This window comes from Rana temporaria, chromosome 3 (assembly GCF_905171775.1).
Source record: "Rana temporaria chromosome 3, aRanTem1.1, whole genome shotgun sequence".
NCBI lineage: Eukaryota > Metazoa > Chordata > Amphibia > Anura > Ranidae > Rana > Rana temporaria.
In genome coordinates this window covers 412092652-412236830 of record NC_053491.1, presented here as the reverse complement: position 1 = coordinate 412236830, position 144179 = coordinate 412092652, and the positions used below count along the sequence as shown (strand labels likewise).

The following is a 144179-nucleotide window of genomic DNA, read 5'->3' as shown; positions in this document are numbered from 1 at the left end:
GATTGATGCTCTCCTTGCCCAGCCTGTCAGTTTATTTGGACGGCCATGTCTTGGTAGGTTTGCAGTTGTGCCATACTCTTTCCATTTTCGGATTGATTGAACAATGCTCTGTGAGATGTTTAATGTTTGGGATATTTTTTCTTTCCTAACCCTGCTTTGAACTTTCCCACAACTTTATCTCTGATCTGTCTGGTGTGTTCCTTGGCCTTCATGATGCTGTTTGTTCATTAATGCCCGGTACACACGATCCGATTATCAGACGAATGATCGTCCGTTTTTTTTTGTATGCTAATCTCATGTTGAATCTGATAAGTTTACTAAAGTCACGAAAATTCTCGTACGGCAGAAAAAAAAATCGCAAGTGATGTCATGTGTTGTAATGCATTTGTATTGCATTTTCGAACGATAGCTGTACTGATTAAATGAAAATCGTACGATCTGGCATCGTACGAAAAAAAATTCCGTGCATGTCCGATAGAATTAAATCGGATGAACTGTCCTGATCGGCTCTCGGAAGCTTTGTACTAACGATCCGATTATCGTACAATCGAAAGCGGCATTTTTCATACGATTTTCGGATCGTGTGTACGGGGCTTAAGGTTCTCTAGCAAACTGAGGACTTCACAGAACAGCTGTTTTTATACTGAGATTAAATTACACACAGGTGGACTTTATTTACTGATTAGGTGATTTCAATCGGTTCCACTAGATTTTAGTTAGCTGAAGGCTGTATTCAGGGCTGAATACAAATGCACACCACTCTTTTCAGGTATTTATTTGTAAAAATAATTGAAAACCATTTATCATTTTCCTTCCACTTCACAAATATGAGCCACTTTGTGTTGGTCACATAAAATCCCAAATGTTTTGGAACATGACAAAATGTGGAAAATTTTAAGGGGTGTGAGTACTTTTTCCTGACCCTAAATGAGAGTGAAACTGAAAGAAAATCCCAAGTTTGAGGTTGTCACCAGAAAAGGAATAGAGGGAAAAACTTCCAATGAGGATAGCTGCTCCTGGTCGCATAGGCAGCATTTACAACCTTCGGGAAGACTCTACTGATTGTTGCTGTTGGTCACCCCCAGACTTATGCTGTTCGGCCACATGACTGTAACCTAAAACGGTCTTATCAGTTTATATAAGTGTAAGCTCTGCAGCTCATATTTTCCCTCCAGATGATTTGGTTCAGTGTTAGCCATAGGAGGATAATGCGCTCTTTCTGTGTAGTTTGTATAATTCTAGCTAGTAAAGCTTCACTATCTGTTTGGTGTTTTATTCTCATGTTTAGATCTTCCTGGGAGTTTCTCCCTCATAAATCCTCATGCCTGCAGGCGGATGTATACTGCAAACTATCAAAACATTGCAAATACTAGGAAGAAAAATGTGTGCCTTGCGGCTATGTGAGCAGTTAAGTATTCAGTGCAATGATAATAAATGACTGTTCTTAAAAAGAAGAATTCACTAGACATGTGCATTCGTTTTCGTCTAAATGCATTTTCGTTCAAATTACGGGTATTTTCATTATCGTTTTAACAAACGAAAACGAACGTGCAGAATCCGAAATCCGAATGATCCGACATAAAAAAAATGCTTTATTTTAGTTTTCATTGCTACAACAGTTCAATATAGATAGGAGCTTCGACATGATGCTGACAATAGCGATCTGTGTCTATTGAACCTGTGGTCGAATGTGCCTAACCTTAACTCTATTATGCTGGCCATACACTATACGAAAATTCGTCCGAAAATCGGTTGTAAAGAAAGATCTTTTGTTTTTCGGCCAGTTAATGGGCACAAAATCGAAAATCGTTTGGACGTTTTTGAGCCGAAAAAACGAAGGACAAGTTTGGAAATTTTCTGCCGAACGAACGATAAATCGGAAGGTTAATGAGTTTCCCGTCTGAACTTTCTGCACTAGGTATATGTAAAAAAAACGAACCATTTTTTTTTTTTTCGTTTTTCGAAAGTTCGTTCGGACGATTTTTCGTGGAGTGTATGGCCAGCATTAGTCCAAGATTATTCTACATAGAGAAAAGATTTGACATTATAGAGACGGTGTTGGGGTAGACCATTCGAAATGAACAACGAAGATTTGATGAAGCAGCAAAAAGTATACAAATGTTGAATCTGTCATTGAAGGCTTATGGTGTCTGTCGAAAGTTCTAAGAAGATTCGACAAGCAGCTAAACTGTACGACGCCGCAATTGTAAATTTCCGGTCAAATGCTCCGCCCATAGGCTATAGAAGAATTTGAATGTTGGTTGACTAATGATAAAAAATTATAAATATAATTATTACTAGTCATACAACTTTAGAATTTTACTATAGCTTGTAGGCGGAGCATTTGACCGGAAATGTACGATTGCGGCGTCGTACAGTTTAGCTGCTCCGTCGAAACTTTTTAGAACATTCGACGGACACCATAAGCCTAAAGCCCTGGTTCACACTGGGTACGATTTGGAACGATTTGAGATGCGATTTGACATGTCAAATCGCATCTCAAATCGGCGGCAATTGTCGGCAATGGCACTGTCCTAATCAGTGCGACGCCGCATCTGCGATTTCAAAAAGTAGTTTCTGTACTACTTTTTGCGATTTCGGGCCGCGATTTACATTAACCTGCCTGGCGGTGTTCCCGAGACTGACTCGGGGTTAGATTTTCCTGCTACGATCGGTAACCCCGAGTCAGTCTCGGGCTTGCCTCGCTAGATCCACAGGCACTTTTTACTTACCTTGTCCCTGGATCCAGCGATGCCACCGCGCTGTGTGAGCGAGCGGGACCTCGCTCGATTCACATAGTGCCTCCGTGTGACGCCGATCTCCGTTCCCTGCGACGTTACGACGCACGGGGACGGAGAACGGCGCCAAATTCAAAAAGGTAAACAAACACTATACATACAGTATACTGTAATCTTAAAGATTACAGTACTGTATGTAAAAAAAACACACCCCCCTTGTCCCTAGTGGTCTGCCCAGTGTCCTGCATGTCATTTTATATAATAAAAACGTTTCTTTCTCCCTGCAAACTGTAGATTGTCCATAGCAACCAAAAGTGTCCCTTTATGTCAAAAATAGTTTTAGATCAGCTAAAAAACAGCGATAATAAATTATAATCACTTGCAGAATTGTGCGATAGCGATTTGTGGGGAAATTCGTCATAAAAAAAAAAAAATTATGACAGCAACAATTCTGCAACTGAGCAAATTTCAGTGATTTTAATTTGATTACATTATTGAATAATTTTTATTATAATTATATTATTATTTGTTATAATTATTTATAATTATTTATTATATTATAATTTATAATTTTGTTTTTAAAAAAAATGTCATACCCGGGATGCCTATTAGAATCTTGTTTGATCAGATTTAAGTGAGTTATTTCTAAAAATTACAGACCTACAATATAAAACGCCAAATTTCCTTGCAAAATAATGGTACCGCTTTCAGCATGTTTTTTCTGAAAGAATCATACCGCCAGGGAGGTTAAATTGCGGCCGAAATCGCGGCAAAATCGTGGCAAAATCGCAGCCGCGAAATCGCATTTTACCGCGATTTTGAATTCGCAGCAGTGTGAACCTAGGCTTAATGACAGATTCAACCTTAATTATTTCGGATTTTCAGACAAATGCATTTTTTAACGAAACAAAATAAATAAAAACGAATTTTGGGAGTAACAAAATACATTTATTTTTCGGACGAAAACAAAATTCCGAAACTAAATATTTCAGTGTGCACATGTCTAGAATTCACTGAAACAGCCAACTAAATAAAACTGGAGTGTGCAAAATTTGGTGCAGCTCTGCACAGAAACCAATCATCTTCCGGGTTTTATTGTCAAATCTTAATTTCACAAGGTGATGCAAGAAGCTGATTGGCTACAATGCACAGCTGTACCAGATTCTAAATGCTCTTGTTTTAGTAAATATGCCCCAATGTTAGTATGTTAGTGAGTGTTTACATTCTGTGCCTATAGGAATGTCTGAGTTTATTATTATTATTATTATTATTTTTAGTATAGCCCACTACTTTTTTTGAGAAGTCGAGGCATAGATATTGCTGAGTGCCAACAGACATGGGCGTCTGCTCCATAGGGCAAGGGAGGGCGCTTGCCCCCCCTAGAAACCAGTGCCATGATCCTCGGGGGGAGAGAAACAGCGGGCAGGAAGCAAGGCAGCGGCACAGCGAATCTAATTAGAGCCACTCTCTCTTCTAGCTCCAGCTGACAGAGAGGGGGAGGGGGGCAATCGGGGGAGATATACAGTACAGCCAACCCGCGGCTCTCCTCTCCCTGTCACAGCACCGCTGCCGAGTTCTCTGGTAAATGGAGCAGCACCGCTGTGACAGGGAGAGGAGAGCCACAGGCTGGCTGTACTGTATATCTCCCCCGATCGCCCCCTCCCCCTCTCTGTCAGCTGGAGCTAGAAGAGAGAGAGAGCGTCTCTAATTAGATTCGCCGTGCCGCTGCCTTGCTTCCTGCTTTCCTTGCCATGATTGGCCACAGCAGAGGGCCAATCAGAAGATTCTGGGGACTGGGGGCATTATGGGAAATGTAGTCCTTTAAGAGTGGCGGCCCCAGCGTGTCCACAGACACCATGCCAAAGCCCCCAGCATACAAGCACTCTGCTGGGGGGGGGGGGGGGTTACAAGAGGAAAAAAGAGAATACTGTGCTCATGCTGGGGGAAGCCAGAGAGAGAGCCACAGTGTGCCCGCACAACCAGAGAGCCACGCTGTACCCGCACCAATCAGAGAGCCACGTTGTACCCGCACCAACCAGAGAGCCAGGCTGTACCCGCACCAACCAGAGAGGGAGCCCTGCTGTACCTGCACGACCAGAGAGGGAGAAAGGCCGAGCCGCTGCCAGGTTACAGGCATGCTACACTACTGACTAGAGTCACCCCAGGCAACCCAGAGTGAGCTAACGTCCAGCCAGAGGGATCACTATTGTGGTTTTACCAGGTCTGGTAAGAGAGCCTGTTGGCCATTATCCATTACTGTTCCTAGGGACTGAGCCATTAGGAAGTGTCTAACCTGATATCCTCCCATCTATGCTGGGGGCAATTATTGCAGAAAATGACACCAAATGCTAGTTTTTAGTGCGGAAACTGACACCAGTGCTGAGGGTCGTTATTATATACATTGGTACAGAGGCTGAAGTTTTTATTCTAGAAATCTGCACCCATGTGGGGGGTTATTGTTGTTGCTACTGACACCAATGCTGGCGATTTTTATTGCAAAAAATGACAGCAAAGCTGGAGATTTTTAGTGCAGAAACTGGCACTGATCCTGAGGGTTTTTATTTCCTTGGGGGGGGGGGGGGGGGGCTCCATTTTTTATGATATTGTTATTCAAAGTTGCTAGTTGCTTGATAGTTGCATCAGATTTCTCAAACCTTTGCAAGCCTGCGCTTTATGTGATAATGACCAAGCCCCTCCCCTTCATGACATTATCAAAAAGGGACCGAGCATGGATGACCTTAAAAAATTCAGCGGACGCCCATGCCGACAGATACTAATAAAGACCAATGAGAGGTCCTTACAGGGTATTTGCAAAAACTCCTGGCTCAATTTTTTTATATAGAAAAAGTACCCCCCATTATAGGTACTTGGAACTTTAAAGGCAACAAATTAAAGACATAATATGAAAATGTAGAAATTGTATTAATGTAATATAAAAGTTATACTGATGCATACGTCACCATGTATAAGGTTATATCGTAAGTATCTGGTTCTTATTGATGTTGAGCCAACGCGTTTGAGGAACAATGGTGAGTCCTTTCATCAGGGGCATTCAATGCTGTGTATTACTACCATAACACATTCTAAAATTGAAATAAAAATACAAAACAACAATTACATATTACAATCATGATCAGGAACATGAAAAAAGAAGCATCGTTGAGGCCAGGTCTGAGAAGGACTTTGCTCTAAGGTTCTTATTGTAAGGTGTCTAAGGTGTTTCTGTTTAAGCCTGCTAGTAAATAAAGTTGTGCTCAAAAGTTTGCATACCCTGGCAGAAATCATGAAATTTTGACATTGATACAGTATTGAAAATATGACTAATTGTGCAAAAAAAAATGAATTTTATTTAAGGATAGTGATCATATGAAGCCATTTATTATCACATAATTGTTTGGGTCCTTTCTTAAATCATAATGATAACAGAAATCACCCAACGGGCCCTGATCAAACGTTTCCATCTCCTGGAATGTTTGGCCTTGGTACAGACACAGAAGGTGACACACACAATTAAAAATAGCAATTAAAGGTTAATTTCCCCCATCTGTGGATTTTTAAATTTCAATTAGTGTCTGTGTATAAATAGTCAGTGAGTTTGTTAGCTCTCACGTGGATGCACTGAGCAGGCTAGATACTAGAGTCATAAGGAGCAGAAAATAAAACTGTCAAAAGACCTGCGTAACAAGGTAATAGAACTTTAAACGGAAAAGGATATCAAAAGGATATCAAAAGATATCCAAAGCCTTGAAAATTCCATTCAGTACTGTTCAATAACTTAATAATAAGTGGAAAATTCGGGGATCTCTTGAAACCAAGCCACGTTTGCAGCCACAACGGCCAGAAGAATTGTTTGGAAAACAAAGAAAAACCCACAGGTGACGTCAGGAGAAATACAGGCTGCTCTTGAAAAAGACAGTGTGGTTGTTTCAAGGAGCACAATATGACAATACTAGAACAAACATGAGCTGCATGGTCAAGTTGCCAGAAAGAAGCCTTTACTGTGCCAATGTGACATTGCATACTTTCTTGGAAGTACTGTATGTTATTTTATTAAAAACAAAACTAAAAAGGTACATACAAACATAAGAGCATATGTGCATTAACCACTTGCCGACCGCCGCACGACTATTTACGTTGTCAGAATGGCACGGGCAGGCAGATTGGTGTACAAATACGTCCATTCAAAACTGCCGCCCAGCGGGCATGCGTTCCCGCCATGTGCCTCGCGAGTGCGGCCGCGGGTCCCTGGGAAATCAATGTTCCTGGGAGTCCCGCGATTGTGGTCGGCAAGGGCAGAACAGGGGAATGCCTTTGTAAACAAGGCATTCCCCTATTCTGCCTAGTGACACTGTCACTGATGACCGTTCCCCGTGATCGGGAAGGTCATCAGTGATGTGTTATGTGTAGCCACGCCCCCTAACAGTAAGAATCACTTCCTAGGGAACACTTAACCCCTGCAGCGCCACCTAGTGGTTAACCCCTTCACTGCCAGTGTCATTTTTACAGTAACAGTGCATTTTTATAGCACTGATCGCTGTAAAAATGACAATGGTCCCAAAATTGTGTCAAAAGTGTCCGCCATAATGTCGCAGTCCTGATAAAAATCGTTGATCGCCGCAAAAACTAGTAAAAAAAAATGAATATTAAAAATGACATGAAAACAGTCCCCTATTTTGTAGACGCTATAACTTTTGCGCAAACCAATCAATAAACGCTTATTGTTTTTTTATTTTACCAAAAATATGTAGAAGAATACGTATCAGCCTAAACTGTGGACATTTTTTTTTTGGGGGATATTTATTATAGCAAAAAGTAGAAAATATTGCATTCTTTTCAAAATCGTCGCTCTTTTTTTTTTTATGGCGCAAAAAATAAAAATCTTGTGATAAAATACCACCAAAAGAAAGCTCTATTTGTGGGGAAAAAAGGACGTCAATTTTGTTTGGGAGCCACGTCGCACCCCTGCGCAATTGTCAGTTATAGCGATGCAGTGCCGAATCACAAAAAGTGGCCTGGTCTTTGACCACCAAAATGGTCCGGGGCTGAAGCGGTTAAAGACCACACCACCAGTACTATAGGCAGCCGCGTTGACATCACCGCTATTCTCTGCCCAACATACAGTATGTTGAACTCAATTGAATGTCTTTCTGGTACATCAGAGTGACAGTCCCTATCTAACATGCATACACATACCAGGGCCAATTTGGAATGGTGCCAATTCACCTGCCAGCATGTCTTTGGAGTTTGGGAGGAAACTGGAGGAAACCCATGCACCCACAGGAAGAACATGTAAATTCCATGCATAGTGTCCTGACTGGGGATCCCAGCACTACAAGGCAGACGTGCTTACCACAAAGCCACTGTGCTTCCTAAAGCATCAATGCTGGGCAATGTGATCTTTTACTTTTTGTATCATCTCCCAAATGTATAATAACTTGGGGCACATCAACACATATATGACACAAGAGGAATGACGTGTATTATCCTTGGTTGGAGATTCCACTCCTGTATGAGGTAGGGTGACCACATCTCCAAACTGCCATTCAGGGACACCCCCCCCCCCCCACAAAAAGATGATTTTTGACATATTTTTTGCCGATTTTTGGGGCAGGGGCGTATGAAATCAGCGGGCCCATGTGCAAGATTTTGGTGGGACCTTTCTGAGATACAAATGAAATCCTGTGTATCCGGACTAAGGGTCTGTTTATACCAGAATGCTGTGAGGGAATCCTGCGTTTTGTATCCCATAGCGATCTGTTGTGGGTGTCAACTTAAAGCGGATGTGCCACGGGGAAAAAATATTAAAAGCCAGCAGCTACAAATACTGCAGCTGCTGACTTTTAATATTAGGACACTTACCTGTCCTAGAGTCCAGCGCCGATCGCAGCAGAGGACGAGCAATCGCTCGTCTCTCTGCTGCTCCCCCCTCCATCCACGCTCAGGGAAGCAGGAAGTGAAGCGCTGCGGCTTCACTGCCCGGTTCCCTACGGCGCATGCGCGAGTCGCGTTGCGCCCGCCGATTGGCTCACACGCTGTGTGCTGGGAGCCGAGTGTTCCCAGCACACAACGGGCGACAGACGGGATGTGACGGAATGCCCGTCTTTCGCCTGTAGCGTGTGGCCGGAAGTGGGTGCAAATACCTGTCTTTAGACAGGTGTCTGCACCCCCTCCCCCCTGAAAGGTGTCAAATGTGACACCGGAGGGGGGGAGGGTTCCGATCAGCGGGACTCCACTTTAGGGTGGAGAACCGCTTTAACCTCTTTACCTCCTGGCACACACGATTCAAAAACTCCTGATCGATTGCAGCGATCGCAAGCTTTCACTTAGACGCCGGTAACTGTGAAAGGGGTGCTCAGGGAGTGCGCTCTCGGCACAGCGCTACTGATCGCAATTCATTTAAATATGTGACCTCTCTGTGCCAAGGCCCAGGCACAGAGAAGCCGCATATTTGTGTGTGTCTGGTACTAAGGGGTTAATGACTACCCAAATGCAGGTAGCAAATGTAGTGTTTGTATGATCAGCAGTACCATGCGATCCAGTTGCTGTGCGTTTTGTAAAGTAGCGCATGCACAGCTCTTGGTGCAGACCGATGGGTTTCAGCCCATTCAAATGAAAGGGCTGAAATCGCACAGAATCTGGAAGGCACATGAATCACAAAGGAACGCAGAGCATGTTCCTATGTGATTTGTGGTGTGAACCAGTCCTGAGTCTTGGAGCCCATTGCTGAAAAAAGGTCAGGCACTTGGCTTCACTAACTTGCCTGACATGGGGGCATTGGCACCTGGAGAAATTGCCCTGAATGTCTAGCAAAGTTTCCCCTCAATAGCAGACAGCTTGTCTTTGAAGATGGGGAAGGGGGCAAGTTGTCAAAGAAGAATACTGGCAGTGATTTTGGGGATAAGAGCATGCTGTATGTGCTAGGGGGGGCACACTTTGGGAGGGGAGAGAAATTGTGCTGGAAGGGGGGGGGGTGAATAAAAAACAATTTCTCTCCCCTCCTAAAGTGCCCCCCTAGCACATACAGCATGCTCTTATCTCCCCAAATCACTGCAAGTATTCTTTTTTGACAACTTGCCCCCTGTCTCTGTGTCTCCTTCTCCTGCTAGTGCCAAGCATTAAGATTTTGTGTACTAACCTCGGATCAGCATGTCCCGTCCTCCTGAGTGCTGTGTGTCCATTCACCTCCCCCTCCTTCCCTCCTGACATCCAAGCCAAGGAGAAGGGGGGCTTCAGTCTGTGTGTTAGTGTGAGGTGGGCAGGAGGGGGGAGGAAGTGAGAGGGAGAGATGCCTCACAGCTGTGGGAACAGAAACACCTCACAGAAGCAGCGAGCCAGTGACTGGAGCGGAGGTGAGAGAACCAGCAGTGACTCCCCAGCAGCACTAGCGCAGAGGAGGAGGAAGAAGAAGTGAAATCCTCCTCTGCTTTCAACGTGGGCAGTGACGTCACTGGTTGCCAGACGCCAAGCGGCTATAGCAACCAGTGATCAGGTGGAAGCAGAGCCAGAGCCAGAACTATGGCGGCTCGGTCCTCCCCTGTTCCCAGACTGTCAGTTTCTATTGCGGGACACTGTATTGTCCCGCAATGAAGGTGTCCGGGACCAGGGACAAATATGTACATTACGGGACGATCCCGGGTAGACCGGGACACGTGGTCACTCTAGTATGAGGGTGTGTACATTTTCTTCCTTTCTGCATCAATTAGCATTAAACACAATTAAAGCAGGAAAATGAACCACTTTGATCCTAAAAAATATTCGGGTGGCTTGCGCTAAAGTCAGCACGTATCAACCAGTCCCTAAGGCTCCGATTTCATTGATCAGAGCCTTAGGGACTGGTTGATACGTGCTGACTTTAGCTGAGGCTTTCTTAGGTTTTGGAATATCTGTATAAGATGCTGATAAAATAGACCAATGTTGTTTTATTAATGTTATTGAGAGGTAAAGGGGATTTTGGGATGAATCTGCACACACACATACACAAACATCTACACATACAGACATATGCACACACATACATCTACACATGCACAGACATCTAAACATACAGACATATGCACAGACATGCACACACAGAGACATGCACACATATACACAGAAATGCACACACAGACATACACACACACAGAGACATATGCACACACATACACAGACATGCACACACATACACAGACATGCACACACACACACACACATACAGAGACATGCACACACACAGAAATGCACACACAGACATACACACACAGACATGCGCACACACACGCACATACACCGACACACGCACACACACAGACATGCACACACACAGACATGCACACACATACACAGACATACACACACACAGACATACACACACATACATGCACACACACAGACATGCACACACATACACAGACATACACACACACAGACATACACACACAGACATGCACACACACAGACATGCACACACATACACAGACATGCACACACACAGACATACACACACAGACATGCACACACACAGACATGCACACACACACACACAGACATACACACACAGACATACACACACATACACAGACATACACACACAGACATACACACAGACATACAAACACACACACACAGACATGCACACACACACAGACATACACACAGACACACACACACAGACATACACACACACACAGACATACACACACATACACAGACATGCACACACATACACAGACATGCACACACACAGACATACAAACACACACAGACATACACACAGACATACACACACAGACATACACACAGACATGCACACAAACACAGACATGCACACACACACACAAACATACACTCTTGATTGGATAGATTAATAGCAGCGCAGCCATTGGCTCCCGCTGCTGTCAATCAAATTCAATAACGCAGGCGCCGGGGGGGGGGGGGGGGGCAGTCCGGCATTCTGTGTCTTTGCTGAGGAGCCACGAGCGCCATTGGAGAACCCCAGAAGATGATGATCAGGGCCACTCTGTGCAAATTGAACTGCACAGTGGAGGTAAGTATGATATGTTTTTTTTTTTTTTTTTAATTAGGGTTTACAACTCCTTTAATGGCTATGTGCTGAGTTATTCTGAGGGGACAGCAAATTTACACCGTTATACAAGCTGTACACTCACTACTTTACATTGTAGCAAAGTGTAATTTATATAGATATAATAAGCTACTAAAGGCAAATACAATGGGCATTTGCTCCAGAGCTTTCTTAATGAGGGCAAGCTTTGATGACGTCTATCATCCAATTATGTGCAAGCAAAAATTGTTATTATTATTATTTTCCTTACATCTGATTAGGTATTATTTGCACAGTGAAGCTTCACCTCACTTGCTAAGCCCTGAAGCAAGTTCCCTTGCAAAGTGCATAGTTTATTTGCCTTTAGTAAATCAACTACATTGTGTCTTAGGGTGTTTGGATGGAGGATCAATTGAGACACCCATGCACTAGCAAATTTAGATGGACTTGACTAACAAAGTAACATAAAACCCTGCTAACTTTTTAACCAGTTGCAGAAACAGTTTTTTTTTTTCTGCTTGTGATAAAGATTTTACAAAAATAAATAAAAGCTGACCATTGTAAGCACCCCTGTCAGTGATAAATAGTTTGTTTCAACCCTTTAACCCTCTACTATACAGCTTAGTCTATAAAAGAAAGCTGAAAAATAACAGATCACCAGGTGAAAATAAAGGAAAAAACCCTTAGCCTCCCTGGCGGTACGATTATGTCAGGTTTTTGATGCTGAAAGCTGTACACTTGTTTTGCATGGAAATTTGGCGTTTTACATTGTAGGCCTGTAATTCTTAGGAATAACTCACTTAAATCTGTCCAAACAGGAGTCTAAGGCCCCATACACACGGGAGGATTTATCCGCGGATACGGTCCAGCGGACCGTTTCCACGGATAAATCCTCTCGAGGATTTCCGCGGATTTCTATGCGATGGCGTGTACACACCATCGCATTGAAATCCGCGCCGAAATCCTCTGGCGATGACGTGTCGCGCCGTTGCCGCGATTATGACGCGGCGACGTGCGCGACGCTGTCATATAAGGAATTACACGCATGCGTCAAATCATTACGACGCATGCGGGGGGATCCCTTCGGACGGATGGATCCGGTGAGTCTATACAGACCAGCGGATCCATCCGTTGGGATGGACTCCAGCAGATGGATTTGTTTAGCATGTCAGCAAATATTCGATCTGCTGGAATCCATTCCAGGGGAGATATATCCGCGGAAACAGATCCGCTGGCGTGTATACACCATAGGATCTATCCGCTGAAACCCATTTGCTGGGATTTATCTGCGGATGGATTCTATCGTGTGTACGGGGCCTAAGGCCTCGTACACACGATAGGTTAAACAGAGGACAACAGTCTGATGGACCGTTTTAATCGGTCAAAACTGATGGTGTGTGGGCCCCATAGGTTATTTAACCATCGGTTAAAAAAAAGCTAACTTGCTTTAAATTGAACCGATGGATTCCTAACCGATGGGAAAAAAACGATCGTTAGTAGGCACAACCATCGGTTAAAAAACCACGCATGCTCAGAATCAAGTCGGCGCATGCTTGGAAGCATTGAACTTCGTTTTTTTCAGCACGTTGTTGTGTTTTACGTCACCGCGTTCTGACACAATCGTTTTTTTAACCGATGGTGTGTACGCACGACGGACCATCAGTCAGCTTCATCGGTTAACCGATGAAAACAGTCCATCGGTCCGTTCTCATCGGATGGACTGATCGTGTGTACGCGGCATATTAGACATCCCGAGTATGATAAAGTTTGAAACACAAAATCATTAATTATAATATAATAAATAACTATAAATAATTATAACAAATGATAATATAATAATAATAAAAATTATTCAATAATGTAATCAAATCAAAAACACTGAAATTTGCTCAGTTGCAGAATTGTCACTGTCATTACTTTTAGGCCTCGTACACACGACCGAGGAACTCGTCATAAATGAAACATCGTTTTCCTCGACGTGTTCCTTGTCAGGCTTGTGGAGAAACTTGACAAGCTTGCTTTGCGTACACACAGTCAAGACCAAATCTCCTCGTTCTCAAACGCGGTGACGTACAACCAGGGCTCAAGTCCTGCGGGAACGCGTGGGAACGGAGTTCCTGCACTTTTTTCACAGCAGGAACTCAGTTCCCTTTGCAGGACTAGAGCAGCCGAGACGCCCAAGCCAATCCTTCACTAAGCGGCGATGCCCAGCTCGAGTCACTGTCAGGGGCAGGCGAACCTTAGTAATCCTTTATGTTACTGGCCGCTTCCTGTATATGTATTCATCAGGTAGTGTGCGGGTATTCCATCACTTCCTCGATGCCGCATTGTCTCCTGGGAGCTTTTGTCATTGTTCCCAGGAGACATTGCGGAGGTCTGCCGCGAGCTATCGAGGGATTTAGAAAGAACTTGCGGTTTAGTAATTATGCATATGAGCGTATCATTTTTTTTTTGGTGGAGGAGTGGATCTTGGGTGGGAGTTCCCACACTTTTTTCCCCAGGACTTGACCCCTGCGTACAACACATACAATGGCAGGGGAAGTTGGATTCCACTGGAACAACCCTTGGGGCTGCTTTTGCTAATCTCATGTTACTGTGTGTAAAAGTTTGGTAAGAGACAATTTGCACTTTTCAGTCTGTTACAGCGTGAAAAATGTGCTATCTCCATTACAAACGCTACTTTTACCGAAGGTGCGCTCCCGTCTCATACTTTATTCTGAGCATGCGCGGGTTTCTTAGCATACACACGAACGTGTTTCTCTTTCGAAACCAGCCTGACGAGGAACACGACGAGGAAATTGAGACTCCAGTCGAGGAAAAAGAGAACTTGTTCTCCTTTTTTCCCCATTCGAGTTCCTCGAGTTTTCTCGATGAAAAACATACACACGACCGTTTTCCTCTGCAAAAAAGCTCTGCCACCAAGTTTCTTGATGGATTTTGTCCAGGAAAACGGTCGTGTGAAAGGCCTCGTACACACGACCGTTTTCCTCGACAGAATCCACAGCGGGGAGGCATTGCAGGATCCAGGGGACAAGGTAAGTAACTCTGCCTGGATACTGCAATGCGATCCCGAGTCTGGTTCGGGGATACCCCTAATGATACAGGATTTAACGCCAGGGAGGTTAAAAAAGAATCCAAATACAGCCACCACATATAAAAATTGATAAGTTGCAATATAATACATTTTAGTTTTTAGGTTTAATACCACTTTAAACATGAATTAAATAACTCAATGGGGTTGAGTTACAAAAGGCAAAGAGACTGAGGCCTCGTACACACGACCGAGAAACTCGACAGAATCCATCAAGAAACTTGGTGGCAGAGCTTTTTTGCCGAGGAAACCGGTCCTGTGTACGTTTTTCATCGAGGAAACTGTCAAGGAACTCGACGAGAAAAAAAGAGAACAAATTCTCTTTTTCCTCGACGGGAGTCTCAATTTCCTCGTCGTGTTCCTCGCCGGGCTGGTTTTCGACGAGAAACTCGAGCGTGTGTATGCTAAGAAACCCGCGCATGCTCAGAATAAAGTATGAGACGGGAGTAAAAGTAGCATTCGTAATGGAGATAGCACATTTTTCACGCTGCAACAGACTGAAAAGTGCAAATCGTCTCCGACCAAACTTTTACTTAACACGCAGTAACATGAGATTAGCAAAAGCAGCCCCAAGGGTTGTGCCAGTGGAATCAAACTTCCCCTGCCATTGTACGTGTTGTACGTCACCGCGTTTGAGAACGAGGAGATTTTGTCTTGACAGTGTGTACGCAAAGCAAGCTTGTCGAGTTCCTCGACAAGCCTAACAAGGAACTCATCGAGGAAAACGATGTGTCTTTTCCGACGAGTTCCTCGGTCGTGTGTATGAGGCCTGAGACTGTGCACTTTGCAAGGGCATTTACCTCAGAGCTTAGTACAGGGGTCCTCAAACTACGGCCCTCCAGTTGTTGAGGAACTACAATTCCCATCATGCCTAGTCATGTCAGTGAATGTCAGAGTCTTGCAATGCCTCATGGGATGTGTAGTTCCGCAACAGCTGGAGGGCCGTAGTTTGAAGATCCCTGGCTTAGTACATGAAGGGAAGCTCTGCTGACTTTTATCATCCAATCATGTGCAAGCAAAAATGCTGTTTTATGTTATTTTATTTTATTTTAATATGATCGGGTATTCTTTGCAAAGTGAAGTTTCACCTCATTTAATAAGTCCTGAGGCAAATGCCCTTGCGGAGTGCAGTGTCTACTTGCCTTTAGTAAATCAACCTCAATAAATATGTGAACTAAGGCAGCACAATACCTGCCCTATGATCAGCACAGGAAAACTTTGACACCTAGGTGCAGCCCGCTATAAAGCTGTTCTTTGTGTGTTCCCCGCAGGGAGCGCCTGTCTTCAGGAAAATGTAATCAGTGTAACACGGGCGAGAACATTCTGCAGGGTGTGAGCATTTAGAGGGATGCTAAATATAGAACAAAGACTTGTATCAGGAAACTGCCTATATAAAGTATTTACTTAATGTACGGCATATGAGAAGAGATGTTTAACTAGTACTTTTTTTTAATTAGAACATCAACAATAACATGAGCTGTACACTCACGTACTGAGACTTGGAGAACTATGCCCATCTACTTGAAGGAGAACTGATCGCTTATATTGCCATATACAGTCATGCTGAGAAGTTTGCATACAATGGCAGAAATTGTCACATTTTGGCATTATTATTGAAAATATGACTGATCATGTGATCATGCATCCATGTGACAGCTAACAAACTCATTGACTATTTATACACAGACACTAATTGTGATTAAAATGTGGGAAATTAACCTTTAATTGTCATTTTAACCTGTGTGTGCCACCTTCTGTGTCTGTACCAAGGCCAAACATTCCAGGGTATGTAAACTTTTTATCAGGGCCATTCAGGTGATTTATTTTATCATTATAAATTATGGATCCAAAAAACTATGTGATAATAAATGGCTTCCTGTGATTGCTATCCTTAAATAAAAGACAGTTTTTTTTGTCATTATTAGTCATGTTTTCAATAATAATGGCAAAATGTCAAATTTATTGTCACCTTAAGATCCTCCCACTGGTAGTGCAATTTTCCCACACCCACCGCTCAAGGATGCTCCTATTTTGAGGGGGAAAAAAAGCCCTGGATAAATTAATGTAGTCTTACAAGTCAATGGGCCGTTTGAGGGCAACCATAATGCTGCTGCGGCCCTCTATGAAATTGAGTTTGACACCCCTGTGCGCCACAGGCTGTGCTAGATTTAACATAAACATAATTCTTCCTTGTTGGGTATGAGAACAACAAGCACACTGCCACCTCCCCAATGTCACTGCACTCAATGTCTGAGAAACCCAGTGCCAGAAGCGGGCATGCTTAAAAATGTAAATACTGACTTTCAAAAAGTCTGCATATGCATAAGAATCTTTCAAGAGCCAGAATTTTGACTGCCGTGGGAGGACAATTTACAGATGGCATATGAAACATCAGGGTACGTAGTATCGAGAGGTTATCAAAGTTTAATAGGGCTATTATTTTTTATCAGTCCCACAACGCAGCAATCCAGGTCTCCAGGGGTTCCACATGCCCCCCTTGCACACTTCTTTATTTCACAACACTCAGGCCTCGTACACACGACCGAGAAAATCGTTGTAAAAGAAACATTGTTTTCCTAGACGAGTTCCTTGTCAGGCTTGTCGAGAATCTTGTCAAGCTTTCCTTGCATACACACTGTCAAGACAAAATCTTGTTGTTCTCAAATGCGGTGACGTACAACGCGTACGACGGCACTATAAAGGGGAAGTTCGATTAAATTTGCATGTGCTGCGCTATATAAGTTTTCATTCATTCATTCATTCACTGGCGCCACCCTTGGGGCTGCGTTTGCTAATCTCATGTTACTGCGTGTTAAGTAAAAGATTGGTAAGAGACAATTCGCGCTTTTCAGTCTGTGAAGCCTCGTACACACGACCGAGGAACTCGACGGGCGAAACACATCGTTTTCCTCGTCAAGCTCCTTGTTAGGCTGTCGAGGATCTCGACAAGGCAAGTTTCTCCATTCCCGTAGAGGAAAAAGAAGACATGCTCTCTTTTTGGCTCGACGGGATCCTTGACAGTTTCCTCGTCGAAAAATGTACACACGACCAGTTTCCTCTGCAAAAAAAAAATCCCAGCAAGTTTCTTGCTGCTTTTTGCCGAGAAACTCGGTCGTGTGTACAAGGCCTGACAGCGTGACAAATGTGCTATCTCCATTACGAATGCTACTTTTACCTAAGGTGCGCTCCCGTCTCACACTTTATTCTGAGCATGCGCGGGTTTCTAAGCATACACACGAACGTGTTTCTTGTCGTAATCCAGCCGACGAGAAACAGGACGAGGAAATTGAGACTCCCGACGAGGAAAAAGAGAACTTGTTCTCTTTTTTTCTCGTCGAGTTCCACAACAGTTTTCTCGACGAAAAACATACACACGACTCTTTTCCTCTGCAAAAAAGCTCTGCCACCAAGTTTCTTGATGGATTCTGTCGAGGAAAACGGTTCGGTGTACGAGGCCTCACAATCCCTGTTTAACTGGGGAGCATTGTGCAGAGAGGTCCAGTGATAACATATCTTTTTGTTTGTCCTCCATGATGATCCTTCAGGGCTGTAGGTGGCTTCCCCATAGACTTTAAAACATTCCCCCGTCCAGTTTTTAGACTTTAAACTTAAGTGAGTGGGCACTTTCATTCTAAAAATTTACAGACTGTTCTGCAAAAACAAGGACATAAGGACATAATAGGACATATTAGAATGGTTTGCTGGAAAGAGAACCTGGAGCAATAATCTTCCTATAGAATAGCCAATACATTGAAAAATTATAAAATTATAATTTTCTTTCTTCTAATCTGTAAATTCATTTTTCTGTGCTTAAATATTGTACCCCTAAACAGGCTCTAAAGATTTTACAGGAACTACGAATGGGTTTTTGAAAACCCAGCTGTGAGATTCCTACAGATCCAATAGCCCAGGTTCACACTGAGCTGCGGGAATGAAGCCGAACTCGCACAATTTCAGTCCCGCATGGCAGTTCCGATTTCGGGCGTGATTTCAGAGACATTTGTGCAGGTTTCTGCACAGATGTCAATGTAAATCGCAGCACCAAAATCGCAAAAAAAAAAGGACAAACTTTTTTAAATTGGTGCAGAGCCGATTTTTAAGCCCCTCTCATTGTTGGGAGGTTAAGAAAATAGTTTTAGCATACACTGAGGCTTTAATGAAAGGATATCCCTGGTAGCAAGGAACTGTTCATAGCCCTTGTTCCCAGAAATGTTGGCCATGGATATGCGTTTGATTCTGTTGGCGAAACCTCAGTTTGTCCTTTCCTCTTGTTTTTATTCATTAGATCCTGTGAATAAGGTACACGGAGTAATAGGTCAATTACATACTGAGAAATGAGCCTTTGTGTATTATAGGAGGCCATCCATTTCCCTGAAAAGCAAGTATAGGACTAATCTATCATACAGAAAATGGTTTCATTGCCCCCCCACCCGCCACCCGCCATACCAACAATTCATCCAGGAATTTTGTTCCAGTGAATTTCCCAACAAATAAGTACCTTCCACAGAACATAAAGTTTTGTGAACATTTTTAATTCTAGGCTTGGAACACTGACTGCACAGGGCAGAGGTCAAATGCTGCAACTGAGATGTATTCAGAACTGACACATGACAAGTCTAATGCCGCGTACACATGGTAGTTTTTTGTGATGAAATAAAACAACGTTTTAAATCATGAAATAAAACAACGTTTTTGAAACTTCATTTTAAAAAATGACGTTGCCTACATACCATCGTTTTTTCAAAATGCTCTAGCAAAGCGTGGTTACGTTCAGCACTCTTTTTCCATTGAAGCTCGCTTCATAACTAGCTTCTGAGCATGCGCGGGTTTAAAGACATCGTTTTAAATGTCGTTTTAGCTACACACAGTGATTTTTTATGACACAAAAAACAACGTTTTGAAAAATGACATAAAAAATTGAAGCATGCTCGAATTTTTTTTTTGTCGTTTTTCAGAAGACATGAAACTACGTTTTCTCCCCACACAGTAATTTTAAATGACGTTTTTAAAAACAACATTTTTTTTCATCACAAAAAACGACCGTCTCTACGGCATAAGGCCTCGTAAAACTTGCTGGGAGATATTTTTTTGCCGAGGAAACCGGTCGAGTGTACATTTTCGTCGAGGAAACTGTCGAGAAACTCGACGAGCCAAAAAGAGAGCAAGTTCTCTATTTCCTTGACGGGAATGGAGAAAATTGGCTTGTCGAGTTTCTCGAAGGCTTCACAAGGAACTCGACGAGCAAAACGATGTGTTTCGCCCGTCAAGTTTCTCGGTCGTGTGTACGAGGCCTAATAGGAAAGTGACACCTTCCTTATGCACAGCTTTTTCATTCAATTTGTGTTTTCTGAATACAAACTGACATGTGCTACACAGAGAAGTATTTTGTATGTTTTGGTTGATGGAAACCCCAGAAAATGTAACCAATCATTTCTAAATATAACTAAATCTTTGAGTTTTCCAGCGCACATTCTGTTCGTAGAGATTACAGTATTTGTTTGTCTTCCTTTTCTCCAGTTTTTCTCAATTTTTTTTTTAAATAACTGAGACTTAATAAGCATTTTAATGTATAGATTACTTGGGAATAGTTTTCTGTAAAAATCCTGGCAAATATTTGCTGGAACAGCAGAGGTACAAAGGCTATTTTAATAAAATCTCAGTCATTATTGACTGGTCTGAGATGAATCGAAATTTGGCTGGTTCAGCAGGATCCATCTATTGCCATTCCCGCTCGATAGAAGTCATCTAATGATCAACTTTTCTTGAATCAGAGTTTAAAAATAGGGTTGTCCCGATACCACTTTTTTAAGACCGAGTACAAGTACCGATACTTTTTTTCAAGTACTCGCCGATACCGATTACCGATACTTTTTTAAATGTCATGTGAAACATGTCATGTCATGTCATGTGAGAAACTGGCTGATGGGCACTAAAAGGTGGCACTGACTGATGGCTGGGACTGATGGCTGGCAGTGGCACTGATGGATGGGCACTGATAGGTGGCACTGATTATGCAGCACTGATGAGTGGCACGCACTGATGGCTGGCACTGAAAGATGGTACTGATAGGTGGCATGCACTGATGGCTGGCACTGATAGGTGGCACGCACTGAAAGATGGCACTGATTGGTGGCACGCACTGATGGCTGGCAGTGGCACTGATGGATGGGCACTGACAGCTGGCACTTATGGGCAGGCACTGAAATAAATGATATGAGAGGAATAAAAAAGGAACCTAAATGATTTTTCTATGCTTCCTGCGACGCCCATCTTGCTACACACTGCACTCGGCCACAGAAGAGCAGCAGCAGACATCATGTTACACCTAGCCCGAACTATATGGGCTGGGTGTAACAAGATGTCCGCTGCTGGCTTAATGTGGCCGAGTGCAGGGTGTACCAAGATGGGCGTCGGGACTCAGGATGTTCAAGCACTGACTGTACAACAGCAACACGGTGCGTCACTTCAGTTACCAAATGTGATGCCTCTGGTCACCGATGGATGATGCGGCTGCCCCCTGCACCCCTGCCAGCTTACCTGCTTGAGGACTCACTCTCCGCTCTGCCCGCTGACTTGCTGTTCCACGCCGCCTCTCTCTCACATCCCAGGTATCGGATCTGGCATCGGGAGCATATGCGCGAGTACAAGTACTCTCGCAAATGCTCGGTATTGGGACAACCCTAGTTAAAACCTTTTTATTCGTCAGCCACTGGAGCACCAATCAGTGTTTTAGCCAGGGCTAATTGACAGCTTAATAAGAACTGGAACTTTGGCTAGTTAATGCAAAATAACAGATTCATTTTATAGCTGGGAGAACAAGAAGTACATACAGTGAGGGAAAAAAGTATTTGAACCCCTGCTGATTTTGTACGTTTGCCCACTGACAAAAAAATGATCAGTCTATAATTTTAATGGTAGATTTATTTTAACAGTGAGACAGAATAACAACAAAAATATTCAGAAAAACGCATTTCTAAAAAGTTATAAATTGATTTGCATTTTAATGAGTGAAATTTGATTGATTGATTGATTGATTGCTTCTGTGGACATGTGTCTTATACAGGTAACAAGCTGAGATTAGGAGCACTCCATTTAACAGAGTGATCATAATCTCAGCCCGTTACCTATATAAAAGACACTTGGGAGCCAGAAATCTTGCTGATTGATAGGGGATTAAATACTTATTTCACTAATTAAAATGCAAAACAATTTATAATTTTTTTGTAATTAGTTTTTCTGGATATTTTTTTTTTGTTGTTATTCTTAATTCAAAAAAAGGTAATAACATCGGCATAGTTCACATCATTGCAGTGCAGTTAAAAAAAAAAGAGCATGCCGAATTTTTCCACACTGCAAATGCAGCTAACGCAATACAAACAGGATTCAAATGCACCGCTCCCCTTTAAGCCAAGAAAGCCTAACCCAAAAATGCATAATAAAATTCACTGCAAACGCAGATCAAAACGCATGCAAAACGCATTCAAGCTCACATCAAGCGTGCTTTAAACATGCTTCAAATGCATGTAATCATGCAGTTCAAAGCGCAGTTATCTGCCCTTTCTGGTGAGAATGGGTCCAACAATAATCAAAACTGGATTCGAAAGGTAAATAAATAAATTGACAGCTAGGGCTCATTCATGCCAACAGATGCCAACAGATGAACACAGTCCACAATCCTCACTAAACAGCATGAATGGATGAATCTCCCACGACTTGCTATTATATTCTGACACCGAGCAACCACAGCAATCAGAATACATGAAGAGTGCTTGCAGCTGATTGGCTGCCTTCAGTGTTCGGCTGACTTTTTCCGCTCAGCTCCTTCCCCAGTCAAAATTTGTAGAGCTGGTTGGTGCTTGAAGAGCCATCCACAGCTTAAATTTCAGCTGATGAAACTCTAGGAGTGTATGGCCAGCTTGACTCCAGAGATTTCTGTGACCTGATGATGTAAAAGATAAAAAAAAGCACAAAGGCCAAGAAAACTGCTTCAAAGAAAGATAGGCAAATTCAATTGGCAAAAAAAAAGGGGAAGTCCGGAAGCCCCATGGGGTCACAGTTTATATGGTCATAAATTATATTTACACAAATAGATCACAGCAGATAGAAACTATGCAGAAAATGCACAATCATTGTTCAGCACTGAATTTCAGGGATGTATATTGTCTGAAAGGTAAAAAATTGGAAGGAAAATAGAGCTTCTGGAATTGCAAGCATTCCACAAACCAACAATGCACTTTGTACCTGCAACGCCATATGCCAAATTTTACAATGGTTAACAATGACTAAAAGGAAGTTGGTAGAGACTTGGCAGACAGTATATCTGACTTTTATTTTGAAAGAAAACTCAATAAATGTGTTGTATAGTTCTTCACCATTTTTCTTAGATTTACTATGTAAAAACTAAACAAGCCATAGCAATGTTTGACTTACAACAAAAGCCAATCAATAGCTGCAGAGTAAAGAGCCCACACAATGGGCCTTGCTAACAACTACAACACGTTAGCTTTAAGTACTAAAACAGTTAGAAAGTCAACAACATGTAATATTAATATATACATTTATAATATTTACCGGTAATTAATATTTTACAATATTTAACCACTGCAGCCCCGCACCATTTGTCAGCTTAAAGAGCGGAGGTCTTTTTACAATTTGGCACTGCGTCGCTTTAACTGACAATTGCGTGGTTGTGCGACGTGGCTCCCAAACAAAATTGATGTCCTTTTTTCCCCACAAATAGAGCTTTCTTTTGGTGGTATTTGATCAACTCTGCGGTTTTTATTTTTTGCGCTATAAACAAAAATAGAGCGACAATTTTGAAAAAAAAAGCAATACTTTTTACTTTTTGCTATAATAAATATCCCCCCAAAATATACAAAAAAACGTTTTTTTCATTGTATTTTCACTAGGCAGAGTGGGGAGATGCTTGTTTACATCAGCATCTCCCCGTTCTAACTCACCGTGAGACAATCGCGGGTAGCCCCCGTCGGGCTCACGGTCGGTCTCACGGAGCTCGTGACGGGCGTGCGCGCATCCACAATGCCACGATCTTAAAGGGGACGTACAAGTATGTCCTTCTGCCTGTCCGAGCCATGCTGTCGACTTATATAGTCGTTCACTGGTCGTCAAGCAGTTAATGCTTACCTACCATTTTGCCAATAATAATTTTCTCTTAACCCACCAAAGTTATGACTGTATAGGACACAATCCCATGTCTCCAATATTATAATTTGTTATTTATTTGTTATTATTTATTATTATTATTATTATTATACATTAATATTATTATTTTCTATTAATTTTACTATTTTCCTGGATCTTAATTTCATTCTCAGGACAATCAGTGCAGAAAATATTGTATTCCTATGGATGTATATGACATGTAGTGAAAATATTTGCTATATAAATTACTTGTTTTTTCAAATATACATTTCTTCAGATTTTTAGGCCGACCAGGCTGTCCAACAAATATGACGGAGATGCCACAAATTATAAAACTGCCCAGGATGTTTAGGCTGGATTCACACCTACTGTATGCATTTTTAGTGCTTTTTGCATTTAGCAGATTTGCACTACAGTCCATTTACCATGGTTTCCTATGGAACACGTTCTGTAGTGCAAATCTGCAAAATACAAAAATCACTAAAAATGCATAAGAATGAATCCAGCCTAAAATGCATACCTTGTTATTCCTATTGTTTAAAGCGGTGGTTCCCCTAAAAATAAACCTTTGACATTGCATTTGCTATAATAATTACAATTAGAATCGGCTGGTTTTATGTAAAAAATACCTCCGTACGTAGCGTTTGGTATATTCGTTCCCACCGCCACTTCCGGGTACGATGCTGGCGGTGGGCGTTCCTAATTGATGGACAGGCATCCGACCGAAGCATCCATCGCGTCACGAGATGCCGAAAGAAGCCGAACGTCAGTGCGGCTCTATACGGCGCATGCGCACCGACGTTCGGCTTCTTTCGGCATCTCGTGACGCGATGGATGCGTCGGTCGGATGCCTGTCCATCAATAAGGAACGCCCACCGCCAGCATCGTACCCGGAAGTGGCGGTGGGAACGAATATACCAAACGCTACGTACGGAGGTATTTTTTACATAAAACCAGCCGATTCTAATTGTAATTATTATAGCAAATGCAATGTCAAAGGTTTATTTTTAGGGGAACCACCCCTTTAATTATTTTATTATTTTTACAAAAGTGCTCAATGCAACTGCCTAAATATCCCATATGCACAACTGAGGCTGGATTCACACCTATGCATTTTTAGTGCTTTTTGCATTTTGCAGATTTGGACTGCAGTCCATTTACCATTGTTTCCTATGGAACACATTCTGTAGTGCAAATCTGCAAAATGTAAAAAAAAAAAAAAATGCATAGGTGTAAATCAGGCCTAATAGTGCTCAAGACAAACAGCATTTAATTTTTACTTGAATTAAATTTATATTGTGAAGCAAAACATCATTATACATTATCCTTCCATATATGGTAAGACTTTTTAGCTATATTTATATTGATAGAATATATATGCCATATGTAGTTCTGTATAACATTAAATACTCTGGTGTACGTGCATACCTGTATATACATATGATGGCATATTGCCCTATGTTGAGAACATTGGAGCGGGCACTGTTGAGTGACGGGCGTATACTGGCAGCTGCGTGCTCAGGAAGGGCAGACCGGGGCTGTAGCAGACAGACCTTGGACAGAGGGAGCTTCCTGTATTGTAGTCGGAGACGCCAAGCTTAGAAGGGGGGGAGACACACTATAAACAGACATAGCCGCTTTTGGACTTATCGCTTTTAGGACTGTATGTTTTAAAAAAAGCAAGGGGGGGGGGGGAGTGTACTGAATATGAGGGTCATCAGGACAGTTTAGCTTTCTAGAGCACATTTGTACATGGGATTTAAGAGCAACCCCTCGCATGCCAGCATATTCTTAGAAATCAGATTTTTTTCCATAAAGTGGCATTTCTTGGCAAAATATATTTACTTAAAAACAGAAAATCAGCATGCAATTGGTTTATTCGCTGGCAGAAACATCAACATCTTTTTATGTTTGTGCTCCAGTGGCTGCCTTGTAGATCAGATAAAGCCTTAAGGACAGTGGTGGCTGGTGCTCAATTTTCTTGGGGGGGGGGGGTGTCCCACGGTTCCCCCAGCCAGCCAGGCAACCAACCACATAAAACACCCCCCCCCCCCAGCGCTCACTCGATTGATCACCACTTCCCCCCTGTCGCTCGCAACCCTGCCCCCCCCCCCCCCCCCCGTTGCTCAACCAGCTACATACAGTGAATGTAAGATCCCTTTGACACTAAAGGCAATTGGCTTTCTCTTTGAGGACTGCTCTGCTCCGCTCTCCGCCCGCTCTCCGCCTGCTCTCCGCCCCCTCTCCACCCGCTCTCTGAAAAAAAAAAGTACTAGTATCGGGACAACCACTAAAACGACGGTAGAGCGCTGGTAAAACTAGCGGTGCTTTACTGCTAATGCGGCGTGGCCCCCGTGTAAAAGGGGTCGTATAGATGTGAATCAAGCCTAATTCTAATTCTAGCCTTTCCCTCTCCCAGTCTGTGCTTTGCAGGGCAGTAGCAGCTAGCTACCATAACCCCATTATCCTTTTCTTCAGTGAGCGGTCCGGTTTCCGATAAAAGTGGTCTCTGCAGTGCATCCGCTGCAAGATCACTTTTATCGTCGTGGGAGGGGCTCCGGGTCATCTCCCTGGCTTGGTATGGAGACGAGTGAGGGGAAGATGGCCCCCACCCATCGCCATACTATTGCAGGACGGAAGCGCCCATAGCTTTTAAAGAGACTTTTTTTTTATTGACATTTGCATTCCTTGTAATAGGAATAAAAGTGACACACTTTAAAAAAAAAAAAGAACAGTGTAATTTTTTTTTATTAAAGGTAAAATGAATAAGAAAAAAAAATGTTAAACGCGCCCCCTCCCGACGAGCTCGCGTGCAGAAGCAAACACATACGTGAGTAGCGCCCGCATATAAAAACGGTGTTCAAACCACACATGTGAGGTATTACTGAGAGCGAGAGCAATAATTCTAGCCCTAGACCTCCTCTGTAACTCAAAACATGCAACCTGTAGAATTTTTTAAACATCGCCTATGGAGATTTTTAAGAGTAAATGTTTGTCGCGGGCGCAATTTTGAAGCGTGACAGTGGCAATTAATTTGTGGATTTATTTCTACATAGTGGGGGCACTGTAGTCCCTAAGAGCCAATCAAGGACCAGGAAGTGCTAGAGCCGAAATTCAAGTGCAATAAAGTTTCATTTTTCATTACTGTTAAAGTTAGAGGGGAGGGATAGAGAACTGACATAACGGGAGTATATCAAACCTTTCCAAAGCCGTCAATTACATTATTTTTTTATGCTGACTGTTAAGAAAATATTGCACAATAGGAAATGCTAAATGAAAGAGTTTTGCCCTCAGTATTGGCAGAGAGAATTGATGATTTAACGTATAAAAAAGAGCAAGTGTGCTGATTTGGTACATGGAAGCATGGCTAAATACTGTCATTTTATATACGGTACATATGCCACTGTGTTGGCAGGAGGTATTTTGTGTTTCTGTAGGGGATCATTTAAATTAGCACCTCCCTCTGAAGGGCGATCTGTGGTGGACAGGTAGCTGGGCCGAGTTATGTCACTTTCTCACTGCCTGTTTTAACCCCTAAAAGCCCACACCGCTACACTGAAATGCATGCGGTTGTTGGGCAGTTGCACGGTGGCCCATTCACTAGAAAAAAAGCATTGCAGTTGTGGCAGGTAAACAACCCCCCTCAAACTGCCTTTGCAGCTTAAGGCCCCTTTTACACTGGGGCGGTTTGCATGCGGTATTGCGCCTGCAAACCGACCCTAAACAGCGGCTGCTGTTTCTCCAGTGTGAAAGCCTGATGGCTTTCACACTGGAGCGGTGCGCTAGCAGGACCGCTCCAAAAGTCCTGCTAGCCGCATCTTTGGAGCGGTGAAGGAGTGGTGTGTTTACCGCTCCTGCACCGCACTTTCCCATTGAAAGCAGAGGCGCATTGCAGGCAGTATTAACCCTTTTTCGGCCACTAGCGGGGGTTAAAACCACACCGCTAGCAGCCGAATACTGACACAATTCCGACGGAATAGCGCCGCTAAAAATAGCGGTGCTATTCCGCAACCGCACATCCCGCCCCAGTGTGAAAGGGGCCTAAGGATTGCCATAGGTGATCTTTTCTATCCGCCCCGTGTTTGTACAACATCCAAACAAGCGAGGTGGATGAAGTAATCCTCCCTGCTGTGCTATTATATACTGACACAGCAGGACTCCTGATCGAATAAAAGTTTTCCAATATTAAACTATATTCTAATATAGTTGATCTGGAAAGGCCACAGATGGATCGAAATTAAGCAGGGATCATTTCAGTCCATCTGTGGCCAGCTTTACAGCTTTAGGGGCAGTAAAAATGCAGCTCAACTGTCTGTTTTTGCTGCTTCCCAAATGCAAGTGTAAACTTAGACGTTAGTGGCATGTTCACTAAAGAGTAATAACCAATAGTTGAAAGAAAGATGTAAAAAATTATTTGCTGTAATTATCAAATAAAAATTATATCTATTTTTGAATCCTATATGATATAAGTATGTGAATCTGTCCTGAATTGAGCTGTAAGTCAACAAAATGAACATTCGTACAGGAGGAGTCGTGACAACATCTTTTTTAGAATACACTCACCGGACACTTTATTAGGTACACCTCTCTAGTACCGGTTTGGACCCCTTTTGCCTTTAGAACTACCTTTATTCTTTGTGGCATAGATTCAACAAGGTGTTGGAAATATTCCTCAGAGATTTCCATGCAGTTGCTGCAGATTTGTCGGCTGCACATCTATGATGCAAAACCTCCTGTTACAACCACATCCCGAAGGTTCTCTATTGGATGAGATCTGGTGAGTGTGGAGGCCATTGGAGTACAGTGACCTCCTTGTCATGTACAAGAAACCAGTGGTGAGATGATTGGAGCTTTGTGATATGGTGTATTATCCTGCTGGAAGGAGCCATCAGAAGATGGGTACACTGTAGTCATAAAGGGATGGACATGGTCAGCAACATTACTCAGGTAGGTCGTGTTGGTTAAACGCTCAATTGGTACTAAGGGGCCCAAAGTGTGCCAAGAAAATAACCTCCACGCCATTACACCACCACCAGCCTGAACCATTGATACAAGGCAGGATGGATCCATGATTTTGTGTTTATGTCAATTCCATCTGAATGTCGCAGCTGAAATTGACACTCATCAGACCAGGTGACGTTTTTCCAATTTTCTAGTGTCCAATTTTGGTGAGCCTGAGCATATTATAGCCTCGGTTTCCTGCTTTGTGTTCAGAGATATTATTCTGCATTCCTTTGTTTGCAACGAGTGGTTATTTGAGTTATTGTTGCCTTTCTATTATCTCAAACCAGTCTGCCCATTCTCATCTGATATCAACAAGGCATTTTCCTCCACACAACTTCCGCTCACTGGATATTTTCTCTTATTTGGACTATTCTCTGTAAACCCTAGAGATGGTTTTGCATGAATATCCCAGTAGATCAGCAGTTTTTAAAATACTCAGCCCATCTGGCACCAACAACCATGCCACGTTTAAAGTTACTTTCCATTACTGATGCTCGGTTGGAATTTCAGCAAGTCATCTTCACCATGTCTAGATACCTAAATACATTGAGTTGCCACCATGTGATTGACTGATTTTCAATTTGTGTTCCCAAGCAATTGAACAGGTGTACCTAATAAAGTGGCTGGTGAGTGTATGTGCATATACAGTAACATATTTTATGCATGCTATTTACTTGTAAAATCCTCCCTTGTGTAGCCCTTAAAAAGCCCCAAGTCTGCTGCTGGGTGCCACCATCTTGGATGTGATGTCAGCAACCTCAGTAGACCCAGAACTGTCATACAACTGACTCCCTATATCCTAGAGGGACCCTTGAAATAACTTGACTGACCCTTCACCCTAGAGCAGGGGTGTCAGTCTCAATTTAATCGTGGGCCTCATCAGCATTATGATTGCCCTCAAAAGGGCCGGTTGTATCTGTAAGATTAGATGTCCAGCACATCCCCTCCCCTTACATTAGATGGGGTTCACCGCTCCAGGGAAATCCCAAGTGCAATTGTGGATAAGTCCAGGTGGATGTGGGTGCTGGCAATGCAAATGCAATGCAAATGAATAAGCACTAACTAAGTGTGAAACGCGTCGGGTGTTTTTGATTTCTGCTGTGTATTTGCGGTGTTTGCTCATGTTCCTTCAATAAAGACAACTCAAGAGTTCTTTGGTGTGCGGCCGTCCATCTGTCCTTTGCTACTTTCCATTACATTAGATGTTAAGAGCCACCCCACCATCAGAAATTGAGTCCTTCACTCTCCCTTACATCATAGTGCACCCCCTTTCCTTTTGCTGCTGCTGGGAAGAAGCTGGATGCATTGCTTATAAGCAGAAAGTAAGGATCTAGAGGAGGACCAGCTGCAGGAGAAGTGCAAGGGCCACATGAAATGGCCTGGAGGGCTGGATTCGGCCGGCGGCCTTGTGTTTGACACCTGTGCCCTAGAGGGACCCAATTTTCAGGTCTTGGGGTACCCCTGATATAACCCGTTCTCTGGAGGTCAGTGGAAAAGTGCCCCTTACATTGGTGGTCAGTAGGAAGAATGCCCTCCACTCACGCACCCCACGCTCTATAGTAGTCCCCTTCACTCCTTCCCCAATAGCTAGATAAATAGTTATGTAGGGAGCTGAGGGGAGGAGCAGAGGAGCTTACCCAGCACAGACAGTAATTAGACACTTCCAGATGAGGTGAGGGAAATGGCATGCAAGGAGGGAGGGCTGTGCTGGGGAACTGACTCTTGCTGAAGTGGTCACATTTGCTAACAAATTCAGGCATATTGCAAGTGATCAAAAAAATGTATGAAAAGGAAAAATACTGAAAGTAAGCATTTCAAATACTTGATTTTCTGTGCTTTTACTTTCAATTTTTTTAAGTTGGTGACAGGGTCTCTTTAACCTCCCTGGCGGTATGATTATTTCAGAAAAAAGGTGCTGAAAGCGGTACCATTATTTGCAAGGAAATTTGGCATTTTATACTGTAGGCCTGTAATTCTTAGGAATAACTCACTTAAATCTGTCCAAACAAGAGTCTAGTAGGCATCCCAGGTATGAATTTTTAAAAAAAACAAAATTATAAATTATAATATACTAAATAATTATAAATAATGATAACAAATAATAATATAATTATAATAAAAATTATTCAATAATGTAATCAACTCAAAATCACTGAAATTTGCTCAGTTGCAGAATTGTCGCTGTCATTACTTTTATTTTTTTATGACGAATTTCCCCACAAATCGCTATCGCACAATTCTGCAAGTGATTATAATCTCTCATCGCTGTTTTCTAGCTGCTCTAAAACCACTTTTGACATAAAGGGACACTTTTGGTTGCTATGGACAATCTACAGTTTCCAGGCAGAAAGAACAGTTTTTATTATATAAAAGTACATGTAGGGCACTGGGCAGACCACTAGGGACAAGGGGTGTGTGTATTTTTTACATACAGTACTGTAATCTATAATATTGCAGTATACTGTATGTGAGGTGTTTGTTTACCTTTTTGAATTTGGCGCCGTTCTCCGCTCCCGTGCGTCGTAACATCGCAGGGAACGGAGCTCGGCGGCACACAGAGGCACTGTGTGAATCAAGCGAGGACCCGCTCACTCACACAGCGCGGTGGTATCGCTGGATCCAGGGACAAGGTAAGTAAACCCTGCCTATGGATGCTGCGAGGCGAGCCCGAGTCTGACTCGGGGTTACCGATCGTATCTGAAAAACGTAACCCCGAGTCAGACTCGGGAATACCGCCAGGGGGGTTAAGCTAAAGAACAGAAGCACTATTATGTTGCATTGCACAGGTAAGAGTTTGTTATATTGTAATCTTTGTGAGTTCAGTCAGTCCCTGCGGAGAAATTGAATCCTCTGAGCAATCTTAGTCATCACACAGTAGTTTCCTCCCCTGGGTCATCAGCCTCACTTATAAACCATTTTATTTCCAGAATCAGCAGCATTAAGATATTTATTGCTCCAGTGGGAAGCATTGACAATTGGCTTGGTGCCTCAATGGGAGTTCAGGCATATGAAATGCAATGCCTGTGTAAGCATCTTTCTCAGGGGGTTCTTTTGCACCTATTGAAGGCCTCTTTGGCAAACTTCCGCCTATGTCAGGGATATGAAATTAGCAGACCTCCAGCTGTTGCAAAACTACAAGTCCCATCATGCCTCTGCGATTCATGCTTGTGTCTTGCTATGCCTCATGGGACTCGTAGTTCTGCAACAGCTGGAGGTCCGCTAATTGCATATCCCTGGCCTATGTGATTCCAGAGTGCTAAGATGCACCTGCAGATGTGGTAGTTATGAAGCGATTTCCAAACAGGAACTCTTAGATTTCTATGAAGTACATTTTTATTTTCAAACATTAATTACGGCCTTAATTACTCCTGATCTGTGGGCATTGATGTGGTCTGTCTGCAGGAGACACATTTTTCCACCCACTCAACTCCTCGGTTCTTTCATTTATCCTATCAGTTTATGCAGCTTCCACTCTCCTAAACATAGGGGTGTACTTGTAGCCTTCTGTAAAGGTATTTTAGGGCAGATATCTTCTGCTTCAAGGCTCCCTCCAGGGCAAGGAGGTGATCATTTTTACATATTACTCTCCCAATGTGTCCAACCTCCCTTTTCTGTCCCATCTTTTAGAGCTGATACCATCCCATGCTACTCTTCCGGCTCTTGACAATTCTTCCCATGGGTCGACTTAACCTTCTCCTGACTGGCTTTCTTGATCTTTTATTCTCGGGCTGATTTGGTTAACGCTTGGCGTGAGCTTCACCCAACCTCAAGAGATTACACTTACTTTTCCTCTTTTCAGGGCCCCTACACCTGAATTTATCACATCTGGGTACATAGATCTTTTATCCCAGATCTGCTCAAGGGGTCTTTTTGCTATTGTACCTTGGTTGGACTCTGACCAAGTTGTACTCTCTTGTGGATCTTTCCTCCAAAAAAAAATCCTTGGCTTGGACCCTTAATGATTTCCTCTTATTGCACCCTGATGAACTTGACCAGCTGCCCTCCGTCACAGTGGAATACTTTGCACCTAATGTCCAGTCCAATGGGAGGTGTACAAAACAGTTGTGCAGGGCCATCTTGTTCAAATTGGTTCTCTTCGACATATTGAAAAAGAGCAGCACAAGCTCCTACTGGAATCTGCTCTTGCATTTGCTTGATCCAACCCCTGCAACGGAAGCACAACTAGATAAAGCTAGGTCAGAGCTAAACCTTTGCCCAAGGCTGCGTTGGGCCGATCAGAAAATGTATGTACACAGCAATAAACCGGGCCCCACGTTGGTGCGGCACATGCGTTGTTTTGTCCCGTGGCACAAACCCATTGCCCTCCACCACTGCTGCCACATTCTGTCATCCCCAGGAGACCTTCATTCTGCTTTTGAGCCTTTCTTGGTGGACCAGGCACAGGCCTTCTTTCACTATCTTCTGTTGCCCTCTCTGCCCCCCCCCCCTCTTTCGCGATCCTATAGATAAGGACATCTCAACACAGGAAAAACAGATGACAATGCATAATCTCAAGGTAAGAAAGTGACCGGGCCCTGATGGCTTCACCGCCCTCTTTTATAAGAAACTTTCCGGAATCCTCAGCCGCTATCTACAACCACCTGAAAATTGGACAATCATTTTCCCCAGACCCCTGAAAGCCATGATGGTCATGAATCTGAAGCCAGACATAGACCCCCACACTTGGTCCAATTATCACCCCATTTCCCCGGCTGAATATAGATGTTAAGATTCTTGCAAAAATGTTAGCCTTTTGAATAAATTCTTTCATTGGATGGTTGATTCATAAAGACCAGGTGGGATTCGTCCGTCTTCGGGGGGTGGGTGATAATATCTGTAGGGCAGTGCAGCTCATACACTTAGCTAAGATTTGTTCTAATCCCACCATGCAAGGCCTTCGATACCATTTCATGGGACTATATCATTTTCACGCTTCAGCGGTGGGGCTTTATGATGCATTCCTTTCCTGGATCTCCATTCTCTATGCCCACCTGTAGTAGGTAGCAGCTCAGTTTTTTGGGTCTTAGCAATCTTCTTATAGCCTAGGCCCTCTTTATGTAGAGCAACAATTATTTTTTTCAGATCCTCAGAGAATTCTTTGCCATGAGGTGTCATGTTGAAATTCCAGTGACCAGTGTGAGAGCTTGAGAGCGATAACACCAAATTTCACACACCTGCTCCCCATTCACACCTGAGATCTTGTAACACTAACAAGTCACATGACATTGGGGACGAAAATGGCTAATTGGGTCCAATTTCGACATTTTCACTTAGGCCCCGTACACACGGCCGAGAAACTCGACGGGCAAAACACATAGTTTTGCTCGTCGAGTTCCTTGTTCGGCTGTCAGAAAATTCGTCGAGCCAAATTTTCCCATTGCCCAACGAGGAAATAGAGAACATGCTCTCTATTTGGCTTGACGAGTTTCCCGACGGGTTTCTCGGCGAAAAGTGTACACACGACCGGTTTTCTCAGCAGAATACGTCTCCCATCGAGTTTGTTGCTGGATTCTGCAGAGAAAACCGGTCGTGTGTACGGGGCCTGAGGGGTGTACTCACTTTTGTTGCCAGCGGTTTAGATATTAATGGCTGTGTGTTGAGTTATTTGAGGGGACAGCAAATTTACACTGCTATACAAGCTGTACACTCACTACTTTACATTGGAGCAAAGTGTAATTTCTTCTGTGTTGTCACATGAAAATATATAAAAAAATATTTACAAAAATGTGAGGGGTGTACTCACTTTTGTGAGATACTGTATAGTCAGTTAGCCTGTTGTATATGAATTTGGAAGTTGTCGTCATCACAAATTCATCCATCTGGTTTGCGTACACTCATATTAACTGAGAATGGGTCCTATCCTCTATCTCTTGTGCTTCTGACAGTCTTCTGTGACAGGTTCCAAAGGTTCCCATCAACAGACTGCGCAGTGCCCAGTATTTCTTAGAATTATTGTGCCACTGAGACTTTCCGTTTTTGTTTTTGTCACGTAGTCTTCATTTCATTTGACAGTTCCAGGATCTCCACTGTCCTTGGGTGACTTGTGGGAAATATCTGTCATGTAGTCTAAGGGAAGTACTGAAAGACTTGCAAGAGATTCTAACACAATATAACTGGTTTCAGCAGCTGGTGTAATCAGGCACTAACCGTAATATCACAAATCAGATCACCTCATCTCTTGTGAGTGACAAATAAATGGATCTACAGACATTCTATAAACATTCTTGCCTTGAGAACAAAGTCCACCGTGCCAACTATATCTGGGAACCAGCCATCTGCAGTTGGCACATCATCACACAGTCACTTGCACTAATTAAACCAGCCTCAGACTGCAAGCAGGTACTTAATTTTCAGAACCTTCTTTCGATTATTCAAGAGTTAAAGAAGATGATTTGACAATTGGTTTTGACCAGAGCAAGCAAAAAAATTGAAGAACAAAGATTTCTCGCCGTGAAAACCGTCCGTGTGTACAAGACATAAGGCTCATGCATTTATGAAAGGTAACCAGAATGTTTGGTAGAATGTTTGTTCTACAAAAGTCAAGAAGAAATTGATATGGAGCTTGAACAAAAAGTAATTTAAAATTGGTCAAGTCCATGAAGGCACAGTTATTTTTTTTTTTTTACCCCCACTGTGAACCTCTCACCCTTTTTACCCCTGTAGCCAAGTTCTGGGCTACAGCAATATGGAGAAAGAGACATTGCTTTTAAATCTTCTTTCTCTCTACTGAGATACACAATTCTCCTCCAGCCAGCAGGGAGAGAGATAAAACAAAGCAAACCCATAGACTTCTATGTAGAGCGTTGCCAATCCTGGGAGTTGTAGTTTGAGATGGCAGCCATTAAAGGGGATAAATGAACTCCTTACACTATAGATCCCAATAGGCACTTGTAATAGGAAAAGTGGAGAGATGATCTGTATTATACTGCCTAGTAAAATTATTTCTCTTGGCACCAAGGGAGTTAGAGAGGGAGCACTTCTGTCTAGATATTTACCCGCCAGTGGGAGACCATAACAGTGGAGATCAGAGCCTCAGGCAACGTACACACGACCAGTTTCCTCGGCAGAATTCAGCTTCCGACCGAGTTTCTGGCTGAATTCTGCCGAGAAACCCGGCCGTGTGTACACTTTCGGCCGAGGAAGCCGACGAGGACCTCGGCGAGGAAATAGAGAACATGTTCTCTATTTCCTTGTTGTTCTATGGGAGCTCTCGGCCCGCCGAGCTCCTTGGCGGCTTCAGGGCTGAACTGGCCGAGGAACTCGATGTGTTTGGCACGTCGAGTTCCTCGGCCGTGTGTACGGGGCCTAAGACTGGGAGATAAGACACCCGAAGGCAGCACTGCACAGCCCACATCACAGCACCTGCACCACTGCAGCAGGTAAACTGGAGTGTCCACTTACCCTCTGCTTCCCACCACTGATCAACTGAGGCTTTCACAGAGAGACCAACATTCTACCGTGAGAGGTCACTGCAGCATCCTGGGGACTGGTGAGAGGGCTTTATGTCCAATGCTTTTACTGCTAGCAGCTGCCTCTGATCACCGCCTTCCCATCCGTCTCCCATGGGGGGGATTGTGACTTTGTTTGTCTCCTGCGCGTGGGGGGGGGGGGGGTTGGTAACACAGCCGTCCTGTTTGTCCTCCAGGGGGGTGGCTTTAGTGCGAGTAAGGGGGCCAGGTTTGTTTGCCGCCCCCGCCCTACAAAAAATATTGAGCACCAGCTGCCACTGGTGCTACCATACGTTAAAGCTTAATTTCCTTAGTGCAGTGTTTCTCAACTCCAGTCCCCAAGGCACCCCAACAGGTCATGTTTTTAGGATTTCCATTATTTTGCACATCTGATTTGATCAGTTTCACTGCCTTAGTAATTACCACAGCCAAGGGAAATCCTGAAAGCATGACCTGTTGGGGCATCTTGAGGACTGGAGTTGAGAAACACTGCCTTAGTGTATTGCGTTGCCATTCAAATATAACCTGTCTTGACTTGTGTTGCAGTAGTGTTCACATTGGCATGCGTGTTGCTGCAAGTACCTGGTCGAAATAGTGTGTTTGGGCCCCTAGCCATTAGTGAATTTAGCAATGCATCTGAGCCACTAAACATCATCTGCATGGCTTACACCCCATTTACTAATTCTGACAAATTTTACTGCACATATACCTTTAAAGTGTATATAAAGGGTGATGAGGGGTTAGAACACTTTGTCAGGATTATTGCCTTCTGTGTCCCTGTATTTCTCCTAGTGACCCTTATGACAAGGTCAGAAAATAATGGGAAATCCAGAATTTTAAGTTGTCCTGGCACAAAGAATAGAGGGAAAATTTTCCAGGGGTTACATTTTATCAAATGACAATAATCTAAGGCTGGATTCACACGATGCACTGCATGCTTTGCATTACTACTTTATTTAGAATACCCAAAGGTGCCCCAGGTCTTTTACAATTCTGGCAACACCCCTGATCTGCACCAGAGAAACATAATACGGGTACACACATACAGGTTTTTTTTTTCGTTTAATCAGTGAGTTGAATGAAAAAAAATCTGACCGATCTTTGCATCAACACAAGCAATGCTGATGCAGGGATCTCTCTCGCTTAGACATTGTATCTTGCCAGAATATATCAATCAAAGGTTGTGCAGCCATTGGCAGGCAGGCTGTGCTCCCAGCACAACCTGAAAACTGACCACACTGGAATAGATGTGGTCTCATGTCTAATATGGTCAGTTTAAAATAGGAAAGCAGGGTGACTGGCAGGATCACCAGGTACTTCCAACAAAGGAAGCAATACTAGAACAGGATACTTTTTTTTAACACAAGTACATCGAAAAACAAACACCTAGCAGGAATATGAAATGTATCATACACTTTAAGTTACGTTACGTTTAAATATAGCAGTTTTAAAAAATTCCAATCTAAAGATTCTTTAACCCACATTTCCAAATATAACTATTTACCCCCTCCTTTAACAGAATTGCATATATTTTTTGTTTGTTTTTGGTAAATATTTCCTGTCCCTTTACTTCTGTATATCTCACCTAGGCAGGAATGACATAGCCTACACTAGCCTACCTACCCTTGGGATATGTATGTCAGATATTCCAGGAGTCTTCAGACAACTGCATGAGCTTTGGGTAGACATGAGTTGCCAACACTGTACATGTCCTAGATTGTAAGTTCTAATGAGCAGGGCCCTCTGATTCCTTCTTTATCGAATTGTATTATAACTGTACTGCCGTCATGTTATAAAGCACTGTGCATACTATTGGCGTTATATAAATCCTTTACAATAATAAAAATAAAAAGGAACCACCCAGTGCTCTAGTATCATTGTATCGGTACATGTAAACAATATGATTTCCATGCTAGAGTACTGAGTGTGCATCATATTGTATACACATCGGCAATCTTATAGGCAGGGCTGGACTGGGACAGAAATTTGGCCCTGGACTTCATCCAGACTGGCCCACTTTGACAGGTCTCTCCCATGGCGGCCGGTCAACCCAGGCCTACATTTTTATTTTGAAGGACTTTTTGCCCACATTTTATTGGATCTCATTCACTTTACAAATTTTTTTGCCTTTTTTGGCAAACATGCACTGTCAGGCCCCGTACACACGATAGAATCTATCCGCAGATAAATACCATCGAATGGGTTCCAGCGGATAGATTCTATGGTGTGTACACTCCGGCGGATATTTATCCGCGGATATTTCCGAATTCCAGCAGATAAATATTTGTCGACATGCACAGAATATCCGCTCGTCTGTACAGACTCACCGGATCCATCCGTCCAAAGGGATTCCCCGCACGCGTCGTAATGATTTGACGCATGCGTGGAATTCCTTATTTGACAGCGTCGTGCCCGTCGCCGCGTCATAATAGCGGTGACGGCGCGACACGTCATCGCCAGAGGATTTCAGCGCGGATTTCAATGCGATGGTGTGTACACGCCATCGCATAGAAATCTGCTGAAATCCTCGAGAGGATTTATCCGCGGATACGGTCCGCTGGACCGTATCTGCGGATAAATCCTCTCGTGTGTATGGGGCCTCAGTGTTTTACAGTTATTTGACAGATTTCACGTTATCAATTTATTATCTAGTTTTATGCTATTGATTTTACTAGGTTCATTTTGATTGCTTTTATTGGCACTTATTGATTACCTGATTATAGGTAATTTAATTATTACTTCACTCTTCTCACCCCCCACATTTATTTATTGATGTTGGGCGGTTACCCTTGATTCTTATCTGGAGTGGAACACATATTTGGACACACAGCCTATGTGGATTTGTTTTTATTTGGATTATTTGGAAGATTCTATTGTATATTTTTAATAGCATATTTTAATTATTGCAAGCGCCATTACACCCCCCTGTATTATATCTGCTGTCCGTGTGTGAGCACTATTAGTCGTGGCTGCTGCTTGTTAGTTTTATTTATTTTAGCTTAGTTGCCCTTGGGTAGGTTGATTTGCGCATTAGTTCCCCCGTTTTTTCATGTCCAAAATCGTGCTCATTAGATTTTCCAAGACATGCTATACCCCCTATTGGGATTTTAAAGATACAAATCTTTTAAAACCAACCAAAAACCCCATAAAAAGAAACAAACAAGTCTATGTTGTAGTTTCACCAGACCACAATTGATATGGTGAAAAAATGGATAAATAAATATATACGTAAAAATAAATGCGAAAAAAATGAATAAATATATGTGTGAATTAGGGTTTCTACATAGATCCTCCTCTCTTTACTGGAAAGAGAAAGTCCCAATATAATAACCAAGTGCTCTTAATCAATATTCCTCCTGTGGGGTATTCAAATGCAACGTGATTTCACCACTTCCGTGATCTTCCCATCACCGTGTAAAATGGCCACTCACCAGATCCCATTCAGTAAATGCCTTTGGTTCATTCCCAGGATAACCACTCCTATTTAGTATCACCACAGTTGTTAGGTATCTTGAATGTTCTGGTACTGCGTCTCTTAGGCCCCGTACACACGACAGAGTTTCTCGGCAGAATTCACCGAGAAACTCGGTCAAAACCCGGATTCTGCCGAGAAACTCTGTCGTCTGTACAGTTTTGGCTCGATGGAGCCGCCGAGGAGCTCGACGAGAAAATAGAGAACATGTTCTCTATTTTCTCGTTGTTCTATGGGAGAAGGCGGGCCGCCGAGCTCCTTGGCGGCTTCATCCCAGAACTCGACGAGGAACTCGACGTGCTTGGCACGTCGAGTTCCTCGGCCGTGTGTACGGGGCCTGACTCTATAATAACTCACAGAGAAAGGATGCCCAACATAGTGTAGTAGGTAAAAAATGTATTTAGTTTAAAATACAGAACAAGTATTGCACTCACATTTTAATGTGCCTATTTGCCGGCACCAAGCTTCTCCAGCCGTGTATGCAAACATGCAAGAGATAAATCACTCCTCGTTCCCCCCGATTCTCTCTTGCGACCGGTATGGTGTCCTGTGGGTGTCAGCAGCTTCTATGCGTTTCGCAAATTGTAATGCGTCGTCAGAAAGCTTCATTAAAGGCCTCTAGAAGGAGCAGAAGGCTCCGAGCACGTAGCCTAGTTTCTCAGTGGTTTGCCTCATACTGTCCTTCCCCCGGTGCTCTCTCTGGTTCCACTTCCGGTGACGTCATCGTCTGCGTTCCACGCTGGTTCTGGCCTACACTCTCCTGCCTACCCGTGAGCCTGGATGCACCTGAGACCGGACCGCACCGCAATTACAACACACAGATGAGCCCATTTTTTATACATGTTTGTAAGTGCATTTCTTTTTAATCTCAATAAATTGTAACTAACATATTGCACTTAGGTGGCGCTTCCTGTTTTGTTCCCCTGACTTTCTTTCTTCTATACAGATCAGAATGACAGCCAAACAACCAGCATTTTAGAAGTGGATGAAAGCAAAAACAGCCTTCCTACTTTTTTTCCCTTTAAGACACTAATAAATAAAACATTCCATTACAGTGTAATGGAAAAAGAAGGATGCACACTTTTTATTTTATGACATTAGAAGTAAGTATATGGAAAATGTCACTTCTTGATTAATTCCCACAAAGCCAGGGTGGCGAAATGGGAGTTTATGTAATGCCATGGTGTTATTTAAAATGGCTTGTTTAATACATTTTAGTTCTCTGCTTTAATGAATAATAGACAATCAAGCAATTTTAAGCTAATTACACCCTTTTTTGCAAATATTCTGCAATCTGAAATACTCTATATTTTGTTATCTGTAATTTTAACGATCAGTTCACCCAAAACATAATATTTAACTTATAAATGGAATCATGCAAGTTTCTTATTCCTCTCCAGCTGTGGGATCTCCCCAATGTCTTCTCACATTACCACACTCTCTATTCATCTAGACTAGAGCATGGGTGCTTATCCTGTGGCCCTCCAGCTGTTGCAGAACTACAAGTCCCATGAGGCTGACAGTTACAAGCCTGACTTTTAAAGGCAGAGGCATGATGGGACTTGTAGTTCCGCAACAGCTGGAGGGTCACAGGTTGAGCACCCATGATCTTGAGTTTTGGGTGTTCTGCCAACCTGGGTTTATTCCCATCTTCTTGCTGCATCTTAATATTGTAAAATTTTATTTTTAAACATTGCTCCTTTGCACATACTGTATATGTGTGTGGGTTTTTTTCACTCAGGATTTTAGGGTATGTGTCTTCGGTCTACCCTGAAGTCTAATGGGAAGTATGTTTGGCCCTTAGATTCCTTCCTCTCCTGCCTTGGGGGGGGGTCTCTCTTCGGTCATTGGTCACGAGTAAAGCTGGCAACTTGCACAAGTGGTGTATTATTTGGCTTTCAATATCCCTCGCTTGATCAGAATAAATCCTATACCAGTTCTTGTTGACTTCCTTGTGCCTGTGCCCAACTTGTGGCAGTAACTGAGTTCATCTTCACCTGGGCTGGTCACAGGGCTTGCTTGGGCTTCCCATGAGGGCTATCCCGGACGAGCCCCCAAATGTAGCGCTGCCCTCGTGAGGGTTGCTGGTTAAATCAGTACCCCTCTGGTTGCCCTGACCCTCCAAGTCCTCCACCATCTCTGACACCCTGGGTTCATACATTTTCCCTTTGAGTAATGATAACAATGAAATAGGTACACTAGAATTGATTAAACCAATTAACTTGTTTACTTAGTGAAGTAGAAATAACTGGAAAATCAACACAAGTTTACAGTTTAGAATGGTATTTTGTATAGGAAATCTTATGCCGCGTACACACGTACGCCTTCAGATCGTAGGTGCAATACTTCGGCGCCCGCTGGGTGGAGTTTGCGTCGTTTTCCGCGTCGGGTATGCTAATTAGCTTTTTCCGTCGATCCACGAAGGTACGCGCGGCCGTCGCGTTCTCTTACGTCGTCACTAGTCGGCTTTTCCCGGCGTATAGTTAAAGCTGCTATTTTGCGGCGTATAGATAGACTTGCCATGTTAAGTATGGCCGTCATTCCCGCGTCGAAATTTCAACAATTTTTTTTTGCGTAAGTCGTCCGTGAATAGGAAAGGACGTAACTCACGTCTAAGTTGAAAAAATGATGTCGTTGCGACGTCATTTCGCGCAAAACACGGCGGGAAATTTCGAAACGGAGTATGCGCAGTTCAATCGGCGCGGGGACGCGCTTCATTTAAATGAATCACGCCCCCTACCCGCCGATTTGAATTCCGCCGCCAGAAATACACTACGCCGCCGTAACTTAAGGCGCGAATTCTTTGAGGATTCGAAGATCCGCCAGGCAAGGTACGGCGGCGTAGCGTGTCTCTGATACGCTGCGCGCATCTAATTGTCTGTGAATCTAGCCTAAAAACTTTTATTTGGCCTAGATCCTTGGCACTAAGGATGATAACGCAGGAGACAATGATGTCTATATACATTGTCTATAAGGTTGGGCTATTACCCGCTCACCACACTGGAACAAAAGATGATGATGATGGTGGCTGTGTCTCAGGAATGGGGCTCAGGCGATGATGTCTGGCCTCCACCATACTGTGCTACGGCTCACCCGAATCTGATGTCAATGCAGGATAGATTAAATAGAAATGGCCTACAGGCTGCCGCCGAACAGCCAAGGGTTACTGCCCGCAGATGTCCCTCGGACTCAGCTGCAGTTCGCACTGTCACAGAATCCCTGCACTCAGATCCACGCCAGGGACCCAAGAGAGCGTGCCAGGCCTCAACCCCTTTTTCTTTTGATCAGGGTAATTTGGGTAATTTCTGTTATCATTATGATTTTAAAAATAGACAAAAAACTGTGATAATAAATGGCTTCATGTGATCACTATCCTTAAATAAAAGACAGTTTTTTTGGCATGATTTTCAATATAAATGCCAAAATTTCCAAATTTCTGCCAGAGCATGCAAACTTTTGAGCACGACTGTATATCCAGCTCCTGGCTACATACTGTAAATACAGTTGTGCCCATAAGTTTATATACCCTGGTAAAGTTTTTGATTTCTTGGCCATTTTTCAGAGAATATGAATGATAAACACAAAAACTTTTCTTTCACTCATGGTTAGCGTTTGGCTGAAGCCATTTATTATCAATCAACTGTGTTTACTATTTTTAAATCATAATGAGAACAGAAACTATCCAAATGACCCTGATCAAAAGTTTACAAGTTCTTAATACTGTGTATTGCCCCCTTTAACATCAATGACAGCTTGAAGTCTTTTGTGGTATTTGTGGATGAGGCTCTTTATCTTCTCAGATGGTAAAGCTGCCCATTCCTCTTGGCAAAAATTCTCCAGTTCCTGGAAATTCTTGGGCTGTCTTGCATGAACTGCAAGTTTGAGATCTCCCCAGAGTGGCTCAATGATATTGAGGTCAGGAGACTGAGATGGCCACTCCAGAACCTTCACTTTATTCTGCTGTAGCCAATGACAGGTCAACTTGTCCTTGTGTTTGGATCATTGTCATGTTGGAATGTCCAAGTACATCCCATGCGCAGCTTCCTGGCTGATGAATGCAAATGTTCCGCCAGTATTTTTTGATAACATACTGCATTCATCTTACCATCAATTTTGACCAATTTTTTTGTGCCTTTGTAGCTCACACATCCCTAAAACATCAGCGATCCACCTCCGTGTTTCACAGCAGGAATAGTGGGCCAGATTCACAGAAGAGATACGACGTCATATCTCCTGATACGCCGTCGTATCTCTGTGATCCGCCCGTCCTAACTATGCGACTGATTCATAGAATCATTTACGCATAGATAGCCATAAGATCCGACAGGTGTAATTGACTTACACTGTCGGATCTTAGGATGCAATTCTATGCCGGCCGCTAGGTGGCGAAGCCATTGCGGTCGGCGTAGAATATGCAAATGACTAGTTACGGCGATCGACGAAGATTCGCGCATTCGTCGCAATCCCGTACGTCGTCGCTAGTCGTTTTACCCGTCGCAAAGTTACACCTGCTTTAACATGGCTTATCTTTAGATCAGCCATGTTAAAGTATGGCCGTCGTTCCCGCGTCGAATTTCGATTTTTTTTTTTGGCGTAAGACGTCCGGGAATACGAAACGCCGTAACGCACGTCGCATTTAAAAAAAAACGTTGGGGCGCCATAATTTGCGCAATGCACGTCGGGAAATTTCGTAACGGAGCATGCGCAGAACGTTCGGCGCGGGAACGCGCCTAATTTAAATGGTGCCTGCCCCATTTGAATTAGGCGAGCTTGCGCCGAGCGCATTTACATTAAACCGCCGCAAGTTTACAGGTAAGAGCTTTGTGAATCGGGCACTTATGCTGTAAACCTGCGGCGGTGTAACGTAAATGGGATACGTTACGCCGCCGCGGAGTAACGTAATTGTCTCTGAATCTGGCCCAGTGTACCTTTCATCATAGGCCTTGTTGACTCCTCTGCAAATGTAGCGTTTATGGTTGTGGCCAAAAGGCAACATTTTGGTCTAATCGCTCCAAATGAGTTTGTGGCAGAAGGTTTGAGGTTTGTCTCTGTGCTGTTTGGCGTATTGTAAGGGGGATACTTTGTGGCATTTGCATAGTAATGGCTTCCTTCTGGCGACTCGACCATGCAGCCCATCTTTCTTCAAGTGCCTCCTTATTGTGCATCTTGAAACAGCCACACCACATGTTTTCAGAGTCCTGTATGTCACCTGAAGTTATTTGTGGGTTTTCTTTGTATCCCGAACAATTTTCCTGGCAGTTGTGGCTGAAATTTTAGTTGGTCTACCTGGCCGTGGTTTGGTTTCAACAGAACCCTCATTTTCCACTTCTTGATTAGAGTTTAAACACTGCTGATTGGCAATCTCAATTCCTTGGATATATTTTTATATCCCTTTCCTGTTTTATACAGTTCAACCATCTTTTCCCACAGATCATTTGACAATTATTTTCCTTTCCCCATGACTCAGAATCCAGAAACATGCAGCACTGGATGAAAGATGCAAGGGTCTGTCAGGAGTCCAGAAACTCATTGACCTTTTATACACACACACTAATTACAAGAAAACAGATCACAGGTGAGGATGGTTATCTTTAATAGCCATGCAAACCCCTTTGTGTCAACTTGTGTGAATGTTATTAGGCCAAAATCCTCAGGGTATGTAATCTTTTGATCAGGGTCATTTGGGTAGTTTCTGTTGTGATTAGGATTTAAAAAGAGTAAACACAGTTGATTGATAATTGGCTTGAGCCAAACACTAACCATGAGTGAAATAAATGTTTTTATGTTATCATTCATATTCTCTGAAAAATAGGGAATAAATCATAAATTCTGCCAAGGTATGTAAACTCATGAGCACAACTGTATTTATATATTTATACAGTGCCTTGAAAAACTATTTATACCCCTTGAAATTTTCCACATTTTGTCATGTTAAAACCAAAAACATAAATGTATTTTATTGGGATTTTATGCTATAGACCAACACAAAGTGGCATAAAATCGTGAATTTGAAGGAAAATGATAAATGGTTTTCATTTTTTTTTACAAATAAATATCTGAAAAGTGTGGCATGCATTTGTATTCAGCCCCCTTTACTCTGATACTCCTAACTGAAATCTAGTGGAACAAATTGCCTTCAGAAGTCACCTAATTAGTAAATAGAGTCCACCTGGTGTAATTTAATCTCAGTAAAAATACAGCTGTTCTGTGAAGCCCTCAAAGGTTTGTTAGAGAATCTTAGTGAACAAACAGCATCATGAAGGTCAAGGAACACGCCAGGCAGATCAGGGATAAAGTTGTGGGGAAGTTTAAAGCAGGGTTAGGAAAAAAAAAATATCCCAAGCGTTAAACATCTAATAGAGCACTGTTTAATCCATCATCCAAAAATGGAAAGAGTATAGCACAACTGCAAACCTACCAAGACAAGGCCGTCCATCTAAACTTACAGTCCGGGCAAGGAGAGAATTAATCAGAGAAGCAGCCAAGAGACCCATGGTAACTGTGGAGGAGCTGCATAGAACCACAGCTCAGGTGGTGGGAATCTGTACACAGGAAAACTATTAGGCATGCACTCAACAAATCTGGTCTTTATGGAAGAGTAGCAAGAAAAAAGCTATTGTTGAGAGAAAGCCATAAGAAGTTTTGTTTGCAGTTTGTTAGAAGCCATGTGGGGAACACAGCAAACATGTGGAAGAAGTTGCTCTGACCAGATGAGACCAAAATTTTATTTTTTGGTCTAAAAGAAAAACGCTATATGTGGCGGAAAACTAACACTGCACATCACCCTGAACACACTATCCCCACCGTGAAACATGGTGGTGGCAGCATCGTGCTGTGGGAATGCTTTTCTTCAGTAGGGACAGGGAAGCTGGTCAGAGTTGATAGGAAAAAGGATGGAGCCAAATGCAGAGAAATCTTAGAAGCAACCCTGTTTGAGTCTGCAAAAGACTTAAGATTGGGGCACCTTCCAGCAGGACAATGACCCTAAACATACAGCCAAAGCTACAATGGAATGGTTTAGATCAAAGCATATTCATGTGTTCATGTCCACACCTAAATCCAATTGAGCAAGACTTGAAAATTGCTGTTCAGCCTAGGTTCACATTGGAGCGATTTGTCATGCAATTTAAGAGATTAAATTGCATAACAAGTCGCAACCTATTGGAGGTAATGGCACTGTTCCAATTGGTGCGACACCGATTTTGCGGCGCCGCAACGTTTTGCAAAAGTAGTTCCTGCACTACTTTTGCCGATTTCAGGTGCGACTTCGATAGACATCTGTGCATGAAGCCACACATATGTCTATCAAGTAGCAGCTGAAATCGCCCCGACCTTGCTAATTTAAAATTGCGCTACTTCAAATGATGTAGCACGATTTCAAAGTAGCATCAATGTGAACCAGGGCTAACAGATGCTCTCCATCCAATCTGACAGAGCTTGAGCTCTTTTGCAAAGAAGAATGGGCAAAAATAAATATGCAAAGCTGGTAGAGACATCCCCAAAAGACTTGCAGCTGTAATTGCAGCAAAAGGTGGTTCTACAAATGCACACCACACTTTTCAGATATTTATTTGTAAAAAATGTTGAAAACTAGGGTTGTCCCGATACCGATACTAGTATCGGTATCGATACCGATACCAAGCATTTCCCCGAGTACTTGTACTTGAGGAAAATGCTCCGATACTTCACCCGATACCTGACTTTCCCTGTATCCTCCTCCAGTTCCCCCATCCGTTCTGCTCTCCCCCTCCACGCTCCGTGTCCCCCCTCCGTGCCGCTGCTGGCCTCCACCGTTCTGCTCTCCCCCTCCATGCTCCGTGTCCCCCCTCTGTGCTGCTGCTCTCCCCCTCCGTGCCATTGCTGTCCTCCTCCCTTCTGCTCTCCCCCTCCACGCTCCGTGTCCCCCCTCCGTGCCGCTGCTGGCCTCCTCCCTTCTGCTCTCACTCTCCATGCCCCGTGTCCCCCCTCTGTGCTGCTGATTTCCCCCTCCGTGCTCCGTGTCACCCTCCATGTCCTCCTCCGCCCCCTCTGTCAGGATGGAGAGCGGCGGTATGAGCTGCTAAACCCGGCTCCTACCTTTCCGAATGAACACAGAGTCAATGATCATTCATATAACTGAAACATCGTAACCTGTGTTTACGATGCTTCAGTTTATGAATGGATAGGAGCCTCTGTCTCCTGTCCATTCATTTTCAGTGCAGCTGAGAAAGGGACTGGGGAATCTGTGTCCTTAGTCCCTTTCTCTGTCTCAAAGGGGAGATGTCAGAGGTGTGTTAAGACCCCTGATATCTCACCAAAGCCCCCCAACAGGGCTAAGAAAAAAAATATAGCAATAAATAATAAAAATAATTAATTGTAAAAAATAATAAATTTTTTAAATAAAAAAAAAACACACTGACATCATCCACCCCCACCCCATGCCCCCCCCCCAAAGCATTTTAAAAAACAACAACAAATAGTGAAAATTTAAAATTGTAAAATAAAAAAAATACTGACACATGACATAGAAAAAAGTATTGGTATCGGCGAGTACTTGAAAAAAAGTATCGGTACTTGTACTCGGTCTTAAAAAAGTGGTATCGGAACAACCCTATTGAAAACCATTTATCATTTTCCTTACACGTTACAATTATGTGCCACTTTGTGTTGGTCTATCACATAAAATCCCAATAAAATACATTTATGTTTTTGATTGTAACATGACAAAATGTAGAACATTTCATGGGGTGTGAATCCATTTTCAAGGCACTGTATATATCTATATATATTACATTCACATCAGTCCCTGCACTCAAAGAGCTTACAATCTAAGATCCCTTTGGCCCCATACACACGAGAGGATCCATCCGCTGAAAAATATCAGCGGATCGGTTTCAGCGGATAGATCCCCTGGTGTGTACGTTCCAGCGGATATTTATCCGCGGATATTTCCGAATTCCAGCAGATAAAAATTTGTAGACATGTCTACAAATCTATCCGCTGGAATCGGCACCAGCGGATCGATCCGGTGGTCTGTACAGACTCACCGGATCGATCCGTCCGAACCCATCCCTCGCATGCGTCGTAATGATTCGGCGCATGCGTGGATATCCTTATATGACAGCGTCGCGCACGTCGCCGCGTCACGTCACCGCGATGGGAATTCGGTGCGGATTTCAATCCGATGGTGTGTACACTCCATCAAATTAAAATCCTCAGAGGATTTATCCGTGGATACGGTCAGGCGGACAGTATCCGCGGATAAATCCTATCGTGTGTATGGGGCCTTTCACACATGCTGTTCAAACAGATCTGCCTGTCCATTTTTCAGACGGACCTGATCGGATGCTCCATGCACCTCTATGGAACAAAAGATGTCAGCTGTGACATGTCCGCTGACATCCAGCGCTATCCAGACGGATGGAAACCCTATTTTCCATCCATCTGGCGGATCGGATGAAATTGAAAAGGCGGACCATTTTCATCCAATTTCCCATAGTGGACATCGGGGCTCTGACAGGTCAGTTTCTGCACAGTGAGTGGAGACGGACCTGTCATCCGCCTGCTCAGCGGAGATGAACAGATCGATCCCTGCTGAGCAAGCAGAGTCTGTCAAAATGGACAGCCCCATGTGAAAGGGGCCTAAGGTCCCTATCTCACATATATACAGTACATATACATACAAGGGCCAATTTAGACAGGATTCAATTACGCTATAAGCATGTCTTTGGAGTGTGGGAGGAAACTGGTGTACCCTGGTTCTTTGTAATTTAACTAATACTTGTACATCAATACTTGGTGTTTCCAGAACATTGCCAGATGTGTAATTCTATATTCCAGTCCGTTTCATTCATTTAAAAAACAGGAATAGCCTTTAGTTACCGGAAAAGGTAACGCCACTGGGAGATGCCATTCATGCTTTTCATAATAAAAACAAACACCATTGGATTTCATAATCGTTTCCACATGTTTCTATATGCCTAGATTGAAAATGTTAACTTGTTATGATGCAAATTGATGCAGAGAAAATTTTAGCCATTTCCTCCAAAACACCCTTGTGTGCGGGAATGGAACATTGCTAGTCTCTGAATGACATTCTATTTATAGCAAAAATACCTAATATTGCACAAAACTTTGGAAATGATTGGGGAAAAAACATACAGTCTATAAATAGATTCAAGCGGTAATTAAAAAATACTACAGCTGTAGATTATTGTAAATATTCAACATATAGTGATAAAATGTTATTTAACAGGTAGAAATGTGAACAAGGAACATTAGATTTGGGTAAAGGTACTGAGACAAGTAGACTGAAGTTTCAACTGTAACTGATCATGTCTGTGTAGACATCCAAAAGACGGTTGGGCACCATCTTTGCTGTGACGTCAGCAGCCCAAGGAGACTCAGAGCTGTCACTCAAGTAACACTCTATAGCAGCCTCTCTTTTCACCCTACAGGAACCCTTGAAATAATTTTCAGGTCTCATGCCCCGTACACATGACCGGTTTTACTGACGGAATTCCTCTCAAGCCTGCCTTGCATACACACGGTCACACAAAAGTCTGGTGAACTTTTGACTGCCAAGAACACGGTGATGTAAAAGACTACGACGAGCCGACAAAATAAAGTTCTATGCTTCCGAGAATGCATTGAATTGTTTCCGAGAATACGGGGATTTTTTTTTCGTCGGAAAAGCATACAGACGAATAGTTTTCCCATTAGGATTTTTCCTGAAGGGAAAAAAGAGTTCCTGCTCTCTTTTTTTCCTGGCAGGTCCCTGTGGGAAAAAGTCCGATGGAGCATACACACGGTCGGGATTCCCGACAAAAAGCTCTCATCACAGTTTTTCAGACGGGGCATTGGGGTAAAATCAAATTCAATTCAGTGGAAGCGATGCCCCTCACATTGGTGGTCAGAGAGAAGATTGTCCTCTTACAGAGAGCTAAAAATATCACTGGTGTCCTGCAGCTGGCTCTGCCAAGTGGCATTGGATGCAAAACGTTGCAGGCATCATCAAATCAGAGGTTAATCAGCCACAGCTAAAGAAACCCATAACAACCACTGGAGGAACCCTACTCTATAGTATTCTTCTTTGCTCCTCTATTGACTTCTACATATAAAGTTTAGTGTGGGGTAAATAGACAATCCCAGAAAAAGACAGCTATAATCTTCACAGAGGGATGGGACTATGCTAGGGAATTGACTCGTCTATATTTCTAGCAAATTCAAAGGTGCATTGTAAGTGAATAAAAAAAGGGAAAAACTGCAAGTAAACATTTAAAGACCTTTGGAACATGTTTTTAGGTTGGAACATGGTACATTGCTCTCATGGGCAAAGCACAGGTTAACTTTAAAATGCACCTTTTTATTGTGCCTGGATGGAAGTTTTGATTTGTTAAGCCGCGTACACACGATCGGATATCTGATGGAATCTAATATGATGGATTTTTCGTCGGATAACCGATGAAGCTGACTTTCATCAGTCTTACCTACACACCATCAGTCAAAAATCCGATCGTGCCAAAACGCGGTGATGTAAAACACTACGACTTGCTGAGAAAAATGAAATTCAATGCTTCTGAGAATGCGTCGACTAGATTCTGAGCATGCGTGGATTTTTGTCTGATGGACTTCCACACAGACGATCGTTTTTTTCTATCGTTTTTTTATCTATAGAAGAAATTTAAAACATGTTCTATTTTTTTTCACCGATGGAAAAAAGACCGATGGGGTCCATACACGATCGTTTTGTCCGCTGAAAACAGTCCATCAGTCTGTTTTCAACGGACAAACCGATCTTGTGTACAGGGCTTTAATGATCTATCTTATCCAAATATCTTCAAGCAAAAATATCATCTGCTACTCAAAACATTCAACCTGCATTGTCTCCCTTTCTCTGTTGGACTAAGTAGTTAAGGTAAGAACCTGACTATTTTTGCTGATAATTGAGGCCCATTAGGACAGATGGATGCTGTCAACACTACTAGTCAAGTTGTTATTGTAAAGCTGGATATACACTAGTAGAATTTTGTTTTACATTTTTCGTTGTAAGAAAGCGCATTCATTTTTTTAATCATTAGTGGGGTCAAATCAATGTTCGTTTGACCGCAGTGATGAGAAAATTCGAAGTAGCAGGATGGAAATTTTTTCTCAGATCTACGAAATTCTAACAGGGTATGTGGGTTTCATTTGGTAAAGGCCATTCATTCCAAAATCAAATTTTCAAACCAAAGGTCGTCTTGACTACTTTTGAATAACACTAGAATGTTCTGAGAATTTTTTTGTTCGAAATTTAATTGTATACCCTGAAGGCTTTTTACATTAATGCATTCTCTGTTCAGAATATATGCAAAAAAATAAACAAACATATTCCCAAGACTGTCCTTTTTTTCTATAAATATTTATTAGCATTTTTACAAATACACAATATACAAATACAATTACATACTTGTAACACACAGTATACATAGCATTCAAAGATCCTAATATCTAAAATATCTCTAAGATATATCAAAACCAATTCCATAATCATATATAGTAAAGCAGAGTTGAACTCCCTTAATTACAAAACAAGTAAGTGAGAAAGAAAAAAAAAAACAATACCAACCATCACTAAACTTTAGGATTAAAATATATCATATAGCCTGGATCAACTGCTGAGCTAAAATACTATGAATTCCACTAAAATAGTTTTTTCAACCAATCACCATATGAGCCTCAATATGGTGCAGTCCACGTGAACAAAAAACAATGCATAAAGGGAAGGAAAAGGTCCTACCAAGAAGGTCAAAAGTGCGGAACACCACGGCTGATTACGGTATGTTGATTGTAGAAAAAAGCTCCATAATAAATAGATAAAAAAAATTCAAGTGAAGAATCTTTAGGATTAAGACTGCCCTTCTAAAGACGAATAAAATAATAAAAGAAAATTAATGTGGCCACATCATAACTCACTCCCTTTTCTCAGGCTCTTAAATGAAATTGGATGCTACATCATAGACTTGTTATCCCGAATATAGGTGCAGGGAATACACGATTAATGAATTCACAATATTTAAGCAGGAAAACATATCAGATGAAGTCCAATACATTAACTCGACTCTCGTCCTTTGTTTAGCATTCATGTGTCTCAGTTTATCATTCATGCATGTGGCAAATCAAGCAAAGCAAAGCATTAAAAAGCTGACAGGTATCCTAGCAATCCCCTAGATTATAAAAATAATTTTCATTTGTATAAGTCACTGGTGGAGATTATATCAGGATATCAGTGATCTCCAGGAATACTTTGCCTCAGTGTTCCCTCTTGGCAGGTGTCTCGGACACTTTTCAGGAAGGTCATAACATGGGATCCACCAGTGCCCCTTTCCTGTTGATCCTGATTTACTCCTTGGTTTTTCTTCATCCTAGCCCGGATTCCAGCGGTGGTCACATATTTAGAGACAATGCGGATATGGAAGGAGCGGAGCTCAGTAAGCGCAGAGATGCACTGATTGAAAATGGAGAGGAGAGCAGGGTCCTCACACTTCAGTACATAGTCAGGAAGCTTAGGCGCCTCTTGAACCCATTTAATGAAGCCCATATGAGCTGGTGGCATGTAATGGCGCATCTTCAAGAGAAAGTCCGCTATAGAAGAAAGATAAAGAAAGAACGTTTAAAACAGAACTTCAATTAAAAGTTGGCCAAACACCCTGGAATATTTTCCTACCCTAACAGACAGATTGTAGAGTAATTGTAGCCATCTTATTGCACAATTGATCATTGGACATTTTTTTTATTTTTGCTGTTACAATTTCATGGCCAGGCTTTCCCTTCTCAGCCCAGAAAGTACTTTTATATAGTACTTTACTTTAAGTTGAGATCCTAAAAAGGGAAAAGCTAAATACATATAAAAAGGATAGAAAGGAAAAATGCACCAAGAATTAACTGTTTATATTGCCAACAGTACTAAACGCAATTTCTCTACAGTACATGTGTTTCATGAAGTGTCTGGAAAAAAGGGCGTGTAAAAAAAAATATGGTTGGGGGAAGGAATTACAAGTGCTGTCCACTAGTAGTTGGGCATGCTGCTAGCTCAATCCTAAAAGCTCAATGACAGCTAGCCCAGGGATACGTTAGTTGTTTAATGCCATGTGCAAAGAACACTGTATGCAAAAAAAAATGTACTAAGTAAAAGGTAAAATGACAAAAAGACTAATACACTACAGAGTGTACATCTCAAATACCCCCAAAGGCATAAGCATACTAAGACATTTTGGACAATTTCTTTGTGGGAACAGTTTGGGGATGGCCCCTTCCTGTTCCAACATGACTGCCCACCAGTGTAAAAAGCAAGGTCCATAAAGACATGGATGAGCGAGTTTGGGGTGGAGAAACTTGACAGGCCTGCACATAGTCCTGACCTCAACCCGATAGAACACCTTTGGATTGAATTAGAGCAGAGACTGTGAGCCAGGCCTTCTTGTCCACATCAGTGCCTGACCTCACAAATGCCCTTCTGGAAGAATGGTCAAGCATTCCAATAGACACACTCCTAAACCTTGTGGAGCTGAAAAGGGTGGGACAACTCAGTATTGCACCCTACGGACTAAGACTGGAATACCATTAAAGCGGAGTTCCACCTAAAAATGGAACTTCCGCTTAATCCACTCCTTCCCCCCTTACATGCCACATTTGGCATGTAATTTTTTGGGGGGGGGTAGTGGGGGGGGTCAGGAGGAGTGGGACTTCCTGTCCCACTTCCTCCTTCCGCCGAGGGGCTGGTAAGGCGATTAGCTTAATCGCCTTATTGCAGCCCCTCCCTGTAGGCGAGCGCCTGTCCAATCGGATGGCGCCGCTCGCGCATGCGCAGTGCCGCTCGCGCATGCGCAGTGGGTGCCCGGCCGTGAAGCCGAAAGCTGTCACTGCCGGGTGCCCACACTAGGAATGAAGACGGCGGCCGGCGAGGGGGGGGCGAGGAGCGGAGCCCCGGCCGGCGCGTCTCTGGAACCGTGGAGCAGGTAAGTGTCTGTTTATTAAAAGCCAGCAGCTACAATTTTGTAGCTGCTGACTTTTAATAAACTTAAAAAAAGTCTGGAACACCCCTTTAAAGTTCATGTGCCTGTATAGACAGGCGTCCCAATTTTTTGCACAATATAGTGTATATTAAATGAGCCAATGTATTCTTTAACTCAATTGCCATGATGGGAATATTTCTATACTATACATTCTATATGATTTTGGCGGAGAATTCTTATGGAAAGGCGTGTAATTTGTATAATGTAATATAATATAATTTAATATGTAATATAATGTAAATGTAGAAAAAAAATCTCTAAGAAGGTTTCAATAAAAAATGTGTTCTCTTGTATACATTTTCTATTGCAATCAGACCAGCATTGAGACCAATGGTAAAACGCTCAGACTTACAGCTTTCAGGCCTATGTTGAATTCCCAGTAGTTCATCAAAAGCATGATAGGTTGTACTCTGTGCTGCACTGCCCCCTGAGAGGTGAAGAGGCTTATCTGACACGCCTTCGTAGATCAGACCTTCTGACATGTTGGGGTTATCCTTCCAGCTATAAAAAAAACACACAAACAAATGAATACCTATTTTATTCAGGAATACATGAACTCCTACATTAACTTGTACATTCAGGGATTGTTCTAGTTTCCATAGAGAAGCATAATTGCTGGAGGAAAAGCAACTCTAAGCAACAAGCGGGATGATTTAATGAAGAATAACATTGCCATTTAGCAAAGCCCAGAAAGCCCACTAAATTTTATTTTCCCATGACCCTTTGTAAGGCTGAGCAAGGCTTTCAGAGTGCCTCTCGGTGGGTCAATTCTATGATGTACAACCTATCTGTTTCCAAGAGGTTTCTGTGTTGAAGGGTTATAGATGTGAATAATTAATCACTGAAAATCAGGGGTGTATACAGAATGGGGCGATCCCAAGACAAGCTTATTAACCACTACCTCGTACATGAATACTCCTTGTAGACCAAAACAGTTTTTACATTTCTGCTATGGGCCTTTTTATTCAGGCCCATTACTTAATACAAATGCGCTTATTTCTAATCCAATCAGTGATTGTTACAATAAATAAAAATTGTAAATGAAAATAAAAAGTAAATATTTTATTCTATAATTCTTCCCATTTTAAAATGATGCTAAAATTACAATTCTTGTACAAAGTTATTTACAAATAAAATAAAGGCATTGGCCCGGATTCACAAAGCACTTGCGCCGACGTATCTCAAGATACGCCGACGTAAGTACAAATGTGTGCCGTCGTATCTATGCGCTGACGCACATACTAAGATACGCCTAAAAATAGGCTTCCTACGACCGACGTAACTTGCCTACGCCGTCGTATCGTGGGCGCATATTTACGCTGGGCGCATTTGCCGCTCCCATTGATTTTCTATGCACATATGCAAATGAGGGAGACACGCCGATTCACGAACGTACTTGCGCCCGGCGCATAATATACGCAGTTTGCATAAGTCGTTAGTCCGGCGTAAAGTTATTCCCCATATATGAGGCGCATTCCCATGTAAAGGTATGGACCAGGGAACACAAGCCGTCGTATCTTTTGTCGTTTACGTTGTACGTGAATATGACTAGGCGTAGGTTACGTTCACGTCGTAGGCAGTGATCAGGCGTATCTTAGGGAGTAGTTCCAACATGATTCTGAGCATGCTCACTGGATGCGTCCACGGGACGGCGCATGCGCCATTCGTTATTCGTAGCTTTATGGCGCTCGGCCCATCATTTGCATGGGGTCACGCCTCATTAGCATGGCTCACGCCCACTTCCACTTACGCCTAAGAAACACAGCGCAGATTTGGTGGGAGTGGGCGTTCCTATTGTTATGCCAATTGATTGACATGCTAAACGACGGCGAACACAGCGTGTCATGACTTCCCGAAGGAAGCTCGGGTCGGCTCGGCTCTATTCGGCGCCTGCGCACCGGCGCCGAATAGAGCCGACCCCGATTCCTTCGGGAAGTCGTGAGCATGTCAATCAATTGGCATGACAATAGGAACACCCACTCCCGCGGGATTCCCTACCTGGAAGCCGCGGTGAATTCCACGGCTAAACGATATCTACGGCAAAGAAAAAAAAAAGGTCAGTGTCATTTTGTATGTAGGACTGGGCTGGATGTAGTGTTAGAAATTTTTTATAGGGTGAACCTCCACTTTAAGGCAAAGGTGTCCTGAAAACATAAGCACTTGATATTAACATCAGTGGAACCTAGGACTAATCTGGCAAACCATACAATGTGCTGATTTTTACCAGCCGAGCCTATACACCAATCTACAAAAATAATTCAGCGCAGGACATCCTGACGCAAATAAATGTATGCAGATGTCAATTTGTTCCTCTTGCCCTATTTAGACAGTGGCCTCCTGCACAAACATAGCGCACTGAGTTCTGAGGTTTAAGGGTTACATGTTTGTAGGGCCCCAGGGGAATATTTAGGATGTTTCCAAAATTAATTGGATTTTCCGGGGGGGCTTGAGAAAGGGAGGAGGAAGTTAAAAATATCATGGAAAACAAAGTCTTAAAGCTCAAGAGAAGAACAAAGGAGATAAATAACTGAATAGCTAGTTGAGAAGAGTGTCTTTAGGTTAGGTGCAGCCTGGATGAAGAATAGGTGCTGCACCTCGAAGGACACCTTTGCGGTCTAACTGCATGTAATAGAGTTCATTTACATTATCCAGGTAGGTGTCTTCCAGCTTTGAGAGAAGTACACAATAATTGGATTAGAAGCCTTAATGCTGGGAGCCCCGGAAAAGTGAAGTTGGAGTTTAAAATGCCCATTTCAATCTGCAGATGTTGTAATTATTTAAAACTTAAAATATTTAGATCTTGCTTCCCGAAATATGCCTACCAAGTATTCTGTGCCCCATTTGTGCACAGACCTCCATAGAAATCGTATTTCCTGCTTATGCGTTTGGCTCGCTACTTTCTCCGAATGTCTGTATAGAGGTTCAAATCGAATTTCCTACAATCCTATCCTATCAACTGAGGATGAACTTCTGCACAGCCAGCATATACCATGGCCTATGGCAGCATGGCTGCTATGGGCGGCATACAACCATCACTTTTCAGGCGCTTTACAGGGGCTATTTTTTGTGCTCAAACGCCTGAAAAGCGCCTTCAGTGTGAAAGGGGTCTTAGATATCTATTTTAAGAATGTGCCATGCTCTGGTACTCAGGATTCCCCCAGGAGTTACCTGAAATAAGTATGTAAATAAGGACACCTGACTGACTTTGCTCCAACTTTACTAACTTGCATACCTGTTCAGGGTAGTGGTGTAAGCATTAACCGCTTGCCGACTGCCTCGCGCAAATTTACGTTGGCAGAGAGGCACGGGCAGGCAAAGCAACGTATATATACAATGCTTTGAACCTGCCGCCTAGCAGGGCGCCTGCACCCCCACCGCGGTCTCCATGTCCACCGGTGTCCCTTGATCGGGTCACGGAATGGCAGAACGGGGGGATGACTTTGTAAACAAGGCATCTCCCTGTTCTGCCTAGTGACACAACACTGAGGCCCCATACACACGAGAGGATTTATCCGCAGATACGGTCCAGCGGACCGTATCCGCAGATAAATCCTCTCGAGGATTTCAGAAGATTTCTATGCGATGGCGTGTACACACCATCGCATTGAAATCCGCGCTGAAATCCTCTGCTGATGACGTGTCGCGCCGTCGCCGCTATTATGACGCGGCGACGGGCGCGACGCTGTCATAAAAGGAATTCCACGCATGCGTCAAATCATTACGACGCGTGCGGGGAATCCCTTTGGACGGATGGATCCGGTAAGTCTGTACAGACGAGCGGATCCATCCGTTGGAATGGATTCCAGCAGATGGATTTGTTGAGCATGTCAGCAAATATCCATCTGCTGGAAATCCATCCCAGGGGAGATTTATCCGCGGATAAATATCCGACGGAGTGTACACACCATAGAATCTATCCGCAGAAACCCATTTGATGGGATTTATCTGCGGATAGATTCTATGGTGTGTATGGGGCCTGATTGTCCGCTCCCTCTCATTGGCAGCCAAATGGTGTGGGGTTGAAGTGGTTAACCCATTCCTGCCCGGCGTATACTAATATGACATCTGCAGGAACCTCTTGTCCCTCCGGGCGGACGTCATATAACATCCGGGCATTTCCGGCCGTCTAGGGGGGCGCGCGCGCCTGCCGCATTGCTCGGGACACAGTGTGCGTGCCAGGCGGCCGCAATGTCTGCCAGGCACCCGCAATTGCCCACAATCACAGCAGGACCATGGACATGTGTGTGTAAACACACAGATACATGTCCTCTCAGAGGTGAGGAGACCGATGTGTGTTGCCAGTACAGATGAACACACATCGGTCTCCTCCCCTTGTGAGTCCCCCTCCTCTTACAGTTAGAATCACTTCCAGGGAACATATTTAACCCTTTCAGTGCCCCCTAGTGTTAACTCCTTCCCTGCCAGTCACATTTACACAGTAATTAGTGCAGTTTTATAGCACTAATCGCTGTATAAATGTGAATGGTCCCAAGAATGTGTCAAAAGTGTCTGATATGCCGCCACAATGTCACAGTCACAATTAAAAAAATCGCAGATCGACGCCATTACTAGTAAAAAAAAAAAAAAAAAGCCATAATTCTATTCCCTATTTTGTAGATGCTAAAACTTTTTGCGCAAACCGATCAAATACGCTTATTGCGTTTTTTTGTTTTTTTTTACCAACAATATGTAGAAAAATACTTATGGGCCTAAACTGAGAAAAAAATATATTATATATATATTTTTTAAAATCGATATTTATTAAATCAAAAAGTAAAAGATAGTGTTTTTTTCAAAATTGTCGCTCTAATTTTGTTTATAGCGCAAAAAATAAAAACCGCAGAGGTCATCAAATACCACCAAAAGAAAGCTCTATTTGTGGGGAAAAAAGGACGTCAATTTTGTTTGGGAGAAACGTTGCACAAACGCGCAATTGTCATTCAAAGTGCGACAGCGCTGAAAACTAAAAATTGGTCTGGGCAGGAAGTGAAAATGCCCTGTATTGAAGTGGTTAAAGTGGTAGTAAAGTCAGTCATTAGAAAAATCACAGCTAAGTTGAGCTGTATTTTCTTTCTCGCTATTTGTCATGTGCTTCCTCTATAGGTGCTATACATACTGTGTTTGCAATTGCTCATTTTGTATTTTGGAGGATGTCTTGAAATTGCCTTACCTGTATTGCTTTTTGTTCTGTGTTTTATTTCTTTAACCTCTTAAGGACCGCACCACATACATATACTGCAGCAGGGCGGCCCTTTAAAGCAAAATCATGTACCTACACATGAATATATTCTTTGGTTCTGGGGCGTACATCGCCGGGGCCCCGCTCCCACTGTGATTGGACACAGCGGAAGGCAATCAGCAGGTCCGGCGGTGCCAGCAATCTTTCTGAGAGAAGCTGAAAGATGTGTGAAGCTAAACGATGACTATGTATACAAGGCAAATCGCCATTCTGCTAGTAAGGAAGACAGAGATCTTGTGTTTCTGCTAAGCAGAAACACGGATCGCTGTCTTCCTTCAGTTAAACCATCCCCCACACAGTAAGAAAGCACTCCTGAACTTCACACTCTGTACGGAATGCATTCCTGAACCTCGCACTCTGTACGTAACACACTCTGTACATAACGCATTCCTGAACTTTGATCTCTGTAAGTAACGATCTCCTGAACCTTGCATTCTGTATGCAACGCATTCCTGAATCTTGCACTATGTACGTTACGTACTCCTCAACCTCGCACTCTGTACCTAACGCACTCTGTATGTTACGCATTACTGAACCTCGCACTCTGTACATAACGCATTCCTGAACTTCGATCTCTGTACGTAACGATCTCCTGAACCTCGCATTCTGTACGCAGCGCATTCCTGAACATTGCACTATGTATGTAACGCATTCCTGAACCTCGCACTCTGTACCTAATGCATTTCTGAACCTCGCCCTCGGTACATAACGCATTTATTTATTTATTTATTACTATTTATTTGGGAAGCGCGCATATACCACCGGTCGGTGGTGCCAAAGCGCTTTGTGACAAAGTAGCCCGGATGTTCTGGCGAGGGGAGCATAAATAAAAGAGAAGGGAGAAAAAAAAAAAAAAAAAGAAATCAGCGAAGAAAAATTGGCCTAGGATTGAAATGCTTGGCAGAATAGCCAGGTCTTCAGCTTCTTCCTGAATGCATATAGGCTTCGGGAGATGCGAATGTTAAGCGGGATTTGGTTCCAGAGAGTCGCCCCTGCGGAGCCAATCCGTTTTCCTCCTATAGAAATTAGCCTGTCAGTATTGCCAATGAGTAGAGCTTTGTCGGCTGAGCGAAGATAGCGTCTAGGTATATAGTGTAGCGTCAGATCTGATAGGAACTGTGGGCCCAGCTAGTGGTAGCCCCTGTAGATCAGACAGAAGATTTTAAAATCATCCCGTTTTGTAACAGGGAGCCAGTGAAGTTCTTTGAGCACAGGGCTGATATGGTCTTGCTTTTGGAGATTGTAGATAAGCCTGGCTGCTTGATTCTGCACCAGCTGCAGTTTCTTAGACCATTTCATTGGAATGCCTAGTAGGACTCCATTTGAAAAGTCAAGGCGAGAAATAATTAGTGCCTGGACTAAGTCTTTCCTCTGGTCTTGGGTCAGGAGATGTTTTGCCTTGCGGATAAGTCGTAGAAAATGGGAGGCTCTCGAAACCGATTGTCTAACCTGGGGAATCATACTTAGTTTTTCGTCAAGGATAACCCCCAGGACCGTCACCTTATCTTTCGGATTTGGTGTCAAGCCCAACTCAGTGGGCCAATTTTGAAGAAAGTCGGTCTTGCCTTTTCCAACTATCATGACCTCTGTTTTGTTACCATTGAGGCACAGTTTGTTGATGGTCATCCAGTGGTAAATGTCGCGCAGACAATTGGCCAATCTTAAGGGCATGTCAGGGTAAGTTAGATCATCGGCTACCAACTGGACGTCGTCCGTGTACAAATGGAACCAGAGACCATGTTTAGCAATAATGTTGGGTAAAGGCCTAAGATAAATGTTGAAGAGAATGGGGGACAGGGCTCATCCCTGAGGGACCCCATTCTCCACTGTGGTAATCGGGGATAGAAAAGAGCCCATCTTAACTTGGTGGGTGCGAGCTGTTAAAAAATCACGGAACCAAGCAAGGGCGGTATCGCCAAGCCCGAAAGAGGACTCGAGTCTGCATTCCTGTTCCTCGCACTCTGTATGAAACACACTCCTGAATACTTCCAAACTTTGTGTAACACACTCTTTCACAGTGTGTGCAAAACCACTTGTAATGGAGATTTTAATTCTATTTTTTAAATGATTGTACTGGGGATTGTGTCTGTGCGACTCTTGCTTGTGGCACAGCAATCAAAGCCCAGATTTTGTTTAACCACGCCCCAAAACCCCTCCCGCTCGTAATCATTTGGCCATACCCATTTTTGCAGCGGCGTGCCTAGGGACACTTCCTCTCTCAAGTGTCTCTCATTCTAAAGTTCAAAAGTTGGGAGGTATGCTGTCATAATGCATTAGTATGCAGTGCATACTAGTACAACATGGCTTAAAGCTGCCAGGGGACACATTTTTTTAAATAAGAAAGACTTTACTACTGCTCAGGGGCGGACTGACCATTGAGTCACTCGGGCACTGCCCGAGGGCCCCATGCCACTAGGGGGCCCCATCAGGGTTGCCAGGCTCAGTAAAACCAGGGACAGTATGTAAAAATCTATGTTTTTTTTACATCTGTCCCTGATATGTCCGAAACCAACATGCTTTTGATGTGAAAATCCCGAGATTTTAGCTGCCCCGATTCTGCACTGCCTCCTGGTGTGGTGGCCATCTGTAAGCCCGGGGGCCCCATAATCTTCTATTGCCCGGGGGCCCCATGAGTTGTCAGTCCGCCCCTGCTACTGTTTTAATGAACCAAGAGGGTAAGTGAAAAAGCCAGATAACTACCATCTACAGGAGGGAATATGCAAGACATGTGTCTCTCAGGAAAGGTTTATTTCAAGTAAATGTTATCATGACTCAGATGTGTTCGTACTGAAAATATACTATAGTTCCTCATAGAGATTACAGGTATTATGGAGCAATCCACAGCTAACATTTGGATTTCGATTTTTATGACCCGAGCACTAAAACATTAAGACACTGCAAGTCACTTGGCAGACGGTATGATACTCTCCAGATAGTTGTTAATATTAACAATTGTATCTAGGACAAGACAGAAAATAATTCAACAATGAGCAAGGCTTTAAATGTGAAATGTTCTTCCAGATTTATTTGATCGCTAAAGGGAGTTGTGCTCTGGGAAAATATGGTTATATAACATCAGTCAGTATTAACCATGCATTGGGACATCATCCAAAATGAAAGCGGAACTTCACTCCCTCTATCAACGTTGACTATTTTTAAGGTTCTGTTAAGTAGAAGTTCCGGAACTTCTTTTGGGCTTCAGGCATCACGCCATTCTGTTTGCGTGATTTTAACTTGATTCGTCAGGTGACAATTAGGGTCAAAATCGATGTGAAATGTGAACAGAGCCTAATTCTTATGCTGTTTGTAAATAGCATTAGTAAATAGATAGGAAAGAATGTCACATTTAAAATTTTTGCTTACATTTCTTCAGTTACTTTTTGGTTTCCAGGCCTAGGCAAACTATGTCACACATCCCAGGAGTCTTCAGGACATTGAAAGCTAAAAATGCTAAGGGGCCTTTTTCAAAGTGGTTTCTCAGCAAAATAAAGCGTGGAGACATGGATGGATGGGTGAGTATGCTTTGAATATTAAAGCACAGGTCTGACGATTTTACTGCAGCTGCTGACTTTTAAAATAAGGACCAGCGTGCCCACGATGTTGGCACCCGAAGCCGATCTACCGATTGGCTCTCGGATGCTGCCACCGCCATCTTCGGTAAAGGAATCAGGAAGGTAGGCCTTGCGGGTTCACTTCCTGGTTCCCTACTGCACATGCGCGAGCCGCGTTACGCGTTCTGAATGGTCCCTGCTATCTTCTGGGACCTGTGTGTCCAGTGGGGGGACGCTGGACGTGGCGTCGATACCCGCAGATAATGCGGCTATCTATGCCCGGAAGTGGGTGCAAATACCTGTTTTAGACAGGTATCTGCTCCCCCCTCCCCCTGAAAGGTGTCAAATATGACACCGGATGTTGGAAGGAATCCGGACAGCAGTGGTTCAATTTTTGTGTGGACCTCCGCTTTAAAAAATTATTTAAATAGCATTTTTGGTTTGTGTTGCTCAGATGCATTGTGGTTCCACTTTAATTATTCTTCTCGCCTCCTAAAACTGTGGTATGTTCAAAGCATTTAAATTACCTTTTAGGGGATGCAAAGGTGCAACCAAGATGTAAAGAATTACTGGGGTCTGAAATTCACCAGTGACTTCCAGGCCAGAATTTTGCAAGATGGTCCAAAATTTCTGTCTACTAAAACCTGATATTTGAAGCTTTGGTAGAGTTAAACCAACTGACAGTTTCTTACATCCCTTGGGGACTTCATTAGGGGGATATCTGCACTTGGGGTTCTGGATCTGAAGACCTACTAAGGTCAATAATCTAAGGTGTATATAAATGTTTTCAAATTCTCGCTTCTATGTGTTCCTGTTTCGCAGTGCTACAGAATGGTTGTGCTTTAAGATTTAAGATAAGATTTATTGTCATTTTGAATAAAATCCATAACGAAATAACCAAAAAGAATGAAAACTCCCACACAATCAAACTTCACGCACATATTCATAAAAACACTCTAAAAAATAAAACAACATCCTGTAAAATAGAAGAAAAACATTATCCCTAACCATATGCTGCTTAGCTTGAATTAATTACCATTTACTGTACTGCTTTTATTGTCCGTGGTAAAAAGCTTTTTGTGTACCTATTTGTTCTGGTTTTGATATTCCTGTAACATCTGCCAGAAGACAGAAGCTCAAATAAGTGATAACCGGGATGAGATGAATCACTCCTTATCTTCTCTGCCAAGACAATGGGAATCATAAATGTCCGCTAAAGATGGAAGCTTACAACCCACTTTTTTCAGTGCAGCAAAAATCCACTACAGTGCAGTTGGGTACCATACAATACAAAGACACAGTACATGAATATTCTCTCAATTAAAGAACGAAAAAAGGTCTCTAGTATTATTTCCCTAGACCTTCCTTCCTGAGCAGCCTAAGAAAATTGACTTGTTGCTGAGATTTTTTTTAATGGCATGTACTTTAACTTACCACTAAAGATTCTCAGAAATATATCCCAAGAAACTTGAAGACTGCTCCTCGTCATAAAGCAAGCCTAAAAAGCTGTCTGACTTGTTTTCGGAGTGGTTACAGCCTCCAGGTTTTAGTGACCAAGCTGGTCCAATCAAGCATAAAATAAGATCAAAGAAGAAAAGCCACCAGTAATGAAAAAAATACAGCACAGGGGTTGATTGCCCAAAAGGGCTCGCAATCAAAATAAATGAAAGTTTCCTAACAAATAATTTCTCTCTGTGCAGTGTGTCAGCCATTCCTATGCTTTCCCTGCAGTAGCTTCTAATTCACAGACACCGTGGATGCTCTGTACTCCTCCTTTTATAATAAAGGGGTTGGCTTAAACAAAAGCCCCCTTATTGGCCCTTCTAAGCCTGTTGGTCATAGTTCAAAAGCCATACAAAGAATTATGGTTTTAAAAAACTCTCATGGGCAAATCTGAACGAAAATCTGCTAGGACCACACATCTCAAACTTGCAGGATTCACCCCAAACCCATGGTAGTGGCAAACACAAACCACGTCCTTGTCAAGGAGGCATGGAGGGAAGATATTACAGACAGATCTGTAGTGTTGGACTTTAAGCTTTAAATTAGCTATTTGAGTAACTAGCAGCAAGCGGAATTAGAGCAGCACCACTATTTTTATTTGTATTAAAATAATGGTGGAGAAGGATCTGGGGGTTTTGGTAGAGCATAAGCTTATTAATAGCATGCAATGCCAAGCTGTAGTTTCCAAAGCGAGCAAAATCCTTTGTTGTACTAAAAGTGCTATGTACTACCAAGAGAGATATAATTTTGCCCCTACAATCCTGATGACGCATATGGAAATGTGAAACGCGTAGAGGCTGCTGGGAGAAAACGTGTCGTCACTTCCTGCCAAACAAAAGCGAGGCTTGGGACGCATGCCGCTTAGAGGAAGTATAGGGGCAGACACACTTACAACCCCCACTCCATATACACGGCTGGATCAGCTTGCTGCCGGCTCAGAGGCACTACAGCATGTGAGTTCAATAGTATTTTTTAACTTTTTAATAAAACAATAGTTACATACTACACCATGATGGCTATCTATGTGTTTTATGAAAATCTATAGAGAAAAATATATTAACACAGTGCTTGGAAAGGCTGCTGATGAATCCATTGAAATGGAGTGGTTATCCTAAATTAATGAACCAAAGGCGCACATTCTTTTATATCTGGTGAGTGACCATTTCACTAGGTGGTGGTACATTCACTATAACGGTGGAAGTAGAAGCACTTTATCACAGACAAGGGACGTCACCATTGAAAGGAGTTTATCACTCTTTGCACTTTATTTTGATCTATAGACTAAATAAATTGAGTTGAACATAGTTGCATTTGCACTTTTTACCCATTTCATATTTAATATATCTGGCACATGTACTTTAATTATTAATAATAATTTGTTGCATAGTTGTTTTCACAAGTATATTGTTTACATGGTTTGAGTTAGCATATTTTCATAAGAGCATGGCATTGTGTTGAAGTTTGGGTACACATATAAATTAAATTGTTGTCACGAAGAGGACTATCCACAGGGATATCCCATTGAAACAGTATATACACACATATATATGTTATATCTTATTATATAGTGGTTTAAGTAAAATAGGAGTGGTATGAGATATTTCATTCAGGAGTTAAGGCAATCCACACACCAATTAATATTAGTAAGACCTCATCTGGAATATGCAGTTCAGTTTTGGGCACCAATTCATAAAAGGATATCAGGGAACTGGAGAAAGTGCAGAGAAGGGCAACCAAACTGATAATGGATGAGCTCAGCTATGATGAAATATTCAAAGAACTAAATGTATTCTCTCCTGAGAAGAGGAGATTAAGGTGGGGTATGATGTATAAATATATACGTGGTCCATATAGTGAACTCTGTGTAGAGTTATTTACCTTAAGGTCATCACAGAGGACAAGGGGGCACTCTTTACGTCTGGAGGAAAAGAAATGTAATCTCCAAATAGGGAAAAGCTTCTTAAGAGCTGTGAAAATGTGGAGTAGACTCCCCAAGAGCTGGTTCTGGCCCGCTCAGTAGATTATTTTAAAAAGGCCTGGATTATTTTAAAAAGGCCTGGATTAGTACGTAATATAACTGGATACCAACATTTATATGTAAAGTTCCCTGGATCCAGATTTCCTCTGGGGGGGATCAGGAAGAAATTTCCCACCCGCTGGAGCCAAACAGTTACAATAAGAAAAGGGTTTGAGCCGAGATGCTTTGTTATATCGTAAGACCCCTTTCAAACTCCTGTGCTGTGCTTTTGCTACAGCCAAGCAAACCCGTGGTTTTCATGCAGATTAGCTGCACTTTCCAATAAACGTTATTGAGGTCCTGTGGTTTCAGTTTGCACACCAAAACTTCTACATGCTGCACCTTTGGTGCGCTTCCTGAGACTGCACCAAAACCGCGGGACATCATAGAAGTCCATGGTAAAGCACAGGTAACCCGCGAGAACTGAATAAGTTAGCTATGCTTTGCCCAAAGCACAGTGGGACCGCACAGGGGGAGTGTGAAGCCGCTGCAAAGGCAGTTGTGCGTTTCCTATTTTGTCAGTGATATGGGAGTTTGCAGGAAGGGTAAATGTTAGTAGGCTATGATTGAAGAGTTAAAATGTATAGTTAGATAAATCTAAAATAGTACATAGAGAGAAATGTAAGGTCAAGGCAAGAGTGTGACCTTCAGAGTGGAAGCAGAAGACAAGATGAAAAAAGTGGTGCCAAAAAGAGGGGTCAGTGGGAGACATTTGGCAACAGCAGGGTCGTTGGTGACAAGGGGAATGCTAAAATCCCTCAAATTGGACATGCTTACTATTACTCTGCATGTCAGGCATGCATAGAAATGACCCACGAAGACTGTAGCTGGCAAGTTTTAAGATATATATAAATAGTAAAAAACAAAAATAAAAAAATAAAATAAAAAAATGGAATAGTATGTGGAACAAAGATGTCAGATTATAAAAAATGCAGTCAAGACCTTTAGCCTAGACAACTATAAGTCACTCAATCCTTTTCTGACATACTGTATATAATCCCTCCAGTATCATATTGTATCCTGTAGAATTGGGAAAGCAAGCATGATATAGAGGGATGGCGGTAGCCATGACTGTTACAGATAAAATCTATCTTGAGATGTTTGCACCGGGGAACAAACAAATAATGGAGATTTAAGCTGTGCTTTGAGTATTCTGGAAATATATTATTGCATCATAAAAAGGAATGAAGAACTAAAACCAAACATCAGTCTCCAATTACAGACAGCACAAATCGAGTCTGGGAACTAAAACTGCATGCTACACAAACCGTCTGAATACTGCCACAACTAAAGTGCCCGTTATAGTGTATCTAAACCATAGAACAGCTGTGGTGGCTGCATTCATTTTTTTTTTTTCTGGTTAAGAACATTTTCAGTAAGTACAGAAAATGCAGGTTTATCTTGCCAAAAATGCGGTATCCTTGTTACCTTATGTGGGTTAAACTAAAAAAAGAAAAATTGTATCCTCTTGATGAACAAAAGCAGAGATGCTTGAAGTCTGGTCTGTATGACAACTATTGGTGGCTGATTAGCTGCTGACTTGCTTTTACAGGCAGCAGGAGGGGTTGCCCTATGTGATCGGGAAGCCCGGTATGTGATCTGATTGGTCCACTGGGTTAAATAAAGCCGGTGCAGTGTCACAGTTTGCTGCCTATCCTAGAATGCTGCGGAAGTCACGTGGCGGCCAACTGCGCATTCGCGATGCGTTCCAAACGCAAGTGCGATGCGTTCCAATGGATTTTCGACAGTACACACCAGCGAACCCGGCATTCAGGAAAGTGGCCAGTCGGCCTCACGTCCTCGCTTCGCTCGGACGGCTCGCTCCGCTCGCTCGGCCTCCTGGCTCTTTTTTTAACATCCTCCAATCCACTGGGATGTTAAGGAACGAGCCTGGATGCCGACCGAGGTTTCACTGGTGTGCACTGTCGTGAATGCATTGGAACGCATCGCATTTGCATTTGGAACGCATCGCGCATGCGCAGTTGGCCACCACGTGACTTCCGGAGCATTCTAGGATAGGCAGCAAACTGTGACAATACACCGGCCGTAGACCAGATGGTCCCCAGTCATCTCTATGGTCTTGGGAGGCCAGAGGCGTCACTTCCAGTTCTGGCAAGTGTAAACGCTGCCAATTTTTTTTTCTGAAAAGCAGTGATCAATGTGATTTTTTTGGTTTTTGGTTTGTTTGTATTTAGCTCATGCTTTCCAGGTTAGAGGAGAGATTTGGATTCTTATAGACCCCAAATGTCTCCATAAAGAGCACCTGTCATGTTTCATTTCTATCACAAGGGATGTTTACATTTCTTGCCATATAAATAAAAGTGATCAAAAAAAATTAAAGGGACAGTGTTAAAAAAATAATGATAATAAAAAAAAAATGTAAGTGGCCCCGTCGCCTCGTGCTCACGAACGTGCAGAATCGAACGCATACGTAGGTCGCGCCTGCATATGGAAAAATCGCCATGAATGTTATAGTGCGAGCAATAAGCCTAGTACTAGACCTCCACTGCAACTAAACTGGTAACCTCTAAAAAAATGTAAGAAGTCGCCCAAGGAGATTTTTAGGTACTGTAGTTTGTCACTATTCCACAAGCGTGCATGACATGTTAGGCATCTATTAACTCAGCGTAACATCGTCTTTTATATTTTACCAAAAATTGGGTTATATAATGTGTTTTTTTTAGTGTATATATTTAGGGGTAGATCCACAAAGAAATGACGCCGGCGTATCTATTGATACGCCGGCGTAATTTCAAAATTCCCGCATTGTATCTTTGTTTTGAATCCTCAAAACAAGATACGACGGCATCTCGGCTAGATCCGACAGGCGTACGTCTTCAGATCTTAGATGCAATTTTTAGTTAAATAATTGAAATGTCCAGAACATTAATATGTGCAAAGTGCAGACAAAAAAGAAAAAATGTAAAAACATGCAATGAAAAATACATGAAAAGGAAAAGTTCATATAGTGATCCAAAGAAGGAAGAATTAAATCCCAGTGCCGGCAGAGATGGTCACATGAAGTAAGGAGATATCCACCACTGATTAGGGAAGGCTTACCGGAGCATGTGGGCTCAACAAGACACGTGCCTATTGAGCCAAACGAGCTAAAGGCGTACCCACACCAAAAGAAGGAGGCTTCCACGTCAATCTGCGTTGGCCACGGTGAAAAGTGATCCCCCATGTCTCATAGCGGCTGGATCTTAATAAGGTCAGCAATGGGGGGCCAAAAGCAAACTGTGTCTCACCTCATGCACATGCTATTTGCCTGGCTGTCTCTAGTTTAAAAACCAAGTCATTCATTTAGAATAGGTTTGCAGAAAACTTTGTGATGGGAAAAGGAATTTAGATCTCCACCTGCTGGCTCTCCTTCTTCCTGCAAGTGTGCATGACTGAAGGCTCATAGGGAATGTTGTGCAACTGTCCCCACATTCATAATCATGTGACCAAGAGCATTCTACATATCTCTCCCCCTGGAAGCCTGAAAATGAAGGAATCTTGCCAGTGACTGATGTCACAGACCGATAAAAACAGCTTTAGGGACCATTCTCTTGTCCTCTGTGGTGCATTAACACACCTTGGTTTGCACATAATATGCATTGAGTTAGGGCAGCCCATTCACACCCCAAAGGGCCAAAGATAGTGTACTTTTGGTAGTGGACCACACTTTAGATCAGACTACTGCAAGCTTCATGCTGCTATGAAATATTACTGAGCAATACATATTATTTTACTCCACATTATTTGTTACCCCAAGAAGAGTTATTAACCTTCCTCTTGTGTTAGGATCAGAACCGACCCGTTTTCAGGTTTTGAATGTCTATAAGTATCACATAAATTTGTTTATTGCATCAAGATTTTTTTTCTTTGTCAGGAACCTCTATTTAAAGCGGTAGTTCACCCTCAGTGTCAACATTGTACCATAAAATCAGGCATTGTAGCGTGAGCTACAGTATGCCTGTCTCGAATTTTTTATCCCCGTACTCACAGTGTACTGGTACATTATAGATTCCGACTCCCGCGGGGAATGGGCGTGCCTATGGAGAGGGAGGATGATTGACGGCCGGCTCTGGCACGTCACGCTCCCCGAAGACAGCCGGATTAGGTCTCGGCTCTTCACGGCGCCTGCGCACAGGCTATGCGCAGGCGCCGTGAAGAGCCAAGCCTATTTCGGCTATTTCCGGAGAAGCGTGACGCGCCAGAGCCGGCCGTCAATCACCTTCTGTCTGGATTGGAACGCCCATTCCCCGTGGGCAGTCGGAATCGTCTATGTACGATTACACAGTGAGTACGGGGATAAAAAATTCGAGACAGGCATACTGTAGCTCGCGCTACAATGCCTGATTTTATGCTAGAAGAAAAAAAAAAAAAAATTCTTGTTTATAGGGTGAACCCCCGCTTTAAACAATGTAATAGAAAAAGAATCCTTTTCACTAAATTATAAAATACTGTGGTGAAAATTAAGACGTTTATGGTGTTAGGGTCAATTCTGACCCAGTTATAATATAGGATTATAGGACACTAATAAGTGCCAAAACTGAAATCATAAACACTCTCTCTGCTTAGTAACACTGACAGCCAATCACCTCTCTAACCTGTGAGCTGTAGTTAGGGAAGGGCCTATCTCTTTGCCTGCTTGTCTGCTTCTCTAAATAAAGTAAAGAAACATAGGACCAATACATTTCAGAGTTGCTGAGGTTTATTTTACCATTTTTTAAATTTTAAAATGAGAGGAATGCTATCCAAAGAAAGGGGTCACACCAAAAATATTAAAACCCATCTTTTCAAGGATAAAGAAGCCTAACAAGGTAACCAAGAGGTAAGAAGAAAAATGGATGATAAATAATTGTTCAGAGGGTATTTTATGGCTGATTTAAGACACGGGTCAAAACCGACCCGTTAACATCATGGATAGTAACAGAAAGCTAACATAAGAGGAAGGTTAAACAGGTAAAACAGTATGTTGATCCACATTCACAATGATGGAGCCACCATTGTTTTGCCTACATTGGCACATGCTTAAATTTTTCTTCTTCCTGCATCAAAAAAGTTTGCCTTAATTAGTTGGGCTTTTTACAAATAGAGATGAAATAGCCATTTGAAATCAAAATTATACACAATCTCATTGTATTGTTTTCCAAGCTTAACAATCTTGGATGAAAAAAAAAAGGAGGCAACAATGTTACTGTAAGGTTTTGCAATAGTACATATTTTGGAAATGGTCGTCATATACCAACGGAAACTCCGTTATTATAAAACTGCTCTTAAATTCCTTATTGTACAAAGCTATTCTTGTCTACCCCGCCAGTCAGTGGTACAGGATGTTGGGCAGACATCATCAAGAATATGTATGTATCTGGTAGGCAAGCAATATTGGAGTGCAATAATAAGTAAGCTATTTCTGGGAACCATCGCATTACAAGACTGCAAGTTTTATGTTTAATGTCCGGAACCTCGATGTTGCAATGATCCCCAGAGATACTGTAGGGTTACAGGTCTATGTGACTTTGGTGGTCAATGCAGTTTCATTCTATTCAAGTGCACCATTTAAGATTATGATGCACTTTTGTACTACTTAAATTGAGGCACAGGGCACAGTCCACACACAACTTCAGATGGGCACATGTGCATCAAACTGTATCAGAAATAAATCTAAAATTCTATGATCTCCTTAAAGGGTTTTCTACTTTAAACCCCTGCTAGAGACTATGGGCCAGATTCACATAGAATTCCGGCGGTGTAACGTATTGCATTTACGTTACACCGCCGCAAGTTTTATGGGCAAGTGCTTGATTCACAAAGCACTTGCCTGTAAACTTGCGGCGGTGTAGCGTAAATCCGTCCGGCGCAAGCCCGCCTAATTCGAATGGGGCGTGTATCATTTAAATTAGGCGCGTTCCCGCGCCGAACGTACTGCGCATGCTCCGTTTTGAAATTTCCCGCCGTGCTTTGCGCGAAATGACGTCGCACCGATGTAATTTTTTGAATGGCGACGTGCGTTAAGTCCTTTCCTAATTACGGACGACTTACGCAAAAAAAAAAAAATTTAAATTCGACGCAGGAACGACGGCCATACTTTAACATGGCAAGTCTAAATATAAGCCAAGAAATAGCAGCCATAACTATACGCCGAGAAAAGCCAACTAGCGACGACGTAAGAGAATGCGACGAACGCGCGTACCTTCGTGGATCGCCGTAAACAGCTAATTAGCATACCCAACGCGGAAAACTACGCAAACTCCACCCAGCGGGCGCCGAAATATTACACCTACGATCGGAAGGAGTACGAAGCCGTATGCTTGTCGGATCGAAGCCAGAAGCCATTGTATCTTGGTTTGAGGATTTAAACTAAAGATACGATGCGGCAAATTTGAAAATACGCCGGAGTATCAGTAGATACGCCAGCGAATTTCATCTGTGAATCTGGCCCTATATACTTGTGTAGCTACAATGAGGTCTTGAGACCAGGAGCTATGAACTCAAAGGTCTGAAGCAGTGCTTTACTTTAAGTTCAAACTGGGGAAGCCCTTAAAAATAAAGTGATACTGGGGTAGTAGTAAAAGTACTGGGACTTTTTATCTTAATGATGTGAATACATTAAGGTAAAAAAGCAACGGCTTTGGAACTACTTTAAGCAGATTTTCATAAACTATGATTTCTTAAGACAGGAATGTAAAAAACGAATTTGAAATATGGGAAAGAGATATATTTGGTCGTTTTATTTTTTTCTAAAATTAGAATGCATTCTTTTGTGCAGTTTTTTTTTTCAGCAAACAACTAAATATCGGCATTGAGATTCTGTAGGACACCATCTGCCCATGGAATGTTTTGCCCATGAGTAATTGTATCTGGAATATCCCTCAATTCACAAGGAAGTGGACAAATTCCATTTATAGAATTGCTCTGAAGCCGATCTCAGTAGCATGCATTTTTTTAGGGTTCAATGCTCGGGCTGGATGATAGCCAGAAGTTCTAAGAAAGAGTTGGTGATACCGTTAATTATAGATCTCAATAACTAATTTTTCTTGAAACGATCAAGAAAGATAAAAAACTGTCCGCTTCTTCCAGTACAAAAGAGCTCATCTACTAGCATATTTAAAATATCTATATATCTCAGATGATCATAATTTGTCATTATGATCACTATTTTTAAGTGTATGTAAACCCCAACAATATTATACATTTTTTGTTCTTGGGTATGAATACGCTTTCAGCAATGAGATCTAAAAAGATCTGAAAATAGCAATCACATGGCTACTATAGCATATACCACATGCATCACCTTGACTATTGCATCTCCCACCTTGTTGACCTTCCTCTATGCAGGCGATCTATCCATTTATACGATGGAACGGTTGTAACATTTAATGATTTGAAAAATAGGAGATACAGCCTAACAAAATAACATTTCAAGCACATATCACCTGCCTAGTGCTCCTCTTCCCGCTACCTCACTATTACCAGCAATTACTCTCTCAAAATGGCAATGAATTACTGTCAAAATGCAGGAACTCCTGTGCAAAATGACACAGAAAGTCTGCAAGTGTCATTCAAATTATAATTTATATGTAAATCACACTTGTGAGCTTTAACCTGCATACAAAATCAGTTAAAGAAATCTTATAAGTAAACAAAGATTGTTTTCAATAAAGTGCATTACTATTTAACCCCTTACTAACTTCTATTTAAATCTAATCAACTCTAATTATTTTTTTCCCTTAGCAATTTTTCCCTTTATTTTTTTACCATTAATATTTAAAAAAAAAAAAAAACAGTGATGCATAAAGTGTAACAATAAAAAAACATTAATGCCTTTCTTTCCAATTGCAAATAACTTTGCCATGCTTAGTACGAGTAACATAATTTTAGTGTCAATAGAGAAATTATAGAGTAAAATGTATATTTTTTATGTACAATAAAACCACAAATGTTTTATTAAATATTGGTCAAAATAGGAAAAAATAAATACAAATACTCCATTTTATGTCTATAGATTACATATAATATAACATTTTTGCAAGACAAAAAAGCATAGTTTGTCCCCTTCAAAAATGTGTGGATTCCTTTGTTATCTTAGTTTATCACTGAATAAACAGGCCTAGAGTCCATAAATGTACAAGAGCTGAAGTGGAACAATGTGTTCTGCTGCTAATTTAAGATGCCCCGCAGCAAAAAAATTTTTTTAAAGAAAGAGACCATACACTGGGCAAGATTTGTTTCAGGTTTGTAGATACAACCAATTTCTACATTTATCTCCAATAAATTCATTAATGTTCTGAGTTTCCCTAGACGGAATTTATGAAGTGAAACTTACCCAGACAGGAATAGGCGTATTGTACTATAAAACACATCTGAATCCACATAATCTATAGGAGAACAAATTACAGAAGAGTGACTGACAGGTCAAACATAAGGACACAGGTAAATTCTACTGATTAGGCCATTTTATGCCTCTTTTTCTTGGGTTTGCATGTGTTACCCCTCATTAGTATTGAAGATAAAATTTGCTGTTAATTGTACAAAAGAGGCAGCAAGCAGGACATTTTTCTTATATAAAATACCAAAGTGTAGAGATGGAAAATTACTTTTTAGGAGAGGCAAATGGTATTTAAAGGCAGCAGAACAGTGGCATCGCAAGGGGGGTGTACAAGGCATAAGTTGGTTAGACAGCAATTCTATGACCAGTTTCCAGTAATCAGCTATAATTGGGAATGTCGCAAAACCACATTTTAGAAATTGCATCAGAAAAATGTTTCCTTGGTTGGCATTAATCAGATAAGCACAGAGGGAGGTGCATCAATAGCTAGGAATAAAAATAGGAGTAGTGAATTAAACATAGAGGAGTGGTAAAGCGTGGGTTTAGGAATAATGTTCATGCTTACTAACCGTAAATGAGATGGAGAGCCTCATTCATCTTGTTCATCGAGCGTTTCAAGTTTTGCAGAGCTAAAAGCAGTGTCTGCTTATCATCAGATTCCACAGATTTCACTGCCTGAATGACAGCCTGCAAATAAGACAGCAATCATTTATCAAACAAATCACACTGAATACGCCTTATTAGTTTAATATGTGTTAAAGATACCAATAGGTAGGTATCGTGGTGCAGTAAGCATAAAAAGAACCAGTCATTACTTTATTTAGTGCACTCTCACACAAGAATTTTAATATTTAGTCCTATACAGTATAAATGGCACGGTTCTGTATGTTTAATTGATACAATAGCAATTGTTAGATTTTGTGATTCCTGATATAGAATAAAAAAATGAAAAACCCTGCAGAAAGGGATGGCTGCATCTATATTTATTTATCTTCCAGGCCTAAGGGATCTTCAAACTATGGCCCTCCAGCTGTTCCAGAACTACACGTCCAATAAGGCATTGTAAAACTCTGAGGCCTCGTACACACGACGGGACATGTCCGATGAAAACGGTCCGTGGACCGTTTTCATCGGACATGTCCGCTGGCGGATTTTGGTCTGATGGCTGTACACACCATCAGACCAAATTTCCCGCGGACAGCGAACGCGGTGACGTGGCCGCGACGATGATGCGGCGACGTGCGCGACCCTGGAAGGTCAATGCTTCCACGCATGCGTCGAATCACTTCGACACATGCGAGGGCTTTCGGCCGAGCGGACATGTCCGGTGAGTCATACAGACGACCGAACATGTCCGAAGGACAGGCTTCCAGCGGACATGTTTCTTAGCATGCTAAGAAACATTTGTCCGCTGGAAACCTGTTCAATTCGCCGGAAAATTGTCCGGTCGGCCGTACAGACGACCGAACATGTCCGCGGAAACTGGTCCGTGGACCAGTTTCAGCAGACATGTTCGGTCGTGTGTACAAGGCCTGATATTCACAGAAATGATTAGGCATGATGGGATCATGGGAATTGTAGTTCCTGAACTAGAGGGCCATGGCTTGGAGACCCCTGTTCCAGGGAGCCCCTCTAGAGGTATTGAGGCTACCTACGATGGAAGTTGGAGATTACACTAGCCCTAATGAACTTCTCAATGAAATATTCTGTGCCAATACAATAAGGACACAAGGCATTATCAGAGCATAATGTAAAAACTGGAAGGCAACATTTGCCTACTCAGTTGTCAGGTTTTGGTGGTGTTCTACAAAACATAGGTCAACGTAAAAAGGCTCCTTTTGTCTGTTTTTAAATATTTCATTGTCCAGCAATCATATCTATAAGTATTATTGATCTTCAGTCACCCAGCCAAATAAACTGGAAGTGGAGAGGACTATTGACTAAGTAGGCCTGTTATATTCACAGGCCACACTCCTCTCCCAGGGTAATAGTGATGAGAAAAGTTATCTAGAATGCATAAAGGCATGCCTACTTGTAGCAAATAAATATGCATGCCTAAAGCAGCCCATACATGAATCAGTTTTTTTGTTTAACCAGTGGCTTGAGAAAAAAAACTGACTTGATTATCCCATCCACACATTTGATGCTATTGTATTCTGACAGCGGGGAGACTTCTTTGCTTAATTGGTCGAATTTTGATCCATGCATGGCCAGCTTAAGAGATCATCCAGTTTTTCTTGTTGAATGCTCTCACACTCTTGCTGGATATAAATGTAATATTTCAGGTATTTATATATCACTGACAATTTACCCAGAACTTTACATACTGTCCTTTTGCACCAGTCTCTGCCCTCATGGAGCTTACAATCTAGGCCCTCTAATAAACAAAACATTCACATGCTAAAGGCAATTTGGACACAAGGGCCTAGATTCACGTACCCCGGCGTAAGTGTGGGCAGGCGTTGCGTATTTACGCTACGCCGCCGCAACTTAGAGAGGCAAGTGCTGTATTCACAAAGCACTTGCGTCCTAAGTTACGGCGGCGTAGCGTAAATGTGCCGGCGTAAGCGCGCCTAATTCAAATTGGGAAGAGGTGGGCGTGTTTTATGCAAATAAAGCATGACCCCACGTAAATGACGTTTTGAACGTATGGTGCATGTGCCGTCCGTGGACGTATCCCAGTGCGCATGCGTCGGATAGAATGCCTAATATACGTCGAACACTGCCTATGACGTGAACGTAACTTACGCACAGCCCTATTCGCGTACGACTTACGCAAACGATGTAAAAAGATACGCTTGTTCCGACGTCCATACTTTGCATGGGCTACGCCACCTAGAGACCTGCTTTATCTTTACGCCGGCGTATGTCTTACGTAAACGGCGCAACTAATTGCGACGGCGTACATACGTTCGCGAATCTGCGTATCTTGCTCATTTGCATATTCGACATGGAAAACAACGGAAGCGCCACCTAGCGGCCAGCGTAAATATGCACCCTAAGATACGACGGCGTAGGAGACTTACGCCGCTCGTATCTTAGCCAAATTTAAGTGTATCTGGTTTCCAGAATACGCTTAAATATACGACGGCGCAGATTCGGACTTAAGACGGCGTATCTACTGATACGCCGACGTAAGTCTCTGAGAATCTGGCCCAAGGTTTTTTAACCTACTGTGTATCTAGTGTGGGAGCAAACACAGGGAGAAAATGAAAACTCCAAGCAGGTAGCATCCTGGTTGGGATTTAAACCGAGGCCCCCAGTGCTGCACGGCAGAAGTGAAAACCACTAAGCCATTGTGCAATAGTTGGTGCCTCCCCCCTTTCAAGTATGACATTGGCTTTCATCATCCGTTTGCCTCATTTTATTTAGTGCACCGCAAGCTCTTTGTACACAGTAAAAAATAGCACAAAGGCGTTCAGATTAGTCAGCAATGCTTGATGTCATCAATAACTGTATAATGTTTCGAAAAAGCTGAATGTATCGGTGGTGGTGAAAGCAAACAGAAAACACATAACTGTATCCAGGCAGACTACACTTCATAGACGTCACTACTAGGCTTTCCCGGGATCTATTTACTTAGCACATTTTATCACACTATGATAAGATCTCACAGTAGCAGTCTGAAGAATAGGCTTTTCACTCATTCCTGTAATCTACCTACCCTGGCTGCAGGGATGGCTGCCACTTCTACCAGCAAGGTGACCAAAACAAAGCCCTGCAGACTGTCACCTCCTGGAAGCGACACAATGGTGGACAGGTTCCTGTGAACAAGACATAAGAAACATAAGCTATGCAAAGCCATACCCCTGTGCAATGTTGGTCATACTTTATGATTATTAAAACAGACACCAGCCTCACTACCAATAACTGAGCAGTGCAGAAGTTAAAGGAAGTCTCTATTGAGGAATTATAGAGGCTTCAATTCCTGACCCTCTTCTCATGAAAACTCAAGGTCCATAGCTGTCATGGTTCTCCAGTAGTTTCAGTATTCAGTAAAATACTGCTGTAGCACTAACTCCCACAAAAGCCGCTTGGTAAATTGGGTTCTCTGTTATGCACCTCAACTCCATGAACACCCTCAGCCCCTCTGATACACCTGGTTGAATGAAAGTTACTGCCAAGCACTTTTAAGAACATGAGAATAGCTACCTTAAACTCGGGTGTGGATTAGCACCAATAAATAGACACAAGACCGTTTTGGTGGTAAATTAACTTAATGTATTGGTACGGACTAGAATAAATGGTGGTTTGAGCATAAATGAACACAAAGAAGGTAGGTTCAGACACATTCTGCTACAGAAATAATCACTCTGCCAAGATAATTTTGAATAGAGTTCTGTACCACTAGACTGGAATTAACTTCTGAATCAGCACATTCAGCAACAAACTGTGCATTTAAGCATGAACTGCAATGTGAATAATACTAAAACTAGTCTAGAGTGCACTCTGGGAGAATGGCTACAAAATGTTATGTTCCCTGAGAGGTACCTCTTAGCAAAAACAATAGGTGAAGGTTTAGCAGCTGTAAAGGGACAGCCTTTAGTCCTAACTCCTTAGCTGGCTCGCGTTGGGGCCTAGTTGTACTATTGGTGCATTTAAGAATAGTCCCTGTTACATAGTAGGCGAGGTTGAAAAAAGACACAAGTCCATCAAGTCCAACCTATGTGTATTTTTTTATGTCAATATTACATTGTATAACCCTGTATGTTGTAGTCGTTCAGGTGCTTATCTAATAGTTTCTTTAAATTATCAATGCACCCCGCTGAAACCACTGCCTGTGGAAGAGAATTCCACATCCTAACCACTCTTACAGCAAAGAACCCTCTACGCAGTTTAAGGTTAAACCACTTTCTTCTCATTTTAGTGAATGGCCGTGTGTCTTATTAAATTCCCTTTTGCGGAAAAGTTTTAATCCCCCCGTGGGGTCATCAGTACGGTATTTGTACATTAAAATCATATACCCTCTCAAGCGTCTCTTCTCCAGAGAGAACATATTCAGTGCTCGTAAACCTTTCCTCATAACTAAGGTTCTCCAGTCCCTTTATTAGTTTTGTTGCCCTTCTCTGGACTAACTCCAGTTCCAGCAGATCCTTTCTGAGGACTTGTGCCCAGAACTGGACAGCATACTTCAGGAGCAGCCAGACCAGAGTCTTGTAGAGTGGGAGAATTATCGTTTTATCTCTGAAGTTAATCCCCTTTTTAATGCATGCCAAAATTCTATTTGCTTTGCTTGCAGCAGCTTGCCATTGCATGCCATTGCTGAGCCTGTCATCTACTAGGACCCCGGGTCCTTTTCAAATTCTAGATCCCCCCCAAGAGGTTCTCCCCCTAGTGAGTAGATTGCATTCATATTTTTTCCAATCAAATGCGTTATTTTACATTTTTCTACATTAAACCTCATTTGCCATGTAGTTGCCCGCCCCATTAATTTATTCAAATCTTCTTGGTTTCCACATTCTGCAGAGAAGTTATTGTCTTGATTAGCTTAGTATCGTCCACAAATACAGAAATGTAGCTGTTTATCCCATCCTCCAGGTAGTTTATGAATAAACTAAACAGGATTGGTCCCAGGACAGAACCATGGAAGACCCCTCTTACCATTCTGAGTACTTCCCCTTTATCACTACCTTCTGAACTCGTCCCTGTAGCCACTTTTCAATCCATGTATTCACCCTATGGCCCATGCCAACGGACCTTACTTTGTACAGTAAACGTTTATCGGGAACTGTATCAAATGCTTTTGCAAAATCCAGATACACCACGTCTACGGGCTTCCTTTATCTAGATGGCAGCTCACCTCCTCATAGAAGGTTAATCGATTGGTTTGGCAAGTACGATTCATCATGAATCCATGCTGATTACTGCTAATGATACCGTTGTCATTACTAAAATCTTGTATATAGTCCCTTATCCCCTCCAAGAGCTTGCATTAAAGGGGTTGTAAAAGTTTGTCTTTTATTTTCTAAATAGGTTCATTTAAGCTAGTTCATTGTTGGTTCACTTACCTTTTTCTTTGATTTCTCTTCTAAATGTTTTTTTACTTTGTTTGAATTTCTCACTTCCTGTTTCTCCTCAGTAAGTTTTACACCATCATCCGAGTGGTGGAAAGTCATTTAGAACAGCTTACTGAACACATTACTGAGGAGGAACAGGAAGTGAGAAATTCAGACAAAGAAAACAAAGAAAAAAAAACATTTAGAAGGGAAATCGAAGGAAAAGGTAAGTGAACCAACAATGCACTAGCTTAAAGAAACCTATTTAGAAAATAAAAAACAAACCTTTACAACCACTTTAATATTAATGTTAGGCTACCTTTTTTTAAATATTGGTGCTACATTGGCTTTTCTCCAATCAGCTGGTACCATTCCAGTCAGTAGACTGTTCGTAAAAATTAGGAACAATGGTCTGGCAATTACTTGACTGAGTTCCTTAAGGACCCTTGGGTGCAAGTTATCTGGTCCCGGTGACTTATTAATGTTAAGTTTTTCAAGTCTATTTCTAATTCTGTCCTCTGTTAGCCATGAGATTGCTTCCTGAGATGTGTCATGAGGCTTCTTTTGGACATCAGCCAACAAACCTAAATCTTTGATATTCCTAAGTTAAAAAAAAAATCCTGTGTTCTTATCAGTTCTTATTAGATTTTTTTCTCCAAAATACAAAGAAATGTTTCACTTAAAAAAAAATCAGTGTTGTGCATAGGAAACAAACATGGACTAATGAGTAGTGTGAAACTACAAAAATCTGTAGAACGACATGCAGTAATCTTTCATCGTGCTGGGGAAATGTGTGTGTGTTGTTCAGATATAGATTTACTGGAAAAAAAAGAGCTTATCTGAGAAAAAAAACAAGGTTAGTAGGTCACTGTTGGACGTTAAACTCGCTATTAGGGAAAATAATATAGAGAGAACTATGAAAGCTGTTGATGCTGTCCCCCTAACCCAAGTATTAAAGTTCAACCCCCCTTGATAATCCTTCTCCTTTCTTATGTTTACTTTCATTGGGTGTCCCATCCCTGCGGACACCTCCTTTTGGTGGTAGCGAAACTTTAAGCAGCCAAGTTCTTACTTATAATATAGGCTCCAAAGGCAGGAGAACTCAAGGGCAGTAAGGGGACCAAAGCCCAAAAAAATAACATACAGGGGAAAAAAAGGTCTGGTCCCCAAGATCAGGAAATTCGCTTGGTTCATAAAGGAAACTGACAGATCCATTACACTTCAGGATGGCTTAGGAATAGGTGTTTTGGAATCAAAACAGGAGTAGAGGAATGGATGCACAATACACAATGTAAATTTCTAATTTGCTTGGAGCTGGGCTTTAAAACAACCCTGTGGTTACACTCAATGTATAAAAAATGTGTACCCTGCAAAGACGACAATTAATTTTACCTTACCCACACCACTTTTCTCTGCAGTAGTATAGGGAAACCACTGGTTGAGTAATTTGCAGAATACAATACATCCGAAAGTGTTTATTTCCTGGTCATCCCATTGCACTTAGTGGTTTGATCCATTGACTCCTGTGTCACTACTGTATCCTGTAGCAGTGTAGGGGCCAGCAGGAGGAACTACTAAGCACAGCAGGTCACCAGGAAATTTACACCTTCTGAAGTATTGGGTTCTGAAAATTCTTCATCAGACAGTTTTTCTTCACTCCTTCAGAGACTGGTGGCACTGGCAAGGAAAGAGGCAAGTATCCATTGAGGGTGAAAGTAAGTTCAAAATGCAGTTGCCAGAACAAAAATTGAGGGGAAATCCTCAATTGCGGAAACTTTTTCCTGTGAAAGCTTTCTAAGGGGGGTTCTCCTCAAATTGTAAAGATATCTTAATTCCTGTTGAGTCTAGAAGGCAGAAAGTGAAGGGAATTCTTCCTAATGAAACACAAATTCAAAAAAAAAAAAAAAACACACACGAAACAGAGGTTTTAACCCTCCCCTACTGTAACCAATATGGCTTTAGACTACAATGTGAATATTAACAGTCAGCAGCTACAAATGCTGTAGCTGCCGACTTTTAAAAAAAACAGATACCAGTCCATAGAGTCCAGCGCTGTCTTCCCTGTAGGTTCTTCTGATGACTGTTTATTAGTACCACCATCTTGGATTTGGAGACGGCTTTGACTTCTGATAATTCAAAGCCGGTTACCAACTAAAAATGTGCAAGATTGCATGGCATAGAAGACTAGTTCTGCAGCCTCCAGGGATGTATGACATTATCCTTGAATAGGCAAAAATTAGGTAGGTGGGAGAAAGTACCTATCAAAAAGGGGGAAAAAGGAAAATAAAAAACAAACAAAAAAAGTACCTACTTATCCCAAAAGGCTTCATATCAGTTAGAGGCTGGGGAGAGGAAAACTATATGAATAACTTTCATTTTTAGTTGAATTTCCGCTTTAACTTAATAGATTTCACAAAAATTCGAAGTCACTGGTCATTATGGGCTGCTTTGCACATGATAGTGCCATTTTGTTAGCCATAGATGTGATTTCAATCAATTTATATCACATGTTTTATCCAATGATTTTGGAAAATAAATAAAAAAGTATGTTTATTTACTAAGCAATGAAAATTTACAGTAGGTTATCTTTTTTCTCTCTCTCTTAAGATTGGTTTGCCAGGGACTATTTGAAGAGACGGCAGCCTTTCCATAAACTTGTGGTGATTTCCTAAACCATTTTTTATTGGCTGGTACAGGTGGCACTCAAATCTATGGGAACTTTTACGGAACAATTTCATGGTAGGAACCTGTATAAAGTTTCCACTTTTTAGAGCTCACAGCATTTTATCTTATACACCCAGATGACTATGGTATTCAGTACCAAATTCCCTGTTCCCCAATAAAGTAAACCTTTAAGTACTTCAAAGAGTTGTATAAAAGTAATTGAGTTTCACTTACTCTATTGTTAGAGGCCTTCACAAGAGTCCCAAGGAGCAAGGGAAGGAAGGAAACAAACAATTAGTATGGACAGACATTTTCCAGAGGTAATCTCAACATGATAAACTTTTTAATGTGTTTAAGAGCTTATTGTGTAAGATTTCAAAATAGAACATATGTGTTCTAATAATACAGAAAGATAAAGACTTCCTTATGAACCCTGTGACACCAAAGAGTTGTTCTTACCCCAGTGGGTCCTTCTTTTTCCAGTTTGCCAAGACAAGATCAGCATGGATCATGATTAACGGCAGACCAAGAGCTAGTGAGATCTGATGATAGGGCACTGCCAGGACTCGAGGTAGCACCTGATGGAATAGAAAAGCCTCATTATAAACAGGTCTAATAAAAGAAGAATTGAAATCCAATTGGTAGATAAATTAGAAATTATTGAGCCCCTTCACACCAGTGTTCTGTCTGGATTAGTTTGTCAGTTTTAAGATGGATCCAAACTGAATCACATTGTAGGTCTATGTGAGGGCAGGCGTAAATGAACATACATCCGAGTCAGTTTAGGTTCGCAAAAAAAAACACACACATACAACAGCATCCTTTTATGGTCAAACTAGTAAACTGAACACAGATTTTGCAAACTGAACTGAATTGAGATGAAGATGGACATACAAACTGACGTCAATTGATTCCTGTACTAGCTAGGTAATTAAATTTTTGTCTCAGCAGCACTTTAGAGTTGGTTGCTCTTGTCTATTTCTGGAAGAATCTTCTAGAAATAGAGTGGGAGTGTCAGCCTCTGAAGTTATGAATATTTATCTGATCTTAGGGGGAGGCACCCAGAAGCTGGTTGGGGAGAAGAAAACCATTATTATGGGGCTGCTGTCCTTGGAAGGCAGACTGTGTACTGAAGAGCTGTTAGGTCTCAGCATGGGCTTGGCCGAGGGCCTGAAGGAACTTGGGCCGAAAGACATTTGCTGGAGGGGAACTGGGCTGGAGGAGCACCATTTTGTCACCAAAGAGTGTCACATGGAAGCTGGGTGGAAAGCAGCTGTCCTTGGACATTGTGAGTAGGCCTTGGCTTGTACTTTGGAACTTAATGCTAGAAGTTGCTGCAAGGACTGAGACTGCTCATACAAAATCTCAGATTAGTCAGCTATACCCTTTTCTTCCAGCAAAGACTGCTAAAGGATTTGTATTTGAGCAACTGTCCTCCTGTACCTGTTTTGTGTTTTGGAGTATCCTGCACCCTCATCTCACTCTCCTGTTATTTACTGCAATAAATCTACAAAAAGACATCCCCTAGACCAGGGGTAGGCAACCTCGACCCTCCAGCTGTGGTGAGACTTCAATTCCCATGAGACAATGCAAGACCCTGACAATCACAGGCATGACTCCTAGAGGCAGAGGCATGAGATTTGTAGTTTCACCACAGCTGGTGTGCCGAGGTTGCTTACCCCTGCCCTAGACATAATAGGTGGCTGTTTTTAACAAACACAAAAATAAAACATTTTGATGGGTAGTTCATTTAACACAATGGGGGTTATTTACGAAAGGAAAATCCACTTTGCACTACAAGTGAAAACTACAGGTGTAAAGTGCACTTGAAATTGCACTCAAAGTGCACTTGGAACTGCAGTCGCTGTAGATCCGATGGGGACATGCAAGGAAAATAGAAAACAGCATTTTAGCTTGCACATGATTGGATGATAAAATCAGCAGAGCTTCCCCTCATTTCAGATCTACCCCTCAGATTTACAGCGACTGCACTTCCAAGTGCACTTTCAGTGCAATTTCAAGTGCACTTTGCACATGTAGTGCAAAGTGGATTTGCCTTTCGTAAATAACCTCCAATATATCATAGTGTTAAATGGGTTAGGTTTTTCCCTTGAAGAATAAGGCTAGGACTCAGGAATTGGAACATGGATTTCCCCCAGAGGTCAAAGGTCAGAAGGCAGGTTCCCAGAGGTCAAAGATCATGGAAGGCCGCCAGATGTCTTGAGAAGCCAGAAAAGCTGGAATCTGAAGCTTTGACCTCAATGGAGTATGGTGTTTTTTTCCCAAGGGTATTGACTGCTCAATGGACTTTAAGTCAGGAGTCACATTTACAGAGTACCAAGTCAGCTTTAAGGCAAGTACTTTCACCCCCTTTTTGGGGGTTTCTAGTCCATAGGTGTCCTGTGCCCTTATCCTTTCTCTTCCTGGAGTATTGAGTAAGTAAATAAACCCTTTTTTGCTTGTAAAAGTTACTGGCGCCCATCTGTACAGATTGCTTCATTATTGTCAAGGTCTGATGTGAAATGCTAGCCCACCCTGTCCCTGCGGTTCTACTTGCCTTTGGGACACTAAATGTTTTTATGTTCTCTGATAATCTTACGAAAGAAAAAGTGAAAGGTAAGTAGCTTTTATTCAGATTGTCTTTAACATGCAAGGCTGTTGAAGATGTATTACTCTCTCAGTAAACATTCCACAGTGCTAAGCTGCCTACTAGCATCAGGTCAATAAAACTGAACCATTCAGCTGTATGTCAAGTGATGTCACTGCCACATATACGCTACAGAAATGTCAGCTTTCCAGTGAGACAGATACTTTACTTCCTGGCTCACCTCTTGTCTGCCGGGGGAATTTTTTTTTTTTTTTTTTATGCGTACATGTTAAAATATGGATTTTCTTTTTTTTATGAAATTACTCCCCAACAATTATATGTTTTCTGAAAGCAGAGACACTGGAGAATAAAATAGTGGAAATTGCACTTTTTGTTTCACACAATAATTACACAGGTATTTATCAAACGCATGTTGTTGACCCTCTTTTCAACTAACAGTAGCTGCTGCATTTTCCACCCTAGGCTTATACTCGAGTCAATAAGTTTCCACATTTTTTTGTGGTAAAATTAGGTGCCTCGGCTTATATTCGGGTCGGCTTATACGCGAGTATATACGGTACTTTAATTTCATTATAAATGTAACAGTTTTTGTATTTTTTTCTTAAAACTTATTTGCCATCATAAAGGTAAGGCAACAAGTCCTTTGCTCGCTTTAAAAATTATTACCGCCCCAACTATAGCCCCAAACCTGCAATTTTCTCAGAAGGGCATAATTTCCAACATATATATGATATTAAATGCCTACCCCTTCAAAAGCGCAGGGCAAACACGCCTCTATGATCCGATGGGAGAAGGCTCTTAATGAGGAAATCCCCAAGGATCAGTGGAAGTTATTTTGTCTCAAGCGGAAAAAAAAACCTCTCTCTGCACACTGTATAAGGAAAATACATAAAAAATCCTCTATTTCTGGTACATGACCCCAGATGTGCTCCATGCCATCTACCCCACTAGCTCCAACCGCAGTTGGCGGTGTCAGGGAGACAAAGGTACCCTTCTCCATAACTACGGGAGCTGCCCACTGATTACCCCTTTTTGGAACTCGGTTCAGCAGCTGCTGGCCTGTCTTTTCGAAAAGCCGTTCCCCACGACACCAACATTTTTTCTACTAGGTTTATCATCACTGATGATCCCCACACCCTAAAAAAAATATTACGCCACATCCACACGGCTGAACGCTGGCTCGTAGCTCTAAACTGGAAACGGCGCTCCCCTCCCTCTCCTGAGGCCCTGCATGCTAGAATTAAAGATGTGGAGCTGATGGAGAAAATGACCGCTAGAATACAGAACAGACTGGACGCTGTGGCACCTTCGGGAGGACCCACCTTGAACAGGTAGAAGAGCCAATACAATGACCTCTTAAGCCCTGTACACACGATCAGTCCATCCGATTAGTCCATTCGTTCTCATCGGTTAACCGATGAAGCTGACTGATGGTCTGATGTGCCTACACACCATCAGTTAAAAAATCGATCGAGCCTAACGCGGTGACGTAAAACACAACGACGTGCTGAGAAAAATGAAGTTCAATGCTTCCAAGCATGCGTCGACTTGATTCTGAGCATGCGTGGGCTTTTAACCGATGCTTTTGTATACTAACCTTCGGTTTTGACCTATCGGTTAGGCGTCCATCGGTTCAATTTTAAAGCAAGTTTTAAAAATTTTGACCGAAGGATAACTGATCGATGGGGCCCACACACTATCGGTTTGGACAGTCCTTCAGTCCGTTTCCATCGGTTTTGACCGACCGTGTGTACGCGGCTTTACTCTTTCCCCTATCTCTTTCCTTTCCCCCCCAATCTGAGTTCTCGAGTGACTCCTATTTTCTTTTATACAAGTTGATATTTACTGTTGAATAACAACGCATATACAGCGATCTGCTAGCACCAGATACGTAACTACTATTGTCTTTAAGTAAACTACAAGATGCTATGAGTGATTGTGTAACGAAACTGATGCATAATACGACCTGTACCTTTACGCTTATGTATCCTTGTATTGCAATACAAACAACAATAAAAATGTTATTTGGGAAAAAAAATATTACCACGTTCATGACTTCTGTGGCAGCTATGAGCTTACTTTAACCCCTTGAAAACAGAATGGTTGCATACTTGTTTTAGTTCAGACTCCGAAAGCATTTAAACCAGAGACAGCCAGTCAATTAGAATTTAAAGAAGGTCAGAAATGGCAGCCTACTGTATTTTTCTCATGACAGATTTAGTTAAAAAAGAAAATAAATTTGACCACATACTATCAACAACCCCAAATCGACCAAAAATTGCATAATTAGGCCGATCAGTGTTCTCTGTATAGGTTAAGCGTCATATGTTTGCATCAAGGCAGTGGAGCTAACCCCAGAACCTCTAACCACATGACTGATAGAGGGAACTGTATTCTGTAGGCCAGGGACCGGCAATCACAATCATGGGCACGTGACAGGTAGATTCCGTCTTTTCCTTGCCAACCCCTAGAACCTGGACAAAGGGATGGCGGGGGTGGTATTTACTGAATCCAATCCTGTGTATTTTTCTTCTGTGGCAGCTGAAATCCGGCTTCTCCTCCTCTCCCTCCTGCTTGCATTAAGTTGCCACGGAAGAAAATACAGGGGATCAGATCCAGTAAATGCCAGCCCTGCCACCCTTCCGGTCCAGGATCCCCCTCATTCTGTGCCTTCCTTGTAGCATTGCCGGCTTCCTCTTCTCTCCTCTCCCACCACCTGCTGGAGGAGATCTTCAGAATGGAGAGCCAGTAGGGGGGAGGGCAGTAAATATGTTGTCACTGTGTCCTCAATTTTCTTTCTCTGTCTCAAAAGTGAGGCATCAAAGCTCTGTTTAGACCCCTGATATTTTACCAAAGCCCACTAGCCCATTTAGGGCTGCTAAATAATAACGAAAAAAAAATAAAAAAATACTACTGACACCCAACGCTGTATCCTGGCCTAGGCCAACAAGGCCCAGGTCTAGGGCAGCACTGTGCAGGGGGGCAGCACGGAAAGACTCTCCTCCAGCTTGCACTACACTGTTAGTGTAACGCAAGCTGCTTCTAATTTTAACTGTCCTATCATCCTGGACCACAAACCTTCCTCACTGTGCTATATGGTTTCTGCTGCACCATTGGCATGGCTATATCTTCTTAGTCCTCTCAATAAAATTATCAGAAATTTGTGCTAAGTAGAACTATAGCCCCTGTCAGTTTATTTTTTACCATCCCTGTCCCATTTTAGAGATTTCCCTTCACTTTCTGCCCCATAGCCAAACAGGAAGTGAGAGGAAATCTATGCAAATTAAGGGAATCCATCCCCCCCCCCCCAGGCCCTCAGAACTAGTTGAATTGAAAAATTCAGGGCGGGTCTTGAACAGAAAGGGATGTGGCCTCAACAGGAAGGGGTGGGGCATATTTAAATTAGGGGGTGCACGAGTTTAGTCAGGCCTAGGGCAGCACAAAACCTAAATACACTACTGCCAACACCATCCACTGCCCTACTGACACTGTCCTCTTTTTTTAAGGTAGGCTAAGTTTATATTTTTACAGTGACATTTGCTTTATTATATTTTTATAAGTTTTCTTTACTATTTAGTTAGGTCCTGCTAGTAAATTATATTTAAAAAAAAATGCGTCGAAACCCAGTGATCTTTGATCTCTTTCATGTTCTCAAAGGTTGCCTATCCCTGCTGTAGACAGACTCTTACCTTAACTCCTCCATTCTCTCCATTCTGCCAGACATAAGCCATGACCATGTGACTAAGAACTGTCCTAGCCAGACGTTTCTGCCGGTGTCCTTTCAGTTGCTGTATGTCTAACTCTGGCATCTAAAAGGCAAGAAGGGGAAACCTATGTTATTATATTTAGATGGAACTGGTGAAACATTAGGGGAACATATTTAACTGTCCATTTCATATTATACTCACCACGTTTAAATAGTCGAAGGAAGAAAATAATGTTGTCTACAGCAGCCAATCATTTTTTTATTCTCAGTTTTCAAACCATTGTTTGAAAAATAAGAATTTTTTTTTAGATCAATTTATATCTACCATTGTGGAATTAACACACGATGGAACTGGTAGAATATATTTAACTGTCAATGTACACTCTGCAAGTTTATGTAACCTAAGGAAGAGGTACGCCAGCCAATCAGTTTCTGTTCTCAGTTTTCAAACCATTGTTTAAGTGAAGCATGACAAGGTTCAGTACTCAACATACCTTTACAGAACGTTGGAACCCTAGTGGGAAAACTTCCACCTCCAGCCCAGCCATTTAGATAGATGCTTTGAAAAAGTACTTATTCTTTGTATATCCACAGGTGGTCAATGGTTACCTGGTTTGGAGGTGGCTGTGTTCATCTTTGAACTCACATATAAAGAAGGTTCCCTGTCCAGATGGATCCTGTACTTTTTCTGTATAAGGCTGCATTTACACCTGAGGGTTTTGTCGCCCGAAGCGCAACACCCCAAAACGCTAGAGGGGAAAAAATACATTATTCTCTATGGAGATGGTTCACATCTCCACTACAAAACGCCTGACGCCGAACGCCTGAAGCCCAAACAAGTTCTGGACCCTTTTTTGTCGCGCAAATTTGGGCGTTTGGGTGTTTTACATTGGTAACCCTAGACCTGTAAAAAATCGTGGTAAAAAACGCTGCGTTTTGCCGCGGCAAATCGTGGTAAAAAACGCTGTGTTTTGCTCTTGGCAAATCGCGGAAAAAAAAACACCGCAAAACGCTACTCTCAGGTGTGAATGCAGCCTAAGAGAGTGAGGCCTCGTACACACGGACGGACTGTCCGGTGAAAAAGGTCCGCCGGACCGTTTTCATCGGACAGTCCGCTGCCGGATTTCTGTCTGAAATCAAACAGAAATCCGCGCGGACACGATACGCGGTGACGTGGCCGCGCCGTCGCCGCGATGATTACGCGGCGACGTGCGCGGCCCTGGAAGGTCAATGCTTCCACGCATGCGTCGAATCACAAAAATATTTGTTGGGGATTTACATTGGCAATGTGTAAACTAGATTTGCATTTTTTAGATGATTATTTTTATTATAATGCAGGATTTATATAGCGTCAATAGTTTACACAGCGCTTTACAACTTATGCACAAACTTGCAATGTACTTCAATGCAACTTTTTACTGTAAACCATTTGATTAGTGTTGTGTTATATACTGGGAACTGACATTCCCTGTGCTGAAAATGCAGTCTGAAAGCTCTCGTATCTCCAGTAAGCTAGGAAGGATTCAAAAATGTGAACTTGATGAGAACCAGTAGGATTCCCATGATACAATGCTGTGCTACCCTCTAGTGGTCAATATTCTTAGTGCAAACAACTTAGTAAAAGGCATAAGAATTTCTGTAAGTGGAAGTTGACTTCCATCACTGACTTTTACCTATAGGTAAGCCTATAATAAGACACTTCAAAAAAACAGGCGCAAGCAGAGGTAACCAGGAAGTCTTATTGGAAACATAAGGATAATGATTACCAAACAGAGGTCGCAGCTCCCCAACTCAACAGACCAAAAGAGGGGAAACATAAAAAAAACAAATGGGGAAGTGCTGATCCAAAGGGTAATAAAATAGAAAATGATGGAAGTCCCAAATATACTGAAAAGTCTTTATTGGTAAAGTGTCAGGGGCTGGGGGCTGTCCACCTTCTCTCCCAGTCTCCACACAGAGCACCCCTAGGCTCCACTACACCTCTGGTGTTTTTGTTCCATCTCTGGAGGCAGGAAAGTGTCCTTCCATCTCCCCTGGACCCAGGGCCGGACTGGCCTACCGGGATCCCGGGAAAATTCCCGGTAGGCCGCCTGCATTCAGTGCCCTGAGGCTGCTTTTGTCTCGCTTACAGCTAATACAAAACAGCGGCGGGCCGCTGCTGCGGCCGCCATCGCCACAGCGCAGGCTGCCATCGAACTTTATAAATTATGCAGGGAGGGATAGATTGCCGTGTCATCACTGTAATGCATGTCAGGAAAAGAAGCGGCGAGTCGGCGGGTTGCGGCCGCCATGATCGCCGCCACATATTCCTTCTAATCGGATCCGACGCCTGCGGAGGAATCAGCGTGATCATGTCACCCTTGCGGGGAGGAGCCGAGCAGGAGAACGTGAGAACGCTGTGGTTCATCTGTTCTATCTCCCCTTCCAAGTTCCATCTGCCTGTGCGGCGCCAGCCCCGCCCACAATGTCTGTATGCAGGCAGGTCACAAGTGAGGGCACAGGAGGAGTGAATGGCGTCGGCCGCCCTCGGAGTTGGAGCACAGGAACTCAGGTCAGGTGAACACATTGCAATCACAGTATAGTGTCACCTACTTTTGCTGCCCCTGCATATTTTAATTTTAAAACAATCTCTCTCTCTCACCAGGCATTGCATGGTGCCCCCCTCCCCCTCTCTGCATGGTGCCCCCCCACCTCTGTCGCTATTGCTACCCTTGCAAATTGTAATCTGTACAATAATCTCGGGGGGGGGGGGTGCAATGGTGAGAGAGAGAGAGATTATTATACAGATTACAATTTGCAGGTGCAGCAAAGGTGACAGAGAAAGGGGGGGGGTGCACCATCTCAGACTCTCACCATAGCATGGTTCACCCCCCCCCCCTCTGTCACCTTTGCTACCCCCCTCTCTCGCCGTTGCACTCTCTCTCTCTCACCGTTGCACTCTCGCACTCTCTCTCTCACCGTTGCACTCTCTCACCGTTGCACACTCTCTCTCTCACCGTTGCACACTCTCTCTCTCACCGTTGCACACTCTCTCTCTCACCGTTGCACTCTCTCTCTCACTTTTGCACTCTCTCTCTCACTTTTGCACTCTCTCTCTCTCTCTCTCATCGTTGCACTTTCTCTCTCTCTCTCATCGTTGCACTCACTCACCGTTGCACTCTCTCTCTCTCTCTCTCACCGTTGCACTCTCTCACCGTTGCACACTCTCTCACCGTTGCACACTCTCTCTCTCACCGTTGCACTCTCTCTCTCTCTCACTGTTGCACTCTCTCTCTCACTGTTGCTCTTTCTCTCTCTCACACCGTTGCACTCACTCTCTCACCGTTGCACTCTCACTCTCTCTCTCTCACCGTTGCACTCTCACTCTCTCTCACCGTTGCACTCTCACTCTCTCACTCTCTCACCGTTGCACTCTCACTCTCTCTCACCGTTGCACTCTCACTCTCTCTCACTGTTGCACTCTCACTCTCTCTCACCGTTGCACCCTCCCACTCTCCCCCTCACCGTTGCACCCTCTCTCTCACCGTGGCACTCCCTCTCTCACCGTGGCACTCCCTCTCTCACCGTTGCACTCTCTCTCACTGTTGCACTCTCTCTCTCTCTCTCACTGTTGCACTCTCTCTCTCTCTCTCACACCGTTGCATTCTCTCACACCGTTGCATTCTCTCTCTCTCACACCGTTGCACTCTCTCACTCTCTCTCACCGTTGCATTCTCTCTCTCTCACACCGTTGCTCTCTCTCACTCTCTCTCACCGTTGCACTCTCTCACTCTCTCTCACCGTTGCACTCTCTCACTCTCTCTCACCGTTGCACTCTCTCTCTCTCTCACACCGCTGCACTCTCTCTCTCTCTCTCTCTCACCATTGCACTCTCACTCTCTCTCACCGTTGCACTCTCACTCTCTCTCACCGTTGCACTCTCACTCTCTCTCACCGTTGCACTCTCACTCTCTCTCACCGTTGCACCTTCCCTCTCTCTCTCACCGTTGCACTCCCTCTCTCACCGTTGCACCTTCCCTCTCTCTCACCGTTGCACTCCCTCTCTCTCTCACCGTTGCACTCCCTCTCTCTCTCACCGTTGCACTCCCTCTCTCTCTCACCGTTGCACTCCCTCTCTCTCTCACACTGTTGCACTCCCTCTCTCACCGTTGCGCACCCTTTCTCTCTCACTGTTGCACCCCCCTTTCTCTCTGACCATGGCACCTCTCTTGCTCTCTCATGGATTTATTTTTATTTTTTTAAAGCAGGTAAAAATAAATGTGCATTTATAATTGTTTTGGCCTGCAGAGCATTGCACCCCCCTTTCTCTCTCACCATTGCAGCCCCTCTGTTGCTCTCTCTCATGGATTTTTTTTTTTTTTTTAAATCAAACTTTTTTTTCAGGTAAAAATTTGTGTTTATAATTGTTTTGGCCTACAGAGCAATGCACCCTCTCTCTCACCATTGCAGTCCCCTTTCTGTCTCTCTCTCACTCTCGTCGATTTTTTTATTCATTTTTTTTTCAGGTAAAAATAAATGTGCATTTATAGTTGTTTTGGTCCTGCAGAGCATTGCATATCTCTCTCTCTCTTTCATATTGTTGCACCCCCCTCTCTCTCTGACGTTATGCTGTGGGGCTGGTATAATAATGTTATGGGGCTGGTATGAAATTATTTCCAGGGCTGGTTTTCATTCCCAGTCCGGCCCTGCCTGGACCCCGAAAAAAAGCATAATATATTTGAGCACTTTTTTATTTTAAAAAAAAGCATAATAAAAGATGTTGAGTGAGTGAGTGAGAAACTTATATAGCGCAACACAGGCGAACTGAATCGCCTCTGGGCGCTTAGTATCTGTTCCCTACTGTCCTTTTGCCTTCAGAAAAGATGGGTTTTGAGTTTTTTTTCTGAAGGCCAGGTGATTCACCTCCATTCGGATGCTGGTTGGTAGAGCGTTCCATAGTCTAGGTCCTTGGATTCCAAATCTTCTTTCTCCTTTGGACTTGTATCTGGCTTTGGATATCTGGAGTAGATTTTGGTCAGTGGATCGGAGAACGCGATTGGGGTTGTGACTTTTTAATTTTTTGAATAGATATTGGGGGGCACTTACTTGAACACACTTATGCGTCAGACAGAGTGCCTTAAAAGTAATTCTGTCTTTTACTGGCAACCAATGAAGTGATCTCAGTGAAGGTGAGATTGATTCCCATGTTTTTTTCCTAGTCACGAGTCGCGCGGCCGTATTTTGAACGACTTGCAGAAGAGTGATTTGGTATTTTGGGAGTCCGAGGTAAAGGGCATTTGCATAGTCGAGTCTGGAGTTGATAATTGTTCCCATCACGACTGCTATGTCTTCTTTTGGGACAAAGGGAATGAGTCTGCGTAGTAGGCGCAGCAGATGGTGGGATCCGCTGACTACTGACCCTATTTGTGCATCCATTGTCATGTGGGTGTCAAAAATGACTCTGAGACTTTTGACTTTGGTGCTAGGGGTGATGGTTTGTCCCAGAATGGGCAGCGGTGTCCATGTTGGTGCGGGAAATCTCTTTCGGTTGGCGTGAAACAGGAGAAGTTCTGTTTTTGAGCCATTGAGTTTAAGGTAACTCTCCGTCAACCAATTTTCTATCAAAGTAAGGCATTTCTCTAGTCCGAGATAATGATCCTTATTGTTGCAGATGCGAAAATATAGTTGCGTGTCATCCGCGTAGGAGTGGTAGAGTAACTTCTGGTTACTGATGATTTCAAAAAGAGGGCGGAGATAGATATTGAACAATACAGGCACCAAGGGGGATCCCTGAGGGACTCCGCATGACATTGTGCGTTTTTCAGAAGTGAAAGGACCTAGTTTCACTATTTGTGATCGGTTTTCCAAGAAGGAGGAGAACCAGGGTAAATCCGAGTCCGCGACTCTAGCTACTTCAGCTAGGCGAGTCAGTAAAAATTTGTGGTCTACAGTATCAAATGCTGCGCTAAGGTCCAACAGTATCAGAAGACAAGATTCTCCTTCGTCTGCTGCTTCGAGAGCGTCATCCCATATTTTGAGTAGTGCTGTTTACACTGAGTAAAGAGATTCCATACTCGTGGAATGGCGCCAAACTACGGTACTTAAAAATCTCCATATTTAACACATTGAACATTTTTACAGGCTACCACTTTTGCAGCACAGAGGAGGTCTAATGCTAGAATTATTGCTCTCACTATAATGATCGCAGCAATACCTCTCACATGCATGGTTTGAACAACTTTTACATATGCGGGTGCGATTTAAGTATGCAGTCGCTTCTGCATGCAAGCCCGAGGGGACGGGAGCACTTTAAGGTTGGGTTCACGCTGCTGCTGGATGCGGTTCACATCAAGGGGTCTGGTGTGTTACTGTTCTCCATTTCAGGGACAAATCAGGGCTGAATTTTTGCCTGAATTCGGCCCATAAACTGAGCCAAAGGACTCCTGTGCAAGCCGGAGCCAGGGCCCAGACCTGAATCCGATTGAAAATCTGTGGGGTGATCTGAAGAGGGCTGTGCACAGGAGATGCCCTTACAATCTGACAGATTTGGAGTGTTTTTGCAAAGAAGAGTCAAGATGTTCCATGCTGATAGACCCTAGATTAAGGGTGTACGCACTTTTTTATTTTTACTTCCATCCACCTAAAAGATTTCAGTTTGTTGTTCAACTGAGTTGTACAATTTATAGGTCACAATAAAGGTGGAAAAAGTTCTGAAATGATTTATCTTTGTCTCATTTTTTTACATCACAGAAACCTGACATTTTAGCAGTGTGTAGACTTATTTTATATCCACTGTACAGTACAAAGATTTTAAGAAACTTTGTTACAGATTCCTACCTTTTGTTATTCTGAAGAAATCCCTGTGTGTGTCCATATAGTAAGTGAATCTAATGGGAGTGGTTTCATTATTTTCTCCAATGAGAAAAATTTGAGAACCAGCTCTCAATCTTTTGTTGGCGGAAATTCCAATAGCAAAAGTCCGACGGTCAGAATTTCCAATCAATGCCAAGACTCAGTGGAGAAGAGGACGCTGGGGGACCCGTAAAGCAGGTGAACGGGCTTAGGTAAGTAAAATGGGGGGGGGGGGCCATGACAGCGAGGTGTTTTTCCACCTTAAAGCATAGGATGCATTAAGATGAAAAAACATGGAGCTTTACAACCCCTTTAACATTATCATTAAGGCTGAATTCACACCTGAGCGTTTTCGGTTCGTAGAACGTTCGTAAAACGCTCATCTCAAAAGTTCCAAAATGCTTTTCTTGTGAAAAAAAAAAAAGTTCCAAAATGCCCAACAAGCAAAATCCCATTTATTTAAATTTGAGCGTTCTGTTGTCTGAAGCAAAACGATTAAAGCTTAAAAAAGTACATGATCTTCTTTTTAGGCAGATTACAGGCATTTTACTGCTTTTTACATGGGTGACCTTTGGACCTCTAACTGACTGTACAAAAATGCTGCAAAACTCGGCAAAAACGCCTAAAAAACTACCAAGCAAAACGCTCTAAAAACCGCCTGGAAACGATACGCTCAGGCAGGGCAGCTGATAGGGGGGGACTACCAGTCCACTTGTAGGGGGCCCGAGCACACAGGGGGGCCCACACAAGGAGGAGAATTAGTGATGGACAACAATTTCAGAACTCTTTCTCTCTGAAAGCTGGTCTCTCCCCGTCTCCCTACTGCCAGCTTTTATCTGCTGAGAAAGAGACACTCGTCCCTGTCTAATCCCCCTCCCTGTGCCGGGTTCCCTCCCTCTCAGCACTGGCTCTAAGGTTAGCTCTGCTCTTGAGTTTGTTACCTCTGTAACTTTGTTTCTCTCCCTCCCTCTCCATTGTCTCTCTGGTGCCGGAACTCCAACAGCCCAGCCTGTATATTTATTTCATCTCATCTTCATATTTATTTTTTAACTTAGTTTTAGCCTTTAGATTTAGCAGGGATTCTTTGAGTTATGTTGTACTTGTGTCTGCTAATAAGGATTTTTATGTATTTTTAGCGAAATATAGCTTTAATATTTTCTTGGGGGGGGCGGGGCCTTGTCAGGTAGTGTGTATGGGGCCCCACAATTTCTATAAGCAGCCCTGCGCTCAGGTGAGAATGCAGCCTGAAAGTGAAAGTAAAGAAAATCGCAAATGTTGGGTTGTCCGTACAAAAGTAATAGAGGGGAAATCTTCCAATAGGGACATTAGTTCTGGTGACCTGGGGGTCCCCAAGGGATTCCCCTAATTTGCAGGGATTTCCTTTCACTTCCTGTTTGTCTATGGGATAGGAAGTGAAAGGAAATCTCCACAATGGGACACATATGGTGACATTTAAAAAAAAAAATATATATATTTTTTTTAATTCTAATCCTTACATTCTCTATCCAAAAAAAAAGAAAGAAAACGTTTTGCCTATAGTTCCACTTTGATGGTAACACTCACCTGATGGACTGCATCTCGCAGTTTTTTGGTCTCAATCAAGACAGTCAAATGTTCTGCAATATCCATCCAAGGTTTGTAGTAGTCAGGAAGTTTATCCTGTATCAGAAGGAACAGGAAATAATTTATTATTAATAAAAACGTGAGTGAGCGAATTATTAGCATGTTCGTGGTATAGAACTGGTGAAATGGAACGGTCAAATTTGGCCACTTCAGCTAACTGCAATTGGTAGAAGGGGTAGAAGGGGAAATCAATGCTTTTTAAGGGTATCCTGAAAGTCACAGAAGCTTCTTTTAACTATGCTGGGCCTGTTTTTGTGTCAAAGCTGCATTATTTAACTTTTTTTCACAGAAAGAAAAAACAAGTTTTTAAAAGTAAAATAAAACAAACAAGGTAACAGTATTCAAATAGCAATCCCATACACATAAAGGGGAAAACACACACACAAGCATTGCTAAATAAAATAAAATAAAATGAAAGTACCAAAAAAGCATATCTTCTAAATTAAAGCTTAACTCCACATTTAAAGGCCAAGTTCACCCTTAGCGCCATGTTTGACCCATATTTAGGGTGTAACATGTTGCTACAACCCAGGGATGTGCAGTCAGGGGAGGCAGGTGAGGCAGAAACTCAACTGCCATAAACATAAAAAAAAAAACGATCGACTTTGAGGGTCGTAGCTCGGCAAACTCTTAACTACAAGGAAAAAACATGTGTTTATGGGTATAAGATTTGTAAACCCACTTTTTCACTTTTACCTACAGGTAAGCCTATAACAAGGCTTACCTGTAGGTATAAAGAATATCTCCTAAACCTGTACGGTTTAGGAGATATTCCCCTCGCAATGCGGGCGGCGCATGCGCAGGGGGGAATCCACAGCGAAAGGACCGGCATCTGCCGGACCCTGCCGATTTTAAATCTCCCGCGCGTGAGCCGCCGCTCCAGCCAATCACAGCGCTGGAGCGGCGATACCCGGAAGACACGCCGGAGCAAGATGACATCCTGCTCGGCGTGGACCAGGTAAGTGGTGTTCACCTCGTTCCGAGGTAAGTATTTCATAATCGGCTAGTATGCAGTGCATACTAGCCGATTATGCCTTTTGCCTTGCAGGTTTGAAAAAAAAAAAAAGTTTATGCGGTTTACAACCGCTTTAAGAGGGAGAATGAGAATCTGCTGCTACTGAAAAGGTTAAAGCTAAATCATATATTATTATGCTATATATGTTATAAGATAATAATTTATTATTTATCTATTTACTGTAAAATTACTGGTTGGAAGTTATAACTTTAAACTTCAGTAATTTATTCATTAAGCCACCTGCTTGAGTAAAGTTAACCACTTAAGCCCCAAGCCTCTTTCTGAGATTTGGTGTTTACAAGTTAAAAAATGTTTTCATTTTGTTGCTATAAAATTACTTAGAACCTCCAAACATTGTATATTTTTTTCCTAACGCCCTAGAGAATAAAATGGTGGTCGTTGCAATTCTTTTTGTCACACCGTATTTGCGCAGCGGTCTTACAAGCGCTCTTTTTTTGGAAAAAAGTCACTTTTTATTAATAAAAAAAATAAGACAACAGTAAAGTTAGCCCAATTTGTGAAAGATAATGTTACGCCAAGTAAATTGATACCCAACATGTCACGCTTCAAAGTTGCGCCCGCTCGTGGAATGGCGACAAACTTTTACTCTTAAAAATCTCCATAGGTGACGTTTAAAAAATTCTACAGGTTGCATGTTTTGAGTTACAGAGTAGGTCTATGGCTAGAATTATTGCTCTCGCTCTAACGATCGCGGCGATACCTTGCATGTGTGGTTTGAAAACTGTTTTCAAATGCGGGCGCTTCTACACGGTTTAAAGCCTCGTACACATAATCAGTCCATCCGATGAGAACGGTCCGAAGGTCAACCGATGAAGCTGACTGATGGTCCGTCGTGCGTACACACCATCAGTTAAAAAAACGATCATGTCAGAACGCGGTGACGTAAAACACAACGACGCGCTGAAAAAAACAAAGTTCAATGCTTCCAAGCATGCGTCGACTTGATTCTGAGCATGCGCTGGTTTTTAACCAATGCTTTTGCATACTAACGATCGTTTTTGACCTATCGGTTACCAGTCCATCGGTTAAATTTTAAAGCAAGTTCTCATTTTTTTGATCGAAGGTTAAATAACCTATGGGACCTACACACGATCGGTTTGGACTGATGAAAACGGTCCTTCAGACCGTTGTCCTCTGGCTATTTATCGTGTGTACGAGGCCTAAGAGATATCCCCTGTATCAGCATGTGCCGACGTCATCGGCATATTCGCACTGAAGCAATAGCTCGTTCATGCCGTTAAATCAGCTAGTGTGCCGTTACAGCGCGAATGTGTGGGAGTGGTGTAATTGCGGCTCTGCCCAATAACAGCACCGGAGTCCGCTATACCTGGAAAAGTAACTCAGGGAGACATGTCGCGGTCCAGAGCTGTGTACTGGGACCACTGCCGAGGCTTCGATCTAATGTAAGTATTTCATAATGAGCTAGTATGCTACCCATACTAGCTCATTATGCCTTTTGCCTTTCAGGTTTATTGTTTTATTTTTTATTTTTTTGTGCATTTACAACCACTTCAACCACTACCATCTTTTAGCTGTAGAGGCAGCAGCTGGGCATGTTCAAATGCTGTGGCTGCAATTATACCCCCTGTTGCTTTCAGCAGGTATAGCACCCACTGATTGTGACCCATTCAAGTGAAAGGCAGCACTCTGCAAGGAGACCACAACTGCATGCAGCATGGAGTTCTGATACAACATCTGCTCACCACTTCTCAAATCCTCTCTGCCTGCGCAGGAATGATGTGTGACTTTTCACATTGGGGCGGTGCGCTTGCGGGACGTTAGGAAAAGTCCTGCAAGCATCATCTTTGGGGCGGTTTGGGAGCGGTGTATACAGCACTCCTAGACCGCCTCTGCTCTTTGGAATGAATGGGCAGCGCTTCTAAAGCGCCTAAAAAGCACATCGGAAACATTTTTAACCCCTTCTTTAGCCAACCTGACTCAGCCAGAGAAACACAGACTCGGGGAGGGACACAAAGCATAGGATGTGGTGGGTTCTAGTAACCACTAAGAGCCGGTTCACACTGGGGCGGCATGACTTCGGGGGCGACTTGGCAAGGCGTCCTAAAGACGACTTAAGAGGCTACTTGCAAAATTACTTCTGTATAGAAGTCAATGCAAGTCGCCCCGAGTCGCCCCCAAAGTCGTACAAGAACCTTTTTCTAAGTCGGAGCGACTTGCGTCGCTCCTATTAGAACGGTTCTATTGAATAGAATGGGACACGACTTGTCAGGCGGCTGGGTCGCCTGACGAGGCGCCCCAGTGTGAACCGGCTCTAACTCCTGTGAAGACTGCAGCCACCAGCTGTGAAGTAAGCAGTCAGGAATTATCCGATGCTGTCTCTGAAGTTCACATGCTACATCTCTGACAGCGGGTGGCGGAGTGATATTCAGCTGTCAGGGATGCTGTAGCCAGGATTACAGAGACAGTATCATAAAATGTGGCTGCTTGACTGCTTATTCCGCAGCCAGTGGCTGCAGTTCTCCCAGGAATTTGGCATCCAACTGAAAGATAGTCCCACTGGCACCACTACAAGTTAGCAGAGGTGCTGAGTTATCAGAAACACATTCTGACCCTGTGCGCACGCCTATGGATAGAGCGAATTACTTGTCAACAAACCAACGCATGTCCGGTTCAGCTCTCTCCTCACACCAGTTGTATGGAGTGTGAGGAGAGAAGGGAGCCGGTGCAGCAGTGTGAGTGGGCTGGATCTGAAGTGCCCACAGCACTGATCTATGCCCATCCATGCCTCATCTGTGCCTCATCCATGCCGCCCCATGCCTTATCCATGCTCATTAATGCCTCCTCTATGCCCATCCATGCCTCATCTGTGCTCATTCATACCTTATCTGTGCCTCATCCATGCCACATCAGTGCTCATCCGTGCCTCATCCAAGCCACACCCGTGCCTCATCCAAGCCACACCTGTGCCTCATCCAAGCCACATCTGTGCTCATCCATGCCTCATCCAAGACATCTGTGCTCATCCATGCCTCATCCAAGACATCTGTGCTCATCCATGTCTCATCCATGCCTCATCCAAGCCACATTCATGCCTCATCCAAGCCACATCCATGCCTCATCCATGGTCATCCGTGCCCATCCATGCCTCATCCAAGCCACACCTGTGCCTCATCCAAGCCACACCTGTGCCTCATCCATGCCTCATCCAAGACATCTGTGCTCATCCATGTCTCATCCATGCCTCATCCAAGCCACATCCATGCCTCATCCAAGCCACATTCATGCCTCATCCATGGTCATCCATACCTCATCCGTGCCCATCCATGCCTCATCCAAGCCACATCTGTGCTCATCCATGCCTCATCCAAGCCACATCTGTCCCTCATCCAAGCCACATCCGTGCCTCAACCATGGTCATCCATACCACATCTGTATATAAACAAATAATGATAAGCGCGACTACCTGAGTGAAATGGAGTACAATATCAACAATTAAATATGATACATGCAATAGTCCATACTAGGATCAATGATGTGCAAATAAACAAATATAGACCTTCCAAAATAATATAATTTCAGTGTGGTGAATCTTCATGCATCAAAATGTATCAAAAAAGATTTCTTCTGTGGGTGGTTTCCATAATAATGAATGCTCACAGAGCGCTGACCTCACGCCTGAATATAATGAGCCTTTCATATCTCCTAGATATCCGGGGCAACAGCAGCTGTCCGTCTCCACACGTATCCGTGCTCCCAATGGTGCGCATCTGAGTCACATCCATGCCACATTAGTGCTCATCAATGCAACATCCACGCCACATCAGTGCTCATCTGTGCCTCATCCATGCCACATCAGTGCTCATGCGTGCCACATCGGTGCTCATGCATGCCACATCAGTGCTCATCTGTGCCTCATCCAGGCCACATCAATGCTCATGCGTGCCACATCAGTGCTCATCCATGCCACATCAGTGCTAATCCGTGCCACATCAGTGCTCATCCATGACTCATTGATGCCACATCAGTTATCATCTATGCCACATCAGTGCTTATCCATGCCACATCCATGCCACATTAGTACTCATTTGTGCCACATCCATGCCACATCAGTGCTCATCCGTGCCACATCGGTACTCATCCGTGCAACATCGGTACCCATCATTCAGGCAATTATGTCGTTGTGAAGTCTATTGGATTTTTCATTTAAATACGAGAATTCCCATAGGGTTAAACTTTGAGTGGGATGTGTCCCACTACTATGAATAGAATGGGCTTTCTTTATGCATTCATACTTTCACTAATCAATAATAACGACAACATATTTTATTGCCTTGTATTATCGCCCTGCATTTTGGCTTCGCATTTTCTCTGTTGGATCATCTACACATGTGAGAACTCACATGGTGATTGCATCACATGAGTCGGTTGAACTCCTCGTGTCTATTGACACATGTGAAACCTTTTTGTTTTCCCTCACCCATCTAGATTAGATTATCCTTGTCTTCCGCTGCAAACGTTAGTCTAGATACGTCCAAATAAAATGTCAAGAGACTATATTTAGTCAGTGTCATATATTATTAGGACGAATATCCATACAGAGGTCCTGCTATACAGAATCCATATGTTTATACATGTATTTTACGCTTCCTCCTTTTGTTACCTTTTTGGAAATATTTTTCCGGAAATGTTTAAAAGGAGGTTATATTAGTGTCTGGTGGTTTTTCAATATGGGACTTATCTTTTATATTTTTTATTAAAAACTTCACTGTTTCACTTTTTATTTTTTATCACCACTGGCCCTTGAATGGGAGAAAGCCGCCCGAAATCCCAGTACCTGTTTGGCGCTCCTCTAGATGGTTGCCCCCTCTGGCTCTTCGATCTTGGGGCAGAAGACCTGATTTTCCTCCTATAACCCTGGAGATTATAGTTTCCATTTTTTTTTGGGCAAAACAGCGCCTTCCCATCAAAAGGCAGTTTACAGCAATTTTGCTTTGAGGATGGGCCAGCCGTCCAGCATTTTTGCCACAGTGCTCTTTTGGCTGTGACTGAGCCGAGCATGGCTCTGGATGACCATCGAATGATGCCTATAGCTGCCTCACCTGTAAAGTCCGCTGAGAGTTTTATCTCATCAAGAGCATTAATGACTCTTCTCTTTGGCAGCTGGTTTTAATCGCATACTCCAAGTTCTGCGCCCACACTCACATAGCACTTGCTACGGATGTTAAAGCAATGCGTTAATCAAGGATATCGTGAAAGGAGGAGGAGTCTTCCATCGGAAGTGTCACATTTTTGGCCAGTGGTGACAAAAATAAATGCGTTTTCATTTTCTCTTCACATTTTCCAAAAACTTGTGGAAAAAAATGACTCATTGTGCCTCCTAGATTATGTGTTGGGCTGTTTGCTTACCAAAATAGAGTCACTTTTTGGAGCGTTTCCTATAACGCCTAATTGTGCTTCCTGCATGTTGGACCTCTGTTTGTTTTCGCCATACTCAGGGGAAGTAGCAGAATGTATTTTAGGGTGCAGTTGCAAGTATGCATGTGTGAGAGAAATAACCTGTTAATATAACAATTTTGTGAAAAAAATCTTCATGTTGCAAAGAATTGTCGGGGAAAATTTACAACAAAATGTGCATGCTCAGAAGCAAGTTATGAGATAGGAAATTTGCATAATCAGCCCAAAGGGTGGCACCATTAGAATGGAACTTCCCCTTTGCAAGATACGCCAAAATTAGGCTAAGATCCGACTGGCGTAAGTCTCTTACGCCGTCGTATCTTAGGGTGCATATTTACGCTGGTCGCTAGGTGGCGCTGCCGTCGATTTCAGCGTAGAATATGCAAATGAGCTGGATACGCCGATTCACGTGCGCCCGGCGGATTTTTTTACGTCGTTTGCGTAAGGCTTTTTCCGGCGTAACGTTACTCCTGCTATATGAGGCATAGCCAATGTTAAGTATGGACGTCGTTCCCGCGTCAAATTTTAAAAATTTTACGTCGTTTGCGTAAGTCGTTCGCGAATAGGGCTTTGCGTAAATTACGTTCACCTCGAAAGCATTGACTATTTGGGAGGACTTCCGTTTCCGGGGGAGGTGATGTGAGCATGGAGGAGTGAGCGCAGAGAAGGAGAGTCTGAGCTGGGTCCGTGGTGCGGCTCAATAGTGGAGCGGTGAATCCCCGACCCCCCTTCCCTCTAATCTACAGAAGCGTGTGAGGGAGAAGCAGACGCTCTCAGCTGTTCTCTAACCGCGGATACCAAGACCGATGTCACGGAGAGGAAAGAGCACTGGAAGAAGTACAGGGAACGTACCCAGTCACTCTTATATCACGCGGTATATGACGGTAAAAGGGGGTGACGCGAGGCAGGAGGACGCACGTGGAAGTCACGCTCAGAGGAGAGAGTCGCTGTCTGAAAGCCCCCGCCTAGCCGCTGCTGGGAAACAAATTCAAGGTACTGCAGTCACTGCGGGATCAGGAAGATTACAGCTGCTTGAAGGGACGAAGTGCACGGCAGCACCCGCGCTCACCCCAGCAGACCAGCCGGTAAGGAGAGAGCCTATACCGGAGGACCAGGAGGGGGCGGGAAGCGTTATGACACCCCTCGAGGCTGAGAGGAAAGCAGTGATCGCAAAGCTGACGGAACTGAGGAGAGGTACCCCTGAATTCGCAGTAGAGGTATTGTCAGCTTTACCTATATTACCTGTCATACCAGATGCATTAAGGGTGTCAGGAGAACCTATAATAGAGCCTACGGTGACATCCACAGAGGTATCAGCAGAGACACTGACCGCAGTAACCACTCCTGCTACATTACATATACCATTATCTAAGGAGGGTAATATTATAATAAGTACTGTAATGTCTAAAGCAAATTACTGTCCACCTGAGGAGGAGATGCAGTCTGACACACAGAGCCTAGGGGGCACAAGGAATATATCTGCATTAGAAGTGACACCAGATAACAGGCAGCTAAGCAGGCTTATCCAGGCTCTCCCAACTAAGGAGGACATTCAGAAAATGTTATTGGTCATGACAAGCACTTTAAAGGAAGAGATGGAGGAGGTCCGTGCAAAAGTGGTGGTGGGGGAGCAGAAAATATGTGTTTTGGAGAGCCAGCAAATGGCGGTGGACTGTAGGCTGGTAGCCCTTGAGGAAAGAGTTGGCAAGCAGCAACAGCAACTGGTTAGATTGCAGTTAAAGGCTGAAGAGGCTGATAACAGAAGCAGGAGGAATAATGTACGTATAAGAGGGATACCCGAAAGCTTTGAGGGCCCTGCACTCAGGGAAGCTGTCTTGTCTATTCTCAATAAAATTCTAAAAAAAAGCCCAGAATCCCCATTGGAGTTGGATAGGGTCCATAAGGTCCCTACATATCGGAGCCCTGAACAGAATAATCCTTGTGACGTGCTATGCCGGATACATTTTTTTAGAATAAAGGAAGAACTTCTAAGGGAAGCATGGAAAGAAGGAACAGTGTCATGGGAGGGGGCAAGCATACAGTTATTCCCCGATTTATGCTGGCAAACCAAAGCAAGACGTCGCTTGTTAAGACCATTACTTGAATTAATACGCAGTCAAGATGCTATATATAGATGGGGCTATCCTCTATCCTTAAACGTAAAAAGGGAAGGAAGGAATTTTTATTTAAGAGAGCCCTCTCAGCTCCCCTCGCTATTTGAATTTTTGGGGACAACGCCAGTAGAAGTTCCTAATTGGCTGGACTTACCAGGTGCAGCAGAGAGGGATGCTAGATAAACAGAGGGAAGATGTGGACAGAAGGACAGACCTAGACCTATCCGTTATAGTAATAATGGCAATATGGAACATGGAAGATCGCTCCCTCAATTCTGGAAGAGAGAAAGTTTATTGATATTAATATTAACTTTCAGGAGGGGGGGGGGGTCTTACATAATAACTAACCAACTCCCTTTTCTAAAAAGAAAAACTTAATACGCCTGTTTTTCTTTCTCTCGTTTTGCTGTTTATACATATATATATATTTTTTTTTTCTCCCATTACCTCCCTCTTAGATGGCGCCCTCTGTAGGCGCCCTCTGTAGGAACTCCCTTTTTGGAGAGGGAGCTGGTGAAAATATTCCAGTCTTTGGTTAAGAGGGGTCTAATATAGCCGACAAGGGTTGTCTCTGGAAGCAATGTGCCAGAATCCTTTTTTTTTTGAGACTCCCTTTTTTTTGGCTAGACTCAAATGTATATATGCTTTCTCTTTTTAAGATTGATGGTTTTATTTGTTTTTCTAGTTTTTATTTTTTTTCCTATATGTATCTGAAGGGTTTGATGTTAGAGAGGTTAACCAATGATTAGAAACCTCTCCCACCCAGAGAGGGGTAGGAGGGGGGTAGGGGGGGGAAATGAGGGGGGAGGGTAAGGGTGGATAAAGAGTGGGTTTTTTTTTTTTTTTTTTAATTAAGGGTAGTTTAGGGGTAAGGATAATATATATTATTATAGATAGGGGAGGGGGTGGGATAAAGGGGGGGGGGGGTAAGGGTAGATAAGTGTGGGGTGTTTTTTTTTTTTTTTTTTTTTTTTTGTGAACCGGGTGGGTTATTAAAACTTTTTTTTTTCGCCACTAACTTAAGGGTAGTTAAGGGGTAAATATAATAAGTATGGGGGGAGGGAGGAAGGGGTCATAAACCAATCACTCAGTCACAAACCAAATTGGGAATTCTATGTAATTAATTTGATGTTTTATTCACTGGGGGAGGAATAACGGAAAAATGTATCACTGGATATCACTTGTGAAACCAACGAAGGTCACTCAATTAGCATGTTATAATAAAAATACACACTAATGTATAGTACACATACCACACATAGAGATACTAAGGGAAAGGGTAAATTTAGTGTGTGACACAGGGAAAGGGGGAGGGGGAGGGGATGGAAGGAGGACAAGAAAAGGATGGGGGAGACGGGGAGGTCGGGGGTGGAGAGGGGGAAAATGGGTAGAGTGGGGGGGGGGGGAGGATATAAAGTGGGATAACAGTCAGCCCGGGAAGATAAGGAATAGGGAAAACTTAGGTTAAAAGTGTATGGACGAATTAATAATTGGAAGTGTAAAAAGCAAGTAATGTAAAGAGGGAGAGGGGAGGCACAGGCGGGAGAGGGGTTGATAAGGGGTTGGTAGAAATGCGGGGTTGTAACATATGGTAGTTGGATAAAATGCCTAGTTACTAAAATGGTCTTTTTCTGTCTGTATAGGGGGGGGGTTAAAAAATAGGATTTCAAGGGTTAATTAACGGGTTGCACCCGGACTAGCATGAAGACGTGTCTCTCCTCGGTGCTCATACACCTATCCCCATTAGAGCGTCTCTCCTCCGTGTGGAGGGAAGTCGGAGGCGCTAACAAATTTCCTTTTTTTTTTTTTTTTTTTTTTACATCTCTGGGATCCTAGGGGACTAACCAGATTTGAAGAAGAGGGGGGCAAAAGTTTTTTTTTTTTTTTTTTGGGCCATCTCCCCCTTGTGTTTTTTTTTTTATTTTTATTTTTTCTCTCTCTCCCCTCCTCCTTCCTTTCTCTCTCTCTCTATCCTAACTCCTCGATCCTTCTTCTCCCCCTCCCTCATCCCTATAGGAGCCGCTGGGGAAAAATGTTAGTAAAACATCAAAATGGCAAAGATATCGGTGATGTCCTATAACGTAAAAGGGTTAAATAACCCGGAGAAACGATCTAAATTGATGGCAGAATTATGGAGAGCGAAAGTGCATGTAGTATTCCTCCAGGAGACACACTTTAGAAAAAATAAAATCCCAAAGTTGGGGAATCACAGATTCCCAACAGTGTACCACAGTTCCTCATTGACAACAAAGACAAAGGGGGTATCAATTATGTTTTCAAAAATGATTTCCTGGAAAGAGACAAGTGTAATCCAGGACGAGGAAGGACGTCTTCTTATAGTGAAAGGATATATAAACGATCAGAAGGTCACCTTGGTAAATGTGTACTTGCCCAACGAGGGACAGATCGCAGCGTTGGAGAAGTACACAGACAAGGTGTACCAGAATAGGGAAGGCATTGTAATAATGGCAGGAGATTTAAACATTGCTTTAGACCCTATACTCGACACATCTAAGGGAACCTCGCATATAGCATACAGTAAATTAAGTAAAGCAAATAGATTGTTACAAGAGATACAGGTGGTAGATTGCTGGAGGACTACCCATCCACATGAGCGAGATTACACTTTTTTTTCGGCTAAACATAAAACCTATTCCAGAATAGATTATATATTTATATCTCAAAACTTTGTACAAGAAATAGTAGAGGCCTCCATTGGATCTTTTTCAATATCGGACCACTCACTGATAAACTGTATATTGGAATTGGGGGAACACGTAGCACCTGAGTGGCACTGGAAAATTAACGAGTCCTTGTTAAAAGACCCAGAGTATGAGGGAAAGATAACACAGGAGTTAGAGATGTTTTTTGCTAATAATGAGGTGGGGGAGGTGACCCCAACCTGCGTTTGGGAAACGCATAAGTGTTACATTAGAGGAATACTAATATCAATGGGAGCACATAGGAAACGTCAGATAGGAGCACAGATTGAATCGTTGATGGGAGAAATACGTAGACTAGAAAAAATACACAAAAAGTCATTGGCAATACAGGCAGAGGAGAAGCTGAAGAAGGCCCGAGATGAACTGAACCTGCTACTAACTGACAAAGCAAAAGCGGCATTAAGTAGAAGTAAACAAGCTTTCTACGAATATGGGAATAAGCCAAGTAGGATGCTAGCAAGAGCATTAGGAGAAGCAAGGGCCAAAAATCACATTGAGGGAATCAAAACAACAGGAGACAGGATAGTCAAATCCCCGCAAGAAATTGCGAAAATATTTAGAAATTACTATGTGAGTCTGTACCAGTTAAAGGAGAAACAGAATACAGCAAAGATTCAGGGGAGGGAGGAAAGATTAAAAAAATATATGGAGGAGTCAGGAATGCCGAAATTATCGGAGGAAATAGGGAGAAGCTTAGAAGGCCCGATTACAGCAGAAGAATTTACAAATACGCTTAAATTACTAAAATCAGGCAAAGCCCCTGGTCCAGATGGATTTACCCTCCTTTATTATAAGACCTATGCAGAAAAACTGATGCCAAGATTCTTGGATGCATATAACTCAATACGAGAAGGACAGGAGATGCCAGAAGAAGCTCTCATGGCACACATAGCGGTTATACATAAGGAGAGGAAGGATCCAGCGCAGTGCACAAATTATCGGCCAATATCTCTATTGAATACAGACTTAAAGATTTTCGCAAAAATTCTAGCAAATAGATTACTACCTTATATCCCTGGTCTGATACATCAGGATCAGGTAGGGTTCACCCCAGGAAGAGAAGGTAGAGAAAATACGCAGCGAGTGATAAATGCAATCCACCTCTCACAGTCAAACAAAAAGCCCTTAGTACTGGTTTCGACCGACGCCGAAAAAAGCGTTCGATAGGGTGGATTGGAAATTTTTAAAAACAATTATACAATATATTGGACTGCGAGAGGGGATGCAAAGATGGATTATGAGCTTGTATTCTCGACCGAAAGCTAAAATTAAGATAAATGGCATTATGTCAGACCCCTTTGACATTTGCAATGGGACGCGGCAAGGGTGCCCATTATCGCCACTTATCTTCATTTTAACGTTAGAACCCTTCTTAAGGACAATAAGGTTAAGAACAGATATTCGAGGTATTGACGTGAGAGGGGGAGAACACAAGCTCGCAGCATTCGCGGACGACTTAATGTTTTTCATAACTGAGCCGGCGTTATCTCTGCCCCCACTGCTTTCGGAGATAGATAAATATGGTGCACTTTCAAACTTTAAAGTGAACTATGATAAAGAGGTGTTCACCTGGTTCGGTAGAATCAACATCATAAAAATGAATGCAATGCCAAGATTATTGTACTTATTACAGACACTCCCAACCAGAATACCTCAGGGATTCTTGAAAGAAATCAGAGCTAAGTTTGCGGGATTTATATGGGCAGGGAAACCTGCCAGAGTGAGAAGAGATATACTTACACTTACACTTACACTACCACCTAAGGATAAACCCTGGGTGCTTTTAGAACAGGCAATGTCGGAGCTTCCATTGGAAGGCCTAATCTGGCTCTCTAAATCTGTTTTATCACAGACAGTTAAAAGACACCCAACGATAGGGACAACAATTAGTGTAGTTAAAAAAATATTCAGAAACTCAGTTGGGGAAACAGACGTGAATCCGATGACACCAATATTAGGGAACCCAGCGTTTACTCCGGGTTTGAGGGACTCGGTTTTTGGGAATTTAAAAATTCAGGGCAAAACCAGATTGATACATTTTTTGAGAGAGAATCGTGTAATGTCAAATGAAGAAATAGAAAGGGAATTGTCTGACGATCTGGACCCTTATAGGAGAAGACAGTTAAGGGGCTTTCTACGATCAATCCAAGGACAAACAAGGGTTAGAGTAACACTGTCAGAATTTGAGAAACTGTGTCTTAAGGGAGAACCGGTCAGACATGCACTCTCACTGTTCTACTCTTTAATAATTGAATTAAAAGCCCCACAGGAGATAAGCTTTATTCAGGCATGGGAGAGAGATTTAGGGGTAACTTTTACGGAAAATCAGAAGAAAAAACTATTTCAATTTAACCATAGGGCATCACTGGCATCTAAATTTCAGGAGGGAGGGTATAAAATCTTGAGCAGGTGGTATAGGACGCCGGAAGTTCTGAACCAGATCTTCCCACAAGTGACAAATCTTTGCTGGCGTTGTCAAAAAGAAGAGGGAACTCTGTTACATATTTTTTGGAACTGTGAGGGAGTGAAAGATTTTTGGAAAATGGTATCCGAAGTTATAGAAGAAATAACTGAGATGTTTTTAGGAGAGGACCCGGCGACTTATCTGTTGCTAGACATTCCGATATCAATAGAAAAATATAAGAAATCCCTAGTAAGGCATCTATTGGTCACAGCTAGAGCATGTGTTCCAGCTCTTTGGAAGAGTACCTGCCCCCCAAGCAGACCACAATGGTTGGCAAAAATTACAGAAATGCAACACATGGAGAATCTCACAGCAGCCTTGAGGGAACAAGAGGAGGGGATCAGGGAGATATGGGCACCCTATGTCAGCTATAGGGGAAGAGAGGAGTAGGAGGGGGGGAGAGGGAGGAGCTTGGAGTTCTTTGTATTTTTTTTTTCTTTCCCTTTTTCTTTCTTTCATTTGAGAATGTTGCGGTTTTGAACAACAGGCTCGAATGTGGGGGGGGGGGGAAGGGGGGGAAGGGACTTACTTGGGAAAATAAGGGGTATCAAGGTCTCTAACGGGGAGAGTTCACGTCAAAGATGCGGGTGATGTAAAGGAAGAAAGCTAAGGTCCATTAGCATTTTGGTTTCGAGGATTAATAAAGAAAAAGGTGTATAGGATAAAGAGATGGACTTGATCAAAGAATGGAAAAATTGCCCGATGTTAAGAGTTAAGTGGATTTGTGCTGTAAGATAAGATACAAACCTTTGTTAGAGGCAATGTGTATGTGAAATGATGAAAAATGGTAAAATAAAGAATTTATAAAAAAAGAAAGCATTGACTATTTGCGACGTGATTAGGAGCATGCGCACTGGGATACGTTCACGACCGGCACATGCGCCGTTCGTGAGAAACGTCATTTACGTGGGGTCATGTTTTATTTGCATAAAACATGCCCACCTCCTGACAATTTGAATTCGGCGCGCTTACGCCGGCAGATTTACGCTATGCCGCCGCAACTTACGGAGCAAGTGCTTTGTGAATAATGCACTTGCCTGTCTAAGTTGCGGAGGCGTAGCGTAAATAGGATACGCTACGCCCGCATAACCTTACGTCCCCCTACCTGAATCTAGCCCTTCGTTTTTTTCCATGACATGACGCGGCATTACTAAATACCTTGGAATGTCTACTTTCCAAAAAGGGGTCATTTGGGGGGTATTTGTACTTTACTGCCTTGTTAGTGTCTCAAGAAATTAGATCCGTCAGTACATCAGGTGTGATCAATTTTTAGTGATTGGCACCATAGCTTGTGGACTCTATAACTTTCACAAAGACCAAATACTATACACCGATTTGGTTATTTTTACTACAGATATACAGTATACATTTTGGCCAAAATGTATGAAGAAAAATTACTAATTTGCTAAATTATATAACAGAAACAAAGAAAAATTATTATTTTTTTACGAAATTTTCAGTCTTTTTTCATTTATAGTGCAAAAAAATAAAAACCCAGTGGTGATTAAATACCACCAAAAGAAATCTCTATTTATGTGGGAAAAAAAAGAACCAAACATGTCATATGGGCGCAGTGTTGCATGACTGTGTAATTGTCATTCAAAATGTGAGAGCACTGAAAGCTGAAATTGGCCTGGTTAGGAATAAGTGCCTAGTGGGCTAGTGGTTAAGCAAGGTGGGTTTCAATAGGAGTTCTCAAGGGATTCTGCCCCATGTGAAAAGGACCTTAGTTATATTCTAAGCTTAAAATAATTTTTTCTCACCAGAGGGTCCTGTAGGATGAATCCATGTTCCTCAGACACATAGCAATCTGCAAGATTTTGATTTTCCATTCTTCTCCCTAGTCCTGGGTACGTCTTCTCACCTTGACTGCAAAATACCTTATGGCCACCCACCCCCACCCCTATCCCTTTATATGAGGCAGAGGTGCTCATGACACTAAAGTCAGAGTCCCAAATCAGTGGTATGCCTGAGGCCAGGACATATGTGCTGTGTCAACATTCAGCAAAAACTACTGTACTGAAATTGAGTTTTTAAACAAACTGGAATATACCTGTCATTTTACTTTACAGAACTGTTTACAGCACCTATAAAAAGTGTTTGACCCCTTGGACAATTTTATGCTTTGTTGTAGAACATTGCTACCTAGATGGATGCAGCATCGATCCGATGCTGCCTCTGCCCCCTACCGTCTCTAAGGGTTAAAACTGAGCCATTAACCACTTACCGACCGGCTCATGCCGAAGCCTTCGGCAGCGGCGGAGGCGAATTGGGACCTGTCAGCGGCTGTGTATGGAGACGAGTGAGGGGAAGATGGCCCCCACCTGTCTCCATATCACTGCAGAGTGTAAGCGACGTCAAATCATCATTTCCGCCCATACGTCTTAAAACCTCAATACAGGGCACTTTAACTCACTACCTGCCCAAGTCATTTTTTGCGATACATCACTGCATCGCTTTAACTGACAATTGTGCGGTCGTGTGACGCTGTACTCAAACAAAATTGACAGACTTTTTTCCCCACGAATAGAGATTTCTTTTGGTGGTATTTGATCATTTGATATAGTGTCTACAAAATAGGGGATAGATTTATAGCATTTTTATTATTATTATTTTTTTTACTAGTAATGGCGGCGATCTGCAATTTTTATCGTGACTGCGATATTTTGGTGGACAGTTCGAACACTTTTGACACTTTTTTGTGACCATTCACATTTATACAGCGATCCATGCTATAAAAATGCATTGATTACTGTATAAATGTGACTGGCAGGGAAGGGGGTTAACACTAGGGGGCAATCAAAGAGTTAAATATGTGTCCTAGGGAGTGATTCTTATTGTAGGGGGAGGGGACTCACAAGGGGAGGAGACCAATCGGTGTTCCTCTGTAGTGGGAACACAGATCGGTCTCCTCTGACTTGACAGGATGTGGATCACACACAGAGATCCACGGTCCTGCTCCTTTACTGGGCAATCGTGGGTGCCTAGCGGACATCGCGACCGCCGGGCACACGTATCGGGTTCCCAGTGACGCGGAAGCAGTGTGTGCGGCCCCTAGTGGCTCGGAAAAGCGAGGACGTCATATGACGCCCGCCCAGAATGAGAGCTCCACCGTCTGCCCGTCATATGACGGCCGGCAGTGGACAAGCATTTAAAAACACAATATAACCTAGCAGATCGAAATTTTTACAGATTCTTACAATTAAGGCACGCACTACAGGCACAAATTTGGTAGTCATAATGTCAGTACATCAAAATTTCCTCTTATTGGAATATTAAGAACTCGGGGACCAAGGTGATTAGTATCTAAATTACATACATATTTAATGCAGGCCAAGATACGGGATGCTCCACTACAGATTAAAAGGAAGTTGCAAATGGTGTTTACATCTATGACAGATGAGATATGGAGGAATGCGTGTAAATCACATTTGGGAGTATCACCTGCAAGTAATAATAGATTGATACAGCTGTATATAATACATAAATCCTACTTCACACCACTTAAATTAAACTTAATGGGACGAACGGCATCCGCGGACTGTGTGAGGTGTTATCAACCACGGGCTGATTTCATGCATTTAATGTGGTCTTGCCTGGGTATTAGTAGATACTGGAGACAGGTCTTGGATATATTATCAAAAGTACCGGGGGACCGCATTCCATTCACTCCAGACATTTTTCTGGTCGAGAACCAGATGTGGATTGGATATACCAAGACCTGCCTACAGGAAACCCTATTCATGGCACGTAAGCAAATTGTGCTTAAGTGGATGCAACAAATACCCCCCTCAAGGGATCAATGGCTTAAAGCGGTAAACCAAATACTTCCATGCAGTGCCATCTTAAGAGCATTATAGGCCCTCGGGCAATACAGTGCACTGGGGCTCTGTCTACACAATCACGCACGAGAAAAAAAATGCAAATTATCAATAAGGCTATATTTTTTGGTACTTCCAACAAAATCAATGTTTAAACAATAAATACATTCATTCATCATCAGTGATCAAGACCAGTAGTGGCAGTAGATTTATACATTAGTGACCATGACCAGTAAAATCATTCATCAGTAACCAATAAAATCATTCATGAGTGACCGTGCCCAGTAAAATCATTCATCAGTGACCGTAACCAGTAAAATCATTTATCAGTGACCAGTAAATGACTTAATCTGTGACCGTGACCAGTAAATTCATTCATCAGTGACCGTGACCGGTAAGTTCATTCATCAGTGACCAGTAAATTAATTAATCTGTGACCGTGACCAGTAAATTCATTCATCAGTGACCGTGACCGGTAAATTCATTCATCAGTGACCAGTAAATTAATTAATCTGTGACCGTGACCAGTAAATTCATTCATCAGCGACCGTGACCAGTACATTCATTCATCTATGACCAGTGCAGGACATTTACCGTCCCCCCCGCCGTGCTGCATATTAAAAAAAATCACAGACAGTCACAGTTAATAATCTTTAGACTGCAGTCAGATGTCTGCATTCCGTATGGCATCAGCTTAATTTAGCTTAGTGCTTTCTTACTTGCGATAGATACTACACACTGACTGTGCTGCTGTCTGAACTTGTAATGAAGTTGTTGGTTCCTCCTCGGCGGCACTGGCTCCTCTTGGTTGCAACAGGCATCTCTCTACGCTCCTCCCATGATAATCCCCTCCCACCTCCAGCTGCGAGTGATGTCACGCCACCAGGACGGGTCTGTAAACTTAGGGGGAGGGAAGTCTTGGCAACAATGATGTCTATTGGCTGGCACCGGCTGGGTGCAGGAGCATGATCGTAAAAATGTGACCTTCACACAGACAGAGTGATTCAGAGAGACGAGTGAGTGACTGTGACAACCGACCCACTAAACCATCGGCCCACCGGGAAACTCCCAGTAGTCCCGATGACCAGTCCGTCCCTGTGCGGGAGGCGGCCGCGGCTGAATGATGCTTGGCTGGGGTCGCTGGGCAGGTGGGCCCCCAGGCAAGTGGGGCCCCTGGGCAACTTCCCAGCGTGCTCATGCAAAAAGACAGCCCTGCTTCTGTATGAGAAATTAATGTATGAGCATAGAGGAACACCTCAGAAATACTACAGATTTTGAGATGGATGGTTGAACTCACCATTAACCAAAGGCCCAATTTTTCTGCCCCTGTTTAACAGGGCAATGTAATTAAATTTTTTGATATAATATTTCACAGCAGGGCCCATTCCTGTGCCCAATTAGAGTAACTGTGAGGGGTTACAGTGTTCTGGCACCACCAACACCTAAGGCCCAATTTTTCAGCAGAGTATAAAGGGCAGGTCGTATAGTATATATGCTGCTGTTCAGAGTATATAGTGCCTGGGGGACCCCCACGCCATTTAAGTTTAATGCAGGGTTCCCCTTAATATCGATACCAGACCTGAAGGACCTGGTATGGATTTTGGGGGGGTCATCCACACCATTTTTTTTGTATTTTAGGTGCGGGGTTCCCTTAATATTCATATCTGACCTAAAGGGCCTGGTAATGGAATGGGGGGGGGGGACGCCATTTTGTTAAAAAAAATTTTATCTATATTGCCAGGATCCGACAATACATTACAGCTGCGAGACGTTTTAAATGACATTTTTTCCTTTAGAAATTTTATTTTGCTGTGGTACTGTTATAAACATGAGAAAGATGCGCTTCTTTACAGGCAGACTAAAGGGACCCCCAGGCACGATATTTAAAGGAATATTTCATTTTTATTGTTTCACTTTAAGCATTGATACATGTCCCCTGGGGCAGGACCTGGGTCTCCAAACACTTTTTATGGCAATTACTTGCATATAAGCCTTTATAATGAGCAATTTAGATTTATCTTGTTCGCGTCCTATAGACTTTACTGGGGTTCGCACACATTTTTTGCCTGTTCGCATGTTCTGCTGCGAACCGAACCGGAGTGGGTGTTCAGCTAATCCCTAGTAGTCAGGTGCATTTTTTAATGCAGCATGAATGCAGTACAATTGCATATGCAAAAAAATAAAAAATGAATGAGCCTAGTATCAATGTCAATTTAGTTTTTGGCTGGGCTGTAGCTCAGACTGAATGTATAGTTTTGTACCTGTTTTTTCCATAAGCTTAAGTTGGTTTGTGATTTCTCATTGTTGCCAGTAGATGTGACTGGTCATAGTATGAGATTATGCAAACGATTATACAAACGACCATGATATGAATATTTATATTTTCCTCAGCCAATCCAGTAGGAGATTTGGGTCATGGTGCATGCTGGGGGAAGATATAAATATTTGGGACAGGCCATGCGCTCACTCTCTTTCCCTGTACTGAGGCCTAGGGAGGTGCTGCTGGATGAAGCTCTGCTGTTAGGCCCAATAGCCTGTGGGGGCCTAATGTGTGCTGTACAAAAGGAGATGGCCCCTTGCTGGATAGAGCCAGGAAGAAGGCTGGCCTCTCAGAAAGGCATGATGACACACTTGGAGGACACACTAAAATGTGGGAACATGCTTATAGTGTTTCTGCATCAGCTAAAGGTTCTGACACTGAGAAGCTGGACATTGATCTGGATCTAGAGAGTAGGGATGAGCCGAACACCCCCCCGTTCGGTTCGCACCAGAACCTTCGAACGGACAGAACGTTCGCGCGAACATTTAGAACCCCATTGTGGTCAATGGGACTCGAATTCAAAAGTGCTCATTTTAAAGCCTAATATGCAAGTTATTGTCAGAAAACAGGTTTGGGGACCCGGGTCTTGCCCCAGGGAACGTGTATCAATGGAAAAAAACGTTTTAAAAACGGTTGTTTTTTCTGGAGCAGCGATTTTAATGATGCTTAAAGTGAAAAAAAAAATGAAAAATTCCTTTAAATATCGTACCTGCTGGGTGTCTATAGTATGCCTGTGAAGTGGCACGTGTTTAGAACTGTCCCTGCACAAAATGAGATTACTATAAGAAAAAAGTAATTTAAGACTGCTTGTGGCTTTAATGTAATGTTTGGTCCCTGCAATATGGATGAAAATCACTGAGAAAAATAGCATGGGTTTCCCCGCCCCCCTCCCCCCAGGTTATTACAAGCCCCTTTGGCCCTATATACTTTGAACAGCAGTATACAGGCGGTGCAAACAAGACAGGGACTGTAGGTTTGTTGTTAAGTAGAATCTGTTTGTAATTTTAAACTGGTACTTCTTTGAAGTGTAGCTTCAGCCATAAAGTCTTTTTTTAAGCTTTTCTGAAAACATAGAGAAGGGTTATCGCCCCTGCAATATTTGTTTTACTGTCTGTGTGCATCTGTTCAGAAGATTGCACCTCACTTTCTGTCCCAATGACAAATGATTTTTTGAAAATTCTTTTTTTTTTTTGTGAAACAAGGATTGGTGATAAAGCATCAGTGGACAGGAGACACCTCTTACAGAAGAGAATTTCCCTTCCTAGGGGTAGATTTCCTCTCACTTCCTGTTGTGTCCTTCTGTTTGCAAGTAGGAGTCGTTTGTAAGATGGATGTTTGAAAGTAGGGGCCTGCCATATATACTTTGCATAAACTTGGGCCCTAGGTGTTGGTGTTGCCACAACACTGTAAGCCCTCACAGTTAGTCTTGGTGGGCGCTGGAACGCCCTGCTGTGAAATATTATATCAAGAATTGTAATTACATGCCCCTGTTGAACAGGGGCAGAAAAATTGGGCCTTAGGCACTGGTACTGGTGCCACAACACTGCAACCCCTCACAGATACTCTAGTTGGAGCGCAGCAATGAGCCCGCTGCAAAGTATTTCATCAAAAAATTTAATTTTACGCCCCTGTTGAACAGGGGCATAAAAATTGGGCCTTAGGCACTGGTGCTGGTGCCACAACTCTGCAACCCCTCACAGATACTCTAGTTGGAGCGCAGCAATGAGCCCGCTGCAAAGTATTGCATCAAAAATTGTAATTACACGCCCCTGTTAAACAGGGGCAGAAAAATTGGGCCTTAGGCAATGGTGCTGGTGCCACAACACGGCAACCCCTCACAGATACTCTAGTTGGAGTGCAGCAATGAGCCCGCTGCAAAGTATTGCATCAAAATTTGTAATTACACGCTCCTGTTAAACAGGGGCAGAAAAATTGGGCCTTAGGCACTGGTGTTGGTGCCACAACACTGCAACCCCTCACAGATACTCTAGTTGGAGCGCAGCAATGAGCCCGCTGCAAAATATTGCTTTAAAAATTGTAATTACACCCCCCTGTTAAACAGGGGCAGAAAAATTGGGCCTTAGGCACTGGTGCCACAACACTGCAACCCCTCACAGATACTCTAGTTGGAGAGCAGGAATGAGCCCGCTGGAAAGCATTGCATCAAAAATTGTAATTACACACCCCTGTTTAACAGGGGCAGAAAAATTGGGCCTTAGGCACTGGTGCCACAACACTGCAACCCCTCACAGATACTCTAGTTGGAGTGCAGGAATGAGCCCGCTGTAAAGCATTGCATCAAAAATTGTAATTACACGCCCCTGTTAAACAGGGGCAGAAAAATTGGGCCTTAGCCACTGGTGGCGGTGCCCAGAACCAATATTGTTCTTACTAGCTATCAGCAAGATCATTGAGGAGGAAAAGGATATTCACTCAGCATAACAGGATAGTCACTCAGTATCAGCATAGGCAGTCTTGAAGGGATCTGACATTTCAAAAAAAAATATTCAGTTCTATCAGCATCAGGTGCTTGGTAGCTGGTAGTGATCCAAGCCTGATTCATTTTTATGAAGGTCAGTCGATCGACCGAGTTGGTGGAGAGGCGCACCCTGTGATCGGTTACAAAGCCTCCAGCAGCACTGAATGTGTGTTCTGAAAGAACGTTGGATGCAGGACAAGCCAGTAGCTCAATTGCGTACTGTGCAAGCTCTGGCCAGTGATCCATCCTCAAGACCCAGTAAGCCAGAGGATTTTCAGTGGGAAAGGTGTTCAAGCCTGATCTTGCCCCTAGGTATTCCCGCACCATGTAAAAGAGTCGCTGGCGATGGTTGCTGGAACCGGTCATACCATGGGGCTGCAGACTAAAGAATTGTCTGAACGCATCGGTCAGACGGCCCAGTCTCTGGGAACGCATTGCACAGACCTTTCTGCAAGGCCTCCCGAAGATGTTTCATCTTCTGCTCCCTCTGCGCCGGCAAGATAAGGTCTGCAACCTTATTCTTGTAACGTGGATCAAGGAGAGTTGCCAGCCAGTAATGATCCCTCTCCTTGATAGCACGAATACGAGGATCCTTCCGCAGGCTTTGCAGGATCAGGGAGGCCATGCAGCGTAGGTTTGCTGAGGCATTCGGTGCGGAGTCCACGCAGCGTGTGCTCCAACATGTGAATAAGATGATGCATGCACTGTCACTGCTCACCATCCTCGTGGCCTCCTCAAATGGTGACAGGACAGTGCGTGCATCCCTGATCAAGGCCCACTGGCGTGGGGAAAAAAAACAAGCTCCCCTGACCCAGTTCTGCTGCCATATTGGCACAGATACTCATTGATGGCCCTCTGCTGCGTGTGCAGCCACTGCAGCATGGCCAACGTAGAGTTCCACCTGGTGGGCATGTCACAGATTAGGCGGTTCTTGGGCAGGTTGTATTCCCTTTGGAGGACTGCCAGCCGAGCACTGGCATTATATGACTGTCAGAAATGCACACAGACTTTTCTGTACCTGCCCAAGAACCGCTGCACCACCACACCAAGTAGCTTTAGGTGCAAACTACAGAGGACACGTGCAGTACACACCAAGTAGCTTTAGGTGCAAACTACAGAGGACACGTGCAGTACACACCAAGTAGCTTTAGGTGCAAACTACAGAGGACACGGCCAGTACACACCAAGTAGCTTTAGGTGCAAACTACAGAGGACACGGCCAGTACACACCAAGTAGCTTTAGGTGCAAACTACAGAGGACACAAGCAGTACACACCAAGTAGCTTTAGGTGAAAACTACAGAGGACACAGGCAATACACCACGTGAGAAGTCTGCAGCTAGCACAATCAACTGCCTGCCAGTAAATTAGGAATAGCTGATCTAGCTAAACTATACAGTGTATAAATATATGTACAACACCTGGGATGCATATATATCCTCTACACACATTGGCCCGGATTCACATACATTGGCGCATATTTATGCGGGCGTAGCGTATCTAATATACGCTACACCGACGCAGCGCACAGATGCAAGCACTGGATTCACAAAGCACTCGCCCCCAAATCTACGCTGGGTTTCCTCGGCGTAAGCCAGCGTAGGTGGAAGTGGGCGTGAGCCATGCTAATGAGGCGTGACCCCATGTAAAGGATGGACTGAGCGTCATAAAGATACGAATAACGTATGGCGCATGTGCAGAATCACGTCGGAACTACTCCCTAAGATACACCGGATCACTGCCTACGACGTGAACGTAACCTACGCCCAGCCCTATTCACGTACTACGTAAACAACGTAAAATACAACGGCTCTGTTCCCTGGTCCATACCTTTGCATGAGTTGCGCCTCCTATATGTGGAATAACTTTACGCCGGACGTACGCCTTACGCAAACTGCGTATATTATGCGCCGGGCGCAAGTAAGTTTGTGAATCGGCGTATCTCCCTCATTTGCATATGTGCATAGAAAATCAATGGGAGCGCCCCTTGCGGCCAGCGTAAATATGCGCCCACGATACACCGGTGTAGGAAAGTTACGTCGGTCGTATGCAGCCTATTTTCAGGCGTATCTCAGATTGTGGGCACGGCGCATAGATACGACGGCGCATAGATAGACTTACGCGGTGTATCTCGAGATACGTCGGCGTAAGTGCTTTGTGAATCCGGGCCTGTAACTTTAACTGACTAGCCTGCCTGCTCTATCTACCTAGAAGAAATTACACTGTCTCTCTCTCTCTCTGTCTGTCTTTAACCACCGCCGCAACACACTACACAAGGCCAACCTGCAGGCGGCCTTTTATAGTGTGGGGCGTGTACATAAACCCCCTGAGCCATAATTGGCCAAAGCCACCCTGGCTTTGGCCAATTATGGCTCTCGGTTTTTTGCGCGCTGTGATTGGCCAAGCATGCAGGTCATAGTGCATGCTTGGCCAATCATCAGCCAGCAATGCACTGCGATGCCACAGTGAATTATGGGCCGTGACGCGCCACTCGAATTTGGCGCGAACGGCCCGTAGCGTTCGTATTTAGACGAACGGTCAAACATACGATGTTCGAGTCGAACATGGGTTTGACTCGAACACGAAGCTCATCCCTACTAGAGAGTCTGTAAGTGATCTGCTACGATATCTGGGACCCCTAACCCTCACCTCCTTAACCGTTCTGCAATAAAAATTTAAGAAGACAAAAGTGACTGCCACCCAATATCCTTTCTTGGTCCTCTTTTTTAACCCATGGACTCAGCCCTGGGGTGAAATGCTAGCCCATCTTTGCCTCTAGAGGTGAAATCCTGCCTTTGAGGTGTCAGAGGGGCTCTACACTAGTTTATCCAATTGCAATGCGTTCATGTGCATCTAAAAAATTTACAGCATCTACATTTTTGTACAATGGAACGTACCGCAAACGCACTTCAAATGTGTGCAAATGGGTGTAAATACAACTTGTATTTGCATGTTGATGCACAATAAACAACAATTTACATGCATTGGCAGTGCATTTTTCCTAAGTGTTTTTAGGGACTTGTCTGCTTGTATTATCTTTGAGGTCCCTTCCTTCTTTTTTACTTTGGGCTTTGATGTGTGCTGCATTGTGTGTACACGTGTTTTTTATCCCTTTATGCATGTTTACACACGTTTGTGTTGTGAAAAACTGCAGCATTTGCAAGGAAAAAATGTCATTTAAAATTGCTAGCGGCTGTAATGTATTACAGATGCTGGCAATATACATAAAAAAATCATTAAAAAAATGGCGCAGGCTGTCGTCAACCACCCCCCCCCCCCCCGAAGGGCCTGGTATGGATATTAAGGGTAACTCCACGGCAATGTAAAAAAAAAATGATGCGGGGTTCCCCCCCCAAAACCCGTAGCTGACCCTTATCCGAGCATGCAACCTGGCAGGCCGCAGGAAAGGGGGGGGACAAGAGAGCGCCCCCCCTGATATGTACCAAGCCACATGCCCTCAACATGTGGAGGGTGCTTTGGGGTCCTCCCCAAAGCACCTTGTCACCATGTTGATGGGGACAAGGGCCTCATCCCCACAACCCTGGCCATTGGTTGTGGGGGTCTGCGGGTGAGGGGCTTATTGGAATCTGGAAGCCCCTCTTTAACAAAGGGTACCCCCAGATCCCGGCCCTCTCCCTTGTTTTTACTTTTTTACACGTTTTTGGTTAATAATGGGTAGGAGTACAATGTACCCCGTTTCCATTTACATAAGGGGGGGTGGGATCTGGGGGGCCCCCTTGTTCCAGATTCTAATACGCCCACTGCCCGCAGACCCCCACAACCGCCGGGCAAGAGGGTTGTGGGGATAAGGCCCTTGTCCCCATCAACATGGTGACAAGGTGCTTCCCTTCCCATTTTTTTTTTTTACCACAGATATGTAGCAGTATACATTTTGGCCTAAATAATGAAGAAAAATTACTAATTAGTTAAATTTTATAACAGAAACAAAGAAAATTCATTTTTTTACCAAATTTTTGGTCTTTTTTCATTTATATATTATTCATTATATATTATTCATATATAAACCCAGTGGTGATTAAATACCACCAAAAGAAAGCTCTATTTATGTGAAAGTAAAATAAGGACAAAAAACATCATATGGGTACAATGTTGCCATTCAAAATGTGAGAGCACTGAAAGCTGAAATTGACCTGGTTAGGAATAAGTGCCTAGTGGGCTAGTGGTTAAATAGAAAGTAAACCCTACACAAAAAAAAAAACCTGCAAGACAAAGGCATAATGAGCTAGTATGCATAGCATAGCATACTAGCTCATCAAGTATTACTTACCTCAGATCGAAGCCCCCGCAGTGGTCCACGTCTCCCCCTCCTGCCGCCGACATCTCTCCCGGCGCTTACTTCCGGGTATCGCGGCTTCAGCGATGTGATTGGCCGGAGCCGCAATGACGTCACTCCCACCTATGCGTGCGGGAGCCGCCAGTAGCGGGCGCAGTGACTGGAGCATCGGCACATAGGTGTCATTGCTTCAGTTTTCCCCAGTGCGCATGTAACGATAACATCGGCACATGCAAGGGGCAGGGGATATCTCCTAAACCTGCACGGTTTACCTGTAGCATGAAGTTGTTTTATAGGGTTTACAAGCACTTTAAGCAAGGTGGAATTCAGCAGGAGATCAGCCGATAGATCTGCTGATCACAATGAACTCTGCCCCATGTGAAAAGGACCTTAGTTATGTTTTAAGCTTAAAATACGTTTTTCTCACCAGAGGGTCCTGTAGGATGAATCCATGTTCCTCAGACACATAGCAATCTGCAAGATTTTGCTTTTCCATTCGTCTCCTTAGTCCTGGGCACGTCTTCTCACCTTAATTGCAAAATACCTTATGACCACCCACCCCCACCCCCTGTCCCTTTATATGAGGCAGAGGTGCTGATGACACTAAAGGGTCAGAGTCTGAAATCAGTGGTGTGCCTGAGGCCAGGACACAATGGGGATGTACTGAGTCAACATTCAGGAAAGAAATTACAAGGACACAGAGGCTAAGAAAAAAATAGAAAAACAATACAATACCTGTCATTTTACTTTAAAGAACTGTTTACAGCAGCTATAAAAAGTGTTTGACCCCTTGGACATTTTCATGCTTTGTTGTAGAACATTTAAAAGAGAAGTGTGTTTTTTTATTTAATTATCTGTTAACTCATGTCTACTTAGGTGAATGCCGCATTGATTCCGATGCGGCATCTGCCCCCCACCATCTCTAAGGGTTAAAACTGAGCCATCAAACACAGCTGATCGCTTAGTTCTCCACGTCGCTGTGAGCAGAGAGCTGGTAACTGTCAGTCACCGGTGTCTGCTCTGCCCCCCCCCCCCCCCCACGCTCACTGGAGTGCTGGGCTGTGGCGGGGGCATGAGCGGCCTGCTCAGGCTCTTAGTGGATTGCTGAGAGGCTGAGCCAGGTGTCGGTCAAAGCTCTTGGGTATATGCCGACCACATGATTGTTATGTTTTGATTCTCCATATAACAGGCGTGTCTTTGCCTACATTTTTTCTGCTAACAGATGTCCCTCTTTCCCATCTTAGAAAGTTGGGAGGTAATTTGATTTTCTTTTCTTTTTTACACTGATCAACAGAAATATACTCTTTAGTGCCCATTCGGGGGTTCTTTACACCAGATGTAGTCAGGTGTAAACAAAAAAATGAATTAATGAGCTTAGTATCAATGTCAAATTAGTTTTTGGCTGGGCTGTAGCTCAGACTGAATGTACAGTTTTGTACCTGTTTTTTTCCATAAGCTTAAGTTGGTTTGTGATTTTTTCATTGTTGCCAGTAGATGTGACTGGTCATAGTATGAGTGTTCACAAACTATGGTATGAATATTTATATTTTCCTCAGCCAATCAAGTAGGAGGTTTGGGTCACTGGTGCATGCTGGGGGGAGATATAAATATCTGGGACAGGCCATGTGCTCACTCTCTTTCGCTGGACTGAGGAGTAGGGATGGAGCTGTGCTGTTTAGCCCAATGGCCTGTTTGGGGGCCAAATGTGTGCTGAAGTGGTCCTGAAGCTGTCCTGCCTGATCTAAAGAATGCTGTACCAAGGAGGAGGCCCCTTGCTGGATAGAGCCAGGAAGAAGACTGGCCTCTCAGAAAGGCATGGTGACACACTAAAATGTGGGAACATGCTTACAGTGTTTCTGGATCAGCCTAAAGGTTCTGACACTGAAGCTGGACATTGATCTGGATCTAGAGCGTCTGTAAGTGATCTGCTATGTTATCTGGGACCCCTAACCTCCTTAACCATTATACAATAAAACTTGAGCCCTGAAAATGGCACCGTCCTAATCAATGCGATGCCGCACAAATTTCAAAAAGTAGTTTCTGCACTACTTTTTGCGATTTCGGGCTGCGATTTACATTGACATCTGTACAAAAACCTGCACAGGCATCTATGAAAATCGCGGCCGAAATCGAGACTGACAAGCAGGAGTGAAATCGTGTGAGTTCAGATGAACTTGCATGGCTTCATTCCCGCAGCCCAGTGTGAAGAAAAAAGTAATTAGCCATTGACTCTAAAGGTGAAATGCTAGCCCATCTTTGCCTCTAGATGTGCAGACCTGCCTTTGGGGTGTCAGAGGGGCGCTCCACTAATTTACACCATCGCAGTGCGTTTGTGTGCATCTAAAAAATGTACAGCATTTTGCATTTTTCTACAATGAAACGTAGCGCAAACGCACTTTAAATGTGTGCAAATGGGTGTAAATACAACTTGTATTTGCATGTTGATGCATGTTAAACACAAATTTACATGCATTTGCAGTGCATTTTTAGGGACTTGTCTGTCTGCATTATCTTTGAGGTCCCTTCCTTCCTCAGCGTTATTAGGATATGGGAAGAAAGCGTGCACTGCACATGTAGCTTTTGAATCGGGAAGCATGCTCACTACTGGATGTAAGTCAGGACATAGAAATATAAACATTGGGAGCATTTCAACTGGGCTTCATGGTGAGAGAAAAGGCCTACAGGTGTGGCATTTGCATTTGGCAATATATTTACAAAACTACTTTGAATTCGGCACAACTTGAAGTCGTACTAACATGAATGGTTATCATTGGAAATCGTGGGGGAACGACTTGTTATGCGACTTTCTAGTCTTAAGTTGCAGGACAAGTTGTACAAGTGTGAAAGGGGCCTAAGGCTACTCAGCTATCTACAACTGCTTTCTCTGTTAACTAATTATGTACCAAAATAGCCCTGGCTGCAGTTTACACGTATGGGATCTCTCATAGATGATATTAGTCTTTGGTTCACACTGTGCAGGCTGGTTGTGGGTGCAGGAATCACATCTGTTCTCACAACCGCCTGCAGCCAAATTGTGCTCTGCTCTTATGAGATGTGTGGGGGTGCCATTACCTCCCGCCAAGTTTTTTCTCTATCTTATCTTCTTAACATTTGTTAGTCATATCCATAGCTCCCAACTCTCCCTGATTTGAGAGACTGTCCCTCATTCGGAAAAATGTCCCTCTTTCCCCCTCATTCGTCCCTCATTTTGGTCTGATCTATATAGATGTATATAAAATGCACTTTTTATCTTTCAAAAAGTGTTTCCCAGTACTAAACATTTTATTTAAATTCTAAATGGCTGCATTTGTAAATTCCAAAAGCCAATATAAAGGAATATTAGTGGTAAAAAAAAGCACTTGTTGGTTTAACCAATCTTTTTTTTTTTTTTTTTACAATTCCCCTTTAAGGGGACGTGGCAAGGGGAGTGTCCTATGCCTACATACTTTTGCTAATAGGTGTCCCTCATTCCCATCTCAGAAAGTTGGGAGGTATGGTCATATCCCCAAAACTTCTAAGAAATACCTTTTTTTTTTTATCTCATTGGCGAAATCTGAGAAATTATGTATATATATGTCATACAATCATTCCATAAACACATACCACATACACTGCATTTTAGGAAAATATGCTTATAAAATAGTTTACTATTTGCCCAATCCCCGGATTTCATTTAAAAAAAATCTGGGCACCTTACTACAGGGGCCCCTTGTCTGCATAAACCTGTAGCAAGATGCAGGTTTTCCTCCATCCAGTAGGTGTCACTGTGCCAATATACAGATGAAGTGGAGTCTTTAGAGGGAAAATGTTCCTCCGGTAACTTTGTAAGTTTCTCGCAGGTAGCATCTGTCTGATTGGACACTGCAATTTCTGGTGACCTCTGGCAGCCATTTTTGGTGTGGGACCCTATAAATTACCAACTGCTCTATTGCTATTGCCTCTATGTCAGTGCCTAGAAACTGTCCTTACTCATCACTGCTAATCTAAATACAGTATATAGGATAAGTTATCTAACACTGTATGAGATTTTTCCCACACTGGGAACCCCAGTCCTAGACCCCACCTACAGACCAGTTTATGTAAGGGCCCATTCACACCAGAAACTGCACATAACTAAGCAATTTTTGACTGCATGTTTACATGCATTTGACGCATGCTTGCATGCGTTTTGTGCTCAGAGGCGTCCCTAGGGGGGGGCCAGAGGGGGCCCTGACCACCCCAACATCATGCTGTGCCCCACCATGTGCCCCCCCCCCCCATGCAATTTTTGTATTTTGCTCCCCGAGAGGGAGAGCGTCCCCAGTCAGCTCTGCGGGGGATTCCTCCCCCTCCCTCTGCTCGCCGACACTGCATAATGCGAGCGCTCACACATCCAGATATTCTAGCCTGGACCGTGTTTTAGTGTGTGCACTGCAGACTGCTGTACACTGTAATCACTGAACTACATTATCTCCATCCCTTCTCCCCCCCCCATCTGTCTCCCTCCCCCTCTCCTGTTCTTTCAAAACATTCACAATTTACTTTCACTTTCAGTTAGGCAGATAATATACGGTGCAAATTTCTTTCCTGCATCCACAGATTGCAGGAAAGAAACTTGCATGATTCCCCCATCAACAGACAGTGGTGACAGGGGAATATCCCTCCTGCCCAGCAATTATATTCTCCCGACAAACAGTGATTATCACTAGTGGCTATACAGCAACCACTAGTGATAATTATAAGAGAATCTGCTCATTAATGGTTCAAATCTCAGCCAGTTTCTGCTGAACCAGCTGAGATTTAAACTGTCTATGGCTGGTCTTAGCTCTTAGGCAGCCCATACATTGATTAACACTGTGGAGTGTCGGCTTCCTGGCGTGATCGGGCATGTGGGATTTCAAACACACCCGAGCCCATCTCTATTGGTTGTAGACAGTTGAGCTCCCTGCAGGTTGCTTAGCAGCAGTGGACCCTTCTCTGACATGCTGATCGGAATGCAATCCAGGTGATGCTCTTAGTCAAATCCTAGTCATAAATATCAGTGATTTTATTGATCAAAGCCCACACTTTACAGGCATAGAGCCCACATGGCTGCTGATCATACGGTTGATTATATTTATGTGGTTGTACTCTTGATGCTAATAAATACTGTGTTTATTAGATCTGACTGGGAGCATCACCTGGATCACATGCCGATCAGCATGTCAACAGAGAAGGTTATACAGCATTACTGCTGCTAGGTGACCAGCTGGGGGCTCGGCTCTCTATAACCAATAGTGCCAGCCTTCCCCTGCATGCACCCATAATGTCACCAGCACTAGGTCCTAATAGACTGCCGCCGCTGCCAAGGAGACAGACGCCAGACCAGCGCTGTAAATAGCAGGGACAGGACAGCTGGGGATCCCCACTGTGGCAGAACACCAGGGCCCGGTGGCAAGACAACCTTTGCAACCCTGATAGTTCTCCCACTGCTTTGGACCCTTATATTTTCTTGGTGTGCTGGTGACATATATCTCTTGTTTTCTGCCACCCTGGGGGGCCCCAGTATAGTAGGAAGGGAGCTCACTGCAGAACATGTGAAAGGGCCCGTTGTGGGATCGTAGTAAAGGGCCCCAGGATATATATATATATAATTGCATTTTATACGTAGTTGGCCCCCCTACTTTTGTCCCTGTCCCCCCATGTGCCTCCCCTAAATATGAAAGCTGGAGACGCCACTGTTTGTGCTGCATTTGCAGTGCATTGTTCTACACATTTTTGGGCTTAGCTTTAAGGGGTGCGGTGCAGTGCATACAGCCCCCCATTCAGTGTAGCCCTCTGTTCAGTGCAGCCTCCCATTCAGTGTAGCCCCCCGTTCAGTGTAGCCCCCTGTTCAGTGCAGCCCCCCCCTTCAGTGTACCCCCCCTTCAGTGTAGACCCCTGTTCAGTGTAGCCCCATTCAGTGCAGCCCCCCCCCCCCCCCACATTCCGTACCTCAGATCAGCGCTGGCACATGCACACAGCAGGTCCCCTACTAGGGTTGCCACCTGTCCGGGATTCACCCGGACAGTTCGGGTTTGGAATCATGTGTCAGGGTTTCAAACTGCCTGAAACCCGGACACGTTATTCAGACTATGGTCTTTCAGCAGGGTTGCTGGCTGCAGTTGTCTAAGTTGTGAGTGTCTGGTACACTCTTTTTCACACTGCCCAAAGCCAGCACTAGCAATTCCCCCCACATACAGACGGGAGAGGAGAGAGGGCTCAATCTGCACCTCTTCCTCCCGCCCCTATCTCTGTGTCTGTCCACACTCCAATCCCCGACACAGTGCCTCAGAAAAGGAAAGTGGGGACCGGAAATTTGAAGTCCAGCAGCCTCAGATACATCTTGATGAGAGGTGCTGACTGCCAAGAGGTGATTGAGCTCACCATCCATCCCTGTCTGTGACTGAAGTCTCCCCCTTCTCTCCATCCTCTGAGTGAGTACACTAAGGCAAATCAGGGTTCTCAGAGCACCCCTTAGATCACAGTTCCCCTTTACACCAGAGGCCACAGTGTTCCCCCTTACATCAGAGTCCTCACTGTGCATCAAAGTACTCAGTGTTCCCGGAGCATCCCTATGTTAGAGTCCCCAGAGTTCTCCTTACATCAAAGTCTGCGGACTCAGACGTAAAGGGGGAACTCTGCGGACTCAGACGTAAAGGGGGAACTCTGCGGACTCAGATGTAAAGAGGGAACTCTGCGGACTCAGACATAAAGGGGGAACTCTGCGGACTCAGACGTAAAGGAGGAACTCTGCGGACTCAGACGTAAAGGAGGAACTCTGCGGACTCAGACGTAAAGGAGGAACTCTGCGGACTCAGACGTAAAGGGGGAACTCTGCGGATTCAGACGTAAAAGGGGAACACTGCGGATTCAGACGTAAAAGGGGAACTCTGTGGACTCTGATGTAAAGGGGGACTCTTGTTATTAACTTCATATGATTAGAAATGTTATTTAATTGCAAAATCTATGTATAGTTTATACTATAAAAAAAATTGCTATGCGCCGCTAAAGTGTTCGGGTTTGACTTGAAGAAAAGGTGGCAACCCTATCCCCTACCCCTGTTTACACATAAACAGTGAGGAGGGGGAGGCGGCTTCATGCTGCTGCTCAGCTGTGTCTGTGTGAGATCCAGGATCGCACAGACAGGCAGTCCGCAGCTGCGAGAGGAGGGGATGGTAGGTGCAGCAGTGTCACCCTGCACCCCCCACACCCCCTCCCCCTTGCTTTGCCGATTGGGCAATATAGCTTGCCTCTCCCTGCCTGTGCCGATGCAGGGCTGCCTAAACCCGCGGCACTACCACCACTTCAATTGCGGAGGGGGGTGCTGGCCTGACACCCCCCCCAGTGTGTGGTACCCGTGACCCCCCCGCCCCCCACTTAGTACGCCTCTGAATCATCATTTCTTTTTTGCATGAAAATTACTCAGAACCCCCAAACATTATATGTTTTTTTTTTTTTTTTGCAGAGACTCTAGGGCAGTGGTCATCAACTCCTGTCCTCAGGACCCACTAACAGGCCAGGTTTGCAAGATAACTGAAATACATCACAGGTGATATAATTTGCTGCTCAGTGATTGCAGTATTCTAGTCTGCATCTCCCCAAGGTAATACATAAAATCTGGCCTGTTCGTGGGCCCAGGGTTGATGACCACTACTCTAGGGAATAAAATGGCGATCTTTGCAACTTTTTACATCACACAGTACTTGCACAGGAATTTTCCAAACATGTTTAAAAAAAAAAAAAGTTTCATGAATAAAAAAAAAGTAAAGTTAGCCCAATTTTTTATATAATGTGAAAGATGATGTTACACTGAGTAAATAGACACCCAACATGTCATGCTTTAAAATTGCGCACACTCGTGGAATGGCGCCAAACTTTGGTACTTTTTTTACCTGTTACCAGTTCAGAGTTACAGAGGAGGTCTTGGGCTAGAATTGTTGCTCTTGCTTTAACGCATGCGGCAATACCTCACATGTGTGATTTGACCACCATTTACATATGTGGGCATGACTTAAGTGTGTGTTCGCTTCTGTGCGCAAGCATGCGGGGACGGGGGCACTTTAAAAAAATCTTTATTGTTTATTTTACATTTATTTTTATACTTTCTCTTTAAAAAAAATGTTTGCATTTTTTTCCTATTACAATAAATGGAAGCATCCCTTGTAATAGGAATGGTGCCTGACAGGTCCTCTTTATGAAGAAATGTGGGGTGACCCCACATCACTCCTCCAGGCTAGTAGTCCTTACCCACAAAAAACGTCGCAAAACATCAGGAGGCGGTCAAACACTATTCTTTCCCTCACTTGAGAATGTTGTATGTGTTTTTAACAGGTAAGGACTGTAATGGAGGATACGGTCAATACAACAAACCATTATCGTAACCAATATAAGCAGAAACAAAATTGCTATACCTGAGTACAAATGTGTTATCACCCAAAATACTGTTCCCAGGTAACATTTTAAATACACCCCCCTTGTCAACTAAAATCATTTCTAGGGCCATACGATTTTACAAAGTCATTTGTGAAGTGGCCTCTAGTTGTTCAGCTAAACCTTGGAGTGCATCCCTGTTTAGTTAACGAACCTCTGTTGGTTATAGTAAATATAATTAATCCAATCTACATTCTTATTTGAACCCTCTTTATCCCATTACTAAATAAAATTTTGTAAAGCAACAATCTTACCAGATTACTGTATTTTTCTTCTTACTATACTTTCAATCATAACCATTTTAATTTTGCAAAAGAACATTAATTTATATTGGGCTTTCCTAAATATTTTATTTCTGAAAGAAACGTATTCATGTTGATTTACACTACTTTAACTGACCATTCTTTTTAACGTCCAGCTGTCACTAGACAAAGCTCAGTCAAAGCCGTGTATATTGACACCTCATGTCCTCCTGAAAATAACAAAATGGTGCAAAAACCCACATTTTTTTAAATACCAATCATCATCCACATACACTTGTACAATGTAAATGTATGAGAGAGATCTCTATATTATTTAAAAATACTAAATTAATAAATCTTCAAATTATTGTATACAAGTTATCTTTTATTATTAAAGAAAGATTTGCCCTATAGTAAGCCTTTATAGTTCATTAACATTCACTCTGACAGATATTACGTCTTCAAAAAAATTCAATGAACCCTCAAGAAAAGTTATTTAGACTCAAAAATGTTTTGAGACCATTACTTTAGTAAGTATAATAATACCCTCTAAATATATTTTTCTCATCAATGAACCTCATTTCAAGTTTCTCAGGTTCACAGAAGGGAAAACTATCATAGCGTACTCTCGGGCTATGTAACCTGATCTCTCTGCTGGGAACACATTCCTTTAATGATCTCCAAAGAAATACATCTGCTACTGCCAGACCCAATCTTTCAAGCTTTGTATCCCATACATTATACAATTTGATTACAATCGAATTTATAGTTTTTCAAATTGTAACCTTTTTTTTTTTAATTTTAAAACATATTTGGTTTGTACATCTGCCAAAAATCATGTACATTACATTATAATATGACGTTTCTTGACTACAGTAGTGACAAAAAATTTTTAGAGGACAATCTTGTGAAATTCACAGATTAGTTGCAGCCTAATGAACTGTGAATTGGCCATTTCTCCACTCCCATCAGAAACATCAAATTACAAAAACTTTTAACACTTGTTTGTTTTTGTTTTTACAATTTTTATAATTTTTAGATTCAACATAACTTTCATATTTTAATATTTTTCCTGGGTGACCTTAAGTAAATTCGAACAATCTACTACCTCAATTTAACAACCAAACCCTGGTTTAGAATCTTTTGGTAAAATTGCTCAATCCTTAACTTATTAATTCCTGCAACCAAATCTGTAGGATTTTCTGTTAAATACTAAATACCATGTTTTTTTTACCATTATCTGAATTTTAAACAGCTCTTTACACATCCGACGCGTTTCGCACTGAGCTAGTGCTTAATCATGGCATGATTAAGCACTAGCTCAGTGCGAAACGCGTCGGCTGTTCCCCTGTTCCTTTGCTGTGAACTTGTGAAGTGATGCATTTGCTGTTCGTTTGAATAAAAAGACAACCTTTTTGGTTATTGGAGTGCGGCTATCCATTTCCTCTCTTCGTATATCATGCATGGTCAGTGCATTGCCAGCACCCACTGTATCCTGAGTCAGTCTACTCCACATAGCGACCCACCTGGAGCGGTGATCCTCTTTTTTCTCTATTTGCTTTGGATCCTAAAACGAACTTCAAGACGCACAATACACTTAAGACATGGACAAACAGTAAACAACACACACAATTAGAATATGACACGCTATTTCAGCGATAATTTTTAACACACAGAGATGACAAGGCATCTGTGACTCTTTTCACCCTCTCTAAGTCCCTCTGTGCCCCTTTGTCTGTATGGAGGTAATTATTATATACACAAACATGCATTTACACCAAAAATCGGCTTTCTTTTTACATTATTAAAACACAGAGACGACAAGGCATCTGTGACTCTTGTCACCCTCTCTAAATCCCTCTGTGCAAAAAGAAGCTAATCTCAATATTACATATTTGTATCTACAATTTTTGTACACCATCTGTAAATCTGGGTTTTATTCCCCTTGTTTTTTTTTTTCACACACAGAGATGGCAAGAAAGCCACTCTGTGCAAAAATCCAGACAAGGTAACTGTGTCACCCCCTTCTCATACAGACAGCCGCTGAAATAGCCACATTCAAGTCAACATAGAACATGAAATATCAGCCGGCAGAATAGGGCGACAGGTTCTCTTTAAAGCGACTTTGTTCAAGAAATTCCCCGTCTTTGCATGGCCGAGAAGCAGCAGACAAACCGTGAGGGACGGGAGAGCCTGTATGCGGAAAAAATACGGGCAAAGAGTAAAAATAAACTTCTCCTACCGCATTCTGAAGAGGTGATCAAGCTCTGTTTTCCGCATAGAAGCACTCCATCCACATCTCGGTCTGCAGCGACTGGTCAAGAAAACAAAGTCCACGTTGGCGCAACAATTGAAAAGGATAGGCCCCTGGCACAACTCCAGGGCATAACCATTCTGCCTCTGACCCAAGTTGTGAAAGCATGCAGAAAAATGAACAGTCTGCTTCTTTCGGTGTCCAGCCGTAAAGAGGAGGAACCTTTTTTTATTATCACAGCTTTATAGACAGAATGACATCATTCATATGAGCACATCTGATTCGCTTAGTCCATATAAGGTTTTCTTCTTGTGACGTCCATTCTTGACACAAGGTCCTTCACTCAGACTCACAGGGGCCATCTTTGCTTCACTCGATGGAGGGGGTTTGGAGTAAGGAGTAGAAGGGAGGGGTTTGGAGTAAGAAGTAGAAGGGAGGGGTTTGGAGTAAGGAGTAGAAGGGGTCATTTGTCTTCAGTTTTCCTTCCAGGCTGAGATTTACTGTAACTCTGTCATAACTTTTTTCAAGGAAGATAACACTATTGTATATACCCACACATATATAATCAAGAAATAAAAGAAATAAAACAATATACGAAAGGAAACCAATATTTGAGAGGCTTAGGAGAAAAATAACATAAACACAAAATAATCATTTTATTAACTCCATCACAACGGCCTTTGCAGCTGAGTCCCCAGCTTTTTTTACATTCCCCGGCTCATAACTTAAAGGAGTTCTCTGACCTAAAACTTTTAACCCCCGCTGTGCCCGGGCTGTAAAACTATACAAAATAAACTTTCACTTACCTGCCTACGATCCCCCGTTGTTCCGATATCGCCGTCCCGTTCTCCGGTCCCGGTCTCTTCCGCTTCCTGCGTGTCGGTGACTCATAGTGCGCTCAGCCTATCAGCGGCCGCAGCAATGTCCCGTCGCGGCCGCTGATAGGCTGAGCGCACTATGAGTCACCGACACACAGGAAGCGGAAGAGACCGGGACCGGAGAACGGGACGGCGATATCGGAACAACGGGGGATCGTAGGCAGGTAAGTGAAAGTTTATTTTGTATAGTTTTACAGCCCGGGCACAGCGGGGGTTAAAAGTTTTAGGTCAGAGAACTCCTTTAATGCCCGGGCCTCCGAGGATCATAGAGATGACTGGGGACCATCTGGTCACCAGAAATCTCTATGATCAACTTTCGTCGTCACCCGATCTGTTCTCCGGCTCGCCTAAGGTACAGGCGAGGCCGGAGAAACACGAGAGGGTGGCAGAAGGGGATGTCCCCTCCTGTCACCTGTAAGAACGATCAAGTGGCTGAACTGATTGTTATTATGGTGCACAGAATCGCTGGCTGAAAAAGATATCTGAAGAATGCCTGTATCTGCAGACATCATTCAGATATCCAAAATCAAAGTCCAGGATGTCACATGATGCCCTTGGGCTGGAAGTGGCTAAATACTGTTAAATTAGTGTATTATCAGTCATAATTAATCTTATCTGTGTGCATTTAATTTATGTTTTATAATTTGGTAATGTGTAACATAAGTAGACTTTCGGTTATACGGCATTACTCAGACACTTACAGCTACTGTATATCAACTTTGACCTGTGATGTCACATTACAGAACAAGAACGGAGTGTTACACGTGGGCTTGTCAATCAAAGTCCATATATGACTTTATGAATGTAGTATCTCCTTTAGTATAGAACATTTCTGAAGTTAACAGAATAATGCTCGCCGTACATGCAGGGCTTTTTTTAAGCGGGAACGCGGGGGGACCGCAGTTCCGGCACTTCCAACACTGAATGAATTTTATGGCATGGTGTGCTGGAGGGTCTATTGATGCTGGCTGCTGGGGAATCTATTGTTGCTGGTGGGGATCTAATTTTTGTGGGAGTCTATTGTTGCTGGGTAGGTCTATTGTTGGCTGGGGCGTCAATTATTGCTGGGAGGGATCTACTGTTGAGGGAGAGGTCTATTGTTGCTTGCTGTGGAGGGTCTTATTGATGCTGGCTGCTGGGAGATCCGTTGTTGCTGCTGGAGATCTATTGTTGCTGAGGTGGTATTTTGTTTTTGGAGGATCCATTGTTGCTGGAAGGGAGTCTGTTGCTGTGTGGGCTATATTAATTGTTGATGTGGTGGGGTCTGTTGTTGTGGGAGTCTATTGTTGCTGGGGTGGTATTTTGATACGGGGTCCATTGTTGCTTGGGGGGGTTTGTTATTGTGTATGGGATCTATTGTTGCTGTGGTGGGGGTCTATCAAATTCCATACAAATTACTTAGTAGCACAAAATGATACGTAGTTCTGTATTCTCTTAAAGGGGCTGTACTAGGAGGTGGGTAGGGAGTGGAGCCAAGAGACAGTGCTCAGAGGTGAGCAGGGGCAGAGATGAAGGTTGGCTCAGAAAGGGGGAGTTCCTGCACTTATTCTCTGAGAAAAAACATGTAACATAAAAAGACAGGAGATCCATATTCACAGGGGACACACACACTAGGAGAGATCACACAGGGGGAGACTGACACAAATACACACTCACACACACACAAAGGCTTTCCATATATTATTTGACATGCTTAAAGGAGTTGTAAATGAAAAATAAAATTCACCTTAATGCAATCTATGCATTAAGGTGAAAAAACATCTGGTGTTGCCGAACCCCCCCCCCCCCCCTGAGCCCCCGTTTTACTTACCCGACCCGTGGAAAGTCCTGCGCGCTTCAGATATCCTCTTCGCCGCTCAGCCTGGCCGCTGATTGGCTAGAGCGGATGGATTGAGAGCAGTGCAGCAATTGGCTGGCGCTGCTGTCAATCACATCCAGTGACGCGGCGCGCCGAGGGACAGGGCCGAGTGATACACGCTGTATCACGGGAGCGTGCCCGTAATTACTGACCACCATGCGAGCTCTCGCATGACTGTGGTGAGTAATTGCGGGGAGGACCAGAGACAGCCGCCGAGGGACCCCAGAAGACGTGGATCGGGGCGACTCTGTGCAAAACAAACTGCACAGTGGAAGTAAGTATGACATGTTTGTTATTTTAAAGGGAAAAAAAAAATTCCTTTACAAACGCTTTAAACAGGTGCATTCTCTCTGAAGCCCAAGACAACATAATTTACTGCTTCTTCGGGCATACACTAGGAAGCATGCAAACATGAGGCACACATGCTTCCATAAGCTTGATACATTTTTATAACTAATTATTTCTTATATTTTTCTTTACATTGAACTTTTATACTTTTTTAAAAAAAATTATAATAGCAATTGTGTGACAATAAAATCACACTTTGGCCCAGATTCAGGTAGATCCGAGCAATATTTGCGTGGGCAAAGGGCAACGATTTTTGCTCTGCGCCCACGCAAATATTTTGATTTGCCCGCGATTCACGGAGCAGTAGCTCCGTAAATTGCGCGGGCGCTATGCTAAGTAGCCCGGCGTAAGGGCGCCTAATGTAAATGATCCCGCCGGGGGCGGGAATCATTTAAATTAGGCGCGCTCCCGCGCCGAGCGAACAGCGCATGCTCCGTCGGGAAACTTTCCCGACGTGCATTGCGGCAAATGACGTCGCAAGGACGTCATTTGCTTCTAAGTGAACGTGAATGGCGTCCAGCGCCATTCACGAATCACTTACGTAAACGACGTGAAATTTAAATTTCACGAGCGGGAAGGGCGGCTATACTTTAGCATTGGCTGCCCCTGCTATTAGCAGGAGCAACCTTGCGCTAAAGTCGCCGTACGGAAACTCCGTACCTTGCGTGCGCAGGGCCCGCGCAACTTTTGTGAATCGGTGGTAGTATGCAATTTGCATACTATACGCCGATCACAATGGCCGCGCCCCCTAGCGGCCAACGCAAGAATGCAGCCTGAGATATGAAGGCATAAGGAGGCTTATGTCTGTCATATCCTATGCTGCAGTCCGCGTAGCGATGTTCCTGAATCAGGGGCATTCGCTACGCGGTAGCAAAACAGCTATTGCGCCGCGCAACCTATGGTTGCGCGGCGCAATAGCTTCTTGAATCTGGGCCTTTGTTTTTAAGGCCCCTTTCACACATACGGGACCGTTCAGGTCCCCCTGTCAGTTTTTCAGGCGGACCTGAACGGACACTCCATTCACCTCAATGGAGCAACGGATGTCAGTGGTGACATGTCCGCTGACATCTGATCCACTCCAATCCGCTAAATGCAGGCGGATGGAAACCCTAATTTTAATCCGTCTGGCGGATCAGATAAAAACAGACAAGCAGTCCGTTTTCATCCGATCTCCCCATAGAGGAGAGCGGAGATCTGACAGGTCCGTCCCTGCACAGTGAGCAGAAATGGACCTGTCAGCCGCTGCACTTTTACTGCAGCAACATGGCTTGGCTGGGTGAAGGTTGTTATGTTACATCGCTTTGCCCTGTGGCCACTAGGGGCGCGCGAGCCAATTGGATTACCATGATTTTGGGCTGTCTATGCAGTTGGAGTGCAGTTTAAAATGCATCCAACTGCATTCGGTGTGAAAGGGCCCTAAAAGATGAACTTAGCCTTTAAGCTGCAGTCTGCTAAAATTAGTATTAGCTGAATCAGGAAAGTTAGAGGCTCCTAATGCAATCCTATCATAAATAGTTATAAAACAGTCTAGGAATAGTTTAAAACAAAATACACACATGGGTCTGGTTTATTTTTTAGCTACCAGAACTAGTTTTCTAGGTTGAGGTAGAGAGGAGATTCGCGGTCCAAGGGCCTAGACTATGGAACGATTTACCAAACAGCATTCGGTTGGAGGAGAACCACTTGGCGTTCAGGAGAAAGATCAAGACTCATCTCTTTTGATACCAAAGGAGACAGGAACAACAAGCGCCCAGAGGCGATTAAGTTCGCATGTGTTGCGCTATATAAGTTTTCATTCATTCATTGTGATGTCACTGCCCCACTCCTCCACCTTGTCCAGTCTGAGATGAGCGGCAGTGCTGGCGGGGAGTTGGGATCAGCGACAATGCTGGGGGGAGTTCTGATCAGCCAACTTAGGTGCTCTTGATCAAGGTCATCTGCTGATCTGATAACTTTAGTGGGGGCTTTTAATGGCAACTCTAATCACAGGTAGTGTTACTGTCTCTGGCTTTGTGGTGTCTCATAGCAGTGACACTTATGCTGAAATCAGGAGATACTGTCTCCTACAGCCCCTCCCACTTCACATTCCTCGCCTACTACGCCGTCTCACCCCCTTTATCCCGAAAGAGGACATTGCAGTCGTGGTGGGAACAATTATCAATTCCAGGCTTGACTACGCAAATGCCCTAGGACTCCCCAAATACCAAATCACTCGTCTGCAAGTCGTTCAAAATACGGCCGCTCGATTAGTGACTGGGAAAAAACCATGGGAATCAATCTCACCTTCACTGAGATCCCTTCATCGGTTGCCAGTAAAAGACAGAATCACTTTCAAGGCACTCTGCCTAACGCATAAGTGTATTCAAGGAAACGCCCCCCAATATCTATGCGGAAAAATAAAAGCCCATAACACCAATCGCATTCTGCGATCCACAAATCAAAACCTACTCCAAATACCCAAAACCAGATACAAGTCCAGAGGAGATCGAAGATTTGCAGTCCAGGGACCTCGGCTATGGAATGCGCTAACAACTAACATCCGACTGGAGTCGGACCACTTGGCCTTCAGGAGAAAGATTAAAACCCATCTCTTCTGAGGTCAAGGGGTTCCTTACCCATGAAATGGAAACAGCGCCCAGAGGCGATTCAGTTCGCATGTGTTGCGCTTTACAAGTTTCTCACTCACTCATTTAGCTGACCTCTAGTCTCTGCCCCCCAGCCATTCCCGTGAACTGAATGGGCAGCTGCGAAGAGGCTGAGTGGGCGGCCATGGGCTCCAGGGACAGCCCTGCTCGGTGGCTGGGAGAGCGGTGCAGGCTTCAGGAACAGGCCAGGATTCTGTGACCCCTGGCAAATCATCATTCGACCCCCAGGTTGAGAACCACTGATATAGATGGACTTGACTAACAGATTGTAGCTAAACTACAGATAACACTTTATAAGCAATTACAGCAGTCCTGTCCCGTATGACTCCTCTAAGGAATCAATCTATCTGGAATCGGCAGTGGCTAAAATGCAGCAGGAATATTAATAGAAAAAACATCTTCCCCTTTCCTGGGAATGGGAGTATATAATAGCCTTTGAGCAGTCAGTGGTTCATTTGTTTGATTCAAGCACAAGGAAGTACATACTGAATTCACACACAGGTAACCTTTTTTGTTGGGAGCTCAGCTATCCTCTTTTGGTATGTCTCTCTCCCCCATTTTTGGTTTTATTTTACACATACCCCCTCATGTAGTCCCCCTGTGGGAACACATAAACATTTTATCACATTTCACACACCCTACACTTCTACACATTTACTTAATTTTTCCTTTTTTGACATACGTTTTTTCTTAGGAACACTATTCACTTTTTGTGCACACGTAGATCACTGTGACCACCGTGCTGTGCTCTGGACGCTGTTCTCCGTCCTTGGAGGGTTCCCCGCGTCTCAACCCCTGGGGGAGACATCATGCCTGTCAGCCCCATTTTCCCTGGCGGACACCGGGCTTGGCCTTGGGGCTGTGTAGTGAGTATCTACGTTTGTCCCCGCCCTGTTTGGGACAGTCTCTCTGTCCCCCCTTATTCTAAGGGTATCATTAGTAATTCTTGTCCATTTCCTTTCCAGTATATTACGTTACAACACTCCTGATGAATGGCTGTAATGCCAGGAAACGCGTAGAGTAGGGTGACCAGACGTCCCCGGATTGCAGGGGTGGCATTCAGGGACATGTCTGTAGCGAGGCTGGGCAGCATTTTGTTCATGGGGCGGCACCGCCCCTGCCTGGTTGCATGTTTATGCAGAGAGTGGCAGGCAGCAAGACCGGGACTAGAGGGTGCGGAAGGAGCAGAAACTCCTTTGAAGTGAAGTGTGGTGTGCAGGCAGTGCCAGGGCTAAAGTCTCCAGGCGGAAGATGGACACAGACAAAAGCAGAGCTGCAGCGGGGTGCCGAGTGCGTTCCTGCACACGGCACCAGTCTAAACTAACATACAGATCAGGCAGAGATCCCTCCTCCCCACCCCGCCTGACAGGTGACTTGTAGTCCCGGCCTCTGACGTCACGTCAGCACTGGGGGGGGAAAGAGGGGCAGTGGTGTATCTAAGGAGTGTGGGGGGTTGCAGCTTGCACCAGGTATCTCTAAGGTTGCCAATGCAGATGAAGTCTAATGTCACAAACAGTTGTCTGATTACTCCCTGTGAGGTCATACTCCTCCTGCAGAGGTCCTGCCCGCATAGCATCATGCTGCTGTACACATTGTCTAGCAGAAAGTACAGCACCTCAGCCACAGCACAAATTTAAAGGGGAAAACCTGCCTGAAACTGTAAGACCTACTATATATAAAAGTGAAACTTTAGTCCTGAGTTTTAAAATGGGTGAACAGGCAGGAATTTTATTGCAGAAGACATGCTTTGTCTCTTCTGCATTAAAGTTACTTACCTGCCTATTCATTGCTGTACGGTGCACCACGCATGCCCTCTG

At 43.3% G+C, this 144179-nt stretch overlaps 1 protein-coding gene across 2 annotated transcripts; it reads right to left on the bottom strand.

Annotated features, from left to right (window-relative positions):
- Positions 1–52351: 52351 nt before the first annotated feature.
- Positions 52352–126264, bottom strand: IDO2 (indoleamine 2,3-dioxygenase 2). Of its 2 annotated transcripts, none has more exons than XM_040346074.1 (10): positions 126135–126264; positions 98983–99078; positions 90572–90691; positions 84734–84852; positions 84509–84523; positions 79279–79378; positions 76184–76301; positions 75612–75663; positions 55340–55488; positions 52352–53557 (listed from the first exon to the last, which is right to left on the bottom strand). In XM_040346074.1, exons 1-10 carry the CDS (start codon positions 126201–126203, stop codon positions 53199–53201), a joined length of 1197 nt encoding a protein of 398 aa, XP_040202008.1. In that variant the 5' UTR covers positions 126204–126264; the 3' UTR covers positions 52352–53198. The 2 variants fall into 2 exon arrangements, with proteins under 2 accessions (XP_040202008.1, XP_040202007.1); XM_040346073.1 differs by lacking the exon at positions 126135–126264 and adding an exon at positions 114558–114683 and having other exon boundaries at positions 52353–53557.
- Between the last annotated feature and the right edge of the window lie 17915 nt (positions 126265–144179).

Coding starts and splice junctions, on each gene's coding strand:
- IDO2 (XM_040346074.1), bottom strand. CDS start 126,203: ATGGAAAAGCAAAATCTTGCAGATTGCTATGTGTCTGAGGAACATGGA. Junction 90,692..98,982: donor TGCGAGATGCAGTCCATCAG/GTGAGTGTTACC, acceptor CTTGCCTTTTAG/ATGCCAGAGTTAGACATACA. Junction 53,558..55,339: donor TCAACATAGGCCTGAAAGCT/GTAAGTCTGAGC, acceptor TTTCTTCTATAG/CGGACTTTCTCTTGAAGATG.